This window comes from Perca flavescens, chromosome 1 (assembly GCF_004354835.1).
Source record: "Perca flavescens isolate YP-PL-M2 chromosome 1, PFLA_1.0, whole genome shotgun sequence".
NCBI classification, from domain to species: Eukaryota; Metazoa; Chordata; class Actinopteri; order Perciformes; family Percidae; genus Perca; species Perca flavescens.
In genome coordinates, this window is record NC_041331.1 from 16,921,119 (window position 1) to 17,043,203 (window position 122,085).

At 39.9% G+C, this 122,085-nt stretch overlaps 9 protein-coding genes across 15 annotated transcripts; 5 read left to right on the forward strand and 4 right to left on the reverse strand.

Moving 5' to 3' along the window:
- Positions 1–1,908: 1,908 nt before the first annotated feature.
- homer2 (homer scaffold protein 2) lies at positions 1,909–29,960 on the reverse strand. Of its 2 annotated transcripts, none has more exons than XM_028575402.1 (9): positions 29,692–29,960; positions 19,735–19,891; positions 10,516–10,647; positions 10,095–10,184; positions 9,189–9,328; positions 7,518–7,674; positions 6,817–6,927; positions 3,764–3,844; positions 1,909–2,401 (listed from the first exon to the last, which is right to left on the reverse strand). In XM_028575402.1, coding segments are annotated over exons 1-9 (1,059 nt in total). In that variant the 5' UTR covers positions 29,694–29,960; the 3' UTR covers positions 1,909–2,212. The 2 variants fall into 2 exon arrangements, with proteins under 2 accessions (XP_028431203.1, XP_028431195.1); XM_028575394.1 differs by lacking the exon at positions 29,692–29,960 and adding an exon at positions 29,017–29,461.
- A 2-nt stretch (positions 29,961–29,962) lies between these two features.
- LOC114553934 (RNA guanine-N7 methyltransferase activating subunit) lies at positions 29,963–32,355 on the forward strand. The gene is made up of 3 exons (XM_028575413.1): positions 29,963–30,084; positions 30,362–30,529; positions 31,966–32,355. Exons 2-3 carry the CDS (start codon positions 30,363–30,365, stop codon positions 32,159–32,161), a joined length of 363 nt encoding a protein of 120 aa, XP_028431214.1. The 5' UTR covers positions 29,963–30,084; position 30,362; the 3' UTR covers positions 32,162–32,355.
- An 8,456-nt stretch (positions 32,356–40,811) lies between these two features.
- LOC114553466 (BTB/POZ domain-containing protein 1) lies at positions 40,812–51,094 on the reverse strand. Of its 2 annotated transcripts, none has more exons than XM_028574688.1 (8): positions 50,450–51,094; positions 47,853–48,009; positions 43,834–43,939; positions 43,548–43,745; positions 43,183–43,312; positions 42,990–43,077; positions 41,681–41,827; positions 40,812–41,568 (listed from the first exon to the last, which is right to left on the reverse strand). In XM_028574688.1, exons 1-8 carry the CDS (start codon positions 50,875–50,877, stop codon positions 41,410–41,412), a joined length of 1,413 nt encoding a protein of 470 aa, XP_028430489.1. In that variant the 5' UTR covers positions 50,878–51,094; the 3' UTR covers positions 40,812–41,409. The 2 variants fall into 2 exon arrangements, with proteins under 2 accessions (XP_028430489.1, XP_028430488.1); XM_028574687.1 differs by having other exon boundaries at positions 43,183–43,375.
- Positions 51,095–52,143: 1,049 nt separating this feature from the next.
- On the forward strand, positions 52,144–55,878 carry LOC114557541 (transmembrane 6 superfamily member 1). Its single transcript, XM_028581072.1, has 10 exons — positions 52,144–52,462; positions 52,591–52,694; positions 52,934–53,031; positions 53,118–53,221; positions 53,378–53,460; positions 53,702–53,820; positions 53,964–54,068; positions 54,212–54,304; positions 54,392–54,511; positions 55,581–55,878. Exons 1-10 carry the CDS (start codon positions 52,371–52,373, stop codon positions 55,770–55,772), a joined length of 1,110 nt encoding a protein of 369 aa, XP_028436873.1. The 5' UTR covers positions 52,144–52,370; the 3' UTR covers positions 55,773–55,878.
- Positions 55,879–56,812: 934 nt separating this feature from the next.
- zrsr2 (zinc finger (CCCH type), RNA-binding motif and serine/arginine rich 2) lies at positions 56,813–63,255 on the forward strand. Its single transcript, XM_028587849.1, has 11 exons — positions 56,813–57,109; positions 57,676–57,755; positions 57,851–57,947; positions 58,029–58,137; positions 58,986–59,072; positions 59,487–59,525; positions 60,031–60,161; positions 60,295–60,508; positions 61,664–61,719; positions 61,837–61,946; positions 62,071–63,255. The coding sequence occupies exons 1-11, from the start codon at positions 57,069–57,071 to the stop codon at positions 62,949–62,951; spliced, it is 1,845 nt and encodes a 614-aa protein (XP_028443650.1). The 5' UTR covers positions 56,813–57,068; the 3' UTR covers positions 62,952–63,255.
- A 1,688-nt stretch (positions 63,256–64,943) lies between these two features.
- On the reverse strand, positions 64,944–68,759 carry LOC114561807 (AP-1 complex subunit sigma-2). The gene is made up of 5 exons (XM_028587952.1): positions 68,592–68,759; positions 67,980–68,158; positions 66,307–66,415; positions 66,008–66,145; positions 64,944–65,171 (listed from the first exon to the last, which is right to left on the reverse strand). Exons 2-5 carry the CDS (start codon positions 68,156–68,158, stop codon positions 65,124–65,126), a joined length of 474 nt encoding a protein of 157 aa, XP_028443753.1. The 5' UTR covers positions 68,592–68,759; the 3' UTR covers positions 64,944–65,123.
- A 623-nt stretch (positions 68,760–69,382) lies between these two features.
- On the forward strand, positions 69,383–88,659 carry phka2 (phosphorylase kinase, alpha 2 (liver)). 3 transcript variants are annotated; one of them, XM_028587740.1, is made up of 32 exons: positions 69,383–69,443; positions 69,933–70,029; positions 71,636–71,794; positions 73,101–73,148; positions 75,052–75,220; positions 75,533–75,615; positions 76,043–76,123; positions 76,266–76,364; positions 76,456–76,602; positions 76,708–76,761; positions 77,016–77,138; positions 77,256–77,351; positions 78,421–78,528; positions 78,622–78,700; positions 79,029–79,163; positions 79,305–79,414; positions 79,546–79,690; positions 79,966–80,044; positions 80,165–80,313; positions 80,402–80,572; positions 81,244–81,356; positions 81,440–81,576; positions 81,696–81,858; positions 82,522–82,601; positions 82,705–82,783; positions 82,872–83,001; positions 83,088–83,189; positions 83,975–84,093; positions 84,920–84,973; positions 86,455–86,688; positions 86,782–86,982; positions 87,082–88,659. In XM_028587740.1, exons 2-32 carry the CDS (start codon positions 69,952–69,954, stop codon positions 87,253–87,255), a joined length of 3,699 nt encoding a protein of 1,232 aa, XP_028443541.1. In that variant the 5' UTR covers positions 69,383–69,443; positions 69,933–69,951; the 3' UTR covers positions 87,256–88,659. The 3 variants fall into 3 exon arrangements, with proteins under 3 accessions (XP_028443541.1, XP_028443403.1, XP_028443472.1); XM_028587602.1 differs by having other exon boundaries at positions 69,389–69,726; XM_028587671.1 differs by having other exon boundaries at positions 69,389–69,547.
- A 7,749-nt stretch (positions 88,660–96,408) lies between these two features.
- On the reverse strand, positions 96,409–108,281 carry ppef1 (protein phosphatase, EF-hand calcium binding domain 1). 3 transcript variants are annotated; one of them, XM_028585596.1, is made up of 19 exons: positions 108,006–108,281; positions 106,988–107,121; positions 105,940–105,972; positions 105,501–105,628; positions 105,332–105,392; positions 103,016–103,179; positions 102,826–102,940; positions 102,285–102,331; positions 101,971–102,137; positions 101,842–101,878; positions 101,546–101,695; positions 100,626–100,777; positions 100,287–100,527; positions 100,001–100,186; positions 99,769–99,920; positions 99,469–99,575; positions 99,218–99,381; positions 98,671–98,755; positions 96,409–97,557 (listed from the first exon to the last, which is right to left on the reverse strand). In XM_028585596.1, exons 2-19 carry the CDS (start codon positions 107,115–107,117, stop codon positions 97,331–97,333), a joined length of 2,346 nt encoding a protein of 781 aa, XP_028441397.1. In that variant the 5' UTR covers positions 107,118–107,121; positions 108,006–108,281; the 3' UTR covers positions 96,409–97,330. The 3 variants fall into 3 exon arrangements, with proteins under 3 accessions (XP_028441397.1, XP_028441405.1, XP_028441388.1); XM_028585604.1 differs by having other exon boundaries at positions 99,778–99,920; positions 106,988–107,124; XM_028585587.1 differs by having other exon boundaries at positions 106,988–107,124.
- On the forward strand, positions 108,282–117,525 carry rs1a (retinoschisin 1a). The gene is made up of 7 exons (XM_028603860.1): positions 108,282–108,356; positions 109,341–109,464; positions 111,744–111,769; positions 112,120–112,246; positions 114,391–114,532; positions 116,309–116,504; positions 117,143–117,525. The coding sequence occupies exons 1-7, from the start codon at positions 108,282–108,284 to the stop codon at positions 117,293–117,295; spliced, it is 843 nt and encodes a 280-aa protein (XP_028459661.1). The 3' UTR covers positions 117,296–117,525.
- Positions 117,526–122,085: the final 4,560 nt, after the last annotated feature.

Genomic DNA, 122,085 nt, shown 5'->3' on the forward strand with positions numbered 1-122,085 from the left:
CCTCGCCGTTGCGAAGATGTTGAAGTTTAAGGGTTTTTTCCATCCCTCAAACAAGCTTGTGTCTGCGTTTGCTTTAGTTGTTCTGATCTCAGAGAAATTGGTATGTGTCACTGATTAAATCCCACTTCTTTTGCTTTGGTTATGTGGGTCTCGGTTAGGATTACACAGCTATATTTAGTGCTACGTAAATCAACATCAGAGAAAAAGAAGTGCGGTGGTGGAGCTTCTGTACTTGAGCCTCGGCGGGATGCAGCTCTGGTGCTGTAGCTTCATTCCACCTCCTCATTCTCATCCAGGAGAAAATGCCTTTAGACTTTGAAAATGTCAACACATTTGTAAGCTTTAACAATATCTTACTTCCCTACACCAAACCCACAATACTGATTTGCGACTAAGTGGGGATTAGAGAAACCTCCCCCTCCTCTGTGTTGAGCGCTCGCCAAAATGTGGCCCACTACTTCAACATAAAAGAAGACACTGAACTCAGCATTGTAATTAAACTAAATTTTAACAATTGTCGGTTCTATTGTACAATATTGAACAGGAGTCACAAAAGTGAACAAGAGGCATTGGTTCAAAAGGAAGGATCAGGTTCAGGTGATTTATGAACAGTAGATTTAAACACAGAGAAGCAAAATGTCCCTTCACAGATCAAAACACTGATGAAAAAATATAGAATTATTATAACATCATAGTATTACCCAGTAAATGTGCCACTGCAACATATGCTTCTTATTTCAAATGTACCATGTTTCAAGATCGACTTCCCCAAAAGCAGCTGTGACACCATCCTGCAAAACAAATCCTCAAATTATAAAACCTCTGAATCCTGACAGTTTGGTATCTTTTAGAATATATTATCTTACATCTATAGAGACATTATAGGATAAAGTTGATTTACTTGGTATGTTCTAGAAACACAAGTTGCAGAGAGGCACCGAAATAAATAAATATGTAAAACAAAAACCAAGAATTTGACAGGGTTTGTAGTGAAAAGGCCAATGCCATCTAAACGTTTTCAGTAAAGTACACTTTCACATTATTCACCCAGTGAGCAGCACTTAGTCCCCTTACCCACAAATAACCACCACCATAACAAAGACTAGTGTGTAGGAAGCACATCAACAGCCGTGGAGACATCTTTGTTCTACATATGGACAACAACACTATTGAACACAAATTCCTCTGAACACTGCACTAGACTCATGGGAAAATTGGGGTTCCTATTCATATTTTTGGATGTTTTTGAAGGAAAGCTCCTGAGACAAGAGAACTTTCCTTCTTAATGCAAAAATAATCAACAAAAAAAAAAAAAAATTAGTGTTTACGAAAACACCCACAAGAGAGTCGACAGTTTTTTGTGCAAAACGACGTTTTGTTCTTGAAGTTTACCGCCACATTAACGTCCTCGGGATGGGCTTGCATGCCTGCGTTTTCTTCTCATCTCATTTTATTAGTGAGAAGGTTTGTTTTGTCCATCAGGTTCTCTCACAAAAAGTTATAATTATGGTGATGGTCATCGCTTGGCCAGTTCTCCTTGCCAGGTAGATTTAGACTCACCTGGAGGCACTTTGTGTCACGGCCGTTTGTCACATATGTGCATATAATCTAATGTGTACAAACTGTCTTCTAACACACCTGAGATAGACGAGAGGCAACAGCAAGGACAGTCTGTAGAGATTTCATCTCTAATTCTCTGAGGGGGCCACAAGGATTAACACCAATTATTACTTGAGTGATGCTGAACAGCATCGTCTTTGTGTGTTATTTGTTTTAGCCCTTTTTTAGTCCCCTCTTCTACTCTTCGCTCAGACTGCCTGTGAAGAAGTGCTGCAGCCTTCAGAAAAAAAGACAGATGGACAGAATCTAAGAACCCACCACCAGCTTTTTAAAGTAGTCCCCCCCACACACACACACAGAAACAGATAAGAAAGCTCAAAGTGTGATTCTTGATTTAGTTTCAGAATGCCAGCACACAAAATGGAGCCATTTGGTGGAGCATGCTGGCCTTCCTCCTGCCAGTCTCTCTCTCCCTCTCCAAAAAACATCTCTCTCGCACATGGTATTGTTTATTAGAAGCCAAAGCTGATAGTGTCTGAGTGGACATCACCTCGGGGGGAGTAGGTGCCACATAGTTTCTGCCCTGAAGACGTACTGTAGTGAAGCCCCTCCGTACCTGACCTCTGACCCTTTCAGCTCAGTGCCACTTTACTCAGTTATCGACGCCGAGCTTAGAGAGCCCCTGCCGGAGCTCATGCAGCTCGTCTATCTTTCCATCCAGTGTATCCATGAACTTCTTCAGCTCGTTCTTCATGTTGCCCTGCTTGTGTTGACTGTCGTCTATGTCCAGCTGAAGAACCCCAATCCTCCCCTCCAGTTCCTTGTTCTTCGTCTCGGCAGTCTGTAGACAGACATTAGGAGAAAAAGAATTCAGCAGATGTTGGATACAGAGAAATCAAATTCATTTCTTGGGAGCATATGGTGTAGCAGTGCAAGTGGCTTTATCTTAGCAGAGATGCCATACCAAAGACCAAGCTTCTTACAGCTAACTGTCAATGAGATAACAGCATTTCACTCCTTTGAGTTCTGGGGAACATTTGCCAAAAGCGCTGTAGGAAATAAATCCTTATTTTCATCATCTGGACTGAAAACAAAGCTTTAGATTTAGTAAAGGTACATTTTTGCGTGAGGATGGGAGGGTAAAGCAAGTCTTTCAGACTAGCAGGTGACACAAGTGACACATTAATGCCGAAGATACCATTGAAGGGAGAGGTTTAAAATAGGAGTGCTAAATGGGTGTTGCGCCTGCATGACTGGATCCTCCAGCTGACTCCTGAAACCTGATCTTCACGTGGGGTGTCGCCTTTAAATAGAGAGGTGCCATGACCACAAACACTGAGGTAGAGTAAGTGGATTAGTTTTTTTTAAAAAGAACTAAGCCACAGAAAAGAAAACACACACACACACACACAAGTTTCACTTCCCATTAACTTGTATCTGAATGGACTGGCTGAGTTTTCATTTTGGGCCTCGTGGATAAACCGAGGTATTTGAGAAATCCCATTGTCTAGGCTTCTCCTCAGTTTGAGTAGCTGGTTAGCTAAACTCATGGTTCTGTTGTCCTTGTCATTCATCCAGCTGGCTGCTGCAGAAACAAGCGAGGCGGCTGAGCTTTTGTGAAGCACAAGAACTTCAGGCATGCCACTGTTGGTTTTATTCTCCTCCCTGCCCCGGCTTAAAAGGCAGCACATGCGCGACAGCTTGAATGATGAAATGCTGCTCTGAGTCAGTCAGAACAAGGCGAGATGAGCGTCGCTATCAACGCAGCTCATGTCAGACTTGGCCCCAACGCCATGTACAGTCATTCACCAAGCCTGGCACTTCTAGTTTTACAGAAGGTTTGATATTACTCAATGAGGAATCCGACTTAACAAACAGGGAAAGAAGGACACCTTTTCAAAGAGGCAATAAGTGTTGTACTGGGGGATGGACCTTTATTAATAGATACAGTAACCACAATGTGCGTTAGTGAGACACGTGACGGGAATGTTGTGTCACCAGCCCTCAGGCAGAACTCTCTCATTCTTTACCTCCGTGTGAAAGCGCTGCTTATACGCCTCAGAGCCTGGTAGCGTGTTGCCTCGCTGTGACAGACATCATGCACTCCTGTGTGTGCTGTGAGCTCAGGCTTTTATTTCTCCGCTGTAAATCATATCTGAGAGAAATGTGGGGTTTGTGGGATTCCTGGGTGCTTTGAACGTACCTGCAGTTTTGCGGTGATGCTCTCGCACTCCGCCATCAGCTGAGGGATTATCTCGGCCTGCTTCCTCAGATTCTCCAGCTCCTGGGAAAAATAGATACAGAAACCAGTTAATCAAAAGCCGACAACTTGTATCAGGTTGATTTTTTTTCTATGTTGTTTCTTAAGAACATTACTGCTCATTTAACAAAAGAAGCCAAACTTTTCAAATGTTAAAGAAATAGTTCAACATACTGGGAAATACACTAGATGAGGATATTGATACCGCTCTCATATGGGTGTTGTTTTTCCAGTCTTTATGCTAAGCTAAGCTAACTGTCTCCTGGCTTCAGCTTCACATTTACCGTAAAGACAGTGGCATCGATCTTCTCATCCAACTAATCGGCAAGAAAGCGAATAAACTTATTATTACCCAAAATGTCAAACTATTGCTTTTGTGAAGCAGCTCAACACAACTTTGTATAAATAAAATACAAAATTGACAGAGTTATTATTTATATCAGGAACTATCTGAATAAACTGTAAGTAAAGAAGAGTACAAAGCTTTTTGATACTCTGTGGTGCTACGGACACATTTCAGGCAGTACCGAACAAAGATGGCAGCTATACAAAGCAGGTACGGAAAAAACGACAGGCAACGTGGAGGGTGATATTGTTTTAAGTGTACAGTTCTTATTTCATTAATGTTGTTTTTTATTTTATTTCATTTATGTATTATTTTATTATTATTTGTGTGTGTGTGTGTGTGTGTGTGTGTGTGTGTGTGTGTGTGTGTGTGTGTGTTACATGTATGTTCTGTTACCTGTAGCATACTGCTGGTTGTGTCTATGAAAACATTTGATCACAAAAAAGCTACTATAGAAAGAAACCGAGACTAGACTGATTACTGACACCTTGATTCTGTTTTTCATCTCAATCAAACATCTATTATCACTCTGAAAGTTTTATCTTTCTGCCACACACAACCACACGCAACCACACACAACCACACACAACCACACACAACCACACACAACCACACACAACCACACACAACCACACACACACAGCTTTATTCTGGAGAGATGCCTAAAGGGAATAACTACACAGTCAAATAATCGAGCAGTGAAACTGCAGTGTGTCATATGACCCATCACTGGGGACTTTTCTGTTTTTTTTGTTTCACAGTTCCATAGCATCCAGAGCATCACACCAAGTCATAATTGGCCGGGTCTCTGTAGTCACCTGCTGCAGCTTTGTTCCGTTAGTTCACGTGTGGCCTGCGCTGGGGTCAATACCACAGTGAACGCTTAATAATTCATAGGCAAGTTAATAATTGGAGGAGTGGAGCATGTGCATTTCTAGGCGGGGGTGAGTCACTGGGCAGATGAGCCTCTGTGGGCCGTCTGCTGTATCAACAATGAGACTTCCTTCTGCAGGCCCCTCGGTCAGTCAGGAGTATTATGGCTCATTCACAGGACTGTGGAAATGCTGAAGCCCCGAAGGGCACGATTCTTTGCATATAAAATTTCAAAATAGCTCCAGCTCTTTGAACTACTTCTTTGCTGTTGTTGTGTAAGACGTACCACTCTCCAAGGAAGATGTTCTACTAATACTCAGGCTGCCAGGTGCTAAACTAGAATATCCCAGGCACACCGTGTACCTCAGGGAATTTAAAAGGGTCTTTACGCAGCAGAGCCATAAACGTCATGAGGTTTCAACACTATTCAATTCAAACTAAACAATTAGTTGTTTAGACAATCAACAAAAAAATGAATCAAAATATATTAAAAAATCTTTTAATCATTTAAGTCATTTATAAAGCAAAAGAATCAAACATTTGTTGGTTCCTGCTTCTGAAATGTGTGGCTATACTGCTTGTCTCTGTTTCAAATGTGACAGACTTTTTTTATTTGTTTTAAACTTTTTATTTTTTTTTATTTGATTGACTCAACCATGATATACATTTAAAGAGTGTAAAGCTTGATTTGCTGCAGTGTCCAGGTTATACAACCTTCTGGTCTATGCATAATTTTATTGGGATCAAACTAGAAAATATCTACAAGTACTTGGCTACATACTTTAAAGGCCCTTGTTAACGGCGAAAAATACTGAAATACTGTTGCTGTTGAAACAGTATACTAACTTATCTACTATTTTCCTCTTATGGCAACTGAATTTGGTTTGTTTATCTTTCCCTCTGTTTCACACATGGCTGATTGTGTCTCCCTTTCATGACACTGATAGGGGGGCCACAATCACTATAGAAAAAGGCAGCAAGACTCTCAGATGTTGCCAGAAATCGGTCCTAATCATTTGTCTGCAGACAGAAACCACATTTAACCAGCAACGAGCACAGGTCAAAAGACTGTGTGGCCGCACGGGGCTCATCCTCTTTAGAAATAACAGCACCATTCGGCTCCGCTGAGCTGACAGTTGCTAGTTTGGATCATGGACGACTGATGCAGTAGACATACGGCGATGCCGCTAATAGCATTTGTGCCAAAATTCCCTGCTGCTCTGACTACATACAAAATCAGTGGATACATTTACATCCCCCAGTCTGACTATTTTCACAGTGGAGTTTAAGTGTACCAAAACAGGACATAGATCAAGTAAATTGCTGAAAAAAAAAAAACAAGTAGCACAGAAAGTAAGATAAAAGGACATTGAAAGAAAAACATTGGGCAGTAGAAAGGTCTGGGTTTAGCTGGGTAGGCGATAACAAGACCGATCCATACAAAACCCAAGATCCCACAGCAAAAGCTATTGTTTCCTACTGAGGTATAATCACCTCCTGAGGGGGAGGAATGGTACTGAGTAAGAACAAGAGGCGAAGAGCTGAAATGTTGAAGAGGTGAAGAAGAGAAAGTAGATCTGTAACTTCAGGAGATGATGAGTGTTCACATGAAAACTGTGCTTTTCTTTATGAAGAAAGGATGAAGTGGACTGAGTGAATCATAAACTGTCAAGGTAAAATACCACAAAAAAAAACATTGTTTTACAAACTTTACAGACAGCCTTGCTCTCAACAGCGGCCCTGTTGTTTCAAGACAAATGTACTGTAGACGGCTCACCTGCTCTTTTTCGTGCAGCTCAGTCTCCAGCTCCTGCACTCGTACAGACAGTTGGGCGTTTTTCTGCTTCTCCTGATTGGCTTCGTTACACTGAGCTTCTAGTTCTGTAATCTGCACACCGAACAAAAAAAAAGGAGAAGTTGTTTATTAAAAATGTTTTTACTCTGAAAAGTAGTCAATGTGTGACAACAGGTTTTTAGAACATATTCCCATTTTGCTTACCCCATCATACTTTTATTTTATTTGTGAAATCCTACATAGTATAAGTGACGTCCTGTTGAAAACTGACACTAGCAATTAGACAAAAAAAAATAAATAAAAGCTGCAGCATGTTGCAAAATGAAGAGTATCATGCAACACCAGCCCAGCTGCAGTAACAGCCCACATTGATTATGAAACTAAAATTATTCTATTTATAGTGGACTCTGGTGCAGGGAACACAGCGCAGTACTTTGCTCGCTCAAAGTGAAGAAACGAGAGAAACTTGAGCTTTATCAAAGTTTGGTGAGGGACTCACTTATCCTACCATACAGATCTTAAATGATAGATTAACAGATAATCTACTCATTTTGAGAGAATTTGTTGTGCGGTTTTGTTCCTTTTATAAAAAAAAGAGGCAACAGCGTTTCTAACCGGTCACCTTTTCTGCCAGCAGGTTGGAAGGGTTTGTCTACATTATTTAACTTCCCTGACTGTATTACCTTTTCCCTGAGCGTGTCACTCTCTTCCTTGCAGGCACTAAGTTGTTTCTTCCAGCTCTCTACATTAGCGGAGGACTCCTGCAGTGCGTCCACCAGCCTGGCATTATTTTCTCTTAAAGTCTGCAGCTCTGTTTCCCACTTCTTGGCGTTGGTGTTGCTGTCAGACCAGAGAGAGACAGAGCGATTAATGGAGGAAAAAAAATTCAGCAGGTTAGTGCTGAAATGCCTGGGGCATGTGCCCACTGACATGACACACAATGCTACAATATCCTTCCGGTCATGACTATTTAATTACGTGTTGATGTACATCAAACTGCCAAGACAGAATTCGATCATTAAAATAAGAAATAAGTGGGAAAAGTCTCAAAAGGTCTAATGAGCTGCAGCCCTGATATGTACCAACATACAGTTTGAGTTAGTGTGTGTGTGTTTCTGTCTTGTCATTAAGGTTGAAGAGATTGTGATGTATCTTTAGTATGCATCGCTGTTCCCTTCCACATGCATGGCTGGTTCGAAGTGTTCTGCTCTCCATAAAATGCGGACAGACTTGTACCGCGGCATTCTGCAACCCTAGGCTGTTTCACCGCTGTGACACATTTCCACAAAACAAACTCTCAAAGCATTGTGAAGGCATGGAAACGGGCCAACCGAGACAGGGAGCAATGGTGGACCAAACGGTGTTTTACAACCACAAGTTGGAGGGGTTAACGATACATGTTAGCTTGATGCACTGGGTTGAAACAAATGTCTCTCCTAAACGTTTTGTTTAGAATCCGTGTTTTAAACAGGCATGATAAAGCTTTATTACAGATCCGTATCTTCCTACATAGGGTGTTTCCTGGAAATAATTTGGTAACAATTATAAAGAGACCGCTGCTTGAGTTTAGTTAGTTGTCCATAAGAATTTAATTAATTGAACTGGTCAATGTAAACCAAAGTAAATATTCGTCGGTACAAAAAACAAGCAAAGAAGGGAAGACCACTTTATATTTGACTTTTCGGCAAACAATGTGCCTTCCTATGAGCTTAGAGCATTTTACACGCGGCGAAATTCAATTTACTCATGCAGATGTTCATTTCATTCTTATTTTCTTGTGTGCGTTAAGCTTTAAGTATTGCCAGTGAAGGTCTGCTAATTGGTCTTTGTTTTACCTCAGGATCTTATATTCCATCTGGATCAAATGTCAGTGATTATTTTGTTGCTACCCAGTACTAATTCTGGCTAAATTTATTCACTGTAGTTTTAGTTGACTCAGATGCCTTTGGGTCATTTTAATCCCATCTGGAACCACATCTGGTGTTTCATGCAATTACCGATTTATACACTCAGCATCTGGATTATAAAGGCCATATAACCAAATGGAGGAGTAGAACATTGTCACTCTTTAGATTAGATCAGATGATTTCTGAGCCCTTAGTGGACATGTTATTATCCCGGCAGCAATCAAATAAACACTTTGGTGCAGAGATAATTAGAAAAAGAAAAAAAATAATTGTGAAAGTGATTAGGTGCTGCTGTGAGTTAAAATGATATGATGCCCGTTGAAGTGAGTTTTGCTGTATTGTGAGATTATGTGGCACGTGATTTTATCTTGAAGGGGGGAAAAACATTTATATGCAAATCACATTAAAAAGAGGTTCTTCTGAGGTTTCTATGAAAGTAAACCTTGCCTCTGTTCTACTGCAGTCTTGAGACGTTCGTTCTCGGTCTTCAGTACAGCAGCCTCCGGACCAACATGGAAGATTTTCTCATCATCTGTTCCATTAAGGCTGGACGCCTGGTTGGATGAGGGCGTCTCACGTCCAGACTCCTGGTAGAGGACAGAGGGTGATGTGTTATGGTTCAGGGCAGTTTTTGATTCAGTCTACCTGCAGCTTTCTAATGGTCTGATGGGTCAAAATCCATAGAATGTGTCTCATAAATCTATCTCTGACTGTGAAAAAGGGCCCTAGGCAGTGAAACACTGAAAACACCCCGTCAACACGTCAGCTTTGACAGTGGAGGGGTGTGGGAAAAGTGATGCCAGTATTTATCATGTCATATGGCCCAGCAGCTTTGTGTGTCTCAGAGTGGGATTCCTGCCATCGGGAGTCAGTGCAGGCAGAGAGCAGGCCAGGATGCTGGATGTACCTCCAATCAATGCTGCTTACTTACGGACAGAATTATCAACTTGAGATCATTGGTGTTGAACTGAGAAACTTGTATTGGTTTATTATTTTCACTGCTGTGGTGCCTGCCAGGTAGTAAGTAGCTTAGGATAACTTTTGACCTTTCTTTTAGGACAATTCACTGTGTTTTGTATTGACATGTTATATTCAACCCAAGCTTCATAGGCCTGTGTTCATGTCAACATTCAAACTTAATTATTTGAATACTTGATTATGCCAGAAGCTATAATTAAACATATAATCTGTACCCATTGGTGCTTGTGGAAAGGAAAGTGAGCTAAACTGAAAATTTTTAATTGCTTATTTTCTCTGCAGTGTTGCTAGTTTTCTCTCTGTACAGTGACTGTAGATGAGACAGTAAGATAGAGGTGTAATCAGAATTTCAGACAGCAGAGAGATATCCTTTACCTGGGAGTGATTGCTCATCGTCTCCACCTTTTCTTGAGATTCCCTTACTACCTTGGCTGCATCTTTTACCTCCTGGAACTTCTCAGAAAACTGAAAATATGAGAGAGACGTGAAAGAACTGTGATGATTAGTGGCACTACAAGCTGAAATCCAAGCTGAAATGTCATACGCAGTGTGGCTCATCTTAAAATGTTTGTTTGGAGATCATGGAGCCGGCTACCTAGTGATAGTGAGGATTTAAGAATCACATATACCCTTAAAACATTTTCTGATTGCTTAATTTCCCCATCTGATGTTCAATTGGTAAAACATGTTGCACAGTCACTCTCCAGTTTTAGGAAAAATAGATAAATCAACTGTCTCTAAGCTTTATGGATGCTTTTGTGATTTCATGTGATGCTGCGGAAATGTTTCCTCTCACCTTGGCCAGCTGCTGCTCTGAAGCAAAGCCCAGTCCAAACACAGTGTTGGCCCTGCTGTCCGCCCACTGGCCAAACTTCTGCGATGTCTTGGTGAACGTCATGTTCGGCGTTATGGTACTGTTGATGATCACCTGTTAGGACAAAACAGCTTATCATTAATGTTCTAGCCCTGTTGGATATCATATAGCTAATCAATCCAGATGTATATTGATTTATATTGATTTTGAAAAGTGTATGTCTCGTCCAGCCGAGACCTATTAAAGAAGGAGCTCCAGCAGCTGCATTTACATGATGAATAGTCCTATTGATTAAGCAAAGGACAACCCCCTATTGTAGCTTTATAATCTGTAATACCCACGCTGACAAATTTGATTACAATTTGCTGCATACTATTTATTTTTTTTTTTTCTTAGGGTGATCCACTGATCCATATGCATGTTTGACAGCCTTTCTAAAATACAAAGCTATTTTGTAAAGCAATCTTTGGACATATTTAAAGAGTACTGATCTTCTGAAGAAATGGTAATTATAAATTAATGATGCAGGAGAGTTTCATTGTGCCCAATAATGTCCTGTGAATCAAATTATCTATCTTAAATGCTTTTTCATTTTAAGCATATGTAACAGAGTCTACTACACCCCTTGTTGTTTCACATGAAACAAGCGGCAACATAATTTCACTGGGATGCTATTAACATATTGTCGTAGCGTCCGTCTGTTCAGGACTTTTGGGGTTGTTGAGTATCCAAAGGTTTGTCTGAATTGACGGAGAGGGCCATACCACACAAACAGACTTTGTTACGACTTAATGATGAATCAAATGAAAGCGGAAGTGTTAAAGGTTTTACAGCTGCCAAACTTTAAGTCCAAAGAGGGCTGCTGCCTCACAATCTTGGCACCAGAAAATGGCTGACAAATTTTCATGACATTGTATTCCTTGAGCTGCCCAAAATTAATATTGCAAAATCCTCCAATTTGGAAATGTGGTCACACGGAGTAGTGCAAATAAAGTCTAAGCTTCGTGGGTCACGACCAGAGAAAAACCATACATTACACGCTACTTTATTTATTATGGTCAAGCAGTCCATGGGAGACCCCATGGGCAGGGCGGTTGAACGGGTTGTTTAGAGTCTGTTTGTGTGTGTGCCAATCTCTATTTATTTATTTATTTATTATGTTTTTGTGAGCAAATCTTTATTTGCAATTGTGAGACAAAATGGCAGAAATAATTTGAATATTTTGCATGCACATACAGAATATACCCCACCCATGTCCACCCACACACTGCAGTAGTGACCTCTAAGTAGTCAAATGACATTCTCCATATTTGCTCACCTATTGTAGATAAGCAGTAAATCAGCTGCTAGAAAACATCTGCTGCAGTCTTAAATTGTAACTAGTGCACGAGGCAGCGACAGTAGAAACCAATAGATGCAGAACACTATTTCAGCCTGACCAGACTGCACAGATTTGTGCGAATTTACTGAATCACTGTAGATATATGAAATATGAAAATATAAATGAAATATAAGAACAGCTAGATGTGCATGTAAACACAAACAGCTTTAATTTACTACTGCGCATGTACACAAACTCTATCTCACTACCAAGATATAAGAGAAGTTAAAAACAGCACATGCAAATTACCCTAACAATTAAGAAACAATGGACAGTTTAATCACAGTGCAGCCCTTGTTTCATAGCAACATGGCTCTGATCACAGGATTCGAGAATTCAAATCGCTGACAGACTCGTGTCCTTTTCTACGCCCCCACCGTTTCCCTTTTCATCTTTTCAGTGGCAGAGGTGTTGAAACGCTTTACACTGCATCGTTACTGGACACAGAGACCCAAAAAGCAGAGGCTGAGCTAACAGAATGAGGACATTAGCACACAATCAATACCCACATTTCTGACCCATTCAGAACAATGCTAATGGATCCTGAAGAGGGAGATCACATAAAGTGTCATTTACTGCAAATATTACAGTCGCAACCTCTGATTCAGGCTGCATTCCCACATCAAGGGTTTATAAGGAGAGGGGCACATTAAGGTGCCAGTAATCGGATTTTAAAATCATGACTCTTTCAGAGGCTTTATCAAAACAAAAGGTTACCTAATTTCCCCTGAAGAGGAACCTGAGCAAAGCCTGAACAACACTCACATGTCTCATCTCAAGCAGCTGAGTGAATATTTAACAGAGTTCACCGTGTTGGCTCAAAGAGAAGTGTTGAGATAAAATGAAACTTTAATGATCATTGTGGAAAAACTGGGCCGTTGCTGCAGAATGAAGCAAAAAAATAAAAGGAAAGATTGAGGTAACCAGATGGTTAGCATACGTAACCAACCTTTTAAACATTACCTGTCAAAAAGAATGAATGAATCTACAGGTTACCCTCAAATTTATCAGATTAATCACATGTCAATCAGCCAATTGGAGTCAATTTCTTCTCAGTTTCATCTCTCTTTGTTTGCTAGAAATCCTGTCAAGAGCCTCCTCTACATAATCATGTTCACAATGTTTGCTTGAAGATGTATCTCTTCAAATTGACAACCGACTTGTCAAATTCAACTTGAACTGAGGTAGTTAACCTGTCCCTTGTTGGGCTGATATGCCGGAACTGCTAGATTTTATGACAGAAAACATATGTAACTGACTCTTGATTTACGAATATAAAATGGGCATTTAAAAAGGAGTGAAATTGGTTAAATGAGACAAGATTAGCCGGGTTTTTTTTTTAAATAACCTATAGGTGTAAAGGTACAAATTGAAGCTACAGTGAGTCACTGAACATGCCTCTGTCGGTGTTATGTAACAGAATAACAAGCAGCATGAGCAAGATCAACTTTATACCCCTGAAACCCCCCCCACACACACACACACACACACACACACACACACACACACACACACACACACACACACACAACAGACCTTGCACCAGTGTCCTGCTGTGCACCTGAAGCTCACTCAGAACTCACAAGTAGGGCTGAACCATAATCCAAATTGATCGATGATTGACTTAATTATTTCAAGTTAATTGTGATGAAAAGCTAACAAGTTTTTGTTTTACACATTTGGAGAGTTTGGTTTGATGTAGAGCTGAATTAAGTCAATTAATCAACTACTTGATAGACAGAAATCTAGAACCATTTTGATGGTACAAACCCTAGTTCCAGTTTTTACATTTTTAGAATTCTTTGTCTTTTAGAATCGTAAAACTGAATATCTGTTTTGGACTGTTGGTCAGACAAACCAAGCCAATTTAAGCCATCACCGTGGACATTTTGGACAATTTGTTGACATTTTGTTGATCAAACCATTAATCGAATAATCAAAATTGCCAATCAATCATTTACTTTTTTTAATACTGTATGTGTGTTTTATCTTTTTTACTTCATTTTTTATCTTTTTATTTATTTACTCCTGCTGCACTGATTTCCACCAATGTAATTTTGTTGCACCCATACAATTACAATAAAGTATCTTGAATCTTAATTTATGTAATTTATATTTAATTTTTGCCATATTGTGATTTATATTGCGAGATATTTTGAAAAAGAAAAATAGTGACAATAAATTCAACCATATAGCCCTGCCTTGCGCATAACTAATCTTTGAACAGGTTATTGATTCTGTATTATGGTTGAAGGGCTACAGAAACAGGAGTAGCAACATGAGTATCAGCAGAAAAATGCATCTGTGGAAACCCAAATAATTATCTGTACGCTAACATACAAGACTTCTTGGTTGTCCCCATCTTCATTAGCTCTGTAACTGTATGTTGGCATGTACTGTATGAGTGAACAACTAAGTGAGCAAGCGAGTGAGAGCGGGAGGGTGAGACAGAGGGAGGGAGAGCAGAGTGACACTGGCAGCTGTGCCGGTGGTGAGCTGGGCTGTGGATCAAGTAGCACAGGAGGCGCAGAGCGAAGCTGGGCTGGCTAATGGCCTGAGGGTCAGATGGAAACTCCGAGACACCCAGGAGGTTATTGGAGAAATCTTCCTCAGCTGATTATGTGTCTGCAGAGTGCACAGAATCTGCAGAGTCAGTAAGATAGGAGATATAGAACATGGGAGAGGAGTCTATGAGAGGGAAAGAGCTGTGATCTCTTGTCAAGCACCAAATGCCAGAATGTGTCATAGCTGAAAACAAGGAAGACCTCTACACAGAGCGGTAACTTTTTTTAAGATGATAAAAAATCATCAATCAAGTCTTGGTTATCTACAGCAGTGGTTCTTAACCTGGGGGTTGTGAGATAATTTCTGGGGGCCACCAGATGGTTGGGGAGAAGAAGAAAAAAAAAAAAAAACATAATTTAGACTGGGGAATGTTTTTTATATTATTGTGTGAAGTTTGGTGCATTTCATGTGTTATATTCAGAAGCTTCACGCTAACACCAACCTCATTATTCTGGGGGGTCGCAACTCAAAAAGGTTCTTGAGCCCAAACTCTTGGCTAACTTCTGACTCCATTCCACATATTATAAAACAAGTTTGTTCTTAATCCGAAACACAATATTCTGAAACATGTTAATTGAATATTGTTTCATCGGGTGGCTTGTGGCTCGGAGGTAGAATGGCGGCCCCGTAACCACAAGGCCACATGTCCGTCCACGTGTCAAAATGTCCCAGAGCAAGACACTGAACCCCAAGTTGCTCCCCAGTGCTGAATGTATAGCTGTCCACTGCTCCTAATACTTGGTTACTGGGTTAAATGCAGTAATATAATTTCCCTACATTGTACTGTGTGTATGTGGCGATAAGTTTTTTTTTTTTTTTAAAAAATATATTATATATTACTGTGCTTGCTCATAACATTGGGGTACCTCACTATTATACTCACTAATTGGTCAACAATTGCAAACTTCAGTGAGTTCCAGTTAAATGTATGGCACACAGCCTAGTTTTTGAAGGATATATATAAAAAATAATGGTGACAAATGGGCAGCGAGGACTGTCCTGATGATGATGAACAGGCAGAACTGGCAGCTGTGTTATAACTGAAACACAGCCAAAGAAAGGCGAGATGATGGTCGCCATGTCCACTCATCAAAGCAGAAAGCCAAAATGGAAAATTGTGATTGCTCATCAAGCAGAGGTGTGGTGTAGATGAAGTGAAATGTTAAATATATTTTGTGTCTGCCAATCACTTTAATGACCTGATGCATTTGATCTCACCATATATTAAGGACTGCTAAAACACGCGGTTCCCTGATGGCAATGACACAGGTTTGGTTTTAGAAGGGAGGCGGGGGATTAACATAGCTGGAGTGAGGGGTGCACCACCACATTAAAATCATAAAGTGAAGGCTAGATGGAGGATCTACTGACTTACATACTATGACTGAGCTGGCCCTCATGCTTTCCATAATCATAATAGCGGAAGCCTAATTCAAAAGTAAGAAATTATGTTTTCATTTTGTATTATTAAAGCTCTGATTTTACATTACAGAAAATGTAGCTTCATGACTGTAGAAATAAGGGCCGGAACATGCTTCTCCAGGCTGCACATGCATGGGTCCCTGCATTGATCCACAGACCTTATAATAATATTAATATTATAATAATATAATATTATAATTCAAGCTTGAGACGAGACAATGAGTGGGCAATCGCAGTCCCAATAAACATCATTACAACATACAGTAAATGCAGTGTCTAGGGCTAGAATCAAATTTCTACTATGATTCAACTTTGAGTCTTTCCAGTCAGCAATGCACAGCAGCCTTTTCATTGGAAAAAGTTAAATACTTGCTTTAGATGACATTCATGTTTTTTTCAAATTATTTGTTATTCCAGTTTGTTTTTCTAACAGTCAATGACAGGCAATGTTGTTTACAATACTGAACTTCCTGATATTGGAGATGCATATTAGCTCATACCAGCTTTGGTGTGAGTGCACTATAATCCTAATGGATGATTGTTTTGGGACTTGTATCAGCCCAGTGCATTCTCTCATCATGATGGCTGGGAAAACAGTAAAGTACCCAATCTAGTTTGACTTTAATGATTCATCCAAACTCCAACTCAAAAGTGTGTAGGGCAAATACTGGAGTCTGAAGCTCCCTGTCCCTTTCATCACCAGTGGAAATAATGCTGGGTCTAGGTGGACATGAAACTTTATGACATACAAGTAGAGAAACTATATGGTGCACTTGGGGTGCAACCACAATTTTACAGGAGGGCAATGTGATGATAACACACAGGGAAAATGGCTGTTAGTTGGCCGTATACATTAAACTAGTTAAAAACTGACATCTGGCAAACCTGCCAGCCACATTTTACAAACTCACTTAGATGAATTTTAATTATTATTCTTGGCAGATATAAGTCTTTTAGCTCACCAGCTCTCGGCACATGAGCCAATATGTTAATTTTGGACACCGGCTGTGAGAGTAGTAAGAAATGAAGAAAAATAGGTAGTTAAAGGGAGAATATGTAGTAGAGCCGTTTTTTTTTTTAAACATTATTTCAGAAAGTTATTATACTTGAAATAGTACAGTAAGAATACCCTTTACGGTGTTGTCACAATAGGTTCATCGCTGTATGAGAAGTGTGATTTAGGATGAGCGAAAGTCAAAAGTGCTGAGATGCTCCTCTACTTGCCATATCATCCTCAGCGAGTTGCCCAGCCATCACGGATGGAGGAATATAAGCTGACGGCCTGTCATAGTTAGTGTGTACAGCAGCACAGGCTATTCTTCTGGACAGACCTGTCTCCCTCGCAGCTAGAGCACACAATACAAACTATATTTAACATTTATTTGATATGACTCAACATTTCCTTCATTTCGGTTGCTTTGCTCATACCAACATGACTTACTGAAATTAACTGGAAACGGATCTCTATTTAAATCGACATTGAATTTTATTTAATAAAGGTTCGTCTTCATAACTCTCATATAGCTGCTGCCTGTGGACATTATAGGACACATCCTGCTCAAGGTTACAGGAGGGTTGAGAGTATCAGGACAGGGAGGATAACAGGAGTGGGAGAGCAGAAAGAAGACTCCTGGCCTTGAGGATATAGAGGACGTACAAGCCCATATATGCATCGATTGAGAAATAAAGTCGATTTAGATCTCTTTCTTACAAAGAAAACACGTTATTTGATAAAGACTTGTGCTGTAGCTGCAAAAGTGCTGCTTGATGACATAACAAATTAGAGTCTTGCTTCTCTGGCTTCTTGCCGTGGGACGAGAGCTATTTTGAAGCTAACATATTCTGACCCAACAATGCTACGCAGGAATAGAGAACTAATACGTTCTTAATTTATTTTAAAGATTTACTTGCACAGGAAAATGTGTCCCTAATCTAAAAATCTCATATGCCGTTTGCATTATTTCTCACTGTTAAGAAGTCCTACAGTATGCAATAGCAGAAAAGGCTTGCTATGCAAATACTTTGCATTCACATACATCTATGTTGAGTTCCTGTGAGACCCACCCTTCAGCTGTTGGGTTGGTAATCCTAACACTGAACTCAACAGGCCCTTCACCCAAACAGAGAGGTGCATGGTAAAAATATGTACTATAAAAAGGACACAAATAGATCCATACTGTCAACCCGTTTGGTCTCTGAAGTGGCACTGCAGGTAATCTGTGTGATTTAAGATTGTGCAAAAGGTGATTGCCTGACGGTGTCTGCAGAGGGATACCACTGTCATAACTCTCCTCCAGTCTTCACACAGAGAGAAGACTCTGATCGCCATGGAAACACATACTCTACTCTTTCCGTTAGCGGAGGAAGGTGTGAATATGAGACATAGGCCTACTCATATGGTGTCTTTTGTCACAGGCATGATTTAATGTCAACATCATGTTCTTGCGTTGACTAATCAAAAATCATTTTGGAAAAAGAGCTACGGAGAATGTTCACATACGGTGCATGTTATATAACCAAGCGATTCGTTGTTCTTCAACACACATGGGTGAAATATAATTCAAAAGAAAAACATCAAATCAGGTCAAAAGTCAATGCAGAGGGATTTGACGAAGAGCTTATCCAGTGGGACCACTATTTACAAGGATGACTGTTTGTTGATGACAGTAAATCACAGATAATTTGGTTTAATTATGACTCAACAGGTGTGCAGCTCTTGGCTGCTTTTGGTCATTTATTAAAGAGGATGATTGCTGATGTTCAGACGTTGATTTCAATATACATGTCACTGTTCTGTGCTGAATTATCAATACATACGGTATGATGGGTTATAACATTTTGATAGGTTTATGTGGTTTAGTTTTCAAAAAACATATTTTTGTTGTACTGCACATTGCTGCAGCTCCTCTTTTCACCCTGTGTGTTGAGCTCTCTGTTTTAGCTACAGAGTGAGACATCACACTTCTGTTCCATCTTTGTTGGTAGTCGCACATGCGCAGTAGCTATGTAAGGACTACTAGCCAGTCAGAAGCAGAGCATGAGGGCGTGCCACGCTAGCAGCTAGGCGAGAATTATAACATGTCTTACAAAGTGACGCACATTGGTCACAGAAGTAAAGGCTGGACTACAATAGAGCTGTTTGGAGCAGTTTGTGAACAGTGTTTCCTGTTGGAGATGATAAGTCCCTTTGGGGTGGACTTTGGGCTTTTTCACTTTGTAAGGCAAGGCAGCTTTATTTGTATAACACATTTCAGCAACAGGGCAATTCAAAGTGCTTTTACAGTGCAGTATAATTATTTAACAACTATTTAAAGATAGGCAACATCAAAAAGAAAGGTCTTCACCCTTGATTTAAAAGAACAGAGTTGCGGCGGACCTGCAGTTTTCTGGGAGTTTGTTCCAGATATGTGGAGCATAAAAACTGAACGCTGCTTCCCCCTGTTTAGTTCTGACTCTGGGGACAACAAGTAGACCTGTCCCAGACCACCTGAGAGGTCTGGGTCGTTCAAAGTGTAGTAGCAGATCAGAAATGTATTTTGGCCCCAAACCGTTTAGTGATTTTTAAACCAGCAAAAGTATTTTGCAATCAAGTCTTTGAGGCACAGGAAGCCAGTGTAAAGACTTCAGAACTGGAGTGATGTGATCCACTTTCTTGGTTTTAGTGAGGACTCGAGCAGCAGCGTTCTGAATCAGCTGAAGCTGTCTGATTGATTGTTTTTTTTTAAATGTCAACTGTCTCTCCTGAGAGCAGTTAAATGTTTCCCATCCTCTTTTTCTTATATGGTTACACACACACACACACACACACACTTACAGTATGCACACACACATACCTTGGATCCATCCACGCTGATGATGCGGTAGCTGTTCCGTGTGCTGTCGTAAAAATAAGAGACAGTGACGGCCTGCTTGCTGGCAGGGACCCAGTTCTTCTTGGTGGTTGGGTCGATTTGGAAGACATGGGCCCTGGTGGTGTAGATCGGCTGCTCCCTGGAGAGCAGAGGACAGAGGAGAGGGATGATATGAGGGAAGGACAACTGCAGATAAGACACACAATATGCAACTACAGGGACTGTGTCTCCAGAGATGCAGAGTCCTTTGAGTCTCAGCACGGACAGACAGGTGATAATGTAACACGAACACTAAACCTTAGCAAAGCCAGTAGCACATCAACACCCCCTCCCCTCTCGTAGGCAACAGTAACACATATCTAGGTGTTTGTGTGAGACTGTGCACTTGTATGCATGTGTATGCACTTGCATCTATTGTCTAATGGGAGATTTCCCCTGTGCATCAAATACATCCAAGACAATTATCTGCGTGTGGTAACACGGTTAAACGAGGAGAAGACTCACCGTCTCTCAGAATCAATAACTATGTGGCGGACAGTGAGTGGTGTGTGGACGTTGAAATGTGGTCAGAGATTAATTTTCCTGACATTTGGAAAAATTGCTTTTATTAACATCATGTTTTCAGAATTTCAGCCATATCACCAAGCCCTATTAGAATTACTTTACATTGCTTCTCTTCTCTTTAGCAGTCTGTAAAAACATTTGCTCAATTCCTAGAAGATCTTTTTGCACAGCCGATTGCACAACAGCTCTTAACCATTTTAGTAATGTTTTTTTTTCTTCTTTTCTTTGGTTGATACGGATTGTTTCGTGTTTGCCACTCAGTGCTGAGGGCCCATGGCAACTTCATAGGAGCATTTTCACTAAAATTAAACCATTACAATTAAGGCCAGCAGTTATGTAATGCCAATGGTAAAAATAATCTTTTTAATTAAAACACTGAAATTAAACCTTCAATAAAGCAATGGTGAGTCACCTTTATAGAATAAACTACAGCTGTATTGGGAAACAATATGTTAACATGACTTCCACCAATCATGGGAACACCAGGTAATTAAAACTCTGCTGAACTACTGAGTCATCTCAATCAGTGACCAATTGCAGCCAGTATCCACATTATTGTCTTTCCTAGTGGTACTGCTATGTCTGGCCATTTTAGCTGATCCACAGCAAACATCTTCTTACTGATTTCAAATCCTTCTGATTCCTTTATACAATCTATTAAAAGGTTAAACTTGCAACCATCTTTAAATGTCCAAAATGGAATTAGCTATCAAAAGCACAACTCAACAATAATTGTGATGGGGAAAAGTCCAAAATCATGTCATCTATCTTTAAGAGGGTGAAGTAATCTGCCTCCCAGCAATGAGCAGCTCGCTGCCCGTGTGATCCAGAAGAGCATAAACATGGGGATGAAGGAGCAGGATCAGACCGCCTGTTACACTTGAATGACTGCAGACTGAAAAAATACAGTGGAAATGTTTCTCCTCTTTATGACATCCACAACACACATCTCTTTCTCTCTGCGACTATTCTCTCTCTCTGTCACACACACACGTATGTGTAGGTGCAGGGTAAGGATGTGGGTTATCTCGGAACTGGCAAACACAGCGGCAGTCTCCACAGGCCAGAGACTGATTCAAGAACCACATATAAACAGACATTATCATCAGCTTCATCTCACAGATTGAGGACCATGGAACGAACACACACAAACACACACGAACACACACACACAATGTAGAGTTTTATGCTGTTGTGAAATATGTTCAGTAGAAAGTCCTCTGGCATCAAGGCAGCAGCATATACTATACACATATTAATATTATTTCTTCTTCTTCTTCTTATACTTATTCAATCATGAGTGTCAAATCCATATTTCTAGGATGGTGTTCAAGTGCAGCTTGTGGTAAAAAATAACCACACCTGCATGCAGTACACTCATATTCTCAGTTTTTATACAAACTTGACATAGAAAAAACACCACTGGAGGAAGAGAAAAACCACTTGCACGTTTTAAACGGAAGTGCTTTACAGGGACTGGACCCAGCAGGTTTAAATAAAATAAAAAAAAAAATAAAAAAGGTGAGCGCAGGTGGTTGTAATGCTCCTCTATAAAGTTCCAAGAGCGAAGAATAATTAAATGGAGTGGCTGGATGAGAGATGAGAGGACAGCTCAAGAACTCAATAATGGATGAAGAAGATGGAGAATATGGGAGAGACAGATGGGAAGTACTTGTCCTGCTGGAAGTCAAAATGTGAAGTGAATGTGTCTTTCAGGCAGGGCAAAGTTTACTGGGCACTCACACTGCTTCACACTACTAGCCTACTTGAAAAAGTTGGTATATCACCTCTGTGTTTCTGTCTCAGTGTTTCTCTTGGTCTTCTTATCTTGTTAACTTTTATTTTATTGGTTTGTCCTGGCATCTTATGCAAGTCCAGTCGCCCCGATACCTACTCTTACTTAACAGATCACTAATCTCCACTGCACGTCATGGTCTCACTTGGTCCCAGGAGAAAAAGTATTTTCTAGCAAACTTTCTACAGTACATCACTTTTTGTGTTAACCTTGTCAAATCCTGATACTTTCTAGTATTCTTTAACTTTCTCTATTTGCTTTCCCTTCTTGGCCTACCATTTACTTTAATGACATGAGAGGTTAACTAAATGTGTGAAGTGGGCCCAAGGGTGCTGAGCTGGACACAGTGGCACAGACACACTTTAATTGGTGCAGCTGAAAAACCTTTCACACGCAACAAAACCATTACAGATATTGCATTTTTTAGAGCATGGGGATGTGATTAAAAAGATAAGCCTAAATCCAAATCATCTGAGAGCTTGTTCTTAAAAAGTCACTAAATTTATTTCAAACAAAAAGCTGCTAAAGCTAGCAAAAGCATAAGCACATGGTCCTCCAGTATGGCAAGACTAGAGGTTTTATTAACAGGGTACAGATGGTGCCATTGTTGTTGTAATGCAGTACAGCAACTGGCAAAAGCAAGTAGTCATTCAGTTCAGTATTACTTTAATGCACTACTTTGAGGTCCCGAACGAATATAATGTCGGACAGACAGGCAGGCAGCGATAATTCATGAGCTAATAAAGCTTTTACTTTCACTGGGATTATGGTTCTCACAGAAATGAAAGCCTAATAAATTCACTGTCCTTTTTAAGCCTAATCTCAGTCTTCATCTGCTTTGGGAACAACAAACCCCATTATACAGATCACTGTTGTCGCTTTACATGCACACGCACACACACATGCGCGCGCACACACACGCACGCACACACACACACACACACACACACGCACACACACATGCGCCACACACACACACACACACACACACACACACACACACACACACACACACACACACACACACACACACACACACACACACACACACACACACACACACACACACACACACACACACACACACACGATGACCTTTGCAGCAGCAGTGTCTGGAGCCAGCTCACACTGGCAGTGGAAGAGAAGTGAAAGGCCACTGCTGAACACATGGATGCACTCAAACAACTGTTGGTGGAATCAAGTGATCTGCTTTTCTGAGATAAAAAAGCATTAGGTTGATTGATTTTACTGGATAAAAAAGAAGAAGATGTCATTTGGGACTTTATGAACACTGGATTCTTGTCGGTTGTGCTGTCCCCATCTGGTGCTTTAAATAATTTACAGGTGTGTGTGTGTGTGTGTGTGTGTGTGTGTGTGGGGGGGAGGTTTAAGTAAGTACTGCACTGTCAATCCCTATGTGCACCTCAACACCCACATCAGGCCCACCCACACTGATGATGCAGCAATTGTGTTGTGTACCGGCAAAAGAATAAATTAAAAACAAAGGAACGCGCTGACAGCCAGATACCTGAGGACTAAGTCAAACTGTACCTATAAAATTTCCTTTAACATTTAATTAATCTATTTCACAAAATGTTATGATGGAACCCTATAACTATGGTTTCAACTGTGAGGAGGATAAGTGTTGCAAAAAGCTTCCATGTTAGTGTGCTAAATAATTGCATTAGAATACCTTTTGAGAAGCAAAATATTGTGAGTGATGCATGACTAAGCCTGCCTGACTCATTTTCTCTTAGATCCTTTCAAATGTTAGCTTATCACTACCTGCGATTTAGCCAAACACTGTATTCTCAAGAGTTTAAGTGAAGAAGGATAATCCTGCTGCTTAAAGACGACATTTTAAGATGATGCAGGATGCCACCGGGCCCTGAGAGAAAGTGTGAATAATAGCAGCTTTTATCTTTGACTAAAGAGTGAAAACAGCCTCATCCAGATTCCTGAGTTTAAAGAATTCACTCCAGGCTCATTCCCCAACCAAACTTTCCCCATCAATCAGTTATCTACTCCTCTGTCCGAATGAAACGGACACATGTCAGCCGTTTAGATTATTATTAGTGATTTGGCAATATGATGTCAAACACAGGCTTTGTAGCCTATTTGACAGAAATCAGCAGTCTCAGCAGCTTCAGAAACGTGCACTGCAACATTCTTTACGTTCCTACAGAGAGTGAACATAATGTTGCTTTACCAGCTCCAGTACTCACACATGTGAGGTAGCAAATATAACTACACAAATTTAGAGATAAATGAGTACAAGGGTTGAGTCTGACAATGCAGTAGTGCTCGGAAATTAAATATAGAGGAGGTAAACATTAGGGCTGCCACCTCTTAGTCGATTAGTTGACTAATCTGTCGTTTTGGTCTTAGTCAACTAAGATTTCTTTAGTCGATTAGTCATTTTTTATGCTTATCCATGCTTAATGACTTTTTTTCCAAGAAACTTATGAGCACATTTATGGTAAAGACAAGATTTAAAGTGGTGCTTTTGCAGGATTAATTGTGGAAAAACTCAGTTTTACAGATGGTTAATTAACTACATTTATATTGTGCTTTTCTAGTCTTAATCACCTCTCAAAACGCACAGCTCTGTCAATTAAATCAACTAATCGATTAGTCGACAAAATCGTATAAGTGTTAGTCGACTAAGAATTTCTTTAGTCGAGGACAGCCCTAGTAAACATACTATATGTATGTTGTATATTTAATTACTTTTGTTCCTTTTACATGACAAGTTGAGGACTTCCCGCTGTGAAATGTTAGTGACTTATTGACAAAAGACACAACTTTGGGAGCATTATAAATCTTTTAGCATGCTGACGTGCATAATCTACAAGCAGTGAACACATTACATTACTCCAGGCTCCACCACTTCAGGTGCTGAAGTGTCAAATTCACAACGGCCGAGTTGCACTTAAGCAGGACAATCACCAGGCTACATCAATTACTTAACGTACATTAAAAGCAGAATATGTATAAAATGCTGTCCTTGAACCTAAGTGGTCTGGCTAATACAAGAAATTTGCATTTCTGTCTGTTGAAAGGATTTAAGTGACGAACGCTGCATTACTCACTTGTCAAATATCAGTACAGTACGGTAAGGACAAGTGAGTTAGAGCACTTATACTTCATCCCTTTATCTGCTGGTTCTGATGACAATAAACTAAGTTACAATTGTTTTTTTCTGTGGCACCGAGTAATAAAAGAACATCTCCCAAATCTCTCAGAGAGACAAAATGAAAAACTTATATCTTGGGTCACAAGGTGCACAGATCTGGTTACATGAAAATGTCATATTAGAAACAAATATGCAGCATTCATTCGTGAAGACAGAGATATTGTTTTTTCCTCTAACATATTTTATTCCAATCATCATCATCATCATCATCTTGTGACTGTAGGGGGTCTCAACCCCCATGTTAGCAACCGCTGGACTACATGGTTAATCAAAAGAAAAGCTAGATTAATTCATAAATAATTTACTTATTAGCTTCAGCCTAACTTTATTGTTATCCTACAGTTTAACTATATTGGTATTAAACTGTAAACTTAACATTTGTATAGAAATTTTAATTGTACTGTCTGTTTAAAATTATTTGATTTTGTCACAGTTTTTAATTATTAAAAGGTGACCTTCATTATTGCTACCAATGTTTTGGCATTATACAGTACTGAACTGTACCTCATGCCAGTACAGCTCATTAAACTGACATGCAACAAAGGCAGCAGGCCAGATTCAAACCAGCAACCACAGCAGGTCCTCCTCCACCACACTGAGCCTATAGGGTGCAGAGTCCAGCCTAATCAAACCTAATCTGAAAAAGGAAGTGAGGAAGTCTCCACAGAAGCACAGCATGACAGCAGATGGCCTCCTAGGCCTCAACCATCTGGTGAGGAGTTGTCCAATCCGCCGTCAGTATGTCGCCTTTCATTTACCCATGATTCTTAAATAGCAAGACCTGCTTCTGCTCCTGCTACACCTCTACAACATTCCCCTCCACAGACAGAGAACATGCACTCCGATTAGGCTTACAGTCCACTGTCCTGCCCGGGCAGCCAAGAGACCCACTGCCACGTCACATGTCACACAGCCTAATCAATGAGTGTTAAGCCTTTAGCTGTCACTCTCTGGCCAGCTAGGAGATTATCATCTATCCCTGTGTCAGGGCTGCTCCCAGCGTGGCTTATTTTAAATAGCAATATGCTGATTGCATTGCTGTCTGTGTGACCGCTTATTCAGTAAGGAGAGGCTTTCGGGCAATCAGAGATGACACGCTTAAGCTGCAAAACTGTACTTAAAAATACAATTACCATCACTTTCTTTCCCACTGTTATCAACATTTCCTTAGTGTCGCATTGCCAGACCTCCCTCCACAGCGCTGCAAAGGAAGGTCTGACTAGTCCACAGAGCATTAAGGGGTAGGAGAAAAACATGCTCTGGTTTATTGCCATTTCTTTAAACCAATCACAATCGTCTTCAGCGGCATTAAGCGCCTACGCAATAACGTTGCCTCTGCAAAAAAGCCTCGGGAAGGAACTTGTTTTTGTGGAATGTGCTCGTTCAAAAGTTGTTTCAGTCGTGCAACAGAAAACTCAGATTTGACAGACAGTCTAGCTAGCTGTCTGGATTTACCCTGCAGAGATCTGAGGAGCAGTTAACCAGAGTCCTCATAAATAGACTGGAGTTTAGAATCCCATAAATGAATCGTCGTTGATATAGACTAACATTTCCTCAACCTCTTAAAATTTTAAAAAGGCTGTATTTGATTAATTGGACATGCCGCACACATATATTATAATTTATAATAATACATACTAGGAATGGGCAATATATCAATATTATATCAATACTGTGATATGAGACGATGACATTTTCTGAACTTACCAGACTGTTAGCTGTTCTATTATTTGCCTTTAACCACTTAGTCATTATATCCAGATTAGTGATGGTTATTTATCTAAAATCTAATGGTCAACGCTACAATATTGTCGCAATATCGACATTAAGGTACTTGGTCAATTATTGTGATATCTGATTTTCTCCATACGGCCCAGTCCTAATATATACTGTTTTGTGCTTTATAAATTATCTGGAAATGACGTGATGAATAACAAATGTGATACGGCCAAATGGGTAACCACAGATTCATCAATAATTAAAATCACTGTTAGTTGCAGCACTAGAAATAATTAGCTGATTAATTGATTAGTCAATTGACAGAAAATAATCAATAATTTATTGATCGTTACATAATAACAATAATATATTTCTTAACCAAAAATGTCAAACATCTGCTGGTTCCTGCTTCTTAAATGTGCTGGTTTTCTTGATCTTCTAATGAATATCTTGAGTTTGGGGCTGCTTGTCAGACAAAACAAGTATGTTGAAGAAGTTAGCTTAGCCCCTGATAACTTGTGATGGGCATTTGATATTTGAGGCTAAACTGTTAATTGAAAAAAAAAATTATAAAAAAAGTTAATGGATAATGAAAATAATCCTATATTGCTAATTCTACCAGTTTGTGACCCTGAACAGTGACTTTAGAGAATGGCTTGCCAGATGTAATTTCCTGGGAGCTGTTTGTCTCTGCCTTCCTAAAAATTATTTAGCTGTCAAGCAACATTACTGGTTGGCAGTGACTGAAACCAGGGAACCGGACAAAGGAAACTTGCTGTCATGTCTCTGTCAGTAGGTGTGGCCACCTGTCTTGGACTGGCTGCCTAGCTGCTGGTCCACTGGGAAGTTTCATCATGACGCACAACACTAAAGACTTTCTCACTTTCAAACCTGCTGGGTGAGCAACACTACTGAGAGAGAATCAAGACTGATGAACCGGTTTCTTACACATTAAAAAAACAAAACATGTCTGCTCAGGAGAAACTAGCTCTGTGGCATTTGGTGGCACTTTTTACTTAATGGCTAAATAATATTGCTGCTTATGATTATTCACACCTTGCTATTATTCTTCACTTATTTTTTTTTACAAAAGTCAAGGTTCCTCTATGTCACAAATGGAAGAATTCATGAAGTTTACATGAATTATTCACGGAAAGGTTTGATTCTGAAATACATTAAATTGCATTCTTATCATTGCAGTTTCTAAGTCAAATAAAAGCCATGCTAACAGGAGTAGGTACTCCAGAAAGATAATCTTAAATATGTATGATGTGAAGTGAGCTATAGGGATTGCATAACTAATGGCACTGGGCCACGGAGTCAACATTCACACCACAGTAGACTGAGGGCAAAATAATATACAGTACCCTGTAAACAACTGTGGGAGTGCAACTACACCTCCAACCCTATCGACACACACACACACACACACACACACACACACACACACACACACACACACACACACACACACACACACACACACACACACACACACACACACTTCCAGAAGTAGGCTACCATCTCTCCTTATTAGTGGGCAGTGTTTACTCTGCCACCTCCGCATCATATCAGAACCATATTCCATGCAGACAAATAAGGGGGAGAAGAAGTGTTCAGAGGAATTAAACCATTCCACTTATATTTTGCTAGAAAATAATAAATAAGTCCTTAATTAGAAATATGGCATCAAGCACACATGAAATCAAATATCTCGCAGACAGTTTAGACAAGCCGAAGTCACCTCTTAAATTACCCACATTGTCAAATAATCTGGCTATAAAAAGAGTAAATTGGGGTCTTCCTCTGCCCCCAACACGCACAGACAAGCTTCTGGTAACAATGGCAATGGTAATCAAATGTACTCAGACGCTCGACAGGTAAACTAAACAGTTTCACAGCGCACACACACATAGCCTAATATTACAGTCAGTGCAGGTGAGGCGTCATGAGAGGCGCTCTAAAGGGCAGCGCTTTCTGGATTACTCACCCCATTGCCGCGGACTTGAGGAACAACTCCTTTTATAGGCTCTATTGGCTGCGAGTCTTTAGGAAAAAATGTTTTAAAGCGCACTCAAAGTCCGCAGATGATTAGCGGTGCAAAAGAGTCCGCCTGCTTCGAACAAGTCCTCTTACTGCTGAGATACAACTGAAATATGAGAGCACAAAAAACTCGATTCACCGGGGTTGAAGCTCTCTCGCTCTCTCTCTCTCTCTCTCTCTCTCTCTCTCTCTCTCTCTCTCTCTCTCTCTCTCTCTCACAGAACCCCAGTCATTTCAGGAAGTTTTTCTCTTTGCTTTTTGTTTTTCGCGACAAAATAAATCCCAGATCGGAATTTTTCTTCCTCGCTATCTTCAAAGAATCGGCGTTGATGAATTAAGTTAATGCATTTCCCTCCTTGCTCGCTGCGCAGAGTTTCTTCCTCCCCAACAAGATTGTTTCATATGAAGAGCAGCAGCAGCAGCAGCGACACGGAGCGGCTTCCACCTGCTCACGCTTCTGCCACATTCCACCCACATTCAACCCTGTTAAACCGGTTTCAGTCAAAGTTTCAGCCCAAATTGTGGGCCGAAACCGAAATAATTAATAAAATAAATGAATAAAGCATGCTGTTAAAAAACAACCAACAACAATGATTGGTTTCCTAAATTCAGTTGCACTTACATGTTTGTAAGTGACTTCGATGGCTTTCAGGTAGTTGGTCCTAGCCTAAGCCAACAAGCAGTTCGGTTACAGCTTTCTAGGCTACTTGCATCTTCAGTTAAAAATATGTATCAGCCTAATAACTTGGGTTTATATTCGACCGTTGTTGTATTAAATTGCCCATCAGAATTTAAACGATTTGATATTGACCGTTGGTCCTGTTTCAACTGGCAGGTAACAGCTCTATCAATCACTGGCAGGTGCGTGCGCTCCCGGAACCATTAGACTATGTTTATTTGTTCCGGAGGAAGTGTTTCGGCGACGTACTGGTCTGGGACATCTTCCGAAAAAGTCGTTTCCTGACATTAGGAAGAAGTTTGTAGCAAAAGCAGAAATCAGTCGCGTCGTGGAAAGGTGTGCTTTCAGTTCTATTGTAAAAATGATTTTTATTGTAACTTTTGTGTTGTATGTGCTTTAGCTAACATTACTTAATCGCGTCCAGATGTGTCTAGCTAGTACTCGTTGTTCCGCATGGGGGATTTTGGCTTGCAGCATAGGAAACACAAGACCCATCAAAACAGACGTACCGTTATCCGCCAGTAAACAAAATAAAAACGTGTATATGCTAGCCGTGTTATTAGTTTTGTTGTGATGTCCAGTGCTTCTTTAGCTTTTCAATCTGTCATTGCAGCATGGCCGAGACCAATGAAAACCTGAAGAACTACGAGGAGATGTTTGCCAACAGATTTTCATCGGACGACAAAGAATACCAGCAGTATCTGGATCGTCCAGCTGACATCCCACCCATCGTTGAGGACTGGAGGAGTCGTGGAGGTGGAAACCACAGAGGCAGGGACAGGTGATGTAACTTTTATATCTGTAACTAGCTCTTAAAGTATGCCAAGACCGCTACATAAACTCTAATTTGCATACTGTTGCATGGTTGGGTTAGTCCTGTATGTATTATGGCGTTCATGGTTAATTAAGACTACTAACTAATAATGCCTAATAACCAGGTGATCTGAGTTTGGGGACCCTTTGAGAGATGGAACATGCTGTTTAGCCCCTCTGGTTCCATAGTTAGAACTTTTTGGCCGAAAATAGATCATTCATACACAGTCATTTTACTATTAATCTTTTTTTTTTTTCCGCTTGTGGTGACTTTTGCCTGGAACGCTACCAAGTCGTGACTTGAAGTCGTAATTTACGGGCTAAAAACTGTGTCATGAACGCAGCATAAGTCTGACTGACCAGGTGGTTATGGGTTTACAACCTGTATGGTTGTCTGGCCCCTTGTGGTTCCACAGATGTAATAATTCATAGTTTTAACAAGATTATATGTAATTGTTTTGGGGCATTTCGGCCTTCAATTGATAGGACAGTTGTACACGTGAAAGGGGGGTCGCAGGTCGGATTCAAACCCTGGGCCGCTGCGGTAAGGACTGAGCATTGGTACATGGGGCACACGCTCTATCAGGTGAGCTACCAGGGCACCCCTAACCATCATCTTAAATGTAGCTACAAGAGCTATTTCTCTCTTTATCCATTCAAGGTTACGATTCTTAGCTTTCTTTTCCAAAAATACTACATCAACTGGCTGTACAGTTAAAAAATTTGACCAAAAATCATCTCTGTTAATATCTTGAAGATGAATTACGGTATATTGTGGGGCTAAAACCATGATTAGTAGTGTTTCTCTCATTTTAGGTGAGGTTTATTGATATTGACTTGTTCAGGTTACAAAGTAAGGTTTTATTTAGATTGTGCATTTCTATAGAAGACATTAAGTGCTTCAGGATAAAAGACAAAGTAAAAAAAAATAAAATCAATAAGGCAAATCTAAACAGACAGAAACTCTACTTGGAAGATTAGTCTTTAGTTACTTAACTGCTTTTACATGCACTTAAAGGTGCTTTAGGTAGGATTGTGAAGATCCAGGACTTAGCCAAAAAATTTGAACATCGACAACTTCTCAGTCCCTCCCCCCTTTCTGCTAAAGCCCAAAATTGTCTCCTAAGCCCCTCCCCCCACAAGGGAGAATGAATGTGTGTGCATGTGCAGTGAATGACATGCAGTTAGACACCCCCGATTTCGTAACCATCATGTAAAGGAGAAATCTGGTTTCTTTAATCGGGTCAAGAGGTTAGAGAAACAGCAGTGAACATAGATTTACTCTGAAGAAACTATTCTTTCAGATTTCTAGGCTATTAAAATGTGTAACTTAGTTTCTGTCTTTTTACCTGTTCCATGTATTTTTTTTAATGTTATTTGTATGTATGTTGTCTTTCCATCTAGGTACCAGGACCGTCGAGGTCGTGGCTGGGGAGGAGGTCGAGGTTGGGGAGGGGAACATCGTGGGCAGCAACACTGGCATGACAGAGACAGAGACAGAGACAGGCACTGGGGGCATGGAAGTGGGTATCAATCAGGCCCTCCAAGCTCCAACCAGGGATACAACTCCTATCATCAGAGACCACGTTATGACCGCTGATCTCTACTCTAATCTCTCGGGTCTTACAACTTGCATTCTTGACTCTCATTTCCAGTCTCATAAGCTGAGTATAAGGCACAACGGTTGAGCTATATATCAATATGAATAATGTACTGTCGATCATTGTAATTGTGTGGAACCTTTTTTAAATATTGTGACAGTTTTTTTTGTCAGAATAAAAAATACAAAGCCAATATGTAGTTCAATCTTTCCCAGAATTATTTCTTTGAAATGAGACGTCAGTAGATCCTGTTTGACTTCCACTTACCTTTTTACTATACCAAAATACAGCCATTCTTTCCCATATATATTGCTCAGCCCTGTAATCATAATACATTTTCATTACATTTTTGGAAATGATAATACAATACTTGTAGTTTTCAATACTGGCACTCATTTGAAATGACAAGTAATGCATTTCTCTTATAATATTTCAGGTATGTGGGCTGTTTGGATTATTACATTATACATTGGACTTTTGTGTTCAGGTAGTTTTGCAGCTACATCTGTATGCTTTTTGGGTACTAGTATTGTTGCGAGAGTGAATCTGAATTTTCAGAGAAAATCTGTTTGTAATGCAGCTTTATTTTTTGTGTCACAACATTGTATAAGGATACCGTTGAACTGTTTTTAATAAACATGTATTTTCTTAATTAGTGTTTTGTAATGTTTAACAAAGTTGAGCAGTGTCAGTCCTTCAACATAATAACATTAAGTCTTCTAGTATTAAGTATTGAAGGGATGCACCAATATAAAGCACTGGATCAATATCGACGGAAGTTGTCAAGTTCACCCTTTTTTTTTGTTTGTTAAATATAGCTTATTCTGTCCTCTTCAAGACACTTAAATCTTCGAATTGAAACTGAAGGAAAATGTACTCACAACTAATGTTCACAGAAAGACCAAGCCAAAAAGGTTAGGAACCACGGATTTACAGGTGGACATACAGTATTGCTTTAGAATTGGGGTCTCAAACTAGCTGCCCAGGTGCCAGATCTGGTCATCCATCTTAGAAGTGATGGTTTTAAGATTCCTACTCCAAGTGGAGTGTATCTGTGTCCCAACCAGCAGCAGCAGCTGCCTGTTTAAAGGAAGTTTTTCCTCGCCACTGTCGCACCAAATGCTTGCTCATGGGGGGGGGAATCGTTGGATCTTTGGTAAATATAGAGTGTGGTCTAGACCTACTCTTATCTGTAAAATGTCCTGAGATAACTCCTGTTACAATTTGACTCTATAAATAAAATTTAATTGGCCCCCATGGAAGAGAATAACCTGACCAGTGGCCCCTAGGTAATTTGAGTTTGATGTAATTAATTTTGTTTCAAAACTCTTGCTTCAGGCTCAGAAATGAAGAATTTACTAAAGCCACATTTCACCAGTTTCACCGTTTCAGCCTTTAATGTCAGTCTAATGGATGGCACATTAAACCAGATGGCCAGAACAACTGTGTGGAGGGAAAGCAGCATTCACAGTAAATGGCTCAGCAGAAGCCCAAGAACAATAGTTCACATTGTGAAAAGCAACTGAAATATTTATGTGCATCATTAATACATTATTGCCACATGCATCATTGGCTATGGCATATGTAGCTCATTGCCTAAAGATGTCCGCGCTTGTATATCTCAGTCCTTTCACAGCAGATCTCAATTAAGTAACAAATGGTGACTTTGGACACATTGCTCCACTCTGCTGTTCCACAACATAAGCAGACACACTCTGCATTGTTTTATGCTGCCAAATTCTGTGGTTTCTATTTATGGCCATGGGAAAGATGTGGTTAACCGTTCATTTGGACTTCAGCAGTGCAATCAGCTGTGGTGATAAGAGAGGGAGGTTAGGGAGAAAGTGTGTGGGGGATGTGCTGAAACTGGCATACAGCGAGGAAGGCTGCGATCACCACTGTAATCAGTTTAGATTAAAGAAACTTCACCCCAGATTGCTACATCTTCACAGGGCAGGGATTTTCTGGACAGTGTAACTGTTGCTCTTTGGTGGCACGGTATACATTAGATTAGTGTCTAGGAAACAAAAATGCTTAACATTTCACAGTTAGTGGAACATTTTTGTTGGACATCTGTCTGTTAAATATAAGGCTACAGCCAGCAGCAATGTAGCTTAGCATAATTACTGTAAACAGGTGGAAACAACTAGCCTGGCTCTGTCAAAAGTTTAGAAATGAGCAAACTAGCACCTTAAAGGCTAACTATCATCTTGTTTGTTTAATCTCTACAAAAAAATAAGTGTAAAAATATAATTTTGTGAGAGGGTTATGTGCCATTATCCACACTGACAACGCTCCTGAAATCCTTGGGACTTAGACCCTGTGTAAAGTTCACACGGCTACCAAGACTAATCCACGGGTCAACGTGTAAATCTGGTCCTTAGGGTGCCACAGCTATCTTACTCATTCTTAGCACTTATCTTGTCCATAGAGCATAGCATTTGGATTTGAGCCTTTTTTCTGCCCCCTATAATAAAATCCATTGCCTATTACATTTTAATTAATAAGCTGTTAATGCAGCATGAGGCTTGGAGAGTGTAAGAGAAGGAAAACAATAGAGAGAGCCACAGTGAGGGACCAGTGAGAGTCCACTCTGCCTAGTCTGCCAGGCTGTCAGGCTTCATGTGGCCTGTTTGGGACGATGCAATGTGACAGCAATGGAGACAGTGTGCTGGGGGCCATGTCCTTGATGACGAACTTATCCACTACAATCATCACATTCCCCCCTCCTTTTGTAAGTGCATACAGACATACACGTGTGCGCACAAAACACCACAACCTCCCGAACCAACACACACACACACACACACACAGACAGACACCACATGCCCCCACCCCCTGCAGCACTCGGCGACCTACATCTGGTGTGGGAGAGTGCAGGGGCTAAGGATGGCCCAGGCCAGCCAGCCCTCAGCAGGCAGTGGGGAGTGTTCATGTAGCATGTGACTGTGTGTGTGAATGGTGGAGTACTCTTTCTGTTGAAATAAAGGCCCCCAGCTTTGTTCGGTACATCCAGATCTGTACACAGTTGCACACCCGTCACATGAACACACACACACATGCAGCTAGTAAGCACGCACTCATACGTGCACTTTGACTTAAGAAAAGACCCTAATAATTGCTACTGCAGATTAGATTTGATGACATATTGTCCCATGCTCATCCAACTGCGTGCTCCTTAAGTTAATCATGCAGCCGCTCAAGTCATCCATGTAAAGACAGTGAACTATGCTGCCAAGGGGAGCTTGTTAGTTTGATTGTATTTTCTACAGGAAGACGCTGGCTTTAGCAACAGTAGTGGAAAAAATACTTAGATCCTTTACTTAAGTAAAGGCACAAATACAAAAATGTAAAAATGACTCCATTGCAAGTACAGTGCATTCAAAACCACATTTAAGTAGGATTTAACAGTAGCTGTCAGTATCAAAAAGTCAAATTACTGTTTTTTGCAGAAAATTGTCCCCTGTGACATTATGAGATAACTGATGCATCAATGCACATGTAACATTTTACTGAGTTCCCCAAGGCTCAGTTCTGGGGCCTCTTCTGTTCAATATCTACATGCTTCCACTGGCTCAGATTATGGAAAACAACAAAATAAGTTACCATAGTTATGCGGATGACACACAAATTTACATAACTTTATCGCCAGGGAATGATAGCCCAATACAACAACTGAATATGTGCATTGAACAAATTAATGACTGGATGTGCAATAACTTTCTTAAATTAAATGAAGAAAAAACTGAGGTGGTTGTTTTTGGAGCAAAAGAGGAACGATTAAAGGTCAGCACTCATCTTCAAACGAGAATGTTCAAAACAACAGACAAAGTCAGAAATCTTGGTGTAGTCATGGACTCAGACCTGAATTTTAAAAGTCACATTAAGACAATTACAAAATCAGCCTATTATCACCATAAAAATATATCAAGGGTTAAAGGACTTATGTCTCAGCAGGATCTGGAAAAACTTGTCCATGCTTTTATCTTCAGTAGACTTGACTACTGTAACGGTGTCTTTACAGGTCTCCCTAAAAAATCAATCAGACAGCTGCAGCTGATTCAGAACGCTGCTGCTCGAGTCCTCACTAAAACCAAGAAAGTGGATCACATCACTCCAGTACTGAAGTCTTTACACCGGCTTCCAGTGCCTCAAAGAATTAATTTCAAAATACTTTTGCTGGTTTACAAATCACTAAATGCTTTAGGGCCAAAATACATTTCTGATCTGCTACTACACTATGACCCACCCAGACCTCTCAGGTGGTCTGGGACAGGTCTACTTGTTGTCCCCAGAGTCAGAACTAAACAGGGGGAAGCAGCGTTCAGTTTTTATGCTCCACATATCTGGAACAAACTCCCAGAAACCTGCAAGTCCGCTGCAACTCTCAGTTCTCTTAAATCCAGGCAGAAGACATATCTTTTTAATGTTGCCTTTCTTTAAATAACCTATTTTTAACTGCTGTGTCTTTAAAAATTCTTATACTGCACTGTACATTTTATTCTTGTCTTTTAATGATTTAAAATTGTTTTTAATTGTTTTCTATACATTTTATTTTTTGTCTAACTGTTTTTTTTAATGTTTCATGTAAAGCACTTTGAATTGCCTTGTTGCTGAAATGTGCTATACAAATAAAACTTCCTTGCCTTGCCTTGCCTTACTGTTGTAGCTGCTCAAGGTGGAGATGGTTTTAACTACTTTATATAACCTAGGGTCCAAGGTGTATTAATCTTTCAAAACATTCTCTTATTTAGCTTGTTGTGAAATATTTGAGTTCCACTTCATCTCTTTGGGCCTTAAACAGTTATTTAAATAAAACCATCTGAGAAGTTTAGTGGATAAATCTTTCTTTGGTGGAACTGCTCGCAACTCAGACATCTGAAATGCAACAAGGTGCCACAACTACACATTGCTTTTTGTAAGAGATCACAAGCCACAAAGGTTGTATTTAATAAGTGGATCATATTTTATGTAAAATTTTAGTATGGAAAGTAACTAGGAACTTTAGCTGTTAAACACATGCAGTAAAGTAAAAAATATGTTATCCTCTGAAATTGTTGTAATTGTAAAGTAAATTGTACTTAAATGCAGTACTTGAATAAATGTACTTTGTTTTCACTTTCAACCACTGTGAATGCAGCCACACACATTAAAGTAAGAAATATTTTTGCACTTGCTATCACAATGTACTTGTCCATCTCCAGAACCAAGAACTTGGTGAGTACCGAGCTCCAATCAACTGAGCCATCCGCCAAGACGTTCCATCCGCTGTTCAGTCCATCTCCATCATCCAAACATGTGCTCTGCTCCAGGGTCAGGCTGACATGACATCTGAATCACACACAACACACACTACATCGAGAACCTTTTCAGTGTAGCAGAAATGATGCTGGTTTGTGAGTGATGTTTGACTGTCAAAAATGCAACGTCTCAGCCATCTTTCTTTGTTCTTTGAGGGAGGGACACTCTTAAATTCACAGTGTATTACATGGAAATTTAGTTTTCATTCTTCAGCCTGCTCTGTGCTTCCTGCCAACAAGGCTGCAATCAGGCTTCAGGATGACAAGCATCAACACCATGCAGAGCACCTCATACATCCCCCGCTGAACATATTTACATTGTTGAATACTAATGAAAGTCACACTCAAAGGGCATAGGCATAAATTGTCTGCGAATAGAACAAATGTTCCTGTTTTTGGCTCAAAATACGTACACTCAAGGAATTTGGTTCATGTTACTTGCCATGGTGTCTCCAGGCTTGGTAACTAAACCACCTGATCATACCTTTCATTGTGCTAAAGAAAGTCTAAATTCTACAATAATTCTACAAAAATATGACATGGTAAGAAAAGTTCAAATTTGACTTATCTCATTATTTTGATGTAGTATTTCATAAAAATATTTAGTTTAGTGATGCTCAGTCCAATAAGTGTGTATGTGCTAATTAATTACCAAACAGTCTTACATCATTAGAATAGAGATTGCATAATTCTTACCAGATGGACAAGTGTGGAAACGCACACACACACACACACACACACACACACACACACACACACACACACTGTCATCCCTGCACGGTGATATTTTTGTGAAGTGGCCACACCTAGAGCTGGGTCTCTCACATCTCACATCAGGACATTCTGTATAAATGTTAATAAATTGATTACAGCCACTGATTTCAGGACGACTGATTAAGCGTGGTCTTGGACTGACCCAATTCACCCTCATGTGGTTTAATCAGACTGCACAACGGAATATTGGAGACAGAATAGGACTGAATGAAGCTCTTTAATCATCTTTTTCTTTACACATTATCTAAATGCATGTGTTTAGATGGATACGGATTTGTATGCACTACCTTCTTCACCGTCGTCTGGACTGTGAGGTTTTTATAAATATAAATTAAATGAAATATGTATTGTGAGAAAGGTAGGCGTAGTAATGAGCTCTGGCTTCAGCCTATCTGCTGATATCTGCTCATTATTTTGTGGCTGTTTACGCACTCAGGTGCGTTACTGTTTTCAGATGATCAAATTAGCATATATATTATTCCATTGTGGTTTTCCAACATATAACAAACAACATAATAAAACATGAAACCAACGCCTATATGTTCCAAGCTCTCTTCATGATATTAATTTAGGCTACAAACGACTGACAAACTTGCTTTTCAAGGCCTCTTTGAATAGGATGTTCACCAGTTTGACCAAAGAATTTTCCCTCACGAGGAACCAGATTTGTGCTACAGATGGAAAATGGGATGGAAAAAAAAAGCCTTTCTCTCTGTTGCTTATGGCAATGTAAGTCTGATCATTTCAGTTACGTGTCACAGGTTGTCAAAAACAGCAGAGGCATAAATACTCTCCCCTGCTGTCAGTGTTCAAATAGAAGGCTCAAACCAAGAGAGATGGTCCATTCTGCTGCTATCTACCCACACACACACACACACACACACACACACACACACACACACACACACATTACTGACATGGATTTGTAATCTAATAGCTGTAAGAAAATGCTTGAGTTATTTCCCATAAGCTTCTTATTTAGGCCTTTTAATGCCTTAGTATCAGTGGAAACTTCCCTCTGATAATTTTCACAGCTTTCATGAAGCTAGCTTTTTTTAGTCCCTTCAGACCTTCAACATTTTTTTCTACATAACACAGGTGAGAGGAGAGGGCTGTCAGTGCTGTGGTCTATTTGTCCTAATGGTTTCTTGAACATTTTGTGTCTGGTGGGTGGTGAAAACCTGTCTCAAACTGATTTTCTTGGGTTTTTATATAAAGGCTGTCTAAGTGGGCAGTCAGCAGGGAGAAGCTCTCAAGTACCGCTGACTCACCTGACAGCCTCCGTGGATCACTCTCGCCAGAGCCCACTCACAGCTGTCGAAAGTGGCCTTGTTTCCCTCGCCTTTTTTTTGTATGAATGTACAGATGATGAAATGTAAGAGCACCTTATCTCCGTGCTGTAGAATTCATTAGAATTTATTTTCACTGGCAAAATAAGAACAGAGCACATCCAGCAATAACTAATCTGGTGTTATTAAGATTTGCGTTTGGATTTAGGAGGACACAACTGAGGCTAAAATGATAATGCTGATTGTTTTCTTATAGTAGTTATAGTTTGATTTTAGGAAAACAATGCTTTGCTGCACTTTTGGCATTTTAAGCTTTGAGGATCTTCAGTTTACTTTTAATTAGGTAAAATATCCAAATACTTATTTCACTACTGGCTGTTTCTACCTGCAACCTCTCCTCAAAAAGGAAGTACCATAGACTGTTAATATACAGTCTATGGGAAGTACATATACTCAAGTGCAGTATTAAATACACTTTGAGGTACTTTACTTTCCATGTTCTGCTATACATTTTACTCCACTACATGTATTTCTATAGTTAACTTTTAGATTCATATTTTACATATAACACAGGATACACTAATAAAATATAACACATTGTGACCTCTTAGAATAACTCAGTGTCTAGTTGGGGCCTTTTGTTACATTTGAGAGGTGAAATTATTCAATATTTCACAAAAAAGTTTTGTAGCAGAACTTAGTTTTTTCTTCTTCCAGAATACATCCAATAATTCATAATAACATTAGTGAGTAATATGCCAGTCAAGGGCCATTTTTCTGTAGAACCACTACTTTTACAAGTTTATTTAGCCGATGATTCTTATGCACTTTTACCTTAGTACAATTTTAAATGCAGGACATTTCCTTGCAATAGAGTATTGTTACGTTGTTGAAGTAAAAGATTCAGAAGACGTTCTCAATCACTGTTTGTCTTTGACTCCTGCAGTTCAACATTACTTTCTCCCTCAGATTGTTACATTATGAATTAAAAGGACAGAAGAGGCAAATAAAATGTTTGTGTAACAGAATTTTTTTTTTTTTTATATCCCACGCCATGTTGAAAACAACTGATCCATCTTTCCTATTCCCCATTTAATCAGTTTAATAGATTGATAGCTAGCTGTATGGAGTATCTGGCCACCTAGTGGCAGAAAGAGGAATGATACATATTTTTATGCAAGACCAACTTTATCTGGAGTTTAACAAAGGAAACTATCTTACCACAGTGTATTGCCATATTGTCAAAAAGCTGAAATATACTTTTTAAATTATTTCACCAAAAAAAGTCCTGGACCAGTTATTATTTATTTTAATGAAGTGCTATGCAACCATGTAGTCATAAATTACAGCATGTACAGTACCACTGGCGAAATTACACAACACACATGGATCCTTGATACAATGCAAAAACAAAGTACTTGAAGACACCTGCTGAATAAATGATAACCGTGCACAATAAAAAAATATGCAAATGTTATACTTTCTGTAAATGAATCACCAAAAGCTGAGAAAATAACTAAATGAAATGGTAGCAGTCTCTCTAGTTTCCCTCGTGCATGATTAACTTCTGCACTGGCAGCTTCCTGATAACAACACACAGACAGGACAACAGTATTTAGATCATTTACAAATGATGAAACAGTTTATGCCACAAAAGCTTTTCTTCATACAACAGCTGTGATTTTCCCACAACTCCGCTTGTTTCCACATTCTTGATCATGTCTGTACACCGCTATTGTATAGACAGATACACACACACACTCTCAAACACACACATTCTTTATTCCAAGGGATCATGAGGCACTATGTTTATCTCCAGCAATCCAGTCTTCTCAGCAGGCTGAGGTGTCTGGCTCAGTGTACCTGCATGACACTGTGTTAAGTCTAGGTGTAATAGATGATCTCTGGTATCTGCCCATCTTCCACTGATGTACCGTTATTATTTCCTGGTGAGCTAAAAAAGAAAAAGGTCGTCTTGGTCCCCGTCGCTGATTCCTGGGTCACTTTCTTTAACCCTTTTGTGCCATAATGAGAGTCTGGGCCCTGGGGTGTGAAATGAAAAAGCAGGTATTAGATTAATCCTAATCTGGGTTAAAACAGATCATGTTCGTTTGTGCAATTATACACATTCTAAACGCAGCAAGTTTAGACTGACCTTTAAGGTGGCACATGCAGTGTAGCGGACACTGGGTAGGATTTCCACAGGCTCTTTGAACATCACTCTGAAAGTGTTGGCTGTGCCGTCACAGTTAAAACCTGTGTCGTTCTGCCCCAGTGTAATGTGTTTGTCGCTCTCTAAAATCTGCAGAACAGGATAATGTCTTTAGTGAACAACAATGTGCAAAGAAAAAAACAAAATCCATGTTATAACTAACTATTAAAACACAGCTGGCAAAGTACTCTGTTTCTGTGTTTATTGGTTGGGTGGTGTATGTTTCTGCTTGGTAACTGGATGTATTGTCAGTGCCCAAAATCGTTTTTCCTTGTGAAAAGATTGGCTTTTTTTGTGAAATGAAAAAAATATGTTTACCAAAAAGCATTACTGGTATTGAAACTGGCATACTGTTTTGGTACTAAGGCAAATGTTACACTTTTTGAGTAAAGAAAAAGTGTAAATTGCAACTCTCCATCACAAGCACACTGATGATATTAGCAATGTAGAAGTTCCTACTTTAAAGGAACATGCCGACTTATTGGGACTTTAACTTATTCACCGTATCCCCCAGAGTTAGATAAGTCCATACATACCCTTCTCATCTCCGTGCCTGTTGTAATTCTGTCTGACGCACCCACCGCTAGCCTTGCTTAGCACAGATCCTGGAGGTAACCGGCTCCATCTAGCCATAAGTGACAAAATAACGCCAACATTTTCCTATTTACATGTTGTGATTTGTAGAGTCACAGCGTGTACAAATAAGGTCACATGAGACACAGCTGTCTTCTAACCGTATACATACTGGGAACTATATTCTCAGAAGGCGAAGCACTGCTACTTGGGCGGAGTGATTAGCAACACCTGAAAAGCACCGTTGTTACTCTCTGCTCCTCACCATGGGGCTTCTCAGGTGCTGCAAGCAAATCACTCCGCCCAAGTAGCAGAACTAGCAGTGCTTCGCCCTCTGAGAATATAGTTCCCAGTATGTATACGGTTAGAAGACGGCTGTGTCTCATGTGACCTAGTTATTTGTACACGCTGTAACTATACAAAATCACAACATGTAAATAGGAAAATGTTGGCTTTATTTTGTCACTTATTGGGAGCAGTAGGCTATGGAGCCGGTTACCTCCAGAATCTGTGCTAAGGTAGGCTAGCGGTGGGTGCGTCAGACAGAATTACGACAGGCACGGAGATGAGAAGGGTATGTATGGACTTATCTAACTCTGGGGGATATGGTGAATAAGTTAAAGTCCCAATAAGTCGGCGTGTTCCTTAAACATCCTTATGCCTTAACGCCAGAAGTTACCTGTATGTTGACCTGATAGTCATTGGGGCCATGTATTGAACCATACAAGCCAAAACCCACTATGCATATTCTTCTGTTAACATTGAATCTACAGAGGGAGAAAGACAGACAAAGAGATACAATTAGAAAACACATGTAACTTTAATTGAGATTGTTCAGATAAACAACTGACCACTGATGTTCGTCACCTCACCTGATTCTGTCGCTGGTACCACTGTACCCCCATCGACTCTCAACCTGCTGGAATCTATTAATGCTGCACTCCTCCCCCCTGAGGCAGCAGCGGGGCCTGTCGATGTAGTCGACCCGTGGTTTGGGGTTTACTGTAAAGTGTAAAAACAGATTTACCACCTCCCGATCGAACAATATTCCAGACTGGGCAGGCCCTGTTGCACAAGAAAGAATATCAAGCTGGTTTCTGTGGTTTGAGTTGTATGGACACAGCAGGAACATGACGAATACGTTTGGCTAAAATGGCCAGTATTGTGTTGAAAAAAAAAAAAAAAAAAAATACCATTGCAGGAAATGAAACAAGTTATATTTTTGTGATGCGCTTACCTGCAGCAAACTCCTCAACAGTCATAAGCGGGAAGCGGATGAGCGGGAGCGCTTTGCCCAGAACCTTCTGTTTGTTCTTCGAGGTCTGGGGGAGCTGTTGTCTGTAACACTCGGCCTCTGCCCAGCGGACCACCGCCCCAAATAAGCGGTTCTCCCTGATGCTGAGTGTGTCTCTTTGTAGCACTGCACATAAGGTTTCTACACAAGCAAATACACACAATATTCATCAGTTCACAGCCAAACAAGCTGTAGAAAATGAAATATCCGGTCAACAAGACTCACATACCGAGGTCAATATCTGTAAAGCCCTCTGCATTTATTGCGTCCGCAGTGCTTTTGTCTATGGTGTCTAAGCAGAGACTGGCAAGTTGAGGCTCATCAAATAACCTTGCCTGTAATGAAAGCACAAAAGAAGCCACGTAAGTAGGGTTGGGAACCAAAACCCGGATCCAAATTAGAACCGATTCCAAAATGCCAAGAACCGGGTACACATGGACTTACTCCGCTCGGCTCACCAACAGCTGTTTGCCATCAGCCCAGCCGGCTGCCACTGACTTTCTCTTGCACACATACACACACACACACACACATATCTTTAATATACATAAAATTATCTCATGTCTTCTTTATTTACTAAATATTGTGTAAAAAAAAAAAAAAAAAAAAAAAAAAAAATATGTTGGGGAAAATCATGTTAATCTGTAAACAGATTTGTCAATATCTTGTATACTTTGTCTGTCAGCAGGATTACAGAAAAACTACTGGCACGATTGTTGAATGAATGACGGGGCGGATACCCAAATTCTTTTACTTTCATTAACATTGCGAGATAGGGCGTTTGTGCTGCACTCTTATGATGTCAGAATAATCGAAAAAATTAGTTCCCAACTGGGAAAGATTCACCCTGCATTAACATTGACAGATAGGGGATGCCTTGGCGGAGGTCTGCGCTCTCCAAGTGCCCTTTTATTTTTCATCTGGGTTTCTTTGGGTGGCTTATGGCTGATGATTCTTCCTGTTGCTGTATTGGTAAATTTTTTTTTTTTTTTTTTTTTTTTTTTTAAATCAGAAAGCAGACGATCAGTGGTGTATTCTAATGTATTGTAGTGGGTATAATGTACCACTTTTTTTTTTTCCCTGGCTCAGAATTAGCCTTTTGTTGGGGATAGATGGGGGGGAGGGGGTGTCCTACCCCAGGGTTATTTTGAGTGTCAAAGACTAATATCCTGCATTCTGATACACTTTTATGCACCAATGTATGGTGGGAATACCTTTATTTATCCTATGAGAAGGAAAACATAGATGACATTCAAAATATAATGGAATATAAAGCAGTAAGGGGGCTTTCACATCAGGGACCTAAGCCTGGATCACAAAAGTTGAAAGCAACGAGAACAAAATAAAATAGGCTACTTATATTTGTGTTAAATGTGCGGTGAAGGGAGGATACTGGCATTAGTGTAAGCGGAGCATTTGGGCTCTGTTGCTACGCACACACTACGCACTGCGCTCAGCGAGAGGCGGGTCGATGAAAGATGCGAAAAGTCTCTCTGCATGTTCTGCAGTGTTACTTTAGTTTGCCGTCGATTTCTTTTTATTCGACCCCGTATATGTGAATACAAATATCTGAAGTGAAAGTTCTGTCACATAAATATGCGTATCATTGCACATTTTTAAGTGGGTATATGGAAATCCTGGATATTTCTTAGTGGGTATGCTGCGTATCACGTAGACTACACCACTAGTCAGCATCAGAACAGAATGCTGAACCCAAACAAAGAGCAGCATAAACCAAAAATAGAACAGGTAATGTCATAAAAACTCAACCATTGATGGCTGGAAGATGGTCTGGTGGGGATACAAAAAAAGACAAATGGTTCCATGCTGCACTGTAAGGGCTGCTGTCAGACAGTTTCCAGCAGATGGAACAAACAAGACAAAATTGTTATTACCTGATTGCCTTATGAAACACCCTTAAAAAACAGACCAAGCTTTTATTGAAACATTCTGTTCCTGCTCTGCTTTAAAATGCTCTTATTCTGGTGCCCTAGGTCTTAAAATGGTGAGTTCACCTAAAATACTATGAATATATTTTTCTCACTTTCTCCTGGTGGTGTCTGGCCAAGCAGTTTCTGCCGCACTTACGTTTCATTTCTTCTCAAAGCATCAAAATATTACATGTGAAAAAAACTGAAAACCCAACAGCAATGTGTGTTTCAAGAAAGAATGTCCCATTTGCTCTGGAAAAATCACCAGACATCAATGTTAATGTTTTTCATAGGGACTATTTCTTTGGTAGAAAGTAGATCCAGTGATGTGTGGAAAAGACCGCCTCTAGCGGTGACTTTATCACCAGTTCTCTCCTACTATCTCTCTCCCCACTTGAACTCTGCCTCTTCACACAGGCTTTGGGGAAATCAAACTATGCCCAGATTGTCTCTCTTTCGCCCGACGCAGTCCGGCAATCATCATAATTCTCTATATCTGTATATCTGCATCTGTCTCTGTGTCCCATCTGACAGCGGCATAGCCTGGGTCTGTCTGAGGTTCCTGCCCAAAAGGAAGTTTTTCTTCGCCACGGTTGCACCAAATGCTTGCTCTTGGGGGAATTGTTTGGTTTTTGTAAATTATATTGTGTGGTCTAGACCTACTCTCTGTAAAGTGTCTCGAGAAGAGTGAACTCTTACGTTCGTTATGATTTGATACTATAAATAAAATTGAATTTAGCTGAAATTTAATTAAATGGCTTGATCATATTTACTGATACAGACAAATAGAACAGAAAATAGAACAGAATGTGTCTTATTTTATCAGTAATTAGGATCAAACAAATGGTCAAATAAATGCTATGATAGAGAAACTGTAAACCATAATTAGATAATCTATGTATATATGTAAATCTGTACATATCTAACCCTATAACATATACAACCGAATGGAAATAGCCAAAAACTGAAATCATGACATGTTATGCTATTTATATGGAAGGAGAATATAAACAAACCACATGGTCAAGGGGTAACTGCAGGCCTCTTCCTCTCTGTCATCTTCATCTGCCTCCTCCTGATCACGCTCGGCCTCTGTCCCTCTCTCTGAATCTGCAGCCTCCTCTTCATCCCTCACAGTCAAATCGTCCTTTCCCTCTTCTCTTTCACTTATTTCTGCATCTCCTGCTCTGACCTGCCTGGTCTCTACAGTTTACTACCTTCTCCTTCTTCATTTCCCTCCTTCTCTTCCTCCTGTGCACTACTCAGAATTTTCTTGGCTGGCAATATCAGGCTTCAGCTAATATCTCCAGCTACTCTGGCCTGCAAAAGTCAAGATGTGAAAAGCTCTGCTTATCCTTGTATTACATTACACTGTAGGGCCCTGTAGCTAATAAGTAGCCTAACAAACATAAAATCAGAAGAGATTTATTACATGCACACAACAGTTATGTTTAGACTAGCCTTTTAATCCCACTGTATTTGTTGTTTTCCCAGTTTGACAGTAAAGGATGTCACCTGGTTTAATTTGTGCAGCCTTATTGCCGTGATTTGTAAGAGGAAGTGGATTTTGTAGTACTCCTTAACTATTCACATACAAATTATCGGTCTCAGCAAGCACCGTGTAGTGTGTTGTAATGTAACGACACCGAAACGGCAACCCTCTGTAAACGTTTTGAATTCAAACATTCCAGTTTGTAATATTTTGTATTATGCCGTTCTTGTCTTTACTAATATTAGTAATCGACGCGCGGTTGTTGATGCTGACTCGCCTTTAGCATACATTACATTTATTACAAATTTAACTTTAAGTTAAACGTGTGCTTAAACTTCTCCTGGGGAAACTGACTTCACCTTCAGAGGCTCGGGGGCGGCTCAGTCGCTCCAGGCTTTGCCGGGACGCAGGGCCACCACGCCGCAGCAGACTCACTGTGTGTGAACGCCGCTCTGCACGTTTGATGCCGGGACGTAGCTAAGCATTTGAGGGGCATGAGGATAAGATTACATCTACTATTATTATTTATTGTTAATTAATTAATATAAATTAATTAATTTGTTTCAATGTTTTAAGAAGCTTGTGGACATAGTGGCAGTTTGTTTTTACAAGCACAGTTTTTTGAACACCCAAGTTAGGGGGGCAGCAAGGCCCTACAGTGGGGGGTCAGATAACTCAGACCTCCGCGCATAAAAACCGTGAAAGTATCTGAATGTGTCTGTGTATAATATCTGATATATCTGGGGCTAATGAGATAAATATGCATTTTGGATAAAGTGAAATTTAAGGGTAAAGTATGTACTATACAACAGATGTGACAATAACCTGAGTGAGGAGCATGAACGCGTTGTCGGCTCTGAGGTGCTTGGTGAGGAACTCCACACAGTGACTCTCCAGAGCAGGGACCGCATACTTCTTAGCTGTATACAGAGTCGTCATCACGGTCTCTGGACCAATGTGGACCTCGTCAGAATACAAGAACCTGCACAGAGGAAACCAAACAATGTGTACGGTTAGGTATTCATGAGGTTATCGGCTGTATAATCACACTTTAGGCTGACGAATCTTAACAGAAATTAATTTGCAGTATGTAGGTACCGTCAGAAATAAATTAAGCACCAAAAGTAAGAACATTTGTGTTTGGTAGATTATTTCTCTGTGGTAACAATGCTTTTTGGCAATACATTTTATACCGTTGGAAAGCCTGTTTAGTTCCCTTTCAAATGGTGCCCCAATTGTAAGGAACATGCATTTGTGTGATGAGCAGCAGCGCTGAGTATGTGGGTTGCGCCCATGAAAGATTTGCCAAATCTTCTCTGCCATTGACTCGTTTGGTGTTTGGTGGATTGGATGACTGAAGTTTGACGAAACAAGACATATTGGCAATTTAACAATTTATTCATTTCACAAACAGGAGCCTCAGTAGCGTGTTGAAGAACCATACACAGCCAAAACAACCTGGCACCTCCTCCTCATGCTGGTCACACACTGCTGTGGGATGGCATCCCATTCTTCAACCAGCATTTGTCGCAAGTCAACCAACGCGGTTGTGTTGGTCACTCTGGCACGAACAGCACACCCAAGCTGATCCCACAAGTGTTCAACGGGGTTGAGGTCAGGACTGCTGGCAGGCCATTCCATCCTCTCCACTCCCACATTCTGGAGGTAGTCTCTGATAAACTCCGTCCTGGGGCAGAGTTCGGTCCCAGACTGTGGAGATATGGGATTGCCACTGGTTGCAGAACTTCATCTCTATAGCTCTCTGCATTGAGATTGCCTCCAATGATGACAAGCCAGCACAAGTTTTTCCAGTGAGGCAGATGCCGCCCCACACCATCACACTGCCAGGCTGTTGTGGCTGTGTATGGTTCTTCCACACGCTACTGAGGCTCCTGTTTGTGAAATGAATAAATTGTTAAATATGTCTTGATTCTTCAAACTTCAATCACCCAATCCACCAAACGAGTCAATGGCAGAATAAGCGGTTTGGCATTGGCAGAGAAGATTTGGCAAACTTTTCATGGGCCGGCCCACATACTCAGCGCTGCTGCTCATCCCACAAATGTATGTTCCTTACAAATGGGGCACCATTTGAAAGGGAACTAAACAGGCGTTCCAACAGTATAAGATTTATTGCCAAAAAGCATTGTTACCACAGAGAAATAATCTTAACTTAGAGTCTTACTTAAAAACGACTTAAATAATTATACTGTATAATGAGTAGACTAATAAAACATGTCTCACCTAAATCAAATAGCTGACAAAGTATTTTCTCTCCAGAGATACCAGGAAACTTGTCTGTTTTATAGCTAATGCAAATGCACCTGAACGTAACTGTGCACAGAGATCTTTGACTTTTGGTTTTGGTCTGCTTCACATATGGCTTTACACTGTAGTTGTTTTTCATCAGACAATATGTTTGTAATTTAACAGACCAGCTTTCTTTGTATATTAGTAACAATTTGTGCTAATCATTACACTGTAATCTGTTTTGAAAAACAAAACAAAAATAATAAATAATACAAAATAAAGATTTCACTTCACTCATCCATGGGTCGTGTCCATGCAAAATGGACCAATTAAAGAGCCACTGTTCAGGCATATTCACAAGTCAAAGACAAATCAACTAATGATTATATTCACTTTATCACCACCACTCACTTTATCATGTCATCTGTCTCCAAATGCTCTGTTGAGTTTATGGTTTCTAATTTGGGTTCTATTCTATTTTAGTTTATGTACCGCTTATTGTTTATTCCTTACTTTCTACACTTCTCTGTATTTATCTATGTTGTACTGATGCAACAAACGAATTTCCCCGCTGCGGAACAATAAAAGGTGTATTATCTTATTCATTGTTGATTTATCTGCTGATTCTTGCTTGATTTAACTCTTAATTGTTTGGTTTATGATTTGCCAAAAATACTGAAAAATGCCCATCATAATGCCGGAGTGCCCAAGATGACTTCTTTAAAGTGCTTGTTTTGTCTCATCACATGAGACACAATCACCATCACAAGAAAAGTAGAAAATCCTCACAATTTAGAAGCTGGATCAGAGGCATTTTAGCGTGAAAAAATGACTAACAATGAATCGATTATATTTATTTTTTTATCGAATAGTTGCAGATTTCTTTTTTGTTGATCAGCAACTAATCCACTAATTGACTAATTGATTCAGCTTCACAGAATACTATACTTAGCTAAATCTTTTAAATCTGGGTTAATGATCTGTTATCAAATTTATGTTACTGCCATGATGCACCAATTTAGCTAGCTCGTCCCAGTGTGCAGTGCAATAACTAAATCATATCCTCCTTCAAATGGCAGCTGAGGGAGAATGTTGCTGGATGACCAGATAAACAACTAATACTATTAAGTGGGCTTGTGTCTGGCCAAGTGCATGGTGATCACCTGTCCTACCTGAGCAGGGCGAGGAAGGCTGCCGGTTCCACATCAGGCAGCTCTATTTCAGCCGAGGTTGTGGCCATCCCTCCGTTGAACATGGCATCAAAAACGGCACTGCCAGCTGCCAGGACAAATTTATGGGCCGGTATCCTCTGGGCCTGTCTGCCCTTCCCGACTATAAACCTGACGTCGCTGAGCAGCTCGTTGTTGAAGAGGAAGGCGAAGCGCTCCTTCAGGGAGCTCTTCGTCGCCTGCCAGTTGTACATGGGTTCCCGGTGAAGGCCGAGGACAGGCGGGGAGGCGGACCGGGCAGGGCCGGAGGCTGGCACGTTGGAGAGCACCGCTGCGGCTCCAGACTGAACCGACTGAACCGCGTTGGATGCTGCCTCCTGACCGTCGTGGTTTGACGCTAAGCCGACGCTGTCGCCGCTCCCGGTCGCCATAACGACACGCTTCTATGTTTTATTCTAATTCTTCAAAGCACCGTTAAATGATCCACGGAAATACCCCTACCGTCCGTGTCGTGATTTATTTACGTGGTATCCATCGCGGTTGACGCCATCATCCTTTGATGTTTAGCTAGCTAACGTTACCTGCTAGCTTTCTTTTACTGTCTGTGAGCTTGCGTCTCTCCAGAAATGACGCACACGCGCACTTCCTTCAAAACACTTTTTTTTTTCATTCAACTTTATTGCGGAGTTCAAGCGCAACAAACAAAAGTGACAAAGAAAAGAACAAAAGGGGTAATGGATACGAAATTAAGACTCAAAACAAACGAATATATAACTAAATAAAAAATATATGTGATATATATTACAATTACAGTATAAAATGTTGTGACTTATTTAAAAAGGGGGAGACAATGGCAATACAATATTCAATGTCCTTCAAATGTGCAGCACTTTGTTTTTATTAGTAAATTAACATTTGTGAAATGGACAATTTTGCCATAATAAGAATTATATTTATGGTGGAGCTAGGAGGAGGTAGTACTATCAGTATCATACATAGATAGAAAATAAAGAAATACATTTTAGCTATTTTTAACTAACTTTTAACTTTGTTGTTGCCAACAAATAGGTTATATATTTTAACCATCCAACAAACACTTAGTATAATAATAACATAATATGTTGCATCTGTATAAACAATATTGGAAACAATCCAAGTTTCAACCTTTAAAATGGAGGGTTTAAACATAGCCTACTTAAATCAGTAATTACATTTTTGGTGCCCACCATATAAATCATGTTTTTCCCCACTGATTTATTTATATTATATTAATTTATAAATCAGACAATAAACATATTAAGCATATTTATATCAGCCTATATATCAGTTATACATATAAATGTAAATATGTATTTATAAACATAAACACATGTCTGCATTTATTTGTATAATTTATTTATTTTTAAGAAATATACTGTATATTCTGCTGCTGGCTGCCTGCTTCAAGTTTTCCACTAGATGTCAGAGACTTCACTTTCAATAGAAGAACATAAACAAACCTTCATAGCCTATTTATAGATGATATTGATGAAAAATAAACACATTGTAGGCCTAGTTACACTACTAAGCACAATCGCAAGCTCGTTAATTAAATAAAGCAGCGATAGTCACAGTGAGAGTTAACAGCTGTGTGCGTGTGTGCGTGTGTGCGCGCGCTCGCGTGCGTGCGTGTGTGTGACTGAAGGTAGGAGAGAGAGAGAGAAAGAGAGAGAGAGAGAGAAAGAGAGAAAGCGAGAAAGACCAGAAAAACAAGAGAAGCATGCCTGCAGGAGCTGAATTGGAAGTTTGTGCCTTGTTTTCGGTGTTAGAATCGTGACTTTTTTTAATTCCCTGAGATATGACTAAACAGGAGCGTCTTTAGCAGTTGAACTTTTTTTATAATCTCAATTCTGTCACAAGATAAGTCGCTCCAACCTGGTCCGCTATGAGCGCGTCTGCAGGGACTGGAGTGTTTGTGCTCTCCTTGATGTCCATCCCCATCTGCTATTTATTTAATTCCCTCATTTACAGCAACAGGTGAATGAGAATACTATTTTATCTGCTGATGAAGAAACTGCCACAACCAGTACAGTAACTGCATAATGTTCTTTCGAAAATGATTTGTCATATTTTTAAAAATATACATGTTTCCACCTTGCATTTAGTGCTGAAGCTTTCTTCTTCGCTGGGTGTTCAACAGTCCTCATCCTGGCCATTTCAGCTCGTTTTATACTCAAGAAGAAGGCTCCAGTAGATCCTCTTTTCTATGGTAAGAATTCACAAATGCATTTGCGTTTCTCGTTGGGACCAAACCATTTTAAATGTGTGTAGTCTTTGGAGAGACATATTAATTTAACAGCAAGTCATGAGAATGGAATCATTAGGTTCTGTCTGACTTTAAATCAAAATAGAGGGAGTTATTGGAGTTTAGGATCCAGTAAATCTAAAGTAACTGCTGTAGTTTTGTCACCCAACTGAAATACATTAAAAGTATGCATCTGTCTGCAGTGTATGCAGTGTACACATTCCTCAGTGTGGTGAACCTGATCATTGGGCTGGAACAGGACAACATCATTGATGGATTTGTGACGTTTTACCTCAGAGAGGCAAGTGTTGTGTTGTGAGTCCTGTTTGTGAGTTGTCTATATGAGCCTGCACACATTCTTACTGATAATTCTCCCCTGTGTTTCAGGCAGATCCACATATTAACACAGCACATGGACACATGATCTCCTATTGGGATGGCTGTGTGCATTATCTCATCTATCTGCTAATGATTACTGCAATTACTTGGGGGTAAGATCTCTATCTATCTATCTATCTATCTATCTATCTATCTATCTATCTATCTATCTATCTATCTATCTATCTATCTATCTATCTATCTGAGTCTTTGGAAGTATAATGTGTTCATCTGGCTTTGACAATGGCAGTGTTATGTGGTTTGCACAGGGACAGTTACAGAGCCATTGGACTCTACTGGGTGGGATCTTTTCTCATGCGTGCCATAGTCTACATTCTTGGGAATGCTGTGGGTAAGGAGGCTACACTATAAATAATGGCATGATTTTAGATGACTAGTGTAGGGTAGCCTGTGTAACCCCCCCTACATACGTCCCCTGAGAATCCTACAATACAAGAATACTATCTACAATGGTCCAAACTTGAACTAGAATTGAAAAAGATGCACATTTTACTGTAAACACTGCCACGTTTTGGTGTTTTGCTATGTGTCTTTCCCACAGTGAGATATTATCTTGTTCTGTCCTTCCCCAGGGAAATATGGGACCCATGTTAGTCCTCTCTTCCTCCTCCACATGCTATATATCTCAGTGTCTGTCTGGGCCTGCTTCCGCACCTTCAGCCAGCCCTCCACACGGGATGCTCAGTTTCCTGTAAGTCAGGATCATAACTGGTGGTTATTACAATAAAAATATTATTAGAAGATTCCCATACATAGCTTGTATGTGTGACAGAGCTAAAATGCATGTGATCGAGAGCACAGTTTGAATATCATGTTGTTTTGGTTTTCTTTTAGAGCATCCAGGAGGTAGAAAGAAAATGTTTACTCCACAGACCTCTGGACCTACTGTTCGTCATCTACCTCATCCTTGCTTTTGCTTTTTGTGTTTTCAGAGGCCTGGTAAGAAACCTGAAGAGAAATAACTGCCCAATGCGCACGCGCACACACACACACACACACACACACACACACACACACACACACACACACACACAGGTAGAATAATGTGTTTTTGTAGACTGCCTCTGTATTTTGTGTTTTAGGTTGTTCTGGACTGTTCCAGCAAATGGTGTCAAGTCTACACCCAGCAGTATGAGCCTTACCTAAAAGACCCTTCAGCCTATCCTAAAGTACAGGTAACTCAGTGAAGCTTTAAAAAACAAACATTTGTTCTAACACTGTCATTGCACACATATCTGAAGAAGTGTATCCATGTTTGTCAGATGTTGCTGAGCATGCTGTACTCTGGACCATACTACATCATTACTCTCTATGGGCTGATGGTCCCGGGATGTGAGTGGATGCCGGATCTGACTCTTGTACACTCTGGAGCACTGGCACAGGTACGCCCTGCTGGTTGTTTTTCACTCTTGGCTGGTGACCAGGGATAACTAAGCCTTTGCAGTTAAATATCCTGCACTACCACCTTAACAAGTGCATAACACAAAGGTCAAAGAGATGTCAATCAAGCATCCGTGTCATATTGGAGTTATCGTAATTACTTTCCAACTTGTAAATAGTGTTCACATCAACATCCAAGTTGTAATTATGACTGGGAAAGTCTGTTTTTTTTCCGAGCGCTCCGATGTATAGCTCCGATATGTATCCAAATACATAAAACAGAAGTGGCTAAAAATCAAGCAAATACGGACGCCGCCCGTCATCCAATGTAATCACACCCAGCTTAAATGAATGTAGTGCTATAACGTCAGTTATCCAGACCTTGTAGTGGTTTTCATCATTTACAGTCACACAAAGGTCTTCAATATAAAAGAGCAAAATATTTTCCCACATGACATCATCATTCCAGGTTGATTAGGCAATGCTAGACAGAGAGTGGGCATCTGACCAAGTGTAGCCTACACAGTTCCATAACTTTCCAGTGGTTGCAGATCGGTCTTTGTTCATGTTATTCTTCAGTGCAGTCAAACACCAGTGGCTCAGCGTGAACAGATATGGTCTGACCATATACACTCTCTGTTGACATCTAAAGATGGAAACTCTGAAGAGTGGTGGGAGCAGCTAGTGGGCCAATCACATCTTAACAATACAAAGCAGCTATTGTGTTTGAGCTGCAGGCTGGCGTGCGTCACTCATCAGCGGGATAATGGCAGAAGCTGACTTCAGACCAAGAGGAATGGTGGTATTCACTTAAATGTCAGCTGTTCGACTCGGCTATGAATAGGAAAGCTGATGCTCCGACAGCCATGGATGCTATGAGACGTATCATGTGTCTTTCTCCGTGACTTTCTATGAAAACGTAACTGGCAGTGGTCTGTTACATAAAAAATATTTGAGGATGACTGGCAGTACCAGAATTTGTCCAGGTTCAATGGGTCATCACTCCATTATCTGAATAATCCACCATAACATTTTTTTCCCTGAGCGTTCCCTCTCTACTTTACTTCACAGGCCCAGTTCACTCATATCGGTGCATCACTTCACACACGGACGCCGTTTTCCTACAGAGTGCCTGCTCATAGCCAGCCTGTCTTCTTGCTGGTCAATGTCCTGTATGCTGTAGTGCCTCAGGCTCTGTGCTACCGCTGCTGCTCCAGGCCTGCCTTCTTTCTCAGGCCAACGCCAGAAAAGAAGACTGAATAAAGAGAGTGAGAGAGAAAGAGAGAGAGAGAAAGAGTGCCAGGAATGTCAAGGATGCCTAAATAAAAAGTTGTAGTACTTGCAAAGTACTGCTCTGTGTTTGCAGTTATTAGCAGTTGCCAGTTGCTTTTTTGGAGCTTTCACCTTTAACTTAGTCTCGCTGACCTGTCTCCACAGTGCTGCGAAGTAACCTTTAACCTTGATGAGGGCTTAAGGATGGTATCAAAAGGAGTTTGATACTGGAGTGTGTGTGTGTGTGTGTGTGTGTGTGTGTGTGAGTCTCTTAGCCTTCTTGCAGCGCCTGGTGTAAATATCCTTTAGGTTGGATCTCGTCTATTGTATATTTTATATATATATAGAAAGCGCAGCAAGGCACAAACAGTGTCACTGTATGGATAATAGTGCATTTAGAAGTGTGTATGGGAATCAAACTACTTGACAATACTCATTGTTCTTATATTTTTGGTAAGTTGGTTACAAAAACTGCTTTCTTGTTGACACTGAGGTTTCTGTGCAGTGTTTTTTTGCTAATGGGTTGGCAAATAAAGAAATCACCCACATGTGTCTGTGTGTTTCATATTATTTATTATCAGTATTATTCATACAATAGATGAATGGATATTCAACACATTAAGGGCATTTGGAAAACACAAAAATGTCTGTTATGGTCATATTCAGATTACAAATGTAAAATGTAAAGGTACTAGTTATACTGAGATGTTAGTTTTGATACAGTTCTTTTTCACTTTCAAAGACATTTTAATTTAATTTAGACAAATAATATTAGAAATGTTTTGCTGTATTTAACAAAAGCCTAGTGCATTTATAATAAAATACAAAATATGAGATTGAATTTATCCTATAAAAAGTGTTGAAGATTCAAGAAATAGGCTATATAAATATGCTTGGAATAGAAGAACACTGCATCTTCTCAGTAGGAATTTAGTCACTCACTTAAGTTAAGTTACATCTTTTTTTTTAAGACACAAATCGCTTCAATTCGGAAATAGAAAGTTGATCCGGGTTATAAACCGGAAGTACTTTGTGTGCACACCACCTCGGAGAGCAAAGCAACTCTGCATGTAGCTAACTAGCTAAAGTTTGCAACAAACAGAAGTTATTCAGTTATATCACTTATCTGACAAACCGAATCAACGTTTGAAATAACTCGTCCAGTCAGATAATATTTAGTCTTATGGTTTTTAAACTAAACGCGGATGAGAAGAAATAACGAAGGCTAACGTTAGCTGAACATGCTAACTAGCTAACGTTACCATTAGCTAGCTACTGTTAGCTGTGATGGCAGCACCAACTCCACCGATTTCTGCTACTGTGTTCAGGTCTGTGGCTCTCTTTAAATTATGTTGAGATAACTTGGTATCTAATCTAATAATGGCTGGGTGGTGGACCACAATAACACAAGCAAGAGTAACGTTATAAACGTAATTACAATGTTGTAAAGTCAATGCATCAACGTTAACACGGGTCAACATAAACCTTTAGTAATCGTCAATGTCTGTGTTTTGCTGAGTATATAGAAATATGTTTGAACATTTTGAGATATATTATTGTTTGTGTAAACATTGCATTATTTCCCGAATATTATACTTTTATCCTCGAAAAGCCAAGCAGACATAAAGAACTGTCTGTCTCGAGTTGCTGAATCAACACCCTAATGCTGCTAAATCTCAGCATATACTGGGCATTATACTTTAGGCTTCTTAATGGTAACTGCACCGATTGCAGGACTGTATTTGATTACATTAGACCAGTGGTTCCCAAAGATTGTCTGTCGTACTTTTAGTTAAACCTTTTTAACTGCACATTTTTCACCCTGGTCAAGTCCGCCCCCCTCTTTTTTATTTCTCTGATCTGATTATTGTTTCAAATGTCATCTTCTTTTTAGTCAAAAGCAAAGGAGGGCTGCTCTGAGGAAAGAGAGAAGAAAACGGAAACGCCAAGCTCTCGCCCAAGCCAGAGAATGTGGTACAGAGATAGCTGTTATGTTGGTGTTTTTTGTCATCTGTACAGTTGAAGCTGCACCAATGGCCAAATTAACCACAACATTTACTCTGTTATAGGGTTAAAAATTGGAGCAAGATGTACACCTGAAGAAGAGGAAGAAGAAGAAAGAAATGCTGAAGATGATAAGGATTATGATGTTGCGGAGCAGGAAAGGTAGTCAATACTAACTCTGCTGTCTTGCAGCTGCACATTCAGTGACAGACAGTACGAAAAATCTTCATTATGTTTTCTCAGACTGCGGCTACATGAAGAGTGGTTGGAAAGAGAGAGGCTTGCCCAGGAGGAGTTCAGGCTGAGGGCTGAGAGGGAGGAGTCTGCAAGGAAAAGAAAAGAGGAGGAGGAGGTAATTTATGATTGTATTTTGTACTTTGTGAATATAGCAGGTTTACTGATGTTTATGTGTCCACACTGTTGATGTACTGTAGGGGTTAGCTGTTTATTACCAATGTGGCATGTCTGGTCAGGACGCAGAGACTTGACTTGGTTTTATAATGCTTCACTGAACACTTAAACCATCATTCTGCATATATTGTATAGTATACTGTATGTTGTAGCCAAATTTAGACTTGTGCTGCATGTGTGTATAGTGTGTGTGTGTGAGTGGTAGGTTTGTGTGAATGTTGTTGGTCATTAGGTTACTTGCTCACCTGTGTGTATGTGTGCTAATTACCGAAATCCCAGACGTTAGAAATAGTGAATCACAGGTGAGCGGCGAGAGGGAATTAGGATCTGGGGAGCCACACCGTAGCTGTGTGCGTGTAATAGTCTGCATGTTTTTTGGTCTAGTCAAATTGTTTTTAACTTTTTCAGTGGGCACTGTCAGTTTTTGTAGGTGTTTTTAAACATATTCATTAATAAAGTGTTAAACTGTCTTGGCGGACCTCATCATTTGCACCAGCACGAGTTGGAAATGCCTTCAAATTCCCTCCAGTGGCATTTTTTGTTGTTAGATTGCCACTACAGTATATTTTGACCAAAACCAACAATGAATTGAGCTGACATGTGGCAATTTACAATTTGCTCCCCAATTCTGTGAATAATTAGAGTCTGACACAGTATCCAATTACTCAGTTGGGGCTGGTTGCTGTGTGGATTAATTACTTAATTGATGAGCGCACATGAGTCTGTTTGACCGATTAGTCTTTCGATAATGTTATTATTCAATGGCTTTCTGTCTTTTTGTGTTTCCAGCGGATGATAAAAGAGGAATGGGAGGCCCAGCAGAAGAAAGAACAAGACGAAAAAGAGCAGAAGCAGCAGGACAAGCGAGACAGAGAGGTGAAGCGGGCCCCAGGAGGATAGAAAAAAAGAATATATATCCTCTTCTACTTAATCATGAGCATTTATATTATCCATTATCGAGGGGAAAAATATTGAGATGATCATGTTTCTTTTGTATACTGTGTTTTTGCTTTGTACATGATTCTTTAAAAAAAAAAAAAAAATCCTTGACTGAGTGGCACAAGCAACCATCCAACTCCTCAACTAAGATACACACATCACCTTCAGCTCTCACAACAAGGATGTATCTTTTACTTTGTGTGAAACCAGTCTGTGAAATTGCTTTCCAAAAGTCCAGAAATTTTGAAATGCCAGTCCTTGCGAATGTGGTCTTAACACACAGTAACAGATCTGCTGCAGTATGTTGACCTCTACACATTTTCACCAGCCGTGTCTTTACACCATTTGTAGGAGGCCGTTCAGAAAATGTTGGATGAAGCTGAAAATCAGGTATGAACACAGATGAATTTCTTGGTTTGAAAAAAAAACACAGTCAAGAAGCATTATTTGGGTTACTAAAATACATATGTAGTTCAGAGTCTGTACAAGTCTTTTATTTTGAAGATTCACAGCATAATGCCCTGGGTTTCCCAAGTTGCTGTAGTAGTGTATCCTACTCCTAATTACATGAAACTCAGTTTAATGTATATATACTTTCAAGTTCAGTTAAACCTCACACATTAAGAACAGCGGGAAGTGTTCAAGATATCGGACGTTATTAGCTCATTGCAGATAAACTGTATCGCCATATATGTCTGCCGAAGAATCTAGAAATTACTTATTAATTGTTACTGTGTTATGTGTTTAAAGACAATATATTTATTTGTCATGTTTTCAAAAAGTTTCTTTAAAAGCTAAGAGGTACATTAAATGTATAATTTGCACAACATCTCATTCTAGTTTAAAGTCATACTATACAGCGTATACACATTTTTGTTCATGTTCTCACTTCCAGCTAGAAAATGGAGAACCGTGGATGAATCCCGAGGCTCCTGTGTCAAAGAACTCTGATAACTTTGGAACAGAGCGCGACGTAGCCAACTGTCCGTTCTTCCTGAAGACTGGGGCATGTCGATTTGGAGACCGGTACTATTTGTTTCTCTTTTGACGTGACTTGCCACGTTAAAATTCATAAACCTACTATTCGAGTGGTTATTGAATGGATGGAATAAGTCTTCATATTTTTGTATATTCTCCTCTTCTGTCTTTCTGAGTCCAGATGTTCTCGGAAGCACGTTTATCCCACAGCCAGCCCGACTCTGATGATTCGCGGTATGTTTACAACATTTGGCATGGAGCAGTCACGCCGAGATGATTACGATATTGATGCTTGTTTGGAACACAGCGAGGAGGAGCTGCAGGAGTCTTTCCTCGAGTTCTACCATGACGTCCTGCCGGAGTTAAAGAGTGTCGGCAAGGTGGTGCAATTCAAGGTAAGATGAGATCAGGACAGTCGGTGTGTTTCCATGCGCTGTAGTAGCCGAATTACAGTCGGTTTTCTGAAGTTATCCATCTTGTATCACTAATATACTTGAAACAAATAAGACATGATTTCAGAAGAAGGTCAGGGTAGGGGAGAAATCTTAATTTCTGACCTGTTGCACATATTTGCAGAGTAACAGTAGTCTACAGTAACCAGTTTATAACAGTTCATAATGCTTCGTAAATGCTTTGTCTGATTTCTTGTGGAATCCGATTTCTCCAAATAACATAATGTGTTTAAACATACTCAATGCCAAATATGTCAAAGGCAACTGGACTCACTGTATATGACTTAACCCTCATGTTGTCTTCCATTGGGCCATGGACTTTTTTTTGTGCCGTTTTACACGCCAACTTATTACTAGTTTTACACTTATTTCTGGAATTCATGGTCAATAAACGTCACTAATAGGAAGTTATACCTAATTCTTGAGTTAAAAAAGCCGAAATTAGGAATAATTTAGGCTAATATTAAAGGAAGGATAATCACAGAAGGATATATGCCACAGTTCAGTGAGGATACTGTTTCTATACTATTTTAATATCTTTTCAATGAAAGTAGAGATCATATCTTATGTTGTACCACTCGTTTAAGTTGCTTTAGCAGTTCAATGAAGTCAAAATAAAGAGATTATTTTTCTTTACCTGGGGGGTGAAGAAAAATTATGAAAAATCCCCATTAAGGTGTTTACGAAATCCAAACTGTATTAAATATGAAATAGTCATAGAATTGTGGGATGTAATCCCTCTGAACATTTCAAAACAGTTGAATTGCCATTTGAAAAACAAGCCTCAATCTTCACTGTTCAAGGTAACACTCACTGGATGGATGGTCATACGTTTACCACTAAAAATACATATTTGGTAGGGCACCCGGTTAGCTCAGTTGGTAGAGCGGGCGCCCATATATAGAGGTTTACTCCTCGACGCAGTGGGCCAGGGTTCTACTCCGACCTGCGGCCCTTTGCTGCATGTCATTCCCCTCTCTCTCTCTCCCCTTTCATTTCTTCAGCTGTCCTGTCAATAAAGGCCTAAAAATGCCCCAAAAAATAATCTTTAAAAAAAAAAATACATATTTGGTTTCATTGATACTTTGCCCTTTTTAGGTCAGCTGCAATTATGAACCACACCTGAGAGGAAACGTTTACATTCAGTTTGACACGTAAGTCATCGCACAACAACTCCATGACTTTTTCAAAATGAATATACTGTATGGTGTTTGAATTTTTGAATGCAACTCTTTCCTTCTTTGTCCTCCTTCTCTCTGTTGTCTGTCCAGAGAGGAGCAGTGTAAAGAGGCCATCATTAAGTTCAATGGGAGGTGGTACGCAGGCCGGCAGCTCCATTGTGAGATGTGTCCAGTTACACGGTGGAAGAATGCTATATGCGGTGAGTTATTCATACTGATGTGAGAGTGGCATTTTCACTTGGGGCCATTGCTGCAGAGATGCAAGATGCAGGATTCAGTTCAGTATATTTACCAACTTGCTTGTGTTTGTATTTCCTCTCTCAGGATTGTTTGACAGACAGAAGTGCCCCAAAGGGAAGCACTGTAATTTCCTGCATGTATTTCGAAACCCTGGCAACGAATTCTGGGAGGCCGACCGAGACCTGCACATGTCACCAGACCGTAGCGTCAGGGGGAGTCGCAGAGACGGGTGGCATTCAGAGCGATACGGAGACAGGTCGTGGCGGCAACGTCAGTGCAGCAGAAGCCCGCCGAGATCTGAGAGATCCCACAGCAGACGAGAGGGCGACAGGAGAAGGAGCAGAGAGAGGAGGGCCTCCCAACAGCACAGAGAGGACAAACGGTCATCCAGACACAGCGACAGGAGGACAGATTGGTATCGGAGCAGAAGTAGAGACAGGTCGAGGAGTAGAAGTAGAGACAGAGAGCAAGACAGGCCAAGAAACAGGAGTAGAGATAAGGACAGGGAGCACAAGTATAAGAATAGAAGTGAAGAGAGAAACAGTAGAGACAAAGATACAGACACTCACGGAAGAGCAAGAGAAAAAAGCACAAGTCGAGAAAGAAACAAACAAAGTAGAGAAAGGAGCCCCAAGAAACCAGATACAAATGAGAAACCCACTAATGAGGATACCAACACACGCCGCCGCCACAAACAGTCCAAAAAGAGCAAAAAGAAGAGCAAGAAGAAGCATAAGAAGAAAAGCCATTTGCCAGAAGTGACGACCTCATCTGGAGAGTCAGAAAAGGAGAAAGAGTCAGAGGAAGAGACGATGGAGAATCTCACTGTAACAAGTCCCGTTCAGGAGATAAAGGAAATAGAGCTAATTCAGAAAAACAATTATACGGATGAGAGTCCATGTGTTGACAGTGAAATGTTAGGTCCTGAGGTAAAAATTGAGCAATCTAACACAGAAATGCAATGAAATGAAGCTGCTGGAAGAGGTGACAGGAGTACTTCTTAAGGGCTCCTACATTTCAAAATCTGTGAATTTATTCAGGCTTTTCTCCTTATAACTATGTGAATGTATAAGGAGGAATACATTGCACATTTTGAGCAGTGATGCAGTAAGTTAGCAGTCCTGTCACCAATATGTACATACTGTATGTGAATATTTTGCTTTTGGAAAACAGTCAATGTTGCTTTAATTATTGAACACTCAATCACCGGCGCTGCAGCACTTCAGTTATTGTTGCTGAGTAAAAACAATATTAAACGAGATCAACAAATGTTTTTTTTTTATACATTTATTGTTCACTTTCAAATATAAGAAAAAAATGTTGGCAAATGTGTTGGCAGTGTTTAATACAAAAGTGATTTTAAGATGAACTTGTTGAATAATTACTTATGAATGTTCAAGAAAAAAAAACACTGGTTTTAAGAATGCAGCTAAAAAATGTTTGACTACAGTTTGGATTAGCATCTATTCATTACTTGCTGGCTCGTTTCCCTGCATCCTGCTGACAAGAGCTGACAGTGATGAATGTTAATAGTGTACCCTGATATGTGCAGTTCATCTTCTTACATTCCACCTCCATAAAGAAACTCAGGATAGACCTGTCCCTAAACAGATTGGAATAATTACGTAACACTGGTATGTTGTGGCCAAAAAAAACAACCCACATACATCTTCTATCAAACATCCTGCAGTTCTAAATCCCTTTTCTGCCATGTTAGCTTTCTATAGACACCATTGAGAAGGTAAAACACAGTTCTTTGGTCATATGTTAGTCTTTAAGCCAAAGTATAATACATCAAATAGTTTATTTATTTTATTTTATTAGTCTTTCCTGACCTAAGACTAAGGGAGAGACTGACCTTAGATTTATCTCCAGAGGCTGTTATGAAATTGAATGTTAAACACATGTTTTTATCAGGACAATAAATCCATTGTCAGAAAAAGACAAGATGACAATTTTAACAAACAAAGACTAATTACACACAGCAACTGCTCATGTTTAACTAAGGTAATCAGTTAAGCATTGAAAAGGAAAAATGAAATGGTTGATTCGTGGAGGGGAATCACCAAACACATACTCGTACAAACCTTAACCTACACGGACATTGATAATGGGTAATGGTTTAATTTCCCTTAATTGGTGGATTGAATTTACCCGTGTGACTATAACAGTGTCAGTGATTCCCACAACAGCACTAGCCCCGTTGGTACCTCTCATGTATTACCATTACGTTTGAGTCGGAGAGCTGACTTTCAGATTCTTTAAAAAAAATAAATGCCCAATGATCTTTTCTTAGGTCATTGGTCAACAGGTCATTTAGCAACAGTTACTGTTGTTGGGAAGATATTTCTAGACTAGAGTCCTCAAAGACTACCCTCTAAACCTTTAACCATCTGGCTAAAAAAAGAATTCCTCTGCATGATAAAAAAAAAATTATTAACTATTTCCCATGTTGGACCTCTTTATAATCCAAAAATGATTGTTAGAAATGACAAATCTTGCTCAATTTGTACACCATAATTATTAGTTATATATTTATGGTTCATTGCCATATTATATATTTAACTAAATAATGCAATAATATTTTGCCCTTGTGAAACATCCTTTCTTTTGTGCAGCGGACAGAATATTTAGAATAATAGTTTTATTAAACTACCCTCTGGGTTTTCACAGATTAGCCAGTATTTATTTTTCATGAATTTGGATGATTAGCTTTGTGACTCGAATGTGATGGTAATTCATAAGAAGCACCGACTGCGGCTACGACAGCACCCAAAGTACTTTAAGCCAAACAGAACACCCCCCTCCCCCCTTTGCAATCGGTGATGATAGATGATCTTATTATGATGCTGCAGTTTTTATGTGGTCGCTACATTGTACTGTAAGTTAGGGGTGTAAAGTATGACAATAGTACTGAAGAATACAGTGAGAAGATAGTACATAGGAGACATTAAAACCACAGTTGGCACCACATTTAAAGACATTACTGGATAATACAGTACAGAGTAATACAGCACATAGATAGATGGTGATTATATGCATACAACACTGACAGTGAACATGAGGAGACAGGATAGACATGGAGGTTGCCAGATCGGCATCTGGAAGAAGGAACTGCGAAGCAGCAGCATGATGATTTATGTTAGCCCAATTTCTTCTAAAACGCTCCGTGGTGCCTCGGCCTCCTGCAGACGAAGAAAAAGAAATGTTCCTTTCGGTCGTACATGTTGTAGTGCAAAGTAACCCTCCAAATTATAATACATAGTACATGAGTCATAAAGTTACTAGATGTGTGAGGGGAACAGGAGGCCTCCAGTGAGTTAAAGCTTTTACAAGCCGTGCTGTTATAACAACAGCACTGCATTTGCTAAAAATAAATCAGTGATTGTGTTGACTGCAAACGACCACAGCTAGACAGAAATGCAAACGTGCAGGACAGCACTTGCCTTAGCGCACTGGCACAAGGGAGAGAGGTATTAATCAAGCGCTGCAGGCTTAAAATTAACAAGTGACGTGGGAGACGTGGGAGGTGAGGGGCTGCAAGGTGAAAAAAGCAATACACCAACATCTTAGATCCTCCCTTCTGTCCGCTTTAACATTAGCATCGGAGAGTGAAATTTCCTTCTCAAAGTTAGAGCTGCAACAATAACTCGATCAACAGAAAATGTATCTGCGACAGTTTTGATAAATGGATGAATCGTTTAAATATGCCATAAGTTTGCTGGTTCCAGCTTCTTAGATGTCAAGATTTGCTGTTTCTTTGTCTTAAATGGCAGTGAAGTGAATATATTTGGGGTTTTGGACTGTTGGCCAAGACTAACAGTTATTTTAATACATCACCCTGGGCTCTGGAAACTTGAGATGGGCAATTTCCCCAGTTGTTTGACATTTTACAGACCAAACACTTAATCCAATAATTCAGAAAATCATTGGCTGGTTAATTGACAGTTACTGTTTACCTGACACTATGGTGAGTTTGGCAAATATCTTAGACTGTCTGTTGATGAAGAACTGTGCGTACCTCCTGCAGCAGGTCAGCTTGCTCGATCGCTTTCAGCACGTTCTTCTTGGAAGTCTCCTGGGCCTCTCCGCCCAGCAGGAACTCATCCAGAATAAAGTAGGCCTTCTCAAAGTTGAAGATAATATCCAACTCGCACACCTGTGTGTCCACAACACCACAAATAGCAGCAGATCAGAGGAGATCCTATACTTACTGGAAACCTTGGACTCTTCTTCTTTTTATTGCCACCCCCCCCCCCCCCCCCCCCCCTCCCCCTAATACTATCAATCAACATGTTACATGAGTTACATGAGACTCACACTGCCAAAATATTTGTCAAGCAGCTCCACGTATCTATGGATGATCTCCAGGGTGATCAGCTCATTATCCTGATCCTCGACTGCACAGCAGAAATACAGGCTCGCATATCTACAACATAAAGTAAGGAAATAAAAAGTTTAACAAGGCGGTTATGTTTAAAAAAAAATATTTGTGCTTTTGCTCTTTCATCAGAAAATGTAGAAAGATCCATCTATCTATCCCCGGAGGGAAATTCACAAGCTGTGATCACTGTCCACACTCTCTGCAAATGTACAGTATACTGAAATTAAGCACAGGGACTCAGCTTAAGATATCTGTACATTCCAAAAACAAATGCAAAAAGCTTTCAAATCAAAATCCCATTATATTTACTTCCTGAATAACAAGTGTATCTTTGTGGTTTTATGGATATATCATTGTTTAGCTCTGCATTAATACACCAATAAAATCATCCACTTTTAAACAAGGCTACCACTTAAATCCTTCCCTTAAAAAAAATGTAATTACAAAATTTGAATCAACAGATCTGAACAAAAACGGAACATCATAACCTTTACACAGAAAGGATTTATGGCAGGGGTATTAAATTGGACTGCATTAGCTTGGACATGGGTACCAAATAAACAGGTAACTCAGTGTATAGCATTGTGCTTAAGTACTGTAGCACTGTGTCACTGTCTCCAGGCTGGGTTTGGTTGTTTGTCTTTGTTTATATGTTTTTTGTTCATTATATTGAACACATGAAGATGTGTCATTTGTAGTTTTATGACTCAGCAGTCATATGTCCAGGACAAATCAAGCACTCTTTATATATTTGAATCATTGTCCTCCATTGTTTGGCAGTTGGTATTAAAAAGAGTGGGTGTTTCTGGCTTCCATCACACACCAGAAGGTGAGATCTAAATGCCAGAAATCTCAGTGCTTGACAACATAATCACTGAATCATTGGTTTTCATAAACAACCCCAACAAGCCACAGCAGATACAAAAGTGATGTAGCATACCAAACATTAACACATCCTATTACTAAGACCAAACTCTGAAATGCCTGGCACATTTTAGTGCATGTAGCACTATGTAGACCATTGTGAAATGTTAAAAGATTTAACAAATAATCTCTGGGCTCACTTGCTATCTTTTTCCAGGGATTTCAACCGGATCTTACAGTCTTCATCAACAGAGCATCTCCCCAATATACCACTGTCTGTCATCATGTCACTGAAGATCTATTCGTAGGTCACATTAGAACAACTAAACCATCTCCAACACAACTGAGCAAACTCTGTGTGCTGCTGATGAAGACCATGAGATGCAGATGAAAGCTCTGGAAAAAAAAGCTATGTCAAACTACTTTTTCCATAGTCAGGAAAGAACTTTAACGCTCAACATGTTAAATGTAGCTGCAATATCCGATGATAAGCAACTTGTGAGCAGCTTTTGCAGGATCGATTTGGTATACATAGATTGATTTAAATGATCTAAAGTAAGCCTGCTGCTGTTAAAAGATACGTTTACTAACAAGTCACAGATGAGAGGAGTCACAACACTGTAAACAACCAGAGATTCAAGCTTTGTGTTGACAGCTTCATTGAGATGATCTCTGTTTCATCTTTGTCCATGTATTTACTGTATGTAGGCTACAGCCTGTATCTAAACTGCCCTTATTCACTTACCTTTTGTACACAATCTTGAGGTCCCTCCACTCCAAGAAGCTGCACATCTTGGGCTTCCTGGCCAGTATGGTCTGGACCAGGTCTCTGGAGATCTTCTTCCTCTCCTTGTCAGACAGAGGCACATACCATTTCTGTAACCGCAGCTTTCCCTGCCGGCTGAATAACAGCATGAACTGCATCTGAGGAAGGATGTTCAGTTAAAAGTTGTCCATGGTTGAGATGAGAAAAACTTACAATGTTTAGAGAGAAGGAGGGTGTAACGAAGTAGTAACTATAGCAATCGTGAATTTTATGCTAAATATTATTTCTCCATGACAATAAGTTAATTCAGTAACGTTGCATCTAATGGAATAATTAATAAGAAACGCCCGAACAGGAAATACATGCATTTATTCAAGGATGATACAACACAGCAGTCTGATCAAATGTATTTTAGAGTTGTTAAATGTTACGTCCAGGAGGCTTTTGCACAAACTTCCAACAGCTTATGGTAGCTAACATTGCTAAATAGCCACATTATTGACATCAACAACACGTTATGTGTAATTTGCGCCCCCTCCCGCGACGCCAAGCTAGAGACAGCAGATACAAGAAGTAAACACGACTCTTTACCTTCAATGTAGTCACTTGGACGACTGGTAACTTCAGCAAATTCAAGCGAAATACATAACCAAAGAGAGTAGACAGATATTTAGGTTAGCTCCTCGATGATCCAGACTGATGCTAAACTAGCTAGCGGACAGTGGTTCTGGTGAGACAACGTTTAGGTCATGGGTGCTGTGATTGGCCGAAAAAGACACAGCTATGGAATTTGATTGGTTTAAATATTCCGTTATTCGTTACGTGCACACAGCTTTGGCTTCCTGTATCTGAAAGTTTAGTCACGTTCACTTCTTCTCTACTACATTTTCAGAGGCAAATATTTAGTTACACTACTGGCTAAAGCAGTAAACAAACATATACATGGAGCTGTTATGTACAAATGAGTGTCAATATAAAAGTCAAACTGTTACTGTAAACTGTGTACGGGGTAAATAATATAATAAGTTACATACAACAGCTGGTGTATGTACAATATTTTCATGTCTATGTGCAATAGACAGCCTGCTTCTACTTACATTTGACATTAAATAATAATATGTTGTGTAATTATGTGCACATACACATCATTGGGACATTATAAGATGGCGTCTTGAAAAATAAGGAAATATATTTTAAATAAATTGAATTGTTGATGTTTTCCTTGTTTTAGTCTTCTTTTCTCCTGTAGCACTTCATTAGTATGAAAAGGTGCTATACGAATACACTTTTTGGGAAAGTGTCTGCCTACATCTGGGTTGTGGTTGTGTGCCTGGAAACATAAAAAGGGAAGAAGTGGATGTGGCGCCCCCTGTCGTCAAACGCTCAAACAAAAAGTACATCATGTTTTTTTCTTCTTTTCAGAATTGATGTACAGTTCCTCACGTACGTACTATGCACGCTTTCTCTTTCTGTGAATTCTCACGTATTGTCACCTTCAACGCCTGACCCTACACATCCAGCCGTTTGACACAGAGCTGTGCGCGCGCGTGAGTGTGTGTGTATGTGTGTGAATACAGACTTGTGAGTGTAACGTTACATCTATGTCGTCGCGGCTAGCAAGCTGTAGCCGAGCAGCAGCCTCATCAGAGCGGTGAAGCTGTCAGGTCAATACTGTCTATGGATCAATCCCGCGCTGCAGGAACTAGACGGATAGATCAGCTGCGTGGTAAATTCAGTGATTAAGCACCTTTAGTATTTGTATATTTCTCATAAATTCATTTTACACACGAAGCCTTTAGTGTTGTTGTGTTTTGTCTTGGCCAGGTCTCCCTCGGTAAAGATATTTTAATGTCAAGGTACTTCCTGGTTAAATGAAGGTTAAATAAGTATAACCTAAGTTACTTGTTAAGACTTGTTGTGTTGTGTGCGCAGTGATGACTGATCAGTGAGGATGAGGAGCCGCAGTAACTCAGGAGTGAGGTTGGATGCCTATGCCAGGCTGGTCCAAGAGACTATCCTGTGCCATCAGGTGAGTCCAGACATACATAGGCAGATACAGGAGAGAAGCAATACCACACTGTAGAATTATTCAGTTGCAAGTAAAACTCCTGCTTTTATTTACGTAAATGTAGTAGGGCTGTGCAATTAATCGACATTCAACGTGATTATGATTTCGACTCCCAATGATCACAAAAACAGAATAATCGAGAAAAACAATTATTTAGCTCATTCATTTTTGCAAGTAAACTCTTATTTTCTCTTGTGTTCTGAAAAAAGAAAGTTTAAATAGGAAAAGTATTAAGGCAAATTACACAGTTCTATGTTGTTGTTTTTTTTACTGTTGATTTACTTGACTTTTCCCACGGTTTTTTAAGTTCAATAATTGCAACATCTTTCCAGAAGTCAACGAGTAATCGTGTTAAATTATCGTGATTTCAATATTGACCAAAATAATCGTGATTATATTTTTTTCCATAATCGAGCAGCCCTAAAATGTAGCCTATTTACATCTAAACATACTTAAAATCTCAAAAGTACTTATTATGCAGCATGGCCCATTATAGAAATGATCGGTTGTAATTATCGATGCATTACATTACCTTGTAAGCATCATTCTAATGTAGCAGCTGGTAAAGGTTGGGTTAATTTAAATTAAAACTACTTTACATACCAATGGGTAATCTATAATAATACATCTTTTATTTGTTAATTGTATTTTTGTATTAATATTATAAGATATAGAGGAAAATATACATACAAAAATGTTTACATTACACTTCTGGAAGAAGGTCATAAGTGTGTAAGCCACGCAATTGGTAAAGTAGTTCCTCTTTGACCTATATCTGTGTACTTAAGCATTTTCCAGACTGTGTTGGTACTGTGCAACACACATTGCGTATTGACCTTGACTCCTTTATGAAGCACTCTCACTCTTTCAAACAATTTAGAAATTATACTCATATATTACAAGTATATAATCGGAATGTGCAGAGTAACTAGTCACTAAAGCTGTCAAATAAATTGCATAAGTAAAATAAATAAGTTGCACATTTATCTATCAGCACTTCAACAGTCAACAGCTGTCTAAGTTTAAACGTGTGACCCAGACGGCAGCTGATAGAAAACTGGGCCACCTTTCCTTACAAAGCATGCACATGTCTGGGTGTAGGTTTGGTTTCAGAGGATGGGACAAGTCTCAGGTTCTTTAACCAAGAACAGAAACTATATAAAATTCTGCATTTAAAAAAAATTAAAGCACTAACCCAACTTAAAATTGCATTTACTTTCATTAATAGACACCTGATACATTGCTCATGTTTTATTTGCACCCTCTCCTGCTTTATATTTTATTAATGTTCAATGCTAATATTGTTAAGATAATAACACACCGTTAACAGTTACACAGATTCAATTATTTAGAGTTGAAACTACTAGTGGAATAATTGTCTGTGCGCAATCAATAGAAAAATTAACTGTCAACTATTTCAAAAACGGATTAAACCATTGAATGAATTTTACGAACAAAAATGCTACACAGGCTTCAGCTTCTCGGATGTGAGGACTTGCTGCTTTTCTTTGTCATGCCCACCCTGTCCTTACTGTTAATGAAGCTCTTGTGTGTGTGTTTGTTTCAGAACCCAGTGACAGGACTTCTGCCTGCCAGTGCCCAGAAGAAGGATGCCTGGGTGAGGGATAATGTGTACAGTGTCCTGGCTGTGTGGGGGCTGGGCATGGCTTACCGCAAGAACGCAGACCGCGATGAAGACAAGGCCAAGGCCTACGAACTGGAGCAGGTGTGTTTGTAACAGAGAGAGAGAGAGAGAGAGAGAGAGTGAGGGGGTTAATGTTCACAGCAGTGCCTGTTTGTTCCACCGGTTATGGTGGGTCAAATATTTTAAAGAAGCAAGCGTTTGGTTTGTGCCGCATGCATCACATTCTCATTTGATTAGTTATTTAGGCTACAGTTAAACTACAATTTTATCACATTAATCCAAAACAAAATATTTAAATCTCAAATTGCTATTTTAAGCACCAAACTGAATGGGAATATAAAGTATGTTAACATTCAATGACTACAATTCTTGCTAAACTGTTACAGATCTAACATAAATAAAATAGAAATAAATAAAATAATTAAGTCAGTGCTAAAAAAGTTCATTAATTCGCTCGTTGATTGAAATAATTCATTTGTTAAAATAGAATCTGTCTTGTAAGAATTTGAGGCAATTAAAGTAATTGAGACAAAATAAAAATGAAACTTTCCATGGGAATTAATGGGAATTAACAGGAATAAATGGGAATGAATGGGAATAAACTGGATATTTATAATATTGCTTGTTATAATACTGAAAAAAAACTCATCTTGCAGCATAATCTTGGTAAACAACCTGATTTAATGCAACTTCAGTTGAATGTCCTCCCTATATCCGTCAATGACATGCACGCACGCAGTAATCAGCATAGGCTACTACATACTTGCCAACATTTAGTTTTTAAATAATAAATACGGGAGTAATATTAAAAATATCAGGTTTATTCCCAGTAATTCCCATTTATTGCTGTTAATTCCTGTTAATTCCCATGAAAGTTTCCAAATTGGAATGTTTCCAAAATTCCCCAGCTAAACTTTCCATGGAAAGTTACCGGAACATTTTCTCCCCTTTGCAACCCTAGTTACAACTTCACAAAGTTGGACATTGTCATTTTATTCATACTGTATATATCATATTATTACAAATGGCAATTTGGATTCTTGGCTGCAAGCTAATTTAAAACATAACTTTTTAGCTTCTGTAACATTAAGTCATTTTATAGATTTAATGATTAACAGTTGATCAATACATTTAATATAATGTTTGCGATATCTATTCAGTAATATAAATTAATTGCATTTCTTATTTTAATCATTTAATCATTATTGTTGCATGTACTGAGGTGCCTTTGAACAGTGATGTGTTCAATTTCTGACGAACATCAGTCAGTGACTATTAATCTTTTTTTAACTGAACTGAACAAAGGGATTAGAATCAAAATCAAGTGATTTGTGATTTCCTTTTTGTATGACTTTTGTAGTTTACTGATGTTGTTGTTTGTTGGCAGAGTGTGGTAAAGCTGATGCAGGGACTTCTGCAGTGCATGATGAGACAGGTAAGAAACCCCTGTGCTCACATTACATGTGTACATGTTCACTTGTGTTTGCACATTGAAACATCAAATCCTCGTGGAAGAAAATCCAAAAAGCATGTGTTCTGGTTCTGAGAAAGCACAATGTGTTATCAGTATTTAAACAAACTGCTTTATGTAAACAGGTTTGTGACCACAGTCTGCTGCTATGTGCGCAGGCACGTCAAACTCTGTGACGTCGGCAGTTAGTCAGAAAGATACAAACAAACTGTAATAATTGACAGTATGTTGGTGATCTACATTTTGAAGTGAAAGTGATAGTGACGGGGTCCAGTTGGTCGGTTAGGACAGAAGACAAACATTTCTGTCATTTAAGGTGGTTTATTATAGATGTAATAATAATAGAACTTGTATACTCTTGGTATACAAGGATTCTTTCAGATTGAGAAGCCACAGTCAGCGCGTGCTGTTACTCGGTCGCCCCCCCGCCCCAAAAGAATACCAAATACTGGTTTACATGAGATTATTTAGAAATGTGCAAGCTATTATGATTGGCTAATACTAAGGTGGGAGGGCAACCGTGGTTTAGACTTGGCGCTTCCTTGTTGGTGCACAGGCTAGTCCTAGCCTCTTGGCACACAATGTTCCATCCAATGGGAGACGTCAACTCCCTGGAGGATTCCCTCTCTCCCTTCCTCCCGGGTATTTTCCACTGAAGAGGAATTTAATCTACTTCCAACCAGTCTACTACCCCCTCTCCTTCTAATATCAATGCTCTGTGTGAAGACATGCATTGCTATATGTGTTATCTTTCCAAGAACAGCCATTCTTTTAAGATGACTGTTATCTAGAGTATTGGTAAATATTCCTAACAGTATATAGTCATCCACAGCTCTGAGTGCATCATCAGTCCATGGCGTTCCATCCCCTTGTGAACTCTGCCTAGTTAGATATATCTTAACCTAATCAACTCTTCCCCAGGAAACATTCTTGCACTGGCAGTTTGACCCCCCTGACCTCTTTACACACATTTCAGTCTTTTCTAACTGAAGTCAAGATCCAGTACATACATGCAATTATATTTAATGAGTGTAATTATAACTAATTAATGATTTGAATATTATACATGTTATAGGCAGACATTATAAATGATTGTCTTTCTATCGAGGCCTTGGCGTAGCCTTATTTTGTTGAAACTAAACATTTTGCATGTTCATTTTTTTATTTCCTCACAATAGCGAAAGCCTGGCTGCAGTAAAAGTGTAATTGGTTACTCTTATCTTCCATAACTGGAAATAAGATAAAGATGCCAAATTCACCACCGGAGTGTTAAAATGCTTCATCTTCTGCTGCTGAGATGTCATCAATTAATCCTAAAGAAATTACTCTTGAGACATTAAGGAGTCAAAAACAGCAGACAGTGATCAGAAACCTTTATACTTGTCTAATCATGTAAACATGGATACTGAATAACCAGATAATATTTTTCCATGTTCCGCATATGATCATTAACAGGATATGGAGCATAAGTGGGATTCTGGAATGCATGTAAACACACTCATTGGGCTTTATCTAACTATAATGTGTCAATTTAATTTTTTAAACCATTTTTTTTTTTTTGCCAAAATCTGTATGTTGGGGACCTTTTAGTTGCATGTCACCCTTCATCTCTCTCTTCTGGTTTCCTTTCTGCTCTCTAATGGCTAAAACACCCCCCCAAAATACTCAACAAATCTTCAACCATTTAGGAGCCTTTTAGGAGACTTTTCATGCTAATCCTGCCACATATCTTTTTGGTCCCTTCTGGCCCAGACAAACACCCCTGATGTGTGTGTGTGTGTGTGTGTGTGTGTGTGTGTGTGTGTGTGTGTGTGTGTGTGTGTGTGTGTGTGTGTGTATGCATATTTACATGTTCATGTTCCTTCAGGTGGCCAAGGTGGAGAAGTTCAAACAGACCCAGAGTACAAAGGATTGCTTGCATGCCAAATATGATACTCCAACCTGTGGCACGGTGGTCGGGGACGACCAGTGGGGCCATCTCCAGGTGGACGCCACCTCCATTTACCTGCTGATGCTGGCACAGATGACAGCCTCAGGTACAGTAGTGATGCAGAGTTGTGTTTATATATGTTGCTTTTTTGTGTTCTCTCAGTAAACTGTTTTAGTTTATTTATTAGTTTTGACCCGTTTTCTATTTCCTAAGATGATCTTTGGTTTAAAGATGTAACACATAGGTATGGATTTACACATTTCCGATGCTGGCATAGTATCAAAAAACACACTGTAGCAAAAGGCAATGCACGCTGCTGGGCCAGCTTCCCTTCTGGTAAGCACTTCAGGTCCTCAAGAGGGACAAATAAAGTACCTAACCATGAGTTGGTCACTGAGTGTGCCACATTATCACGCAGGTCTTTGTATCATCTCAAACCTGGATGAGGTGGTCTTCATCCAAAACCTGGTCTTCTACATAGAGGCTGCCTACAAAGTGGCGGTGAGTAACTTTTTCAGAGGTTTAGGAGGTTTGGTTTCTAGAAAGGAAGATGTAAAGGCTGACACACAGGAGAGTTGACTGAAAATACACTATGATGAAATAAACTAAACTGTTAAAATCACAGTAAAAGCTAAAGGGGAGTTTTGCACATCACAGTCTGTTTACAAATCTTGGGCATTACCAGCTACTAGCATAACAAACCTGAATCTCCGAATGAGCTGTCGGTGGTTGAGTTGAATTCTGGGTAATGTAGGCGCCAGGTTTTGACAAGGTAGAAGAATGCGTGGAATACAAAAAAGACAATATCTTTCATGCTGCTGCATTGAATCTTCATTGTGAATTTCATCTATTATAGTAGTGCAATGCTTAATTGGTGGAGTCACACCCCGACCACATTGCAGAGTCATTACCTTTTATTCCTCTGTAGGATTATGGGATGTGGGAACGAGGTGACAAGACCAATCAAGGCATCCCCGAGCTCAATGGCAGCTCTGTAGGAATTGCTAAGGTACAGGTTATTATTGTTAATATATTATTTATTATTATTATTTATAATATACTATACATATAGACCAAAAGAGGAGAGTGCTGTATGAAATGTGTGTGTGTGTGTGTGTGTGTGTGTGTGTGTGTGTTTGGGGGGTTTGCAGGCGGCTCTGGAGGCCATAGATGAGCTGGATCTTTTTGGTGCCCATGGAGGGCCAAAGTCAGTCATCCATGTTTTGCCTGATGAAGTGGAACATTGTCAGGTACTATTGGCTTTGCCTCCAGCCATCTCAGCATCATCTCTGCTCATCTTTCTTCTGCTGAGTATGTCGGTGTGTTTTCCCTTTCCCTCAGTCCATCCTGTGCTCCATGCTGCCAAGAGCTTCCACTTCAAAGGAGATAGACGCCGGCCTTCTGTCTGTCATTTCCTTCCCTGCTTTTGCTGTAGAGGATGCTGAGCTGGTGGCCATTACTAAGTCAGAAATCATAACAAAACTGCAGGTACAGCAAGACAAAACACACTCTGCACAGAAACGCTACACAATTCAGTATTTTCCCCTATATATTTTATCATGCTAACATTTCCACTCTTTGGTGTAATTTCAGGGTCGCTATGGCTGCTGTCGCTTCATTAGGGATGGATATCGTTGTCCCAAAGAGGTAAGATATTCTGCATATTGAAAATGGAAATGCTGGGATTTATAATGTATAGAACTAATTCAGCTGGGACAGAAAAAGTGTTTGTCTTACAGATAAAAACTCTGCACCTTAAGTATGAAATTTGAGAAGAAGTGCACCTTTTGAGTGGATGTCGTAGGGTTTAGTATGATTGCTTTCCTGTTGTAAGATAATTGTGTTTTGTATAATTTGAGCTCTAAGGTTCTACTGTGGTCCCTGGCTGTTTTTCTCACTAGGACCCATCTCGGCTGCACTACGATCCTGCAGAGCTCAAGCTGTTTGAGAATATCGAATGTGAGTGGCCCGTGTTCTGGACTTATCTCGTCCTTGACGGTATCTTTGCTGGAGATCAAGTGCAGGTAATAAAACCAAACACACTGTTCCAGTTTCTACTGTATTCACACACTCATGGAGCCACTCTGAATGACTTCTGCTGCAGATGTAATAATGAACAAATGACTGTGTTCATTGCACAGGTACAGGAGTACCGTGAGGCACTGGAAGGCATTTTGATCAGAGGGAAGAACGGCATCAAACTGTTGCCCGAACTTTATGCTGTACCTCCTGACAAGGTATCCCACTTTCATAGGCCAAATATAACAGATGCACCTTTATTGTAGTTGCAAAGTCTGACAAAACCTACAAAGAAAGATACGAGATTAAGTGTTTCATAAAGATGACAGCACTGGTCCTTATCTTTCAAAATGTTAGTTTTTCATGGAGAAGCTTAAAGCTATTCAGTTGTATTGTAATCTTTTTTGTTAGGGTTAAAAAAAGCTTAAAGTGATGGTTCGGAGTAATTTCACCCTAGGGTCCTTTGCACCATGACCTCAAGCTTTTTTCACCTGGGTCTAACATTGGGAGAGTTAGCGTAAAGTAGCGTTATCAGCTGAATAGCTTATTAGCGCAGGGGCTAATGGACCCACGTTTGTATCTCGTAAATGACCCCACTAATAATGCCCGAAATGATACCAAACTTCTACACTAGTACATATAGGTTATGTACTCATAAAACGATGGATTGGAAAGTTTGTAAGTACACCAGAAGTTTATGAACACTTGCCTGCTCTCTTCTGCGCTCTGTTGTGGCATAATCAGGTCAGAATTTCAATTTGTCAATTATTTGTTTTATGAAAAAATACCTTCAAAACTAACGGCATTCCCATCAGCTTCAGTTGTACTTTATGTTTAGAGCTAATTAGCAAGTGTTAGCATGCTAACGTGAAAGTAAGATGAACATGGTAGCATCCTAGCATTGTTATTGTGACCATGTTGACGTTAACATCCAACTCAAAGTACAGCCTCACAGTGCTAGCATGGCTGTAGACTCTTATTTTTCAATATCTAGTCTCATGTATCTGGTCTTTTTTATCTATCTTTAGTCTATTTTCTGGTCTATTTCATCTATCGGTTTTAGGTCTGTTCAAGAATTATTTAGTACATATTACCAGTATAGATGCTATGTTATTGGAAGGTAAGCCTTTCAGCTCTCCTCTGTCCTGTTTACCTGTTGAATACTCCAAATGCTGTCATCACTACAGATGCGTGTAATGTTGATATGTAAATGCCAATACAATAGTGTCAGGGAACATCAGACTAAATTGCGTCTGAACTGCTATACTTGTATTTGGCCTCTAACAGGTGGAGGAGGAGTACAGGAATCCTCACTCAGTGGACAGAGTGGCCATGGGGCAGCTGCCGCACATGTGGGGACAGTCACTCTACATCTTGAGCTGTCTTCTGGCCGAGGTATTCACAGGGCTAACCACCTCTAAAGTTAGCCATTGCCATTGTTTACCTCTGTAATAATTTCCCCTTTCTGTCTCTTATTTCTGTTTTAAGGGTTTTTTAGCACCAGGAGAGATAGATCCTCTCAACAGGAGATTCTCGACAAACTTAAAGCCAGATGTTGTGGTACAAGGTTGGTAATTGATCATTAGTTTAAGGGAAAAATCAGCCCAGAAGTTGAATTAAAAAAATGGATTGAATCCCAGAAGAAATGTAAGGTAAGAAAGAAGAAAAAATCCACTCCTCTGAAACAAATCTGTTGCATGGATTAAAGGGAAGGTTACTTTTCATAGATCCTTAATGACTTGTGGGGCAAAGAAGAAGGAAGACTCACACACAACTAAAAATGTTATGAATGTCCAAGACTTATTTCCGATGTTCTGATGTGAGCATTGGTTTATATAGAGATTTCCTTATAGAAGGCAGAATATGATATATTTCTTTTTATATGTGCATGTCAGTTTGTGTTCTAGCAGAATCTGAGAAGATCCAGCAGTTGTTAAGTGATCACGGGATCAAGGTCCAGACAATGTCAGAAGTTCTGCCTATCAGGGTCATGCCTGCTCGCATCCTGAGCCATGTTTATGTTAGACTGGGTAAACAAGCACCAAGCACTCTTTTCCTTAGTGTGTGTGTGTGTGTGTGTGTGTGTGTGTGTGTGTGTGTGCATGCATGCATGTGTGTGTATGTGTGTGTGTGTGTGTGTATAAGATCACCATATTGTCTTATTGCCACAGGGAACTGCAAGAAACTTAATTTGAGCGGGAGGCCCTACAGACACATTGGAGTTTTGGGAACATCCAAATTCTACGAGATCAGAAATCGCTCTTATATATTCACCCCCCAGGTAAAACTAGCTTGAGATGTTGTGATGTTCATAATCACAATGAAGAAGCTAGGTAGAAGGCTGTAGTAATAAATACTACTGATTAATACTTTGGGTTCTTTCTGTCTGTTTCTCATTTTTCTGTGCTCCAGTTTCTGGATCAGCACCATTTCTACTTGGCACTGGACAACCAGATGATTGTGGAGATGTTACGAACAGAGCTGGCCTATCTCTCCTCTTGCTGGAGGATGACAGGACGGCCCACACTCACTTTCCCCATCACCCACAGCATGCTGGGTAATAAGGCTCTTAACCCAAAACAAATCAGTCGAGATCAAGATGAATTCTCATCCAAAACAAGAGGAATAATTTAGACATGATAAAGATGGAACAATGAATGCATTCAAGTGACATTACTACATATACTGTAATACAGTCTAGGTTGCTTTTATTATGTTGTTTTTACTCATGTAGCTGTGATCTTGAATGTAGATACTGTAATATTTCCATATTGCTATTTTGTCAGATTAGTTCACTGCACTTCACAGCATTTATTTACTTTTTATATTCAGTTGAAGATGGAGATGGGATTGATTCGTGTATCCTAGCAACCCTCCGAAAACTACAGGATGGCTATTTTGCCGGAGCGAGGTCTGTTTCCATCAGCAACATAGGATACGTCATACTAATAGTGTGTTGAGATGTCTGAAACATGACAGTATATGTTACTTCTTACGCATGTGTGGCTATTTTGTGTGGATGTTACTACAGGGTGCAGATGTCAGACCTATCGAGTGTCCAGAGCACTTCCTTTCACACTGACCTCAGCTTCCTGGGTGAAGAGAAGGATGACAGCTTACTCGAGGATGAAGAGGATAATGATGAATATGGAGAGGAATATTACAACTGTAGGCCCTCAGGTATTTTACGATGAAGTGTGTGTGCTCCTTTCAGTCATATTTGTCAATGTTAGTAAAGAATTGTATGTTTTTTTTTTTTCATCTCCAGAGGGCTCTAAAGACATGTTTGACCAGTACCTCACACAGCTCCTCCACAGCACCAATACCAAGTACCATCTTCCTCCCATCCAGAGTGGGCAGCACCACGTCTTCAGTGCGGAACACAGCACCAGAGACATCCTGTCTTTTATGGCCCAGGTTCAGGGCCTAAACATGCCCAGTGAGTTATTAATAATCTAATGATTAAGTCAAAGTCAGTTTCCTCTTTGAATTGTGTTTCCTGTTATGCTGCTGTCCATGGTTGGGGCTTAATTTAGATTGACGTTAAGATATAGTTAGGCGTTGCAGAAATGACTCATTTGGCTTAGAGCTGTGGCTGAGTTTGGGTTATGGTAACACAGATCAATGGGGAAAGAAAGAAAAAAGTCTGATTGGTATGCAAGTTTTGTTCTCTGGCAACCTATATATAGCTACAACAAAGACATACTAGACTAAGTATACTCCTGTTATGTAGACCCTTGTTAACATGGCTAAAATGTATATAATAATATTGATTGACAATATCCGTGATAGCCCATAATTATATGCAGCCACAAGACATGCTGTTGTAGGAGCACAATTACATTTTTCCCTCAAATGTGAAACCTCTTCCTCAACTTGTTCTTTCACTCCTTCCAACTCTAAATCGAATCTGATGCTGAAAACAAAAAAGTAAAAGTCCATTGTGTTGGGTTTGTTAACTGGGAAATGTAGGAAATCCCTTAGTGGGGTAAAAAGGTACAATATAAATCATGTTAAACTAAGAAAAACAGAAAATAAAATGAATTGGCAGCGTCTCAAATATTCTCCTGTTTCACTTTGGAATATGCCGTTTTAATTTGTGTATTTCAGAGTCTTCCATGTATCTACCTGTGACTCCTGTTAGGAACAAACGCCGCAAAGGTCTCAACTTACTTGAAGTTTCTCCTAATTCTCAACATGGCCCAAATGTAAAGCAGCACAAGGTATGCACAGCAGAACCTTGCTTTTCTTGTGACTTCAGTATTGCTCTGAAGTGTATTTGTCTTACGCTGACATCCCTCGCAAGTCTAACAGTGCTGCTGACCTGCACCTGCCTCGAGACTCCCAGGGCAACACAGATTTTGCAGCGTTGGTGAGGCAGCTGAAAGAGTGTCCGACCCTGCAAGACCAGGCTGACATACTCTACATCCTTTACGTGATGAAGTACGGACATAGAGGCAGCTACACACACAGATCTTATTGTCAGCTCTGGCACACTAATAAGTAGTATTAGTATTTGATTTTTTTGAATGACACGTCCTGTGTTGTTTTCCGATGACCAGAGGGGCTGATTGGCTGGTGGAGTTGTCAGTTCCTGGGCAGGGCGGAGTCAGCGTGCGTTCCCTGCTGGAGGAGCTGTATGTACAAGCTGGAGCCTGCAAAGAGTGGGGACTCATCAGATACATCTCTGGGATACTACGCAAGAGAGTGGAGGTCCTCGCTGAGGTCAGTGAGAAGTCATTTAGGCCCTAAATAACCCTAACATTTTAGGCCTGATACAAAACTGACCTGTGGAAAACCTTTCGACCCGGCCCAACTAAGGTCTTGGGTCAGATCTTGGTTACTAGGCCCGGACATCAAGGTCCCAAATATAAATTAACAAACATATACAATTCACAGTTTAGTCATTATCAAACCATGTTCTTGGCATCCTCCATCTGCATCAATCATTGGGAAAAAAAACCTCTTGTTTATGTATCAAAATAAAGAAAAGGCTCTACCGCCATCTGTTGGCCATAAGAAAAACTGCATCATAACATCAGAATCAGGTTCATTGCCAAGTAGGTTTTTACAATCAAGGAATTTACATTAGTATTTTGGTGCATAACAATAAACATAGTAAGTAAGAGAAAATAAAAAAGAACCATAAATAAAACTTAAATGTACAATAATAATTGTGAAAATACATTTAAAATATGCAAAATAGTTTCTAAAGTGAAAAGAACGAAGATTGACTTCAATACTAAGCCATGACAAAGTGTCTCTGAGCAACACTCTCTTTGCTGAATAACCTGTGTATAACTTGTGCAAAAAGAGTCTCTACAGAACAAATAATGGATCATTTGAATAATTTCATAATAATTGACTCTGTATTTGTCTACTCCTCAGGCCTGTACAGATCTTATTTCCCATAACAAGCAGCTGACTGTAGGTCTACCTCCTGAGCCCAGGGAAAGAGTCATCACAGTGTAAGCTGGTGTGGTTTAGGAGATTTTGTGCTCACGTTAAGGGTTTATTGAATGAATTATCACATAATAAACCAACTCTTCCCTCCTCACTGTTTCCTCTCAGTCCACTTCCTCCTGAGGAGTTGAACACTCTCATCTATGAAGCCAGTGGTCAGGACATCAGTGTAGCTGTACTCACGCAGGTAACTCTTTAACCTTTTAGACAGCAGCAGGACCTTTTTCAGACACTAATAATCGTACAGCTGTGAACGGTGTGTGTTTGTCATACAGGAAATCATGGTCTATCTAGCCATGTACATGCGCTCCCAGCCCGCTCTCTTTGGGGACATGCTCCGGCTCAGGATAGGACTCATCATGCAAGTGATGGCCACTGAGCTGGCTCGCAGTCTGCACTGCTCTGGTAGGAAAACCAAGCACCAAACACTGTGTACATACATAAACTACCCTGCACAGGAGAACAGTAAAAGCTGTGTATTATCTTTGTAGGGGAAGAGGCGTCTGAGAGTTTGATGAGCCTGAGTCCTTTTGGCATGAAAAACCTGCTGCATCACATCCTCAGTGGCAAAGAGTTTGGGGTGGAGAGGAGCAGTGAGTGTTTCCCTTTTGTCTCGGTCTCTTTTTGTCCTTTTTGTATACTGCATGTGTGAGGGTTCATTTATAGGAGCGTTTTGCACCCTTAGCTTTAGGTGAGCCATTTAAGAGAAGAAATTAGGCTGTGTAAAAGTCAGACTGGGTGAAAATCAAGTAGAGTTGAAAGATAACTGTAACAGTAGGAAAGCAATTGGGTACTTTGACGAACTAGGAGTCAATGAATTTTTAGTCAGCACTGTAGCTGCAGTAGCTGTTGTTAAGTTAACCTAATGTTTTTAGCAATGCTAGCAGTATGCTGGTCTGTTGGTCGATCCACCACTTTGGTCCAGAGTGAAATATCTTGACAACTATTAGATGGATTGCCATGACATTGGGTACATATATTCATGATCCCCAGACAATATATTCTAATGACTCTGCTGATCACTGGACTTTTCCTCTAGCACCACCAGCAGGTCATAAATATACTTTGTCCAATACTTTGGTTTTTGACCAAATAACTGCAAAATCAGTGACATTCCCATCAGCCTTAGCTATATTTTGTGTTTAGTGCAAACAAGCAAATGTTAGCAATTGCTAAACTAAGATGGTGAACATGGTAAACATTATAGCTGCTAAACATCAACATGTTAGCATTGTCTTTGTGTATGCGCATTTAGCTCAAAGCGCCTCATAGAGCGTGGTAGATTAAGATGTTGGCAGCATTTCAGAGGTCTGGAACCAGGTTATAAAATAAGTGTTCAATGGCTTTTTTTTGTTTTTTTCTTGTCCCTATTCATCAGTGCGCCCAATCCAGTCAACAGCCACTAGTCCTGCCATCTCCATCCATGAACTCGGCCACACTGGAGCCACTAAGACTGAACGCACAGGAATACACAAGCTGAAGAGTGAGATAAAACAGGTGGGATAATATAGGATAATAAAACTGGATAATAATCAGGGTGTATCTATCTATCTATCTATCTATCTATCTATCTATCTATCTATCTATCTATCTATCTATCTATCTATCTATCTCTCTATCTATCTATCTGTCTATCTGTCTGTCTGTCTGTCTGTCTGTCTGTCTGTATAGACTAACAGTGTTCTTGCTTTTGGTTGCAGCTGGATGACTCTCGGCCTCTCAGTGTGGGTTGGGTTTAATAATATTGAGCATGTTTCTGATGTCAGCCTAGATCACCAAACCGCTGGTTAAATCCTGCTCATATATCACCACAGACTGGCTCCTAACATTGTGTGAGCTACAGCGCCATCCATATCTAGAACGACTCTCACTTCATCACTTATCAGTAGGAGAACATGCTTTGCTACTCTTAACACACAGTAATTGTCTTTGTCAAGAAGGTGTTTTTTGTAGAAGAGTATGACATTTTTAATAGCTTTTCTACAAATTCTTGAGCTCCTGAACCAATCTAGACCTTGTTTAAGCTGCTTTTAGGTAGCCCACCCTTATCACTCACAACACATTTTGTGATAGCATTTCGTCATGGAGTGGCCTCAGTTGTTTGTCAAACAGTCTTTCTTGTGTTCAGTCATACAGAAAAGTAATTTTGTGAATTTCTCTCACTAGTTAGGTAAAGGTAAATTTGACCTTTGACTCTACGGATCAAACATCTCCAGTAACATTGTGCTCCATGTGGCTGCAGTATCATCGTGACTGTAGTGTGAGAATCATGTGAACCATCTCAAACTGTTCTCTGTCTTCTGTCATCCATATCCATGTGTAGATCTTCAGCGGCGGTCTTTCCTTGAGTAGCAATGCCACTTCTCCTCGCTCCACGGTAAACCATTTCACCTCATCTGCTTCCAATTAACTTTGTTTGTCCTCCTTAGGGTTGCCGTAGTTAGGATGTATGTGTACACTGAGCAGACTCATCCTAAAAGCATTTTCATTCACATTTCATATTTTTTGTAGACGCTAAAAGATTCCATGTGTCTTTCTGCATTTAAGGATAAGGCTGGCATTGTTTTTTGTTTATTTAGAGTAATTATTAATAACACAAAAACATACAATTTCACCAGCCTTGCCCTTTCATGTCTGCTGAAGTATTTCAGTGCATGATATCAATATGCATGAATGATTGCATGGACTGTGTAACTTTAGATAACTGCTAAATGTATAACTGTGTGTGTGTGTGTGTGTGTGTGTGTGTGTGTGTGTGTGTGTGTGTGTGTGTGTGTGTGTGAGAGAGAGAGAGAGAGAGAGAGACAACTACTACAGTAAATATTTCAACCTTATTTACATGTATTTGTTATGGTATGACAAACCTGTATATGCTATTACTCCTGTCAGTACACTGTATCTTCTAAAAAGGCTCTCCAGTAATCATAAACCTGATGATGCAGTCAGGCCTGAGTAGTAGGAGGACTGATTCACTGATTCATTTCAGACTTATGACTACAAATCATTCTCTTAAAGGGGAGCTCCACTGACTTTTTAGAGGTCTTGAGGAGTACAACTGCATATGTGAAAAAAAGTTGTATAAAGCCTTTTGTAGCTCCAGAGGGAGCCGCATGAAATCTGATAAATGTCCCCAAGTGATGTCACTTGAGTCAGCGTCGGTTGGGGCTGAAGACTACAAGTTTGTTGGTGTGGAGATAGAAATAAGTGTGTTGACCAGACCTTTGTAGCCTTCGCCTCATCTCTACTTGAGGCTAACAGCTCAAGGCTACATTAGCCACTACTAGCATAACACACCCTAATCTCAGACACAATTGTTGTGGGTTGCTTTGCATTGTGGGTAATGTAGGTGCCAGGTTTTGACACAGACAATGAATGTGTGGAATAAAAGAGTAAGATATCTCTGATTCTGCTGCATCGATTTAGATTTTCTTTTTTTATCTGTCTATTGTGAGTCTGGCAATGCTAAATCTATGGAGTGTTTTTTTAAGCTGTGAAACCAGGATAGCTGCATTATATTTTACATTAAATGAATTTGGCCAGAGTGACTAACAACAGTGCATTAAAACTCCGTAGGAACAAGAGCTCGATGTCTTCAAAAATTGGAAGTGAAACCCTCTTAAACAAACAACTAGATGTGTCACTGGTAATTTCTTAAGTAATTATATGTAAATAAGCGCATGGAGTGAGGGAAAATGCTTGCTCATGTTGTGGTGAAAAGTCTGTGTGGTACAGACACTACTGACAAGTGTAACGGCGTATACAAGAAATACTTTTCAAGAACATTGAGATAAAGTTAAAAATCAGTAAAGTGGTCTATTTAATATGTTCTAACAGTATCTTCCTGTTCTCTCACTGCAGCGCTGCAGCAGCCCCTCCACCCCCAGTGGGATCCTGTCCCCTGTGGGCCCCGGTTCAGGAGATGGACAGCTGGACTGGGGGGAGAGGCAAGGCCAGTGGCTGAGGCGACGCAGGCTGGATGGAGCTATCAACAGAGTACCAGTTGGTTTCTACCAGAAGGTCTGGAAGATCCTGCAGAAGTGCCATGGCCTATCCATCGATGGATATGTGTTGCCCTCGTCTACTACAAGAGAGGTAGCATCTCGCAGACCAAAGCTGGATTTAGGAATTTCTGTGTGTGTGTGTGTGTGTGTGTGTGTGTGTTTTAATTCTGTGTTTTCTGTGTAGATGACAGAGGGAGAGATCAAGTTTGCGGTGCAGGTGGAGTCTGTCCTAAACCATGTCCCTCAACCAGAGTACCGGCAGCTACTAGTGGAGACTATGATGGTTCTTGGCCTGGTAGCTGACGTGGACGTGGACAGCATTGGTAGCATTATACACGTGGACCGCATCCTGCATCTGGCCAATGACCTGTTCCTCAGTGACCAGGTACTGAGATAGCTGATTGTAAGATATACAGTTCAGTTTGAAAGGATCTTCATGTATTTGTGCATGTGGGTTCACTCTGTTCTACCTCTGCATCCCCAGAAATCCCACAGTGCCAGTGATTACTTCCTTGAGAAGGACCCAGCGACCGGAATCTGCAACTTTTTCTACGATAGCGCCCCCAGTGGCAGCTATGGCACCATGACCTACCTGTCTAAGGCAACGATCACTTATGTCCAAGACTTCCTGCCAAGCTCCAGCTGCCTGATGCAGTAAAACAGTAAACTGAACACGTGAAGAGACATGTTTTATTATAAGTAAAGGACCATCTAGTTAAAGGCAGCAAAGCTTCTTATTTTCACCTGATACAGTCCATGTGGTGCTTGTGAGTATTCAGTCTTCAACTCTGTAGCTCTCATACACTGATGTGCATCATAGCTTGGCAGCTGATTTCAAACTATTACAATAATTTATTTTTTCTGTGTCAAGTCTGGACTGTGAACTTATTTATTACTTAAACATGCTGCTCAAATGTGTGTTTACAGGACTTACTAACAAACGTACATATAAATTTGCACAGCTATGTGCTTTTGTGCTCTTTGTGTTGTGTGTGTGAGAATATATGAACAGTTAACTGTCTTGTAATTAAATGTGTCATATGGTATAATTTTACAGAGCTCTGTAGTTACTAGGGTAAGCATTTTGATCATTTGTGCATACAAATGATTATTTCCCTTAAACCAATCAGTGTATTTAAATTTTCTGCCGCTATTACTTTTTTTTGCTTCTATATATCTATATTTTTAATAATATAAAAATGTATTGTTCGATTGTAATGGCTGAGCTTAAATACGCTCAAAAATAATACAATATAAATCATAAAATCAATTTGTTCCCTCAAATTACTTAATCTCTCCCACAGCTGATTAATTTGTACATATGCTTTTTTTTAATCCCTTTGGTAGCTTCCAGGCTCTTTATAATTCAGTGTTGATGATACTGAAACTTGTAATTTGTATTAGTTGTAGTCCTTTTGTCTTTGAGTATGTGTTGCGTGTTTTAAAAAATGTATGGAAAATAATCCATCTGTTCATATTGAATGTCACCCCAAGGTTTTGCTACAGACATAGTGAGTCATTTTGCACGTGCCTCAACATATTGACGCTTTGTTCAGTGAAGATAAGTTTTTTCCCTTGTATGTTGGGGTAAAAGTCTGTTTTAATACTGGTACTTAGTATATATATATAAGTTTGGACACACTTTCTTATTCCAGTGAATGGGAAAGTGTGTTCAAACCTTTGACTGATACTATATATACAGTATATGCATGATGTATACGTAAGAATGAAATGGCAGTGCAGGAAGATATTTGTAAAGTACTAGAGAGGTCCAGAGTATGTTGAATAGGGTCTTTGTAAGTCTGAGAAGCACAGAAAGGAAAAACGTTTTAAATAACTTTCATCCCAATACTTGATTTTGAAAGCAAAATGGCAGGAAGCAGTAAAATGTTGATATATTTTAACCTTCTTTAATGCTGAAACCCTGAAATATTTGCATTTACTTAAAACTAAAACTAAAATAGAAAGAATTAAAATATATGTTGGCATATATAATTATTTTGCTATTGTAATACATTATAAATGTCTCCAATTTAACATTTAAAGACCTGTTCAGTTTTTTTAACAATGCAGTTCATTTCCATTTAAAAAGTATGTTAATGCACTAATAAAATAATTTGACTAACGATGGTAGCCTATCATTTATCTATTTACTGTTTAATTTCTACCAGCTACCAGCAGTAGTACATGAAGGAGCTCTGATTGGCCAGATTCCTGCCAATGCACAACAGCTAGCCAATCAGAGTTCTAGCTGTTGCTGGTTGGACTTTATTCAACTTTGTTTTGCCTACACATATTTGCCACACTCAAGGTTTTAAATGACATTATAGCCGCTATTGATAAAAAGCATTACTGTGCAGCCGTTTACATTGATCTGTCCAAGGCTTTTGACTCTGTTAGCCATTGTATTCTTATTGGCAGAATCAGTAGGCTTAGTTTCTCTCACAACTGCCTCGCCTGGTTCACTAACTACTTCCTTGATAGGGTCCAGTGTGTTAAATCAGAGGGTCTGCTGTCTGGACCTACGGCTGTCTCCATGGGATTGCCACAGGGTTCGATTCTCGGGCCAACTCTCTTCTCCATATATATCAATGATGTTGCTCTTGCTGCGAGTGACTCTAAGATCCATCTCTGCCCAAATCAGTATGGTGCATTGTTTCATATTACTACCATACACATTTCAATTAGCAAATCTGTCCCTAATCACTGTAAACTTCTGCAGTGCTAGATTGGAAATTCAGGCATAGCGGCTATGGTAACAAAGTCTTAATCCATCGTCCAATTATGTCAATGACTAAAAACAGTGATTATGATTAATACATTTATGTTTATTAATTCACAAACTAAACACAACATACACAATTTAAAAACAACAATTAAAATGGATAATTTAATAATTAAATCATGTCATTTCTAAATCAATAGGAAAATAGGCTAGTTTGACAGAAGAACCAGCTGAAATCTATTGCTCATAACAACTTGGACAGGCAGCTCATATGTTTAGATAGCAGTGTTCGCTGTTGTTCTTGGCACACATTTCTTCCAGCTGTAGGGGGAGAGACGATGAGAGGCTGGGCAGACACATTTATAGCCACCTTTTTGGTTCACACACAGGTGGGAACACCCTCCATTCTTCCGGCTGCACTGATTAATGTCTGGAGGAGAAGGAGGGAAAGTATGCATAATTACAGTGAGTATTTAACATAAACTTCCACATTTATATGGATTTAACTCATTATGAGTGTGTATGACCCAACTGACCTTTGCAGCGTCGGCCATCTTTGTGGAGTGTGTATCCTCTGGGGCAGATGCAGCGGTGAGAGCCTGGCAGGTTGACACACTGCCACTCACAGGTCTCTTCCTGGCACTCATTTATATCTGTGTGTGGACACATAAGTTGAATAAATCTATTGTGTTTTGTGTATTGTATAATGTTTTTTTGGGGAGAAACATATATGGTGTACACATTTAGCTTTTATGTTTTTATTTCTTGCCTACACACTCCTCCCTAAGAGTTTGTGCAGTTGGATTCTCAGGTGGTGCTGTTGTTATTGGTTCCTTCCTATACCCAGGTGGACACTCGGCGATGCAGCTGTGTCCGTTTCCGGCTAAGATGTGCCCATACGGGCAGGAGCATCGGTAGGATCCTGGGGAGTTCTGGCACTGCTCCGTACATGGCCCGAGCCCCTGATTAACCGCACACTCATCTATATCTGGATAAGAAAAAGAAGTTTAGGAAAAGGTGACAACCAAGCTAAAGTACATGCATTTTTCTTTTTCAACCTTGTGGTGGCGTTAGAGGAAAAGTCAAGGCATCCCCCAACGTTAGTGGGATTCATCATCTGGGAACCATGAATGTGTGCACCAAATTTCATGCCAATCTATCCAGCAAATGTTAAAATATTTCAGTCTGGATCAAAGTAGTGGACCGACTAACCGTCATTACCGTCCCTAGAGCCGAGACGCTGCTAGCATGGCTAAAAAGAGCGACGCGTGGTTCACGGTAATGTTTAGCAAGTGTCTCCTAACCTTGGCAGTGGCTTTCTGCAGTCTGAAGGCTGTAGCCAACAGGACATTGGCAGTAGAAGCTCCCGGGGGTGTTAACACAGCCAAACACACAGCCTGTTACAGCTGCTGGCAGCAGGCACTCATCCACATCTGGAAAGATGAAGAGTGATGTAGAAATACTCTTTGTTCATAGATGTAAATGATATAAACGGATACCAATGTATAAATACACACAGCCACACACACACACACCTGTGCAGGAGGTCTGCTGATGAGCTGGTTGATAGCCATCATCACAGCTGCACTTGAAGGAACCAAATGTGTTGATGCATTTCTGCTGACACTGGTGCTGCCCCTCCACACACTCATCTAAATCTAAACACATGCAAACAAAAGGTATTCCATACATAAAGAACACATATCTTGCACTGGTTTGAAATGACACAAATTTAATAGAACACACACTATTGTGTACAGTCAATCTGACAACAACACACACAATCCAGACTGCAATGAGATGAAAGAACAGAGCAACAGATGAAAGGTGGTCATCGCTCATGCATGTTTGCTTGCTGTTTTGGTCTGTAATGAGCAAACCATAAGGCAGATGTTTTCTGACTTCCTGTTCTTCTGAGGCAGGAAACAAGGATGTGCAGAAAGGACTCAGTAAACTTGTATATCAGCTCTGGCCTTGTTTTTCCCTGTGTGGCCCTGCAATCTAGAAAAGCACCATTTTCAAAATTGTACTTAAGTGCAATACTTGGATGCATAAATGAATCTCCATAGACAATACTTGAATTAGTACATACACTTACTTGACAAATCTCGACATAGAGTAGAACATGTGGACAAAGACTAGTCAAAAATATAGTTACATCTTTTGAAATAAGGGCCAAAACAAATGCTCATTTTTCTTTAACTGTCTGTCAGACAGGAATGTTTACAAGCCTTATTTGACTGCAGTGGAATTTTCTGCCTAAAACTAAACCACGATGTCTGGACAGGACTATCTGTCAAAGTCCACACTGATAATAACACTGTTCACAAATAGTATCGACACCATCCACTGATGGTTGTCGTAAATGATAGGTTGTCCCTGAGCAGGCACGTGTAACCTTGAGACAATATATAAAGTAAATGTCAGCCTTCTAAGTGCTACACAGTTATGGTGCGGCCATAAATTTCACAGCTCACGTGTATGCTTGTCAGTGAACCATGAAACATCAAACACAGAAAACATGTGACGGAGACTCCCTGTTGTGCTGTAACACGCCTCAGCGCACGTTGTGTTGTTATTAGGAAGAGCCCAGGGCGTCCACAGAGGATTCAGGAAGAATGTTACAAAAAAAAAGAACATTAATATGCTCACCTCGACACGTCTGCTCGTCATCCAGCAGAGTGAATCCAGCTCTGCAGTGGCATTGAGTTCTGGTCTGGGTCTGGTTGGAGCTCTGGTTGTAGTGCTGGGAGTGAGAGCACAGCTGGGAACAGCCCCCGTTGTTAACTGAACAAGGTGTCAACTCTGGAGACAAACCATAAGGATGTATTAATTCGGGGGGAATTAACAAGTTCAAAAGTTACAATAAGAGAAATGATTTTGAGCATTTACATGAGCGGAGTTTCAGGGCAAAGAGACTGCAGACGACCCAGTCTGAATCTGTGACAACAGAAGAGGCTGTAACTCATCTTTCATTCAGAATGAAATGATCTATACTATAACTGTTATTATCTTTAAAACAGATAACTGACATGACGCTGCTTGATTGAAATTACAGACCCGAAACGATTAGTCGATTAATCCATCAACAGAAAATAAATTGGCAAATAGTGTGACAATTATCTCCCAGTTCCTGCAAGATATAACATGTGGACTGTTTTATAGACATTCATGTGTAAACTATTGATAATCGATAATCCTTTTTTTTGCATGCACTCTTAGTACATTTATTGTTGTTTTTTTACATGCAAACTACATATGTACTGTAAATGTATTTACTTCATATTTTCATTTGTTTCCTACTGCATTTATCAATTACACACCATTTCCTAATATATATACTGTTGGAATGTTTACATTTTAATAATAATTATTTTAATTATACATTTGTTTTGCACACCCTTGTAATGCAGCAATCCATAAGATAATTTTGATTATTATTATTATTATTATTATTATTATTATTATTATTATTATTATTTGCTATTGATCACTGCTACTGTGATTAAACCTTCCAAGAATGTAGAGTTTTTCTACTTGTACTAGTTTATGTAGGTGGATTTTCCACAGAAATCACTGACAGGATGCACTTTATTTTTAGTGGATATCCATCCTTAAATCTTGTATTTTACATGCCAAAAAATACTGTTCAGTTTTTCAGAATTTAATTCCTGACAGGGCGTCAAGCCTTTAAAACATCATGGGAAGTCAAACTTAAAACAAATTACTCTAGGTAAGTTGGCAGTTCCTGGATGCAGTAATATAAAAAATATAAAAACAAAATTTGAGTAGTAAAATACCTTTATAGTAACAATAAACAATAGTTTAATAAAACAGTTAAAGACTAGTATTGGGCAGTATATATTGGCAAATCAACATCTACCACCTTCCCTTTTCTTTACCCATCAGCACACCGTTCCTTTTCCTTGTCAGTGAGCAGCATTCTCAAATTAATCAAAGAAAGTTATGAAGTTACCTACCCAGACAAACAGGTGTGATTCCACTCCAGGCACCCCCATGCTGGCAGTAGCTGTGTATGTCTCCATGAGCCAGCGTATAGCCAGGGTAGCAGGCATACTGTATGTAATGTCTGTTCTCTCTGGGACCTGGATTCTCTACATTACGAAAGTAGAAGGTCCCGTGAGCGGGCACAGGCGGGTACGCGCATATGGGTCGTCTGCTGAGGCTCAGAGACAGCAGAGGTGGTTTGAAGGTGGCGTTGTGGTTTTCAGTCTGGTGAGATCTTGGCTCACTGGTGGTAAAGGTGTTTGAAGGAACATAAGGCAGCTGTGTTTTCATATTGGACTGAGAGGAGCTGGAACTTAAGGAAGTTGAGGCAGAATAGGAGGGAAGGGGGGCTGATAAGGAGGAAGCAGGTGATGAAGTGGAGGTAGAACTGGCAGAAATTAAATTAACAGAAGAAGATAAAGTTGTTGAAGTCTCGGTGGGATCCTTTTTATCTCCAGACCCAGGCTGAGACAAAGGAGGATACTGGAAGACAGTTTCAGCCTGTTGGTCTTCATCTGCAGTTTGTGAAGAGCCTGTTACTACTACAGAGGGAATTGCATCATCCCGGGAAGTGACAAGTTCTCCAAACTTGAGCACTTTTTCCCTGCTGGACACAGGAAGTGCAGATTTCATGTGGTGGAGTGGGGAAGTTGGCACAAACATCACAGTATTTGTGACAGCAGCCATAGCTGGTGTATGGGCTGTTGAAAATGATGTTGGTGAGGATGTTGATTGTTCTGTTCCTGACACTAATGAAAAGGCAGATGAGACAGTGGTAGACCGATGTGATTTAGAGGCAACTTTGTCCACCTTTTCTGTCTCCAAGCCATGCCTCCCAGTTCCTGTTTCCTCATGATGAGTTGACTGGACTCCATCTTTGACTTTAAAATTGGGAAACTGAACATGCTGCTGCAGGTGGACTTTTGGGACAGTTACTTTAATCCTCTCCCTGTTGGACATTTCGGATGCCGTGTGGGACAGCAAGCCAAATTTGAGGTTCACTTCTTTGGAGGCGGTATTAGAGAGGGTGTCGTAGTGTGATTGTTGCTGGGTCTTCAGAATTACAGGAGCCTGGAGGTTCTGCTGTATGTTTGGCTTTTGCACATTGACACCTGAGACCGAGCTCATCATGTCGTACTCTAACGAGGAGAAAAGAGGAAAATGGTCAATCAGTCACCAAGACAAAAGGACTACAATCAAATGGTAAGAGTTAAGGAGGCAAGGGAAGTCTATTTGTACAGCAACTTTCAAATGACAAAAAATAAGGTAGTTACAGTTATAGTTACATTGCAGTAATAAACTGTCTTCTACCCACTGCTGTGCTGTGAAATCAATGAATGTGGGAGAATTAACACAATACAAAGACGATACAAAGACAGTGGCTAGTACAAGATCAAATTTAAAGGAATAGTTTGAAAAGTTGGGAAATAAACTCATTCACTTTGTCAATAGTTAGATGAGAAGATTGATACCATTCTTGGATGGGAGATACAGTACGAATCAATCTTCTCATCATAACTCTAAGCAAATAAGTGTATTTTTTAAATGTCAAGCTATAGCTTTATAGCTGAGTTTTTTTATGCTCACCTTTGCATACAGGCTCTGTGCTGTTCCAGGTGAGGCCCTTACAGTATAACATTGAGGGCCCGTGTAGCCGAAAGCCACTATCACAGCTAAACGCTGCCCAGGAGCCGTCCTCATTCATGCTGCTCGTCCCGTGGGTAAGCCGCCCCGGGTTGGAGCAGCTGGAGCCTCAAAGAAGGGGAGAATATCATGGAAAGTGATTACAAGTTTGAGTCTGACCAGGGACCCTTATTGCCTTTGTTGTTGTTTCCTATCAACTCTCTACTGTGCACTGCAACAGAAGCAACATAGTATCATCTAAATGCATCTACTGACTAAAACAGAAACTGAAATCCTAAAACAAAAAGGTTTACAGCACATGCTTATGAATGAAGCTCCTCACCGACACAGACTGGGGTGTCCCGGGACCAGCGCCCAGACACACAGCTGTTGGTTTTGTATCCATGGAGCTTGTAGCCAGGATGACAGCGGAAGATCACCAGCAGTCCACCGTAACGAAAAAACGTCTGCCCGTTCTCCAGGTGTCTAAAAGTGCTGCATCCTTCAGCTCCCCACGCTGTAGGACAGTTTCACAGTGAATGTCTGCAGTTGTCTGAAAACGCTGATTACTCTTAGCAACACACAAGTCAACAATAAATTGAATTGAAGTCAGAAAATGAACTTGAAGAAGTACCTGGAGCGTAGATGCAGAGCAGAGCGACCAGTGCTGCCAAGAGCCCCATCTGAACTCCCAGATGGGATTGGAGGCTACAGAGAAGTACTTGGAGAGTGAAAAGTGGGAAGTATATGAGAGGTTGGAGATTGAGGGGAGGGGTGGGGAGATGCGGTCTGGGATTACTACAGGATGGACAGATGGGAGGAAGGAAGGGAAGAAGGAGGGGTAAGATGGTGCACAAAACACTCTGACAGATGGATGAGTAGGTATAAGGGGAGATGCTGTTTTTACCTGATTTAAAGTGAGTAGCAACAATTGAATGTGTTGCTTTAATATATATACTCAGACATAAGCAGTTTGACAAAAAACACTACAATCAATCAAACAAATAATTAGTCTCCACAAACCCCTGTTTGTCTCTCACCCTTCCCTTCTGTAGGAACCCTGCATCTAGAGAGTGTGTGTGTGTGTGTGTGTGTGTGTGTGCGCGCACGTGTGTGTGTGCATACTGCACAAGTTGTTCAGTAAAATCTGAACCCATCATTACTCAACCTGACAGGATGCCTGGGCCTGTTTTACAGCTCTCACCATTTGGTAATTATAGTGGGCAGAGTTAGGGTTAGAAGATATATAGATAGATAACAGAGTGAAGTAGAATATGAACACACACACAAACACACACACACACACACACACACACACACACACACACACACACACACACACACACAAAAACAACAATACAACAATGCATTAAAAAACAAGACAATTTATTCCTTTTTGGTAAACAGCTGAACACACACCAGCTGACACTAGCAGCAGTGTGTTTCTTCTTTTTATACTTCAGGTATCAATACATGTAATATTCACAGGTAACACTACAGTACTGACATGTAGGTAACAGTGCTACATCACACTGGTACTCCTGCTGTATATCTGTTGCACAATATGTTTCACACAAGTCTGCAACTCTGCTGTCAGACATTATATCTGTGCTAAATCAAACCGTACCTAAAGCTCGTAGTCCCAGAACCTGTTTCAGACTTTTTCTAGCAATTCATTTAGACTTGGTGGGGTTCTTGGTGACTTTCCTGTGTACTTTTATGCCCAGGACTTCCATCTTGTGTCCTTAGGCAAGACACTGATCCCCAAATTGCTCCCAATGGTCAGATCAGCACCTTGCAAGGTAGTTTGTGACTTGTAAAGCGCTTTAAATAAAAGTGATATATAAATGCAGCCATGTACCATAACATAATCCTTCTAAATAATGCCAAATTTCATGACAATCCATCCAACGTTTGTCAAGCCATTTCACGCCGAGAAGGCTATACAAATGGTGAATCATTAAGGTCTTTACTAAAATTGATGCCAATCCATCTGGTTGATGTGAAGATATTTCACTGTTGAAATTTGGCCTGCTGGTGGTGCTAGATGAAAGGTCAGAGGATCACCAATGTCTTTCAGATTTATCCTCTGGGGACTAGTAATGTCTGTAAAAGGTTTCATGGCAATAGGTCCAATATTAGTCGAAAAAGTTTGGGTGGATGCTACTTATGGATTGACATTGCCGTGCGTAAATCAATGACGATAGTGTGGCTAAAAACACTCCAACAAATGACAAAATGCAAAATACTTTTAAAGTGCATTGTATTTGTCTTTTAACAACTTAAGAAATACTCAAGTATTTTGTCTTTTCCCTACTTTCCTTCCTTCCTGCTGATCTTGCAGGGCTTCCACACTGTAGTATTCAGATTCTTCCCTTCACAAATGCTTCTCTCCATCCATCTTTCCGTTGAGTTGCTGATCCTTGTTGTCCAGTTTGTGTACCACTCTGAATGCCTCTAGGAACTCAGTGAAGTCTATGCTGCCATCCTTGTTGAAGTCGATACTTCGGGCCAGGTCATCGATGGTTCTGTCGTCGATGTCGACACCCAGGTGGGCGCTGAAGAGACGCCAGGTGTGACGAAACTCTTCGACGGAGATCAGACCTGAACAACACACAAACCCCACATCCTGAACTGTAAGGAATACATTTAGAATTTTCTGTTTTTAAAAGGTCCTATGACATGCTGCTTTTTGTGGTCTTAGTGGTCCCCTAATACTGTATCTGAAGTCTTTTTCCCGAAATTCAGCCTTGGTGCAGAATTACAGCCACTAGAGCCAGTCCCACAATGAGTTTTCCTTAGAATGTGCAATTTCTGTGTCTGTAGCTTTAAATGCTATTGAGGAGGAGAGGGGGGGCAGGGTGGAAGGTGGGGGTGTGGCCTTGACTAGCACCCTTTATATAGAGAGTGTGGCCAACTAGGGAATCAAATGTTCTGAGCGAATGAGCAAATGTTATACGATTGGTTCCGAGGTGGGCACATGTTTCGTGGACTTCATGTTTGATAGCAACATTCATCTGATTCCCATTGACATAGTGCAGGGAATAGTGGAAAAATGTAATAAATTATTTAAAAATTAGCGTACATTAGAAAGGTAAACACTGCTCAGAGACTTATTAGGCGACGTGGTCACTCACTACAATGGGCACTTTTTAGAGGCCCATTTACGATATAGAAGGTAAATTTACACTGGAATATTTCATTAAGGACCTTTTACATATTGACAAACGTTGATAATAACATGTATATGCCTGTTTATGGTGAAAATAAGCGATTTATTTCAAGATAGCATATTCACCCCATAGGGTTACACTGTAGAGTTATCGGACGTTGGTATCCAATATGGTGCCCATGATTTGAGTTGGCCACACTCTCTATATAAAGGGCGCTAGCCTTGACCAACTGCCACTTTGCTCTTTGGATGCCATGATGTCTCTCTCTTTCTCATGGGTGGGCCAAATTCTCTGGGCAGGCAAAGCAGAGAAAGGAGAGGTAACCTTGCTCCTTATGACCTCATAAAGAGAAGATTTCAGATCGGCCCATCTGAGCTTTCATTTTCTCAAAGGCAGAGCAGGATACCCAGGGCTCGGTTTACACCTATCGCCATTCTAACCACTGGGGGACCATAGGCAAGCTGGGGGAACGCATATTAATGTTAAAACACCTCATAAAGTGACATTTTCATGCCATGGGACCTTTAAAGAGATTTTTTTTTACCTGAATGGTCTTTGTCTATAATGTTGAATATTATCTCAATGTCTGTCCTGTATCTGAACAGAGTTTCCGCCAAGTTTGAAGTCACCTAAAAGGAAGAAAAGAAAAGAAAACAGTAGACATCTAAACAATAGCTGTGTTTGATAGAAGCAGGGGTCGAATATCAAGTATCACAAGGGAGAACGAAAAGGCTTGGGCTGCCAGTTGGATTGTAACATGTTTAAAGCTTGGTGCTGATCCTCAGGCAGACTAAATTAAGTGTCATTAAGTGCCCATATTTGTGTGCATATTGCATATTGAAATCTCACTTTTCTTCATTTAAATGCTCCACTCCATTTCATTGCATGCATTATCACATGCTTCATAAAATGATCCAACCTCTTTCACTTTCTGAGACTTAAACCTACTGACAGAAAAAACGACTGTCAGTGCTTAAATAAATGGAGTGGAGTAAAAAGTACATTTCCCTCTGAAATGTAAAAAAGTATAAACTTAAAATACAAAGATCTCAAAATACCCTTCAAGCACAGTAACCCCTCATTTCTCTGACCTGAGGCAGAGAAATCCCTGATTCCATATCCTCGAAGCAGGACTGATAGTCCACACTGCCATCTGGTGCCAGACGGGCTAAGTGTGGACGAAGTGTCCTCCAGGGCAGATCCAGTCTCAGCACAGACTCCAACACCTGAGCCCATTCACTGACTGACACACTACCTGAAAAAGATATGATTGCATATAAAAACTACTGTATACATGTCAACCTGGTTAAATACATGTAATAAGTAAGTGAAAAGAGCGCACCGGTATTATTCGGGTCGTACTGCTGGAGGCCAGACAGCAGCTCAGAGTGATGGGAGAACAGCTTCTCCTTCAGGGCCTTGAGAGCAGAGCCTTCAGCAGCTCGTACTCTGCAGACACACATGCAAACACAGGCCATTAACTAAGTGTGAGCTTTCCTACTTAAATGCTTAAATTCAAAATGCTTGTTTCGACCGCTCAGCAGTCCAAAACCCAAAGCTATCCAATTTATAACCAATTTATATATTTATAATCTAAAACAGACAAATGCGAATTTTACACAAACAAATGAACACCAGACACCTGTTGTACCTCTGTGTCAGGGTGAGTTTGCGTGTTGTGCGGCTGACTTGGTACTGGTAGAAGCGGGGAACCAGTTCTCGGCCCACTTTGATGTAGGCACCACGGTTGCTTCCCTCCTCATAGTAGTTTGACGCTGAGAAAATGGTGATCACCTGTAGAACAAACATGCACACATTTATTTCTCCAGACATTTATTGGGACTATCTCAGTGAATTTATAGCCACCCGTCTACCTGTCCACCATGACAGAGCTCGTATCCCTCCTGTTTGCACTCATGGGATCTGATGAGCAGCTGGAGTCCGTGCTGGAGCAGCAGTCTCTGGGTGACGTCAGGGCCGAAGTAGCAGCCTCCTCCTCTGAATGTGTTGGGACTGCAGCCTTTTTGGGTTTTAGGGTCACTCCACAATATATCCACTATCTGCAGCAGAGAGGAAAGCAGATACAAGTGGTGAATAAGACACAAAAGACATCAGTCGCATAATGTTCATCTGTTTCCCACCCGAATCCACTCCTCCGACCTGTTTCCATTCCCGATCATGTTGTGGAGGTGAAGGAGGGGGAACAGAGGACAGAGAGTCCAGGAAAGGTACTTGGAGGTCATTGATAGCGTTAGGCATGCTGGGAGAAGACGGGCACGGGCGAGGCGAGAGGCACGATGGAGTTCGAGGAGAGCAGAGCAAAGAGGAGGAGGACGATGATGAGGAGGAGGACGAAGTGGAGGCGGCGCTGTCTTGTCGGCTGTGCCCGCATCGCCTGTTTCTACAGAAGAAAAGGGGTAGAAGAGAGGGTCTGTCGCTTTTTAACAAGAAATCAAATTGTACATTTGTTCTGTCAGCATCTGTGGGCTGCTGTCAGACCTCTGGTGGGGGGTTCTTTGGTTCTTGCTGTGGCTGCGACTGCTGCTGGGACGAGAGCAGGCTGCAGATCTCAGTCTCTTCATCTGTCTGCAGGACTGGCCGATGTCCAGCTGCTCCACACTGCGTCTGGGAAACCTCAGGGCAGATTTCACCTAGGAAGAGCAGAGACGGAATGACAGAAATAAAATGAGGACAAAGGTATTTGTTTTCCATATTGAAGTTTAAGCTGACGTATGTCAAGTTTCTGAGGATAGTGGGTAACGTACAGTATGTTGTACAGGTTGTAAAGCTCTTTGAGGCAAAAACTGACTTGACTTAACAAATGAGCTTATACACATCCTTAGTACAGTACTACTTCTTATCTGAAGTAAATTAAAAAGGTAAAAAAAAAATCCAACCTAAAAATACACATAACTATTATACATACATAAAGATACAGATGATTTACTGCATTCTAGGAGCTACTTTGTGATACTTTGTGTAATAATTGTATATTTTGTTGCAAGTAATTTGCTGCATTTCCTAAAATTACTTTTAAAAATGTTATGAGAACATGTGCATTCAATTATAATTCAATGTGATGAATACATGCATGCTTATTTTTCATTTGTGTGACATTTTCAGGATCTTGGGCCATTCATTCAAAAGAATTAAAAAAAACACAAATTAACAAAAAAGGTATTTGATATACAGAACCGAATGTTGCTTAAACCCATGTAAGTATTTAGCATGGAACATGTCTGCTGGATATGAACAAAGCCAAAGTTAGCCATAATATCTGCATTGATGTGTGGTGGCAGTTATTTGTCAGCATTTAAAAAAGAAAAAAAAAGTTTTTCTAACCTCTAGTGGAAACATTGATTATTGCTGTTAAAAAAGTACAGCTGGAGGATAAAGGGTGGCTGCTTGTGTCCACTGACCTTGTGCCTCTCTATGGAACTGAGGAAGTCCAGGTCGGTCTGATCTGATATCCCTCCGTGAACAATCAGGATCTTTCCGTCAATGACTGTTGCGACGGGCAGAAGGCTGAAAACGTCCTGAAACAGCTGGAGGATCTCACGGCCATGAGCCTGCACACAGTCAGCCAAATTTGTAATGCACCCAGCTCCGCCAGCTCTGACAGTCAGCAGTTACATGCTGCAACCTGCAGAACGTGCAACTGAGTTCTGTACATAATAAACACAGAATAATGACATGTGTCTGGACTTGACTGTACCTTGTATTTCTGCATGACTTCTTTTGTGAACCCATATCTGAAACATCAATGTAAAAACATATTCTAATTTTACTACTCCCATGTTTTTGGTAAACCTAAATGGATACACGTTTTCTTCTTTCTACCAACCTGAGGTTCATTATGTGGTCTTCATGGTTTCCTCGATTCAGGTGCATGTAGTCGGGGTAAAGCAGCAGGTAGGCGAACAGGAGGATGACCACTTCGATAGACTTTTTCCCACGGTCCACAAAGTCCCCATTAAACACATATGGTGTCTCCGCAGAGGGAAGGCCATTCTGAGCAACATGCCGGAAAATCAATCAACTTAAAAGTGTATTTACATAAAATTGGATGCATCTGCATAAAACAACATTTCCCTGTAAAACTTGTAGTAAAGGATTCTAAAGACAATTGTTGCATAGAAGAAAACAAAAAGGCTTTACCTTATAAAATATTAGAAGTAAGTCATCAAGCCGCCCATGCAGATCACCTGTACCAAAAGGAAAATCACAGGATTGCAAGGTTTGGTATCTTATTTCTGGCTTAATTGATCTCTGGCTGATTTACAGAGGAGGTCTAGAATTCCTTAATGGTGTGAAAACACCTCAAGCCACTAAACAGTGTGTGTTTTCTGTTTTAGTCACAAGTATTCTTGAGTTTAATGAGATGCGAATCTGCAGGAGGAGGCAGCCGTGGAAGAGGAGTCAAGTGCCTGATCAGTGTGCAAATAAACAAGACCTCCATTCTTGGAACGCTGCCATTAAGATACAGAAAACTGTATTTAAAACACATTTGCAGACATCAGCGATTGCTTAACTGGTAAGCAGGTGATTAATGTATTCAGCAGCTCACTGTACTGTGCGATGTAGCAGGTGCACAAGCAGAAGCAAAACGATCAGACTGAAACGTTTGTTGTGTACTTAAAAATGACAAACGATTTTGAATCTTGAATTACCAAGTGAAACTGAGATCATGGTCACCCACCACATATAGTGATCTCATTGGTGTAGGATGTCGACAAGTGGGTGATGTTGGGCATCTGTTTGAGGAGCTTTTTGGTCTCGTACAGCAGCTGCAGAACATATCTGGCATGTAGAGTCTGCACGGAAGAAAAGTAATGAAGTCCCAGAAAGCACCCAAAATCTAAACCAAGACAATCAAAAGTATTCTGTACCTGCTGCTCCTTAAATGCACTAAGGAGAGCATTCGTATCAGAGACGGAGAGAGGAAACGAGAGCCGGGGCCCGGTGTACAACTCTGGAACAGGGATCATGTTGTAGCAGGTCTCTCTGTCTAACCAGGGGTCCACCACTGGGTCTAGCAGCTGGGAGATCAAGTCTGGAGAACACAGTGTGAGGAACTGTGAACGTACTTTCATACTATCATAGCCATAAAGCAGTCCTGCTCATTGATCTGCAACATTACCCGCCTAAAACCGGAGATACTGGAGAAGTAGACACCGTGGAATTACACAGTCGACAAATTGATATCACCTCACAGCAAACAGTCATCGCCCAACTGTAATAGTTCAGGTATAACCAGCACTGAAAGCAAAAAGTAGATTCCCCACACTGGTTTATGCTCCCATAATCACTTAAATTACCACACTTTTTTAATCCGTCATGGATATTTGTCAGGCCCGATAAAGGATTTAAACTATAGGGACTCCACAGATTTTACACACCAAAGTCTGTTTACAGATTTTGGGGAGTATGACTGAATATGTGGAAAAAGCCTTTTGTGCCTCTAGTTGTGCAACATCTGATAAGTGATGTCCTTACAATATTTCAGAAGGAACTATTTTACTTTTTAATCCACATAATTTATTTAATAACTTCAATTTCTGGATACTTTACAGATTCAGATTAATAAAACAAAACATAATCAACAAATTGATTATTTATAACCTATAATATGTATATTTTAATGCTAATAGTTTTGTGCTTTAACTTAGGTAAAATTTTGAATGCAGGACTTCCACTTCTCCCACCACTGCTGAACAGCAATCAGATTGTCTATCCAAGTAACATGAATGAAGTAAAACTCTTTAGTAGGTAAACAAAATGAAGGGTTTACCCAATGAGCTAAACACCCATACACAGATTTGAATTATCTATAATAAAAAACTGTTGACACAGCATCACATCCAGCTCTGTGTGAGCTCACTGTTGGATTAAAAGACCACTCCAATATGCTAATGAAAACCTCTAATTTATGCAAACAAACGAGGCATGAACAGACATCTACCTCCAGGCCTATTTCTCTTTTGTAAGTCTTTTGTCTATTTCCCCTTTAGTGTCTTTTAAATATCCTCTATTCTGTCACAAGCACACACACATGCACACACACACAAAGATGGTGATATAGTATTTATATAATGATGATATCATATTTATATGATAAATACAGGCAGCAAGAGTCTGGCCTCTTTGCATCACTTATGTTGACTCTATATAAAACCCACGTAGAGGATGAACAGTAGATGTTAAGCAATAAGGGCTGACCAAAGGATTAGCTCGTCAATGAAGCATTATGCTTTTTGCTGGATGAGCGGGTCAGTGCATACTTAAGCCACAGCTGTGTCAGTGCAACACACCAACACGTTGGCCTCCACGTTCACAGTAGTTGCTAAGCAACAGGGTATACGCAATATATTTTCTAATGTAGACCAAAACAGAGGCATCAAACAAAACAGGGGATAGTTTTCATGGAGGTAAAAAAAAAATACATCTACTGTATGCATAATCTTCCAAAAACCATTAAACTGCATCTGATAACTAATATACTAGTTGACATTACCATATTATTAACATTTCATCTCTCACTATTTGTGTTTACCTACAAATGAGTTGAAAACATCTTTCTTTAATCATGCAGTTTCACATAATAGCAAACCAGCTTCAAATAAACCTAAAAAAAGATGCTCAAAAGCTTTTAAAAAATATATACACAAATAAAAAGGCAAAATGGTGCAGAATAACTTGACAAATGTAAGTGTCAGCATGTCAGAGACACACATTAGGAGTGAGTGCTTTACATGCACAGTGCAAAAATAATGATGTAGAATACATTTGTCCTTCATTCATATCCATATGATCCTAACGATACGTTACTAAATGTGTTTTACGCCAAACTAAAATCTACTTTATCAAATGTCTGTAGCGGAGCGCTTCCCGGACTCAAAAAATTAGCTTGAGGTGCTCTTTGGAAGGGATAATCATAATGTAGAAACCAAAAAGGAAACTCCAAGGCACTCTCTTTTAGAAAAATACAAAGCCTTTATTTATGGCTTAGTCATCATAAATCATAAATCTTTCAGACGCGTTTCAGCATACAAGCCTTCGTCAGGGAGTCCCTGATCTACTTTACTAAATCTACTTTACTTCGGACATTTCCAAATAACAAGGATGAAGTCAGAGTTTTCAATACGCAAAATCTTATCTTTCCTTAATGTGGCAGAAAAAAAAAGAAGAGTATTTGGGCTCCTAACCTGGTCCATTTCCATTCAGCTGAGTGAAGTTGTCGAGCATGAAACTGAAGAAACTGGAGAGCTGAGGAAAGAAAAAAACAAAAGAAAAAAAAGGTGTTTTAAGCTTTCTGATGCTTCTGAAAATTAGCATCCATGTGTACTTTGAGGAAATGCCTGCGCTGAGAGTCACCTGGAGCTGGTCCTGTTCCCCGGCGTATTCAATGGACTGAAAGATGTTCCAGGTGTACCTGCGCCTCATCTCCAGACGGGCCATGTAGCGCCGGTACCATCGCTGGATCAAAACTGCTGCCTTCATAGCTATGACAAAACACCAGCTGTATTTTATTTTATTTTTTTACATTTTATATATTCACATTTTCTATAAATGGGAGACATGTTTATTAAATATCTGATTATCTGAACACATATACATACAGTACATGAATATGGCAAGTGAGACTCTTATCACAACACACACACACACACACACACACACACACACACACACACACACACACACACACACACACACACACACACACACACACACACACACACACACACACACACACACACACACACACACACACACACACACACACACACACATCTTTAGAGCAGGGTCTTACTCAGAGCTGGGCTGGGAGTCTTAACTGTGTCATCTGTGAGAAGAAGAAACTACAACTCAGCATAAGAAACTGGTAATTAAAGACAACACACACGCACAAAGAGAGATAACAAGACACAGGGGAGGTCACGATTATCAGTGGGACTGGAGAAACTAAGCAAATTAAAAGAGCTTTCAGGAGAAACAGCACTCATTTAAGAGAGACGGAGTGTGAAGAAAGAAAAGCACCACCTGTCAAACATCTGGGGTGTGTGCAACAAGTCGGAGGGAAATCTATCACAGCAAAAATGTATTACCATCAGATTCATTCTACACAGTGTGACTTTGAGATGCGTAACATACTAAACCATAATAGTACTGCCATGACATCTGCTAATAATACACTAAGGAGCACTACCCAAGTAATGTTACATAATGCTTCACAGAGGAGATCAACGAGACAAAAACGGAGCAAGAAAAGAAGTGCAACTAAGGATTATTTTATCATCGATTGATCGACTGATTAGTCTCTGAAATGTAAAAAGAACTGTGACCAAATTCTCATCAGAGTCCAAAATGACATTTTCTAATGTGTTATTATGTATATATAATGTGTATAATTGTTTGTTCGGCATTATTGCTTTACGAAAAGACTTAAATGACTAAATGATTATCAAAACATTTGTTTGCGCTCTAGTTTTTAATCTGGACTGAGGAGAAGACAACAGATATTTCTAGGATCTATATATAGGATTTATACTGTGAATGCCATAGTGTATGTAGGAATTACATGTGAAATCTTAAAATAAAAGCAACTTAAAGTCTGTAAAGACACAAACATATGAGTTCTACAATGTAAGATTTCAATTATTTCTAAGACTGCACTCCAATTAGTATCCAGGAATAGTTGTGCTCAGCTGGTCTATACCCACAGACTCTAATTTTATGTTTTTTTCACACCTTTCCTCAGGGGCAAAACATCCAAATGTAAACATAATCCAGCTGAAGGGAAGGAAAACTTGTAAGGACCATAATAACAGCTCCCTCCTTTAACACATATTTTTTTTTACCTGTCTCCACTCTTCTCCCTTGTTTCTCCGTAGCAACAGAGGTGCCACATCCCATGATGACCAACAAGGAGGTCCCAGGGGTCACATCAGTCCGTTTTTTCAAAGTTGAGTCCCATCTGGCTGGTGGCATGCGACTGCTTCCGTGAGAGAGTAAGATCATTATTGTCATGCTGCATCAGTCACTGGTTGTGTGAATGGGAGAACTGGCTTTCACTCTTTAGTTCAGATGTCTCCAGAACACTTTATCCAGTCTCACACCACAGCAGTTTACTTCAAGGAGAATTTCTGTCTTTAGTTGGTCACCTCTTGCAATCTTTAACTCTTTTCTGTTAAGCACACACTGCCCCATGTGTGTGTGAGTGTGAGTGTGTGTGTGTGTGTGTGTGTGTGTGTGTGTGTGTGTGTGTGAGAGAGAGAGAGAGAGAGAGAGGGTGGTGATGGTTTATGTTGGGCCAGCTGATCCATATGATTGGCCGGAAGGTCGACTTTTGTGTGACTGTATGGCTCTCCTTGCATGTTTGCTGCATTTGCCTTTTGCATTATCATGTGCATTATCATAATATGAATACATAATAAAGAAAAAAAGAAAGAAAAGGTTAAATAATTTAATTTATATTAATACGTTTGGATCATTTACATGTGTGTGTGTGTGTGGAGTGGGTTATATATGAACATGCATGTAATCAAGCGATCAATATAAAGTCATAATTGATCTAATTAGGGAAAAAAAAATGAAGTTAAGGCTCAATGGGTTTCCTTTCAGCGTATTTCAGCCCTTCAACGATGATCTGCAAATGTGCATCAAATTAGGCTTCGATATAAAAAACATATGCCACAATAACAAAGCATTGGCTGCTTATCACGCTTCAACACACTCAAACAACCCATGTTTGAACAGAAACATCTAACTTAAAAAGGAAAAGGTTGCCTATTGCGCATCACTTTCCTTTTCACAACGACGTGCTTATTTTACGCATCCGGTGCAAGTAAAAATCCTCTTAAGTGTTTTTGTTCCTACCTGCAGCTTGTATCCGCGCGATCCAGAAATCATGAAATTGGACACACAATTCATGCGATGCACACACAAAAAAACTTGCATCGAAAGTGCAGAAAAAAGTATTGCGCTACATATGTCTTCTAAGTGACTGATAGGTTTGAGTGAGGAAGATATTGGCGGCGATAGTGTTTCCAGAGGAGCTGTGGACGCCGCAGGAGCTGCTGCAGGAGGAGACGAGAGCGCACAGGAGGCGGAGGTGTCAGCAGGTGGATTTAAAGCACAGAGACCACAAACAGGATGGAGCGCCAGCTCGCTGTTCCACCTGCTCTGCTGTTCCTTCTTAACAGGCTACTTCTGAAACATATTCCTCAGGTACCATTTTCCACCGTGACTCATTTCACACTTGCATCACTTCTGTGCCCCTACCCTGACCCACCTAGCCAAATGTGGGATTATTTGCCAATTTACACTTTTTGCCTCTTGAAAAAAATGTGATGAAACTACTAGCCATGAGGATTTAAGTGCATGGTAATCAGGATGAATTGTAATGGTTGCAATGACCTTTACTCTGGCACCACCCTCAGGAAATCCTAACAAAGTTGTTTATTTTAACCCCAAGTTTCAGGGGTTTGTGAACAGCCTTTTGAATGGCTTCTAGAACGTTATGTAGACCTTTAGTGTCTTGTTTGATACACACCCAAATCTTCTTTTCAAAGTCAACATCCACATTTATGGGCAAAGTAATTAAAAAGTCTAATAACGAAGGTTTACATAAAAACGTTTTGGGAGAAGCAGACCTATAAAACTATGGGTTGAGATTTCAGGACAGAGGTTTCAATTTACATTTAAAGCAAGCAGTAGGGCTACCTTTGCTCATGGTAAGGACTCACTCCCATTTTTTTTTTTGAATGCAGACTGGAGCTGACCCGGAAGTGTCAGCTCCAGTTACTGCAATTTGTCTAAAAGAAGATAAGACAAGGCCTGAAATCATGTTAGCAAAAAATTAATAAAATAAAAATAATGCAACCAGAGTAATCAAGTCATTCCTGGATGTGAAGTTTGCATCCAAAACTTGTAATAAAACCTGCACCCTGTTAAATCATGTAAATAATAATCATCAGCTTTAACTTACTCCATGTGATTTTACTTACTCAACAGTAGCATGTACAACTTGCATCTTGTATTAAAAAGGCAACAGATTAAAAATTTAAACTCTTTAATGATTAAAAGTTAATAAAACTGACATTTTCCAACTCTTCATGCAGCAGCTTTTGTATAAATCCGCTGTCGTACAAGTGAGACAGCAGCACTGATCTCCTGCAGAGTGATCACTTGTAGTCTGTTGCTTTTTGACAGCCGGGAAGCCTCGGAGCTCACCAGCCTGAGCAGAACTGGTTTGGGAAAACGGAGTCGACTGGCCAGGAAGTCTCGGCTCCTCATCCCAGCTGGACTGACCTGCAGAAGGGATGCAAAGCCACAGGTGAGTTGCATTTGGAAAGACAGAATGTTTAGGATCAACTGTTCTATTAAAAGTCATCCCATGAAAAGCAATAATGTTGGGTCAAGTTTTAAACAACACGTGTCCTTGCGAGTTACTGCTTTTGCTGTACTTCTCACCTCTTTATGAGCTCTGTAGAGGAGAGTGGAGTGAGCTTGAATCCTCTTCTTTCTTTGTGGAGGAATCCTACACGCTGCTCGGACAGAAGCCTTCATTTTGCTGTCAGTTTTGTAAAAAAAAAAAAACACACTCGTAAAAAGAAATCAATGGATGAGATTGCACACAGTAGCCTTTTTCAAAAGGCCACCAAGAATGACAGCAGATAGAAAAGATTGTGGGAGGAAGAAAAAGGATGTTTTAATGAACACAAATTGAAGACAGCTTTGCTTAATTAGGCTTAATTACTTTCACCCAGCAGGCTTTGAAACCCTCGGTGGAGTCTTTGGCGTGAGTGTCTACAGTGGACACGTGTATGGGGTGCCGTTTGTGAAGCGGCTCACGCTGACAATAGCAGCAACATTTTGTCACATTTAGCTTCAAACAATGTTTAAAAAACTGGTATGAATTTTTGAGGCTCACAAACGGCACCCCATACCATACACGTGGTCGTGATCATTTTTAACCTTTTAACCCACGACAATTTGTGCTGAACATTTGAATGCGGTGCCTGCTGTTATCTTATTCTTGAGATAACAGAAAATGTAGAATCCTAATCATGATTACGTCTTGCAAAAAAAAATATTTTATTATTCTGGAGTGGAAGACTTGCAGGCGTTTTTCTACATTCAGGCTTTCCCTTCTTATCAGAGAAATAAACTCAGATGAGCAAAATTGTTGATTTATTTTGAAGATTTTTTTGTCTTTTCTCTCATTTTACAGGATATTTAGAACACGTAAGTTGTGAGAAGTTGTAGATTTGTAGAGGGGATATTGTTTTAAGTAGATCTTTTTCTAAGGTAAACTTTTTTATTTGTTTTAATGGTGTCTATTGTTAACATTGACAGTCTATTAATCAAGTTCTTTGGCATATCAACAATATGGATTACATTACTGGATTACTGAGCATGATGCTTATATTGATTTAGTTATATGCTCTCTTTTGACATAAACAAATAACATAAAGACTTTTTGATAATAATCAAGAAAGTTCTTGTTACTGTACAGTACATATCGGCTAACATATATCAATATATTTGTGAAATCAGGCACTTTGGGCTCTGCTGAACATGTTTTTCTCCTTCATTTTTTAAATAAATGTAAATGATCTAAACGTATTAATATAAATTAAATTATTTAACCTTTTCTTTCTTTTTTTCTTTATTTATTACGTATTAAAATTATGATAATGCACATGATAATGCAAAAGGCAAATGCAGCAAACATGCAAGGAGAGCCGTACAGTCAGACAAAAGTCGACCTTCTGGCCAATCACATGGATCAGCTGGCCCAGCATAAACCATCACCACCCTCCAGCTCTCTCTCTCACACACACACACACACACACACACACACACACACACACACACACACACACACACACACACACACACACACACACACACACACACACACACAGGCTTTTGTTTTTATCTGCAGGATTTTTGACTTGACCCCTGTGGCTGTGAAGTGATTTCCAGAGTGTATAGTGGTCAATGATGGTGGTGGGTGAACAGCTGTAGGAGGGGCTTTGTCAGATAAGGATGGCATTAGGTAAAGCCATTAGTGTCCCGTGGATTATTGTAATCCAGCCTCTCTATCACGGCTGGCTCGGTTGCTCAGTGTACAGTCAGTGTCGTCTGGTTTGGAGCGGGTTGGAAGATGGCTCTCTACGTGCAGCGTTTCCTGCTGGCCCTGCTTCTTCTGGGAGCTAACGGTACGATTTCAGTCTTTACACTCATTTTTACCTTCTGCTGTTGAGTTGTGAACACATAATCTATGTGATATAGAATTGTATCATCAGAAAACCTCTGAAACTCTGACAAACTGACCTTGAAATCTTGTTAAAAGATAAACTGATTCCTAACTAAGACGTTGACAGTATATCAGATTCCCTCAGTAATCCTTGGGATTATTATTCATTGTTTTCTTCAGTGACACTGTACTTGATTCTCTGTGTCTGTGTTGTGTTTATTTGCCTTTCCGTAATGTGGTTAAATTGACCGATTAATGCACAGATTTTGTTTGATAGAGTGGGTGATTAATGTGTCCTAACAGTCCTTTTTTTTTTCTCCTCTGTGCTTTCTGTCCATTTGCCTGAACAGTGTTCATCAGCACTCACGCTCAAGAGGTACTGTACGAAGAAACCTCCGAAAAATGTCAGAGATGAGGTGTTTGCATAAAATCCAGTTCAGCTTTTTTGTTTAAACACCTTTAGATCAGCCACACCAGAGACATTTCTTCTTGGAGTTTAGCAATCTCTCTCCAGTGGTCATTGATCAATGTCAAATTATTTTCATTGAAAAAAACACTGGGAATCTGCTATAGATATGAGAAGGTCATTCATGGAATTATGCTTTTCACATTATTTATTTGCAAACCAGCTGTATTTTAAAATCATGGCATTTATATTTTGGGGATTTCTGCTGACACTACATTGGATTACATGTATTAAGTACTCTTTGTGTGTGTTTATATGAGGCGGGAGTGTCTGAGGCGTGGACCAGCAGGTCTTGCAAATGTGATTGTGAAGGAGGAGAAGCCCCGACTGAGTTTTCCTCCATTGGGACCGGCTCTTCCATGGTGCGAGGAGTGGACTGCATGCCAGGTAACAACTGTCCCCCTCTCTAAAGGAAACCAGTTTTTTGTGTGCCAGTTACCTGTAACTTTCTTAAAAGTACACACGTTCATTAGTGAAAGATTTTTTTTTTGTGGATTTCACATCACATTTTTACTGAGCACAGATTTTCTCATTTCTCTAATGAGGCCCCTCTTTGACCTACTAATTAAGTGACTTTTGTTGATTAGATAATAATTGAATCATAACAGTACTGGTAACAAGGACTACATTGTGATGGCAGTCTTAGATTCAGATAATGAACATGCAAAGCTGTGAGCTGACTGAGAGAGTGGACGAGGACATGAATCATATGCTGTATGTCCGACTGTTTAATCTGCTGGAAATCTAGTATACAACGCAGTATGTTGTGTTTATAACATCCAAAGAAAGTAAATTTACTAAAATATAATGCAAATATTCACATTTGAAAGGCTGAAACCTCCAATTGTTTGCAAATAATTGACTATCAAAACAGTTGCCCGTTAAATTCCTGTCGATTGACTAATTGATTAAGGATCTACAATGCAGATAGAGATTTGTAATGTGTGTGTGTGTGTGTGTGTGTGTGTGTGTGTGTGTGTGTGTGTGTGTGTGTGTGTGTGTGTGTGTGTGTGTGTGTGTGTGTGTGTGTGTGTGTGTGTGTGTGTGTGTGTGTGTGTGTGTGTGTGTGTGTTTGTGTGTGACAGAGAGAAGTGGAGTCTTTATATGTAAATGTACATGCATGACAGCATTAGAGTCCAGATTTGACGCCACAGGGTGGACATGCTTCACTGGACAAGATGTTGCAGATGGAGCAATGAAAAGACCTCCGCCAAGGCTGCACGGCCCTCTAAATGTACTATTTCAAAAATAGAAAATGTGGTTTACATCTGGATCTCAATCTGCATCAAAACACACACAATATTGACAAACATGTGATCCATGATCCGGATTGTTTTCATTGATTCTTGAGCTTGGATACAGCAGTTGACAAAGTAATGAAGTTTTTGATCATATACGGCAGCCTCGTTGGGCCTGAGATATAAAGATCATACTTGAATCCTATCAGGCTTGAAGAGAAGAGAAAGGCAGAGCTGATGTACAGTGAAAGGGTTTTCCTCAGGGTATCAATGTGTGTCAACTGAGCCACAAATCACATGGCAATGGGTGACGGTGAAAGAAATGTTCAGATCACGGGGCTTGTGTAATCGCACAATCACAGAAACCAGTAATTACAGTACCACGACATGGACGTGGTGATGGTAAATGATGTGTGAGACAGGCTTTCCTACACGGCCTCACGCCTTAATCCACCTCAATCTATCGTGTCTCACCTCTCTGTTTTCTCATTAATTCAGCCATCTGAATGTGTTTTATTCTACTCTTGAAATACATTAGGGAGGGCTATAGAGTGACTCGCATTACTGTTATGTAAACACTTATCTCCTGACTCACACAGGCGCTGCTGCTGCTGCTGTATGCATTGTAATACTGGGATTAGACAGGATGTGACCTGCTTAAGCCAGTAGTAAACAAAAGCGCAGCAGGTTTCTGTTCCACGTATCAACAGCTGATGTTATTTCTGAAACTTAAGTAGGGAAAAAAACAACTCACTCGTGCAGCTCTCTCCTCTCTCCCATTCATGTATTTATAATTTGTATTTGCTAAGTCAACAAAGGACTTGCTCTTGTGTGTTTTTAGTGGAAGTGAGAGGGCAGATTGACAGATCAAAACATGGGAGCAACGTGGAGCTAAAGCTGTGGAGAGTAGAACATGACCATCTGTCCGCCTGCTGCCCTAATGGACATCGCTGATCTCTCACTGTGAAGAATTAAACAGCTGGCTTTTAGCATGGGATATGGGTCATACTGGGTCTGCTAACAGTGGGGACTGTAGGAGCGGGAGGATGTGAGGATGGAGAGATGGAGAATTAAGCACCTAAAGGCTTATAGTGATGATCATTTGCTGGTTACATTTCCGTTTTTTTACTGCTTAGCTGTTGGCAGACATGTTTGTGTTCTCCTCTGTCGGGATGGCGAACTTGAAATCCATGTAGCCAGGGGGTCTTTGAAAACAATGCTATTAACTGAAAAAACAAAAGAGATTTACATTAAGACCTCTGTTTTATAATTGTGTCTCTGATCCTCCTGCAGAATGTCCGTATCACAAGCCTCTGGGCTTTGAGGCCGGATCGGTGAGTCCAGACCAGATCACCTGCTCCAACGAGGACCAGTACACCGGCTGGTTCTCCTCATGGCTCCCCGGCAAGGCCCGGCTCAACAGCCAGGGCTTCGGGTAGGTACAGGCCAACATGTAGACTTTTCTGGACTATTCTGTCCTCAAAATTTCTTTTAGTTATGTAGTTATAGCTGCATGCGTTTTTTAATCACTGAAGATTGCCAAAACCTATATTTGTTCTAATTTAAACTCGCAAAATGTTTTTGCCAAAGATGGTCAACTGCTCTTACCCTAAAAAATAAATGTCTGGACGCTTTCCATCTGTGAGTAACCGTATTAGAAAAAAAAAATGAAGTCAAAAAGAGATATGTTACCCATTTATCATTATGCAAGATGCACTTGGTAAGGTTGACATTCCAATATGCTCTTGCTTAAAAACATTACAACATAAATAAGACAGGCAATGCAAGAACAGATGAAACTACAGAAACTGGAGCCAGAGGAGCTATTATGCTCAGTGTAAAAGGCTCTGATCTGCTTTAGTTCCCCCCCACTCCTATTCTATTATGAAACCACACAACACAAGTGGGATTTGTGTTATGCACTGGGCCGGAAACTGAATCTCAATCCTGAATATTTTATTGTCACGTTTGCTTGTTGCTGCCTGCAGTCACGTCCAGGTGTACTTCAAGACCCCATTACATCACTATTAAGTGTGGTTACAGGTGCAACCGAGCACACCTGTGACCACACCCACCCACACCTCTGCTGGGTGTGAAAAAGGTTTGGAGCTTTCAACAGAAAGGTTTTTCTTTTTTTTTTTTTTTTTTTTTTTGAAGCCTGGTCTACAGAACATAAATACAAGAGTAATTATAATAAATAAATAAATAAACAATATCATTTTAAGTACAGACTTTTTTTGCATTTACTGTATGTGGTATGCGCCTTAACCAGGCGACCCAGATTATAGATTCTCATTTGGTTATTCTTTTCTCAGATATTTCCTGAAAAGTACAGTTTCGGTATTACAACCAAAACAACTTTGTCACTGAAAACATGTGTCATGTCACAGTGAGAAAAGTACCGGTGTAAATAATACAATAATGATGGCTAAATAATACAATAATGATGGCTTAATAATACAATAATGATGGCTAAATAATACAATAATGATGGCTTAATAATACAATAATGATGGCTAAATAATACAATAATGATGGCTGAATGTCATTTAGTTGCTGGTGTTGTGCATGCTGACTCGCTGTCACACTCATGACTTACTGGGACCCCTAAATAGAACAGAGCCAACAAATAATATGGTCAGTAACACCTGTGCTTTTTCCTACTATAACAAGTCAAAATATCTGCAAAAAATGCCTCCAACCAGCTCTAGTTATGCATCTTTACATACTTCTCTGTTATCTGCTCTAAGACTGTGACCCCTTGGGGTTCCTCAGAGAGGGGGGCTGCCAAATTATTTAAAAACAATTTTTTTGAAAGTTTATTTTTTCAAAAATGTAAATGTACATTAATATGAATCCACCATATTAATAGCGAAGATAAATTTGCCTATTTGTAAAAAAATATATATATATAGATAAGCTTATAGGTAAGGTAGCCACTATGGTAGCCGTACAGTTAAGCTTTAAGATTCATTCATTCATTCATTCATTCATTTCCCTCCCCAGACCCAGTTTAATATGTAACTCAATTGTAGACAATATATATTTAGTAGGGGGTCCCTACTCAGTCTCTCTTTCAGCTAAGGGGTCTTTGGCCTAAAAAACATTGAAGACCCCTGCTCTAAGAAAATATCAGCAATCACCATGTGTGCATGCGTTGTAAACCAGCCTAACTGCTGCATTACGTCCGGTGTTTGTGTTCCTCCTGCAGGTGTGCCTGGCTGTCTAAGTTCCAGGACAGCAGTCAGTGGATGCAGATCGACCTGAGGGAAGTGATGGTGGTGTCGGGGATCCTCACTCAGGGCCGCTGTGACGCCGATGAGTGGATCACCAAGTACAGCGTTCAGTACCGCACAGACGAAAAACTCAGCTGGATCTATTACAAAGACCAGACTGGAAACAACAGGGTCAGTTGAACCCGGTCAAAAACACTATAGAGTATACGAGACACAAACTAAACGTGAGGTAACATCTCTGTCACCACTTGATTGGCCTGTTGGGGATGTCATTAATTCACTTCACATTTTAAACTTTTACAGGTTATACTTTTAAAACAACAACAACAACTTTGTTACAAAAATGTGATGAAATCTGACCTGAAATCTGATGATCTGTTATCATCTTGTTAATAATGGCTCGAAGACATTAATATATTGGTGTCATAATATATTTTTGAAATTTAGTTTTGAAATGTGTTCCTTGACAATGTGTTTGATTTTCGATGTTTCACCTACAATACCACTCTTGTACAGATTCATGTGTCGTGAATCAAATCTATTTTAGGTTTTGGCCTGTTGCTCTGAAAAAAAAACAATTGGGAGATGTTACCTTGACATTAAAGTTGTGATTTTTCACTATTTTCTGATGTGTTATTGATTTAACAACTAATTGATAAATCAATAATGAAAATCATCGTTTGCTGCAGCCCTATATATTATAATCATAATTGATATTATTAGTACTAACTGTAGTAACTTTTGAGTCCGTTTTAGTCACTATAATGTATAAATTAATCCATCCTGACCTTTCACTCCCTCTCTCTCAGGTGTTTTACGGAAACTCTGACCGGTCCTCGTCTGTTCAGAACCTCTTACGGCCGCCCATCGTGGCGCGCTACATCCGCATCCTCCCCCTTGGATGGCACACACGCATCGCTCTGCGTCTGGAGCTGCTGCTCTGCATGAGCAAATGCAGTTGAACCTTTCCTCCCCGCCATCCCCGAGGCCTTGTCCCAAAACCTTATCTACACCTAAATCGCTCCATCGTCAAAGTGTGAGGTCTGTTATTGCATCCACAGATTTGGACCCCCTCCAGCTACATGTATTAAACCACAAGTTGAAGACAAAAACATTCTGTTTTTAAAATACAAAAAAAAATATTTATGTGATGTGCTAAATGAGCTTCATTCACTGCACTCTCCATTTTCTATGTTAAACCACTCTCATACTCTCATACTGGTTCCATTTGCAATGAAATGGCATAATTTCCAAGCAATAATTAGAGAGAGAGAGAGAGAGAGAGAGAGAGAGAGAGAGAGAGAGAGAGAGAGAGAGAGAGAGAGAGAGAGAGAGAGAGAGAGAGAGAGAGAGAGAGAGAGAGAGAGAGAGAGAGAGAGAGAGAGAGAGAGAGAGAGAGAGAGAGAGAGAGAGAGAGAGAGAGAGAGAGATGCTATGGAGGTTGTATCCAATGGTCTAAGACAAGCTCTTCCAATACATTTCTGTCCTGTTAAATTCTGTCTCCTTCTCCTGATATTTAACAGTTAGGACCTCTTAGTCAGTCTTTCCTATTATAAGACTGGTGATGTGGTGATATTCTACATGTTTCTTACTGTCAACAAATCCCATAAAAAGACCAAAACCAACAATAAATTGATCCTACCAACAAGTATTGTTTGTGTGACCAAAGCCATATATGTTATTTTTAATATATTTATTTTTATTACTCCCAAAAAATATTAAAAACACATCAATGAGCCACACTGTTGCATATATGTGACACATCTGTTCATTACAAAGAACATAGGCACTGTAGTTTTGAGTCAATAACATATACACAAGATCCTGCTGCTCTAAATACTCAATGGTTCAATGTGAAGAAATGTGTATTAATGCCCAGCAGAAAATAGTCCCCAACAAATGCACTATTTACTCCTATTTGAGTAAATGTTGCTAAAAACTACAGTGCCCAGCTGATTTAGAAAATCACTTAGCCTTTTTAAAAAGTATATAATTGTGACCACCTTTAAAAAATAAAATAAAAATCATCTTCAGTTTGAACAAATGGTCTTAATTCCGACAAATGGTCTTAGTTCTGAGTGCCACAGACAGGATAGAGAAGCCAGAAAGTGTTGAGAAAATGACTAACGCGTTGTTGATTTTGGTATTTTCATGGGATTTTTTGATGATAAGAAATATGTGGAATAATGCCAGACTTTTTCTTTAAATAAACCTGTGATTTCACTTCCTGTTTTCTCTTTTTGGTTTGTAAACATGCATCATTTTTACCGGTATCAATCTTCAATGCTATATAAAGATCAACTAATGGAAAATTCACTAATGTTCAGATGGGGATTTGTATTGTGGTTTACTCCTGTTTTTTTCTGTAACATTTCAATTCAGTTTCCCATGGTGCTTTGGGGATATTGTTAGATGTCTAAACTATTTCCTTGATTAAATGAATACTTGTGTCATGTCCGTACTCGTGTTGTGTCTCTGCTACAAAACAAACATATGAGCTGTTCAAAAATGTACAGTTGGCTTTTATTATGAGACCCTATCATTTTTAAAGTAGAACGGTCAGTATAGATACACTCTATGATTTCTATTTACACCCTGTAAGAAGTGGGAAACTGCTTAATGAAAAAAAGAACTGATGATTTAGGAAACACATTCATATTTGTGGACAAAAATTCTTCTCATCTCAGTTGTCAGTGTAAGTGACTTGCTTGGGGTTGAAGCCTCCATTTCCATCTGAAGTGTTGAGTCAGTGAGCTAATATAAGGCTTCAGGGCACTGGCAAGGCAAGCTTTATCATCACTTTGTCGCAATAATGATATAAACAAACCCACGTCAGCAGTCATTTACAATCGTTAGCAATCAGGATTTTCAATAACATACAACATGGGTTGTATATTGTATATCAGTTTTACATCGCCATGTTCAAGGACATATTGAAAAAAAAAAAAATTCCAGAGCGATGTCTTCATATTATATGTGGACACTTCTCTTGCTTTAATCATGGAGAAATCCTTCTCTTTGCTATATTTGGCTCTAATTTAAATAGCCACTAATTTGGCTAGTACAGTCTGCATCAGTCTGAGTCTATTTCTGGATGTTATTGCTTTCAATCAGCTGTGTAGTCAATTGGTTTATTCTTTTTTTTTTTGCTTCCGTTGTTTTTTTTTTTTTAACCTTTCGACAGATGAGAAACAAAATACATGAATTCTCCAAAATTCGCTTTTTAGTCCACAGATGTCAAAGATGATTTTACAGAAATGCATCCGTCCTTCTTTCCTTTGTTCCCTGCTTCCGTGATACAAAAGCTTTTCTTCTTTATTTTAAGCTTTAAAGCCACAGAGGAAGGAGAAGGAATGAAGGGTGAAGGTCAGACTGGAAGAAACACTATGCAGATTTTTTGCCTAGGCCACTAATAGGGTTTTGTTCTATATATTGTTTTTAATTATACATAGGTCAGTAGACAAAGTAAACGATTTTATGAATAACCTAGTTAAGTAAAATCATCCCTGATCATGATAAAAGTTGTAATGCGAATACAGCAGGAAAACAAAATTCAGATTTACAAAAGGCATTTACAAAAACATTGATAACAAAAGCTTTTAAAATTGCACACAGAAGAATGTAAACACACATTAAAGGATAAGTATGGTGTTCATATCTTTCAACAAATCCCATAAAAAAACACAACCAACAATGTGTTGGTGGACCCAAAACAGCCCTGCGTTAAAACAACAGCAAGAGGCGTATTGTTTCAGGTAGCGGTGAGACTTAAAATAATTAACTGAATTTAATACTTTCTATTGATCCCCAGTGGGGAAATTACAATTTACACTCTGTTTGTTAGAAATCAATACACACACACACACACACACACACATGTTCAGGACCTATTCATGCACAAATAGCGAGATGTCAGAGTGGGCTGCCAGTGCAGGGAGGGTATGGTGCCTTGCTCAAGAGCACCTTGGCAGTGCCCCTGAGGTGAACTGGCAACCCTCCGGTTCCCAACCCAACTCCCTACAGACTGAGCTACTGCCACCCCAAATATTTAACATACTGTAAATAGGATCCAGAGGGTCCAGTTTGAGTGAGAGATTAATGCGTTTAAAGGCTTATTAGATGTCAAAACACTGCACAGCAGTTTATAATACTCTGAGACAGGATGTTACAACACTGGAATGTATCACTGTGGCAATTATTTTATCTATCGTCTAACAGTTGTCAGACAAGCAGAAGAAATACAGCTTTCACATTACAGGCTACATGTAATCTAATACAAGTAATCTACCATCAAGGTGCAAAGTTGTTAAACCTTTTTTTGCCTGCAATCATGCGTTGTTTTGCCGGAGCCCCCTGCGTTGGCACTCCAAGTCTGTCTCTCAATACTTTCTGCCTTGCCAAGCAGCATTTACAGCAGCAGGATGGTGTATGTGTGATTGATTCTAAATAAACTACAGAGCCCATATTCATAGTAATGAAGAAACATGTCACCCAGTACAACACAGTGGCTCACTAATTAATAGTTGTTGGACAACTATGGCACAGAGCAATAGGCTATATTCGGTTTTGGATACAGAGACAACACTTGTCATTAGGTTTGATTCATTGTTGGTTTTGGTCTTTTCATGGGATTTGTCGACATTAAGAAACTATTAAGTTCCACCAGACTTAACCTTTCAGTTAAAGGTTGTAGGTGAGGTATGCCTTTTGCAGAATGCACTCCTACTATCTCGCACACTTAGATGTTGTAATTGAGTTAGCCGCCACCAATGGCCGCCACGGTCTTGATGTACGTTACTTGCTGTTAAGGCTGTAGACAAAACCAACATGGCAGCACAGAGCTGGAAAGCTGTTGTGGCTGATAAATGAACTGAGAGACTGAAAGTGGGGCTTATTTTAAAAATGGGGACACTAAAATTGAGACATAAAGTGAACTGACAATTACTGTATGTAAAACACAGAGCCTAACAGTCTCACTCTGGCTGTTCTGCCACCAAACCCTGTTGACAAATAGCCTAACTTGTCACAAAACGTCAAAACTGATGTCATGAGGGTGATGTGCAGATTTGTAGGTAATTTCCAAGATTTTTTTTTTGTCCACTTTGGCCCACAAGTATTCATCAATATTTCTTTACATTTTGATGAGAGAAAAAAAAAACAGAAAAAAAGGTAAAAATAACACAACGTGAAAATCTGTTAATAACATATCAAATTGAACAAAAAAGGACATTCACCATTATTAAATATTCCTTTTGACATATTGTATTATCAACACATAAAGATCTATGCATTTCTTTGTGTCGAAACTAAAGCTCTTGCAATTACACATTTAATTCTATATTACCTTATAATATTCCCATATAGCCTACATACTGTGTCATTTATAGCTTATATCCTTGAATTTAAAACAAATAAATATTTAATAAATAATGTTGATATAAATCTTTTTTTGTTGTTGTTGTTCTTATCAAATATCCGAGCTTGAAAAACATTTGAGTTTATCGGCCACCGGTGTGACAGCGGCTGTCTCATGTGTTGCTTTGCTGTAGTGTCCTGTGAGCAGAAGATGGCAGCAAAGAGGCCTCGTGGGCAGTGTCTCCTTGACAGGAAAAATCAGCTTATTCTAATGTTCCAACCTTGTTAAGTAGATAGAGACTAACATACAACTGATACAGTATGGGCATCGCGAGAGGGAGTGGGCCCTTTTCCTGTCTTTGATTCCCTAAACAACACTATTACTGGTGTTTGTGTT

Excerpts from the sequence above, each read along its gene's own strand:
- LOC114561807 (XM_028587952.1), bottom strand. The coding sequence starts at position 68,158 with ATGCAGTTCATGCTGTTATTCAGCCGGCAGGGAAAGCTGCGGTTACAG. Across the intron at positions 66,416-67,979 it reads CTCAAGATTGTGTACAAAAG|ATATGCGAGCCTGTATTTCT; the intron begins GTAAGTGAATAA and ends TTTATGTTGTAG. Across the intron at positions 66,146-66,306 it reads TTGACAAATATTTTGGCAGT|GTGTGCGAGTTGGATATTAT; the intron begins GTGAGTCTCATG and ends GTGGACACACAG.
- rs1a (XM_028603860.1), top strand. The coding sequence starts at position 108,282 with ATGGAGCGCCAGCTCGCTGTTCCACCTGCTCTGCTGTTCCTTCTTAAC. Across the intron at positions 108,357-109,340 it reads TTCTGAAACATATTCCTCAG|CCGGGAAGCCTCGGAGCTCA; the intron begins GTACCATTTTCC and ends GCTTTTTGACAG. Across the intron at positions 111,770-112,119 it reads TCAGCACTCACGCTCAAGAG|GCGGGAGTGTCTGAGGCGTG; the intron begins GTACTGTACGAA and ends TGTTTATATGAG.
- phka2 (XM_028587740.1), top strand. The coding sequence starts at position 69,952 with ATGAGGAGCCGCAGTAACTCAGGAGTGAGGTTGGATGCCTATGCCAGG. Across the intron at positions 81,357-81,439 it reads CAAATGTAAAGCAGCACAAG|TCTAACAGTGCTGCTGACCT; the intron begins GTATGCACAGCA and ends ATCCCTCGCAAG. Across the intron at positions 81,577-81,695 it reads TACATCCTTTACGTGATGAA|AGGGGCTGATTGGCTGGTGG; the intron begins GTACGGACATAG and ends TCCGATGACCAG.
- homer2 (XM_028575394.1), bottom strand. Across the intron at positions 10,185-10,515 it reads CAGAGCAGCAGCTGGCCAAG|TTTTCTGAGAAGTTCCAGGA; the intron begins GTGAGAGGAAAC and ends TCATATTTTCAG. Across the intron at positions 3,845-6,816 it reads AGCTGCACGAAAAAGAGCAG|GAGCTGGAGAATCTGAGGAA; the intron begins GTGAGCCGTCTA and ends TATTTTTCCCAG.
- LOC114553934 (XM_028575413.1), top strand. The coding sequence starts at position 30,363 with ATGGCCGAGACCAATGAAAACCTGAAGAACTACGAGGAGATGTTTGCC. Across the intron at positions 30,530-31,965 it reads AACCACAGAGGCAGGGACAG|GTACCAGGACCGTCGAGGTC; the intron begins GTGATGTAACTT and ends CTTTCCATCTAG.
- ppef1 (XM_028585596.1), bottom strand. The coding sequence starts at position 107,117 with ATGCCACCAGCCAGATGGGACTCAACTTTGAAAAAACGGACTGATGTG. Across the intron at positions 105,629-105,939 it reads GACTCCCAGCCCAGCTCTGA|CTATGAAGGCAGCAGTTTTG; the intron begins GTAAGACCCTGC and ends GTTTTGTCATAG. Across the intron at positions 99,382-99,468 it reads GTACGACCCGAATAATACCG|GTAGTGTGTCAGTCAGTGAA; the intron begins GTGCGCTCTTTT and ends TATCTTTTTCAG.
- zrsr2 (XM_028587849.1), top strand. The coding sequence starts at position 57,069 with ATGGCAGCACCAACTCCACCGATTTCTGCTACTGTGTTCAG. Across the intron at positions 59,073-59,486 it reads AGGACAAGCGAGACAGAGAG|GAGGCCGTTCAGAAAATGTT; the intron begins GTGAAGCGGGCC and ends CACCATTTGTAG. Across the intron at positions 60,509-61,663 it reads GCAAGGTGGTGCAATTCAAG|GTCAGCTGCAATTATGAACC; the intron begins GTAAGATGAGAT and ends TGCCCTTTTTAG.
- LOC114557541 (XM_028581072.1), top strand. The coding sequence starts at position 52,371 with ATGAGCGCGTCTGCAGGGACTGGAGTGTTTGTGCTCTCCTTGATGTCC. Across the intron at positions 52,463-52,590 it reads TCCCTCATTTACAGCAACAG|TGCTGAAGCTTTCTTCTTCG; the intron begins GTGAATGAGAAT and ends CCTTGCATTTAG. Across the intron at positions 54,305-54,391 it reads CAGCCTATCCTAAAGTACAG|ATGTTGCTGAGCATGCTGTA; the intron begins GTAACTCAGTGA and ends CATGTTTGTCAG.
- LOC114553466 (XM_028574687.1), bottom strand. The coding sequence starts at position 50,877 with ATGGCGACCGGGAGCGGCGACAGCGTCGGCTTAGCGTCAAACCACGAC. Across the intron at positions 43,746-43,833 it reads CTTTACAGATATTGACCTCG|AAACCTTATGTGCAGTGCTA; the intron begins GTATGTGAGTCT and ends TTGCTTGTGTAG. Across the intron at positions 41,828-42,989 it reads ACTATCAGGTCAACATACAG|ATTTTAGAGAGCGACAAACA; the intron begins GTAACTTCTGGC and ends CCTGTTCTGCAG.